Source organism: Buteo buteo, chromosome 22, assembly GCF_964188355.1.
Source record: "Buteo buteo chromosome 22, bButBut1.hap1.1, whole genome shotgun sequence".
Classification (NCBI taxonomy): Eukaryota; Metazoa; Chordata; class Aves; order Accipitriformes; family Accipitridae; genus Buteo; species Buteo buteo.
Genome location: NC_134192.1, coordinates 9,124,749 through 9,268,927, shown reverse-complemented (window position 1 = coordinate 9,268,927; position 144,179 = coordinate 9,124,749). Strand labels below are relative to the sequence as shown.

The window sequence follows — 144,179 nt, the reverse complement described above, 5'->3', positions numbered from 1 at the left end:
TGCTCTAACTTATGCTTGGGGACTGTCTAGCAATTAGCTTGGGATCAGGGGATTTCAAAAGTCACCTTTGCACCTCCTCTTTTGAGCTGCAGTGTGCATTTTTATCTTGTATCCCAGATCATACTAGGGTAGGTGACTGGAGCAGTAATTTACTGTATTACTTTTCCCTACACACCAATAAATAGAAAACATTTTCTATCTTTTAGAGATTTATTCTTTTGAAATAACTCCAGAATTTAGGATTTGTACAATATTTGTCTGGGAGGAGAACACCTCTGCAGCTTTTGCTGTTATATATGTTTTTCTAAAGATCCTTAATGGAACAAGATAATTCCACCTGTGTGTCATCATTCAATGTAAGGGTAAAGTTGTCAACAGATTGTGCAGGGAGATGAGCACTCTGGTTCCCTTCATATTAAAGTGAGATATATGAGTGTTATTTCCTTCCATGTCCCCTGGAAGGTTTCCCCTGAGTATTACCAAGTCATGCAATTAACACTGCTGAATTCCCCAAGAGACTCTACGCTTCTAATTTTCTACCCATACTAAGACAGTGATTTCAGCCCCAGACTAGATTCAGTATTGAGTAACAAAGTACAGGAAACTAGAGAAGTTGTATAAGTGTATGTATGGCAAAGGCTTTACTAAAGCAAGACAAAGCACCAGCTTAGAATAAAGAATGATATCTCTGTCTTCCCTTTATTTTTTCTTTTTTTTTTTTTTTTTTAGGAGGGTGGGGAAATGGGAAAGAAGAACCTCTTAGGTCAAGGTTGAAGACTTTGTAAGGCAGAACAACAAAGCTTGACTGTGATAATCTACAGAGCACCTGCCCTGAGGGTAAACAAACAGTTCACATTTTAGTGCTTTCAAGTATGGTATGAGCAAAATAGCATAAGCAAGATTCTTTTGAACCTTTTAGAAAAGGAAAAATGGAAATCTTAAGAACAAACAAAACAATATTTTATATCCTGTGATGGATTTTCTGTTTAACAGAAACTGCAGTATGCAAATCAAATTGATCAAAACCAACCATGTCATTAACCACATGGTTGGATCCAAGACAAGAAGCTGTTCTCCCAGTTTTTACCAGCTCATTCTTGAGCATAATTTTGTCTTCTATGCAATCCTGGGCTACCCTGCAACTTGCTGATGGCAGAAGCACACTGCTTACCTGGCGAAACACAGCTGCGTTTAGTCCCTTACAGCCTTTGTTTCACCCCGTTAAGGATTCCAAATTGTAACCAATTAGCTCTGCGCTGGTATTTTTGGTCAGGGTATACCTCTTGTTCCTTCATTTCCTCATCCTTTGAGCAGTGCCAGCATGTACAACCTGTAATTTGGCCAATTGCTTTATTTTTTCAAAGTTGACTGAACAAGACTTGTGTTAACAATCTGATTCTCTCATACCTGGTTTCCCTTAAGCAGGGTGATTTTTCCAAAAAGTTTTTCTAGCTGCTATTCATTAATAGCCTTTCCATGTACTCCAGAACTTCCTAGCACCTCCTATTCTTCATAGCCTGAATAATCACATTTCTAGACTCTGATCATCCCGCTGACATGCATGCAGGCTTTTCCTCCCTCTTTTGGATTTTGGTCTGTTGTTCAAATATGGTGTTGATGAGACTCCAGGAGAAATCTTGCATGACCTCTGCTTTGTGCATGATGCACTCTCCAGCCTTTGTGAAATGTTATTTGGGATAATCCTTCAAGGAAAAAGTTTCCCTTTCAAGTCTCGGACTTTGGTCTCTTAACACAAACATTGAGCAAATAGGCTTCTGATAACTTTAATTTTACTTCAGATGATATTCTGATATATACCAAAATGAAAAAGAACTGAGGAGAAAGAGTACATTGACAGACTGAACAGGGGACCATTAACCAGGAGCATATGGTTAAGCATGGATGATAGTAAGCTATACATTGTTGAAATACAGACAAAGTGAAAGGGAACACAAGCCTCAGAAGTTCACATCAGGCTGAAGAGCAACAACAGAGTCCAACAGACAGACAAGCTTGCTGGTGTCCTGAGAGTTCTTACTGACTGCAGCCAGGCTCTATCTTGATCCCACTGGAAATCCCTAGCAAAACTCCTGTTTATTTCCATTGCTGCACAAATTGGCTCATGTGATTATTTCAAGATTTATTTGATAATCCTAGGAATAATAGAAACATCTATATGCAAAGAAAATGCGTGTGTTTATGATTCTCCTCTGGGTTCTATTTTCTCTAGAAAGGAAGTCCCAGTTCCCACTTCATGATGAATCTAAGTCTTCTGTTCAGCTTCACTTCTGTTAGCACCATAGAGAAATCTCTGACAAGACAGATGTCTGCAGCCACCCGAAGCCTTAAATTGAACACCTAAAAATAGAAAGCTACAGAATTTATAAATATTTTTGCAAATCAACCTTTTATAACTACCCTCCTTTTGTACCAGTGGTAGTTAGCATTGAAATCCAAGTATATTTCAGCAAAAGAGAAAGCTGACCAAGCAGCCCGAGAAATTCTGCAGAGTTCTGCAAATTGCAGGAGGCCCAGGGAAGGAAATCACTGCATGCCAAATTTTCCCACTGATTTCTATTGTCTGTATTTATCATATGTAACACTAGGAATTCATTTTGGAGCACTGTATCTTCCCCACAATTCTTACCTAGCTAATAGCCTGATTATGTTTTATGACTTTGTATTCTCATTCAACATAATTTACTCTTGAGTTAGAAAATATGACTGTCCCCAGAGAAACATCCAGCCCTTTGTTCTCTTTGTTCACAAATTAGTTTTGAGAAGGATCTACTGGTAGCATAGAAAGCCTGTACGAGATCTGCTAAGATCTCTTCCTATTCAGATTTGCTTTCTGTTGCTGGAGGCTACTCTTGATATTTATTTGGAATGAAATACCGTTCATCCCCTTAACAAAGAGATAGTTGGTTCCATTCAGTACTTCCATGAACCTCAGACAGTGTTTATATAGTGTGTATTCAAAACACGACAGCTATTTCTTACCATCATGTAGTTTCTCTGACCATGGGCTGGGCTTCTGTTTTATCAGTAGGCTTCTGTTTACCTGGCGTCTTTTTTTTGTTCTTTTATATCTTTCTCTGTGCAATCATTTCCTAAACTGCCTATGTAAATATGATTATGAAGAGGAAGAACTGCAGAATTCCCCTGCAATAAGTTCCTTCAGCTTTTCTTCCAAAGACTCACACCTCAGGTTTGGATACCCCCATGTAACTCCTGCTAAAGCCAGTGCTCCCTTCTCCACTTTCCTGACACCAGCATGTGGATGTTGCTGTGGAGCCCATGAGCAAGTCACTGTGGATGATTTCCATTTATATCTGATGTCTCAGTAAACCTCCACCTGGAGAATTCTCTCCTCTCTTGTGTCTCCCATAATCCGTTTCTTTCTGGTTTCACATTGCTACTGGAGTGACCTGTGCCAGATAGGAACAAAGTCAGGGGACTTCTTTGAGTAGAAAGCTACTCACCCCTGAGTAATTTATACTTCCAGGAGAGGTCTTTGCTGTTGAATACATGTCTTAAGGTTGATCTGTACTACCAAGACTTTGCCAGGGAAGTCAAATCAGTAAAAGCTTCTTGAGAAGGATCAAGTTCTGTGTATAAAAACTGCCTGTATTGCTAACCAGGCTTCTCTAATTACATAAGCCGTCCTGCAAAAGATTTCTTTTGCTGCTATAAATTGTGCCAGCCCAGGTGATCTCCTTTCTAAGCTATTTTGGCAAAATGCTGCCTATGCAATGCTTTGTAGGCTAAACTGATCCTTATGGGGGATTTTTTTGAACCAGGTGAATTCTTTCTATTGGCCCGCTATGAATATCAGTGGCAATCTACCTTGGGTCACACCAAAGCCTTTGGTTTAACCTGCAGGAGTGAGAAGATGAGAGGAGGAAGGCAACAGGCACCTCTACTGAACTTCAATCCTAGGCACTGCGGACAAAAAAGCCCCTAGCAGATCTCAGTATGCCTAATCCAGCTAAGTAGCTCACACATATATACCAACTATCACCAGCATATGTGAACACTGACAGTATGTATCCTTCCTCTGCTGTGCATTGAAGTCATCATGGACAAGACATACTAGGTATTTTCTTATGTCTATGCAGCCCTTTGAAATTGTAGGGCCAGATGCACAGCTGCTTTAGATTAATGCCCATGCACCTATTTATACCAGCTGACAACCTAGTCCACAGTTCACTAAGTGCTATTTATTATTTTATTTTGTTTGCCAGAGTGACAATAGAAATGACATTGATACACAGGTCAATTCAATCCTGCTGACATAGCCTCAAGGGTTTTTTTGTTTATTTTTTTATTTTTCCCTTCTCCCAAGAGAATTTCCTTTACAGCTTTATTTTTTGTTAATGTTTACTTAATAAGATCAGCGCATTGGCAGTCTCATAAGCTTGTTATTTTATGTATCTCTCAATTTCTTTAGCTTTATTAATCATTATGGTACTTGAAGTTGCTAGCATGAAAAATGCACTGTAAGAATAAATAATCATTATTATCAAAGTGCTTTCATTAAAATGATCTGTAGGATTAAATCCTTATTAGAGCAGCATTATTGGTCATTATTATTATTATTATTATTATTACATATTAATTAGTAGTACCAAGATAGTGCAGCTTTCAGAATTATCTTTCCTAAAGTCAGTTAAATATGAAGGTTTAAAATTTCAATAGATTTAGTGGTTTAGGACATGGTAGTGGGATTATAGCTAATATTATTTATTCAGTTCAGTTCAATACTTGCAAAGAGCTGATGATGTGCTCAATGCTGTGCACAGCAGAACTTGCTGCCTGAAACACATACATTAAGAAAGGAAAGGAAATAGTTGCATTAGAATAGGTCTTTTTTTTCCTTAATTCTAGAATCCAGGACTTCTATGTTGTTTATGGCTCTGCCACTTCCTGTGTCTATTAAATTTTGTGCTTTGTCATTTATTTAATCTTTCTCTGCCTCAGTGTATTGATGTGCATAAAGTATGTTATGTTAATTAATCTGTGTAAAGCATTTTGAATTATAGGTAGCATATAAGAATGGAGCATTTTTTACCATACCTGAGAAGAAGCTCTAGTTTACATGGATTGCCGTATTACATGGCTGTGTATTTTTCATAGATGTGTTGCCTGTTTGGTTAATGTAACTGTGAGGTGACATGATGGGCAGATTGTGTACAGCATACTTCTCTCTTTTTCTTTTATCTGAAATGATACTATTACTCCTTCCCTTTGATGCAGTAACCTAGTCAAGCTTCAAGAGACATAGGATGAGAAAAGACTGACAAATAAAATATTGTTATGGCAGGTGTCATGAGATGGTGCTGTTATATAAAGTCTTCCAAGTTCTTTTTTCCACCTTATTATGTGAGCAAACGTTCAGTCTTGGGAAGACATGCTGTGTTTGTAAATTTTCTTTTGCAAGGTCCTGGATAGAGAAAGTCAAATAAATAATTTGTTTTGCTGCCTCAGCCTCTGGATGGAGTTGTTCTGGAGACAGTCACTCCCCAGTAGACAGGCATTAGTACTTGGCTAAAATTCCTGAACAAAGCCATTGCCCTGCTGTTGCCCTCTCTTTTCCAGGTCTAATTTTGCTTGTTGCCTTCCCTCTTTATGTCATGCCTCAAATTTAGCATCCCAGGCTTTTAAGAGCAACGACTCTGCGTTAGATACAGAAACCCAACTTAGGCACCGACTCTGCCTGCAAAGCAGGAGGCAGGCTGGGTACTTAAAAATGACGGTCCCAGGAGCCAGCATGCTGAAGGGGAGTTAGTGAGTGAGTCAGGAGGAGATGCCCTGGGGAAGGACAGCCTTCAGTCTGGCCTCTGAGTGCATAGGTGTCACCTGGGATTCTGAATTTTGAAGGTAGGTACCCAAAAGAAGTTGACCCTTCCCTACCAAAACAGAGTGAGGGAGAGACCATTTTTTTTTTCTTCTGTTAATCGGGCATCTTCTAGGAAATGGAAAGCTAAATGTCCCTCTGCCAAATCTGGCATATGGAATTAAATTTAGGTCTCCCATATCTCAGAAAGGGCTCTGCCCAGCAGGCTTTTTGAGTGCTGTGGGCTCTTTCAGTCTCTTCCAGTGACACTGCTCCAATTTGCACACCCATAGTGGTGTGTGAAATACCAGCAGTTGAAAGAATTACTTGATGAGATGTCCTAACTTACTTTGTCATCTGCCACGTGAGTGATGTAACCGTTGGTTTACAGGATCTTCCTGTCATAACCTTTCTGTCTTGAGAAGAGCCTGACACTCTTAAGAGATGAAAGAGGTCCAGGTTGAGGTCCCCATTCAAGTGAGGCAGAGTAGGGTTTAAAATGCTGACCACCCAAATCACAGGCAAATACTCGAGATCCTAGAACGTGGGGTTTAGTACATGTCTTAAAGGTATCTACTAAACTGGTCCCTGTTGGTTACTAAAGAGGAGATCCTAAGGTCTGCTGTGCTGAGTAACTTGGTCTAGATTCTTGTCATTAGTGTGCCATGGGGGGCTTGATGTATTATGGACATAATGACTCTTCCTTTGAAAGCACCAAACTCCTCCTGCACTCAGTGGCATTTTGGGGTATGCAAGGAATGCAAGAGCAGGCTGCTGAGAATGACAGCTAGTCATTTGAGTAGTCTGAACTTTTTGCTTGGCTGCCCTATTTAAAATGGGTACCAGTGGAGCAATAGATTGGCATCTGATGTTAGTTAGAAAAAAACCTCCACACTTAAGTGATACAGTAGCAAAGTGATTTTTTTAAATCTCTGGAATTAATAACTACAGCTATTTGAGAAGAGAAACAGTATCATTCATACTGAAAAATATTCTCTTCCCTCCCACAGGGGAAGCCTGTGTAGGTGTGGAGCTGTAGTCTGGGAAATTAAAAAATGCAAATTAAAAAATGCAAATGTAAAAGAGAGGCATTGCTTGCTGCAGTGCTCTAAGGGTTTTCTTGAATAGCAGCAAATTAAAGAAATGCTATGTAATCAAAGTTTATATCAAGCCTATGAAAGAAAAGCACCATTATCTCTAAATATAGTGATAGTACTCTCTGCTCCTGATCTTTTACATTGTGTATGTATTACCAGTAAATTACAAAGATACTGTATTATAGTTTTCAACAAGTTCTTGAAGAAAATGCACATTACCTTTTTATATGCCACTTTATTCTGTTGTATTAAAACATTATGATTAGGAAGGAAAGGGTAGTTGGGCTACTTTTTTTTTCAACCCAGTTCATTCAAGTTTCTTCACTCCATTTCCCTTTGCTGCTCAGTACCAATGAGGGCTTCCCAACTGCAACTGTTCACTGCTGACGTTAATACAGTTCAATCACATGAGCTGCATTGATTGTATATAAGTTTAGATAGTAGATATGTTCTGTCTTTCACATCCCCTCTCAATTTATCCATATATAACCCTATATGCCTGCTTTTCTCAGCTTCACATCAACTTCATTTGTGGTCTGTTTGTAACATTTCCCACAAAAGGCCAACACAGGCCATCTAGGGAAAATAAATGCATATGCATATATTATCTTTTCAGTATTTCAAAATAAGCACAATGCATTATGAGAAGGAATGTAAGCCACATGGTTACTTCAGGACTTCCCAGTGTAAGGGTACCCTGGCCAATGTCCAGATGGCTTAACGGTACAGGGAGCGGGCAATGTGGCTGAGAAAAAGGAGAGAGAATTAGGCAAATGGTGCATCCTAGCAACATCCAGGCAACCTGTTGGTCTCTGAGGCAATATGTAACTGGTTTTGAGAGCGATGAGATCGTTGCCAACTAAAATGAAAAATAAGCCATGATGGAAACTCATATTTATTTGATTGGTAATTATAAGAAGCCTCACTTCCTCCAGCCGAACCCATGATATGTTGGGCACAGCTAAGAACAGAGGCACAGCTGTAAACCATGTAGCTGGGAATTTCACCAAAGGTAAGTTAATGCCATTTAAGTTTTGATTCCTCTGTTTTAAAGAACTTTTATTGCTTTGTGCTGTGATGATTTCACAAGTTTCACTGTTTTTTTGTGATTCTTGGTCATTCCTCTTTGACAGAAAACTCACTGGGGCCAGAGATTTGTACATGACTATCTCGGGGCTCCTGCAGAGATTAAGTGGAAAGTAAAATAGAAATGGAAGTTTCATGGAGCCTTCTTTCCTCAGATGTTGCAGGGGAAGCTTGCAACCACAGCGAGTTGCAGAGCCTGGAAGTTGTGGAAAGCAGAGCACAGGTAGAAAGAGCAGATTTGTATAAAAGCAATACAGGCCTTACACAAATGCTTGTGACCAGTGAATTTGGATTCTTTTGGCTGAAAATGTGCCTGCAGCCTGAGCTGTACACAGAATGTGGGTCTGTGGATTTGGCAGATTGAGCAAATGAAGACTTCAGCAGAATCTCTAGGTACTTGAAGAAACTAGGCCAAGCATGCCCAGGTAGATAGCCACTGAATAAAATATTTTTTTAGACCTTGATTTTAATTAAAATAAAGCGTAACTACCCCATTGTGACACCACTACAGTTTACAATTCTTTCTTCATTTATTTAATCAGTCAAAGCAGATAAATCAGCAAATAGTTCTTGCAAAGTCTCCTAGATTAAGAGATGAAACTCAGATAACCTTCACCAAATATGTTAATAAAACCAGAATTAGCAAAATTCCCCAAATATGTCTATGGATGAAAAACACTAAAGGGATTTGAAAACAGCTCTTAACAATAGTTGTAAATACCATATATTTTTAATTTAATATGGTAATATAGGATATGCTAGGATATGCTGCTTACTGTTCTTACTCATTAGACAGTGGATATTTGAATAAAATTCAGGCCTGGAGTGAGATATCCTGCAGTGGAAAAAAGGTGGCATCTTCAGCAGCTGTTGTCACCATGATGTGGTAAGGTGAGCAAAGATTCCTCCAGTGCATCTTCTTGAGCTACATCTTATATTTCAATGACTTTCCCTTTTTCTTGGTCTGTCAAAGAGGGAATTAAAAAACGAACTGCATTTGGGGTGCAAAACACTCACTGTTAGGACTACGTAAGTCACTTATGATGTGACCTTTACTACCTCTGAGTGACAGGGAGGTGAACTTCTCCAATCCCAAATTGATTACTGCAAAGGAGAGTCATTGTCACTGTTTCTTTACTCACATACTTTTGTAACTAGTCTAGCTCTGCTTCCAGAGTGGCAGTTTATTAGAACTTAAGTGTTTCAATGATCAGTATTCCAAATACTTCACGGTACAACATACGAAATGCAGGTCTACCTCCTTTGACATTTTAATACTAAATTGAGATGGCCACTAAAATTTTACAGTCGTCAGTGTCTCTCTGCAGTGTGCATTTAGCAGTCTTGAAACTCTTCCAAATAGTCTGGCTTTAGCTGCTTAGAAGATTCTATTACTCTCAAATTCAAATACCGTCATAAAAGCTGCTATAACACCAGGGGTCCTCAAAAGGTCTTTGTCCCATTCACCTAACATTATCAAAGCGCTTGTAAGTGGACATTTATGTTATATTCCTAACTTTAGTCTATTTTTAATGTAACTGGCATTGGGAAAAGATGGTGAATTTCTCAAGGTCTTAAAAGAATCTAATATATCTTTTCTATTGGGTCTTCTGTTCCTCTCACATTGTCTCTTGCTCCTGACAGCTAGAGTCAAGTTCTGCTACCACGTAGTTACTGTTTTTATGGGTATCAATATTAGCTGTTCTGCAGCCTTTAAAACTGCTAAAGAAGTTAGTGAAGTCATTATCATTTCTATGGGACAACGCAGGCAAAACAAGTTGAGCTGTCAGGCTTGTCATTTTCGAACCAACTAAATCATACCTTCCTGCCCTGACATCATTGGAATTACCCATCTGTTTCCTGTATTTTAGTGCCTTGTTGATTTGAGGAGTGCCTTTCTCATGTTTCTTACTAAAAGTGATGTGCTGAAGCAGCTCAGCGGGCATTGAAGCAAGCCTGCAGCACCTATTTGGTGGAAGGATTGAAGGACTTTTGCCTCTAAAGCTATTAATCTTGTAACTTCCAAGCACAGAAATCAATAACGTTTTGGAAAGTCAAATTGTTCATAAAAGAACTGTGGGTGGTGTCAGTGCAGAAAAAAACATATTTACTGGAAAATACAGAGAAATGTATGTATTTCTTTGATATTGGGTGGCATGTATCTGAAATGCAACAAATATCTCTAGCAAGAAACAAACAAGGACATTTTTGTAAAAGCCTGCTTAACCAAGGAAAGGGGAAAACAGATCTAAAATCAGAAGAAGCAGGGCTGTAAGAAATAATAAAATAATGAAATGCAAATAGTAACTAGAGCTGGACTACAGTGCGTAACCTTTTCCTTCAAATGTGGATTGAAATCTTTCCAAATATCAATTAATCCCTAATTTACCATGCATTTCCTAGTTGCTTCCTGTGCATTATTAATGGACTGGTCACCCTGAGATGAAGGTAGGAAGTAAAAGCAATTAAATTCCTCTCCCACCCCTGCAGATACAATTGACCTAGAGGATTCAGCTACAAGTAAAAATGAAAAAGCTCCAAAAAGGAATAAACATGCCCTTCTTGCCTGAGCCAGACTGTGTAGTTTAAAAAGCAGCACACAAGAGCAACAGCAAGCTCCCTTTATATAAAACATCAAATTCTAAGATCCAGGGCTGATCAAGGAAAAGAGCAGGTGCCCACTCTCTGCTGATTTTTCCTGGTGTTTTTCTGTAGCTGAATGAATACTTTGAGCCAGAACTCCAGACACTGATTCTTTTTTCAGTGTAGAAAAGAAAACCCCATCTGTCTCCTGAGAGGTATTGATCCCATTTGAATTCGAAGAAACAATTTTAACTTCATGTTTTTGTGCAGGGTGATGGCCACAGAATTCAGTAAAGCTTCTGAGTGTATAATACAGTTAACTCTGGCCTGAGAGGGATACAGTCATTCTAGCCTGCAATTATTGTACAGATCAGTCAGCCAGGATAACAAGGAGAGCTCTGTGATTGCTGTTTGCACTCTAACGTTAAAGATTCGTGTTTGTTTCCACAATGTTGTAACGCCATGGTGAAAGTCTATCACTGTCACCCTGTTCAGCATCATTGGAGGTAACATATTAAGCTAAAATAGGCATCTTTCCAAATCACCCCATTATCCTTCTATTTAGAAGTCTCCTAGCTTAACAAAGATTATGTTACCAAACTCAGAGTGTATGAAGAACTAACTGGTAAGGGAAGAAGGAGGAAAACACTGACAGTGCCTACATAGCACAGGCAAGAAAGGGGAAGGAGTGTCATGTGGTTTTACTAATGCAGAGGGTCAGTTCTGAAGGTCTATGAATGAGGTCCTTGGTTATACCCATCCTGTATGTGACTGGAAGTATTTTCTCACTTTTCGTTCTCTCACTACTTCTTTCTTGGTCTTTTAGGACCATAAAGTCATTGGGAGCACACTAGCTCAGTTGAGTGGCAGAGAGAAGACAGGGAAGGCAGAAGAAATTTATAAAAAACGTGAGCTAGACTTCCTTTTGAGCTTGACTGAGATCTAGTGCGCCATTTGGGCTTTATTATGATAAGTCTCAGCGGGGTGGCAACAGGCACACAAATAGAAACAGAACCAGTGGTACTGCGGAGAACCAGAGCATAGGTTTTCTCAAACCATTATTTTGCTGTCAGTGATAAAGGTTTTGACATCAGTATATAGTTCTCTGAATCTGTGCTGGTCTCAGGTGAGTCTGTCACACGCAGTGCCTGCCCTTCCGGATGATTCTTTGGTTTGGTTTAGAAATGAGCGCTCAGCAGTTTTGCACAGGAGCCCCAGGTCTGCATGAAAAGGAATGATTCAAATACAATCATTGTGGGAGGGGTAAACCTAGAAACTTAAAGGTTAGGAAGAGCAAGGTTTTAGGGTGGTCGTAGGACTCTGACATGGAAATTGTCACAGGAGAGAGGAGGAGACTGAAGTCCAAAGCAAAACCACAGAGGAGAAGAGCTGGGGAGGCGTAAAGTGAAGCAATGAAGTTCCTGGAAAGCAGCCATCCTAGGACTTTGTTGAGCTACTGGCTTTCCACATTGTCATATTTATTTCTTTTGTAATAGAAAAAGACATTTTGAGTAACCCACTTTGGCATATCTTTTCCATTTTCTCATTGCATGTATTTTTTCAGAATAATTTATGATACAAAAGGCAAGTTTTTACTAACGAATTCGTTTCTGCATAAAGACATCAATTACTTGGCCTCATTTCATGGGACTTCATTAGCTCTTTTGGGATATCCAGTAGACATTGCCATTAAGATACACAGCGAGTGAACCAAATACGGCTCTCCTTGACATGCAATCCTGATGCAGTCAGGAGAGCTCCATGAACAGAAGAGCTGACTCATGCTAAAAGGGTGAGTTGGGCTCACAATGGAGTACAGTTTAGTATGACTGGAATGGGAAACAGGAGGTGTTCATTTTGCATTGTAATTAAGAATAGCATTGGAAACAAGGAGTGCAGAAAGCTAAGACTGAAGTGACCATAAAACCACAGGCAGGGTGCAAATTGGTATTGTCATAAAATACTCAAACAAAATTATATCAAGTATTAAAAACTATGCTTACATGGCAGCAAGACTAAAGTAAGAACTGACAAAAGCCACAGAATATGAGCTTTGGTTGATTCTGTGCCTTTTAATGAGACCATTGTGCCTGTTCTTCATAACAACATAAATTAAGGAGAGACCGTCCACTTTGATTTTGAATTTCCATATGTTTGTCAAACTGACTTTCTAAACTGATTTTTTTTCTCTTTTAAAAGGACAAAAAAGATGGAGATTGTATTATATTCTAATCACTTGTCAAAATTCTTTTTTTAAAATCAAAGCTGTTTAATGTTCAAGAATCCTTTTTATGCATGTAAAGTACTATGTTTTACTCTTCTATGATTTAAAACTGATTTTATTAATATTAGCAAAAATGTCCTCACAGACAGACTGAACTCTTGTGCTGTAACTCAAATCCAGCTAATTATGGCTCAGCTGTAAAGTTATAAACCCTTGAAAAACAAGGTTTATAAGAGAAGTATTGACACAGTCTTAACTATAGCCATGTGAATGGAGCCACTGTAATATTGTTTGGAAATAGTGTTCTAAAAGGGAATCTTTTATGAAAAGAGATGCCAGCTGTTCACTTTGGAAACATTTATTTCATTGGCTCATGATAAAATTGGCTGTGGAAGATATTATTCTGAAACACAGTGACTTCTTAATTTCATTACAACCTGAAGTCACTGAGAAAGACATGATGCCTAGGAGCTGTGAAAAAGGATTGTCACTGTGTCTTTTGCTTATATTACTTTTCAAGAAATATACACATTTTCTTAGAATAATTCAGGCTGGACAGGCCCTCGGAAGGTCATCTAGTACCTCCCGCTCAAAGCAGGAGAAAATACATGATACACCATTTTTATTTCATTTTTGGAATAAAGATTTTCTTTGTATTTAAAAAGGGTGAGGCTTAAGAAAGTTTGCTTTTTAAATACATTTTTTGGCTTTTGGAAATAGTTTGCCAATCAAGAGCCACTTGCTTTGGTTTGAGGAGGCAGAAGTCTACAAGCATGGCTAGAACCGCCTGCCAACCCCAGCCGCGCTACACAGCCCAGGATCACATGTAAATAGGTGGCTTTAACCACAAGAACCCCAATTCTAAAGAGATAAGTAAGAAAAAAATGAGACAAACACAGATGAGTGTGTCCTGTTGACTGGCTCATGATGATCTGCCATGTGGAATCTCGCTTCTGAGTCAAAAAGGTTGCTGGGCCTGGGAATGAGATCCAGAATCAGGGAGTGCTGGCAGGGAAGATGCCACAGCTGAAAATGCTGCTCCAGTGATATTTTTCTCCAGAGAACCTAACAGGAAATAGCTGTCTACCCTCAATAATAAGATCTGGCACGAGTCTCTTGTACATCAGATGGAGCTTGTTCACCTCACAGCATCCCTTTGTCCCAACATTAAAGGAGAGGTGTGGGGTGGTATAACTCTGTATGTGCCCAGGTACACCTGGGTATGAAGTCCTGAAACTATATTCTATATATCCTATATTATATTCTATATAACTTATATCCTATTGTAGATCATATTTTAATGGTGCAATGCTCTTGGAGATGCAGGGGAGGAAAGAATTTCTGTTTACCTGAGTTATATTTCTTTAACGTACAGTGCAGCGCTAAGACACAGATCAGTGTGTGTTCATTGCTTATTGCTACATCTTCTTGTCCTTGAATAGTGCTGATGAACTTCTTGTACTGGCCAGTGTCTGCTGCTATTATTGACTACAGTCTCTATCCTCTGCCATGTCATTGAACTTCCATCACCATTGGCTTCATTAGCAATTATTGTTTTGGTGAAAAAAAATTCTACACCACATATTATGGGATGACCTGAGGCTATTATGGAACTGAACGTTCCCATAAGGATAATCTAGCCACAATATATCAAAGTGCTGAGAAAATATCCTTTGTCTCAGGTCATGTAACCAATGTGGCTGTTAAATGTTTTAAAAGCAGTTATATAACTGGCATTTAAAATGTTTTATTGAAAACCCTTAATGCTACTGTAACTAAAATGACCTTTAGCGGAGTAAAACACATCACACCTTAAAATGGGATTTGATGAAAAATATCAAATGTTATAATGTGCTTATGGCTGTACATGCACCATCTTGTCATACCAACCACAGAAGCAGATGCACTAGCTTTGGCTTTTGAATGTTATTTTCAGCTTAAACTTATAACCTAGTTACTTTACAAGGAACATTTGTTATGAACTTTTAAACATTCCTTGCAATATTTGACACATGAGCACTTTATTATTGGTATTTTTTTATGAACAGGTGGTATCTTTTAAGGCAGATGTTCCCAAACAGAGACCATTTGATCTAGGGAGAGTTGGCTGATCAGAGGATTCTCACTGGCTTCTCTTCTCTTCCCATGCTATGATTAGATCTTTCTGAGAAACAAAAAATATATCCATTAATCTCTACTGTTGTAGAAGAAACCACAGAATTGCAAGAAAGTAGAGAGGTGGGTTTACATGCTAATGCAAAGCAAGATAGCCATGAAAGTTTTTTTTCCTCTTATGAGATTGCCCTTACTAGGAGCAATTTATAAAAGCCCCACAGAGAAAACTTACATGTAAAAATATATTAAATGTCATGTTACAAGTCATATACTGCTGATGTCTGGAGTTCTGAAACACAAAACCATCTGAATAGTGAGAGTGGAAATGTTTTTGAACTCAGGATAACAAAGCTAGAAGTAGAACAGATACACAAGTGGGGAAAAAAGAAAAGATTCCCTGAATGACAACTGAAATGAGAGATACTTTAAAAAAATGGAGAAATGCTCTCTCTGAGACTATCTGGCCCACTGAGAAATATAATCCTTTTTTTACTTTCAAGTACTCTGAAGAGGGGTAGGTAGAAAAAAAACCTACTCCAAACTATGAGAGCAAAAGATCTTTTTATCTTTCTACTTACTTACCTGTCTTTAGCTCTTTCCCCACAGCCTCATGAGCACTGGTCATTCCAAACAGATTATTATCCTCATTATTTTACAGCTAGGAAGTTGAGTCATATAGGAATAAAGCAAGGTGTCCAAGATCACCAAGAAAGTCTGCGATAGACAGAATCAGGAACTGAACAGAGTCCTTGACACATGCTTTCATCACATAAATATTCTCCCCACCCCAAATTCCACACCCAGAGCCTATGCAAATATCTCACCCTTATTGAACTGATATGTGCAGAATGGGCAAGAGTTCTGGTGTGTATTAGATTGTCTGGAGCAGGATTCAGGATCCCAGAGGATGAATTTGTTACCAAAGAAGATGGTAATTTGCTGATAAAGTGAGTGTGTTCGTAAGTGAACTGAACAAGTGTGTGGCCAAAACAGACATACAGCTTTGAAAAATCCATACATAAATATTGGAAAAACATTTATCAGAGGTGTCAAGGAAGCAATGGACAGCTAACAAAGTTTTATGTTAAAAAACTGGACTTGATAACTTCCCCACATCTGTTCACACTTTCAGAAAGCCACCTCTACCCCCACAAACTTACAAGATACAGCCGCAAGCTTTCAATACCTTGGTGCAATTCCACTAATTGAACATTCAAGGTGTTAATTTAGAAACAGCTGTGGCAAAATAAGGGAGGGTCTTGCAGGGAGGCAAAGCTTTTGAGGCCTACTGGGTGGTGCTTGGGAGAGAGGCTGTAAGTCTGTAATGGTGAGAGAAAGGCTGTATAAGGGGGAGCACTCGGGGGCTGGAAGCAATCCAGAGCACTGGAGGAGCCTGGAACCACAACGAGGAAAGATGGGGAGCGTGAGGCGAGTAAGAAACCCTAGCAAAACAAGTATGGTACTGAAAGTTGTTTGCGAAGGGAAATGATGCTTTGGGTATCAAATTGTTTCTCTGTGGGCTGCCATCGGACTGTGAATACTATAGAGGTTGGCTGGACGAGATGGACTTGGTGCTGTTATTACCAGAGCTGCTATATATTGAAGGGGATTGATCTCTGGAGCCACTGGGGTGCCTTAGGAAAATGTTTCCAAGTTGCAGGAAGTTAAAAGTCCTGTTAAACATAAAGAAGGCTCTAAAGTTGGGTGGCAATTGCACAAAAGGTCTGGAAGTTGAAACCAACCAAATGCTAGAAAGAGGGAAGTTTGAGGGAGATTGAAAATAACCCAATTGTGAATATCATATTGAACAGTCAGATCAGCATTTGTGCTCGGCCAGACCAGGACTTGTCTACCAAAGAGTTTGATTTTGCAAAGTGAGAACGATGGAATCACGCATGCAAAAAAATGATTTTTTTTGTGGACGAGAATGTTGTAGTCCCTTGACCAAAAGGAAAAGGCAGATGTAGGGAGCACGGACTAAACTGATGTTTAAAGTTGATATATGTGAGCAAGAAGAAATAGAGAAATGGAACAAGCAGAAACAATAACATCCCTGAATAAACAGCTCCAAAGTCACCGGATAAAATAGCAGGCATAATGGTGGTGGCTTCTATATGCTGCTGAGGTGCTGGGCCGTGATGGAGATATCAGTTAGCTTGTAGTCTGTTACTCGTTTTGGTGCCTTTGTGATCATAAATGAGTAGTAACAACAAAACAGGAACAAAATAGATCTAAGAAATGTCACTGTGGAGCTGGGGAACCAGTAGGTTTCCCATGGAACTTCTTCTAAAAGGAAAACATGAAATAACCCGGAGAACAGTAAATCCTAGTAAATGTTTATACACTAAACTTCACTCTCTGATGTGCAGTTCAATCCCCCTCCACTACAGGGCCCTGGGGTGGAGCTGGCAATTAATCTACAATTGCTTGGGAGGGAGCAGTTCACAGCTGAAGGGGATCTGTGGATTGTAAATTTAGCAAGCAAAATGGGAAGTCAGAGCACTGGTAATAAAGGATGTGCCAATAGTTAAAGCTATAATCATCAGAACTCTAGGGCAGATAATCGACACCTATACGGCAATTTTCAATTCAATAAATAAAGCTAACCAAGTTGCCTAACAACGCCATTGAGCTGCGATTACAACTGGCAGCCTTATGTAACTGTGACAACCAGACGAAGCGGAAAAAAAAAATGAGAAAAGGAGAAATGCATATATATTTCCAGTCTTAGTTACTGAAGGAGTCTAGGGGATGGAGCCCCATATTTGAAAGCTGCAGAGAGAGCATACTGCAATCCATTTTGGATACTCCTCATCAACACCCCAGGGATCTACACACACAAAAAAGGAGGATTAGACAAAGGCTTTTTTTTTTTTTCCTACTATGAAAGTGGCACCAGAACCATATTCTTTCTATTCTTTAAATAATGCAGTCCAAGTACGCTTAAAGAACCTGGAGGCATGGCTAGCCTCAGCTCTAGCCACCAGTGTGGAATTTTGCACTGCAATGTTCACATGCTCAAATTTACCATAGCAACCTCCACATCACATCTAATACACAGAGACATCCCTTCTCTTGCCTGTTTAAAGAGCCCTTGTTAAGTGGTTTTGCTGTATTTTAGATGCCAAGATGTCGGTAAGATTGATGGAAGGGTGCACAATCAAACTTGCAAGGAGAGCCTAGCATCTAGCTCATTATGTAAGAGAATTAGCAAGGCAGTTCTTTTGACATGACAGTCCATTATGGCGGCTGTCAATCATACCTTAGCATATGCTTTTTTTGTCCTCTTCAGTGATTTTTTAAAAAAAAAAAAAAAAAGGTTGTTCCATTCCTGTTCATCAATAAGGCAGACTGTAAATGCTTTGTGTGCGTGCACAGTAGCTGTTACAGATCTAGATGGGCAGTGCTTTCTCCACAGTAATCACTGGGTGAACATATTATTATGCATGCATGTGTAATCCTTACTTGTGTGGCTCTTTGTCCCAATTATATGTGCACAGAGGCTTGAATCTGCTATTGCTTCTCATCCATCTAATAGTTTTGGTCCTTTCATATGAGATAGTGGTGCTTAGACATTTTGGTGCAGAAAGTCTAGGTTTACTGCTTGAGGAAAATCGATCTAGAAGGGCAGGTATATTTATTCATTCCCCCTTCAGAAGGGGGAAGAAAAACTTGCACAGAGTTGTCTTAAAATGACAGTGATAACAGAATAATATCTGTGCCTCTACCGCTTTTGATAAAAATACTTCCATACAACAAACAGAGCTTAATGAACGAAGCCTGGAAAATAGTTCAGTGTTGTAGTAGTTGGTAAGTGGGGGAATAGAGACACAGAGAATCTCAAGTTTCTGACTCTAGTTCAATATTCTTCCTGAAGTCTCCTACAACTGAGCCATCTCCTATTAGAAAGGAACTGAGATGGAAAGGAAACAACTTCGAGAAAGGCTCTTTTCATCTCCAAAAGAACATCTGAGGGGGGGAGGGGGAACTAGAAGGACAGATTGTCTCTGAAAAATAAAGAAGTTCATCTGTAAAGCCACATCTTGACTGGTGCGCTTATTTGAGAGAGATGGTAACTGGCAGTAATGCATACTAGGGAGCCTGGGAAGTTAACACATATCAAACAATAGTGCATTTGCAAGCATAGAATAAGTACTGAGGTAGAACTATCTTTCCGTGTTATTTTTTAAAAAAGTAAATCCTCTACGTTACAAGGCAACTCTTGTAAATTGTAGCTATATCTGCATTTGATTCACACATGTATATCAAGCAGTATGGTTGAGACTAGATATATACTTTGCTAGATGTGGTTTTGGTTCATTTATGGTAACACAGATAAGTTAGAAAAAGAAGCTTCATTGTTGCACATCCATCTTTCTGGCACTCCTTCTTTCTTAGTATCTGTCTCTCTTCTGCCCATGTAAAACTAGAGTCTTCTGGACCAACATGAAAAATATCTACTAACACAAAGCTGCACCAAGGGGAAAGAGGTAGAACATCTATCCTAGTAAAGATAACTTCCAGAAGGAGGTTAGTTCACTGGGAAAAAACAAGGTTCAACACGGTAAGATGCTTTATCTTGGTTATCACTTTTATTAGGGTGAGTAGGAAAGTGGGATTGCACTTTAAGAGCACAGTGAGAAAGTAAACGTTTGGGAAGGTTTCTTCCTGAAGTAAATGTTTTCACAAAAGTCCTTTGAAGTTTTCACCAGTTTCTCTCCTCTTAGTTTATCTGGAGTGATCTGTGACTATTTAAATAATCTGCTCATTAGCCTTGAGATAATTTATATGTATTGCTTGGTTTTATGCTGTTACTTATAATCTTAGATAGGACTAGGGCATCCTTGTAAATATACATCGTATAAATACAGATAAATTACACACTCTGCCCCAAGGATCATACAAAGGCTTCTGTCCTGGAAATTGCTGACTGAGGCAAATACTCTTGCTCACATATATTGGCAATGATTTCAAGGGGGTCCTCCAGAGCCAAGGCTCACAAGACCTTCCAGAAGAACAGGTCTTGAACAATTGGTATCGTAAGCATTGGCCGTAGTCTTTCTGCACAAATGGATCAAGATCAAGCATCTTTGACTTCAATGGGTACTGCTCAGATGTACAGCGCTGTGCAGATGTTTGCTTCTGACCTAACATTCTTTTCCATTAAAAATAAATAAATGATGCCCTGAAATACCAAACAGGAGTACATTCACATTATTCTAGCTGATTGCAAGTTAGATTTTTCCCTTCCGTGCTATCACTTGATATTCCTTAAATAAAAAGTTACTATTCTTTGGGGGGATGGGGGGATGGAATACACACACACACACACACACACACACACAACCTGTTAAACAGCTTCAAGGATGCTTCGTTCTACTGTTTCATCCTGAACCAGCCATGTGGTGACTCTTCTCCTGATCTGGTCTGCAATGAAATCAATGGGAAGTGTTCTATTAATTCATTTGGCTTCAGATCAGATGCTGCCATTGAAAACCGTAATATAAGCAGCCTAGTCTTTGTGATATCTACCATAATGGCACAGTGTGGTCCCAATCCTGCAGTCTTACTCTGGGAAAATCCCTGTTGACTTCAATGAGAGCTCTTCTTAGCTAAAGATTTCACAATCAGGTAATGAGAAGCAATGAGTATACGCTGCCCTCTCTATTAGGTCCTGTAGTCAGACTACTTCTGATAGGCTTCTATAAAGTGATTTTTCTATGGCAATCTGTGCTTGCAGCAGCACCTGCTCTGTTAGTCTCTCAATTCTTCACTTAACAAAACAGCTTGATACCGCAGGTGAAAGATTCTGAAATGTTTTAATTAACTAGCTTGAGCACCATTTGATTTCTATCTCCCTAGATGTTTCAGAAATTCTAAACTGCTTGGTCCTGTGACTGCCATCAAACAAGATTTGAATGTATGAAATAGGCTTCTATAAGAGGAAAAGATGCTGAATTTATATTGGAAAGTTTGTGTCAGGCCACTGTAAACAGTGTGTTTAGCACAGCTCATTATCATAGTACCGTCAATATTTATCAGGCTGCGAGAATAATTCTAGAAATCATTGGCCAAATCTTATAGCTCCGATTTAGTCAAAACTCCTGTTGATCTCAGGACTTTTGGCTTGGGGCTTATCTTGAGTTTTAGAGAATGAAATGAAAGATCAATGGGAAAAGCAAAAAAACCCACCTGGGGGTTTTTAAACTACTCATTTTTCAGGTTATACGGAAATATGCATTTCAGTGGGCTGACATTGTACAGCAGTGAGGAGAGCTCTCACTCATAAAAGAACCTCCCAGTCATACAATGAAATAATTACTGAAATGTTCTGGCCATATTAGCATAGCTCAGTTCAGTAGGTCAATGCTGTGCACCTACTACGGCACAAACAGGGATCTGAGAAAGGCGGTACAGCACGGCACTGGCAATCTTTCCGAGACAGCCCGCTCCGTGGGCTGCCGCACCCTTCCCGGCTGTTCGCTGCGGAATGGAAGAGCTGGAGATAAGGGCTTGTTCTCTGAATGCAAAGAAATGGGTTCCTCTCAAAGGGCTCAGACTGGACCTACATTTAGCAGGGGCATAATCTAGCAGGAGTAGCTATTAGCTTGGAGAAGCCTGGTTTATTTGCATTATCAGCCTCAGAGTTACTTGCTTACAGGATTTGATACCAGGCTTCTGAAAAAAATGTGAAAAGTAGGCATGTGCAAGGAGGGAAAGCCATCAGATGTCTGTCATGGCCAGCGGGAACTTTTTTTTTTTTACTCCTGCCAAAGTGGTGAAAATATACCTTTAGTAAAAAGATAAAAGCTAAAATTCTCATGTAATAACTTGCCTCCACAATCTGAAATATCACAATGCTTATGAAGGGATGAAAGAGTAACAATCTTACTGGTACTGCAGTAAAGCCACAGTGTACATTTGTGGAATCCAGGGTTTGAACATGACTTAGTCTGTATGGAATGAGTTTTAAATGCTCTACACATTGTAAGAAATACCAGTTACCAACAAATGTTTAATAATCAGTAAAGTGCTGCTGGGGGGGAAAAAAGTCTCATTTTTAAATCTGGGATTACGATACAGTTATCTTTGCAGAATTATGCGTATTACTGTTCTGAAGTCTTAATCTGTAGGTTTTTTCCCCTCACATTAAGCACAGTAAGCTAAATGAAGTGTTCTGTGCCCCATTGTGTCTTTTCATAGTTTCTGAACAGAAGCCAATTTCAATAGTTAAAATCCATTTACGGGTAACGTTCCTCACAAACACTGCACCACTGAGACTATTTGTCTTTCTGAACTTGCGCTAGCACTCACTGCATTAGCAGTTTAATCAGATTTGTTAATGAATAATGTTTCGCTTGCAAAGTATATCTTACGTGCATTAAGCTCTTAATTGTGGAGTTGCCACAAGCCCTGGATAAAAGGCAGTGTGCACTGAAGAAGCCAGGGAATCCAGATCACAGCTGGGTTCCTGCTCCCCCGTGCTCCTCGTTGTAATTCCCTCCAGCTGGGTACCAGACCCAGTGAGCCCATTCTGGCTTAGCTTAGCTCTGCTAGGCTTTGAGCAGGGGAGGCCCATTGCTTGCCTGCTTCCCTCCAGTCCTTGGTGGGGCTGGGAATAGCAGGGGCAAAAAAGATTATTTTTCTGGTGTGGGGTTTTTTGGTGGTTTTTTGTTTTGTTTGGGTTGGTTTTGGGGTTTTTGGGGGTAACTTGAAAGAGGAGAGTATAGGGATGTTGACTCCTGAAAAGAACAATTTAACCCTGTAGAGTAGTTCCTATATTGCTGATTACTGGTGTGTTTTTCCCTACCGGTACCTTTGCTCTAGCCTTGGAGTTTTACTTTCACTCTTCAGCTTAGCATTATAAGAAAGTAACCAAAAAATGGAAGTTTGATGTAGGTCTTCAGTTAATGTATTCAGTCTTGAGCTGTTCTAACCTGCTATTTCTTAATGCCTGGTTCTTATTTTCATCTTGAAGTTTCCTTCGTGTCTTTTTCTTGAGTGGATTTAATTTATTAGTCAAATACACTTACAGTTGGGCATCACAATTTTACGAACTGGGCAGTCTTTTCTACTAAAGTACAAGTTAGCTTTTACATTCTGACTAATGATAAATCACAGTACTGTGTATGAAACTAGTCATTTAATTGCAACGTAGAACAGTGGAACAGAAGTAGGAAGTGAGGTTTTATTTCTCTTTGAAGTTAAACACTCCATTTCTCATTTTCTTATCATGTTTTCAGTTTCGTATGCCTTTGAAATACAGCAATTATATAAAACACTGGTTTGAACTATGTCATAGAAAACTGTGTGCCAAATTTTTTTAAGGCCTGGAAGTACATACAAAAGTAAGTAGTTTCACATCATATCTGGTTTTGGGGTTTTTTTGGAATACAAACTAGAATACTGAATCAGAGTTAGGCACTCGTTTAAGGATATAATGAAATCTAGAATTTATCAAGTAGGAAATCAGGTCCTGAGTTGACGTATTAGTGATCAATTACTTCCTCAATTTGCTTGGCAAAACACTTCTGCAACGTTTTTAATAGATCCATTTTCCTCCATAGTGATTTCATTTATTTTTTTTTTTCCCCAAGGAAGACTGGTATGGTCTCAGGTTGGGTTATCTGAAAGTGCCTTCCTTAAACCATCTTTTTCAAGATTTTTTTTTTTGTGGTTCGTAGCTTTTGTTGAGTCATTTTGAAATCTGTCCGACTTCAAAGAAACAAGAGAGACGTGCCTCACTGGGGTGGTTTTATAGGCTGTGTCTGCTTTGTGCCTTTGAGGTTGGGCTTTGACCCAGCAATCCGAGGGACCCATGGGCCGTGCCCACACCAGGGCACAGCCGGGCTGAGAGCAGGCTGTCTTGAACTATCAAAAGCACCCATGGCCAGTAAGCTGAGCTTGGTGTTTGCTGTCCCTTACCTTGGGTGACACCTCAGCTGTAAGCAGAGGTGAAGCAGTATGCACGTGGGGGACCACTCATGAAAGCCAACACGGATCTCTATTACCAGGACTTCTCCTCCTCAGCCCCTTCCTTCTCCTTTGCTCTGTCCCCCCCAGCAGCGGAGCTGTTGCCTCCTGACCGCTGAGCACTTTGTGGGGGGCAGCAGCTAATGGCCCTCCGCTCCCTGAATGTGATCAGAAACCGTCCACACACATCTTCTTCCAGCTGGCTCGGGAGGCAGCGGTCTCAGGTGAAAGGTGGTGCTGACAGCTGGGACTCCTGGCAACGGCACAAGGTACTTATTCAGGCAGGCTCTGTGTTAAATGTTCCCCTCCGCCTACATTCACTCACTTGCTCCTGCCCTTTCCCAGCCGATACTGGGAACTGCCCTGCTCAAGTGGTGCTAATTCAGGAGTACGGTGCTGGCATGCTAGCCTGGGTCTGTGAAACTCTCCTGGATTTTTTCCTCTCTCTTAAAATGAATAAATAAATAAATAGCTTCGGGCTCTCCTGCAATGGTTTCCCAGGTCTGGATTAGCTAGTGGCACAGCGGTAATGTGGCACCACGGTGGCACGGCCGCTTCCCAGGCAAGGTTGGAGCTCGGGGCCCTCTTCCCGCAAGGCTCCACCACCAAGCACCAGGTCCAGCTGGCGGGGGGCTGCCACCGGCGTGTCCCCACGGCGGAGGTGAAGAGCAGCGCTCACTTGTGCAATCAGGCTCCCGGCCGCAGCGGGTGCCTGGGGCTGAGGCTGGAACAATGTGCACAGTGAGCGAGGCAGGGCACAGGGCCAGCACGGACCGGGGTCAAACGCACGCCGCAGACGTCACCGTTACCGACGGCTCTTCTACCAGCCTTCGGTTCCTTCCTGGTTTTATTTATTCCTTGTGGTGAGCACCAGCTGAATGCGCCGTTTTATCCCTAGCAGGACAGGGCACACCCAGCAAGGAGAAGCAGAAAGTTCATCGTGGCTCCAGCCAAGCTGGGAGTCTCTGCGGGGTTACTGTCAACAGTAGCTAGTGGGGCTCATTTGACCAGGGAAATATGACGAGTAAAACTTAAAGAAGGAGGCAGAGCCAAACCTGTCAGCTCTATCCAAGGCAGAGCTAAGTAAAACTGCTGTTTACTGGGTTACACCAGCTGCTATAGCCCCTTTTTCCTAGTGTAAAGGCACAAAGAAACCAGGTTGCGACTGAAAACCTGATCTTGCATGTTTGCTGCTCTGGCACTGTGTTTTGGCAGTCAGAAGAATCAAAATTGTTGAAATTAATGCATATGTGCCTGTGATTACTTTCGTTGTGTGTACTCCTCTGATGTATGGGTGGCACGCCCCAGTGTCTCCCACTGATTCTGAAGCTAACTTCCTTCTGCTTTGAGATTTCTATGCAGGTTTATCTGGCTGCTCTTCCTAATCACTGTAAGGCTTTTATTTAGCACCTGTCACAGTGTCAAATTCTTTTTACCTTCTCCCTTCCAAACACACTGTCTATGCCTGGGAGGCTGCTGAGCACCCCCCACCCCGAGCAGTGTCGCAGCTTGCCCTCCAGGTGATTCCTCTGCAGCCCCCGAGGCAGAGAAGAATGCTTCAGAATGTTGCTAAGCTGACATTGTTTTTCTGCAAGCTTCCCTCATAAATCCAGCAGACTTGGAGGAAGTAATTGCTCCATCTTTGGCTCAAGATAACTTCTGACACCATGTAATGTTTTATAAATACTCAAGAGGCAGGTTTTTCAGGAGAGAAGACACACTACCTATTATTAAGTGCATGAGCAGTCAGCTCTGTCTGATTTTACTCTGGTGTTCAGAAACTTCAGCAGTTTTACTTCAACAGAACCAGGATTTCACTTTTTTTAGTAGACACAGGACACTCTCAGCAGTTCAGAATGATTATCAGCAAAGTCACATCCACACCAAAATTATACGATTTCATCTCTTAGTCATGTTCCTGCTTGCAACTGGATACCTCATCCCTAATGTTCCTTGGGTAACTCTGGTATCTTTTTATGTGCAGTCCTATTTCCTTTCTGGACACGGTACTGAAATACGACCAGGTGCCAAGCCATAGTGCTAAGGTATAAAGTGCATATGAAGAGCAGACTAGCTCATCAGCACAGCAACTAGTACTATAGCCAAGAGTCTGCGTACAGAGTACATTTTTGTGTGGACTGAACTATGCTATAAACACACAAGAGAGAAAAATCCCAAGTCAATGAGAATACTGTTACGTAAATAAAGTCATATTTATTTCTTTGGCCTAAGAAAATGTTGTGACTAAAACACTGAGGGAGATCAGAGGCAAAACCCTCTAAATAAGACAGTAATAATTGGTGAGTCTAGCTTCCCTCTTATAAACTGGTCAAATGGGACAGAGCAAAACAAGTTCTTAAGCCCTTCAGTAATCACAATTGAAATAACTAGCTGCAGAGCACACAAGAGGGAAGGCTATTCTTAGCTATGTCCGAGCTAACAGACAAGTTGGCTAAAGATGTAGCTATAGCTGAACCACTAAGCAGCAGTGAGTACAGTGAGTGGTGCTGTATTTTGTTTGAAAACAAAGCTTCCTCTTTTGTTAAGAACACATGGAAATATCTGAGGAAAAACTGATTTTTTAGAATACTTTAGGAAATAGGCAAATTAGATCTGACAGCATACTGATATGTAAAATAATGTAAGACAAAGGGTGCATCAGGGAATTCTCAAGACACCTTTCATCATAAGAAAACCAAAAGCCATGCAAGATATGGAAAGATATTTTTCTTTCAAACTATGGATTCCCCCCTTCCTTTTTCTGGCATGTTGTTCCCAGTCGGAGGAGTGGGAGCCTCTCCTCCATCTGCCTGCAATGCTGGGTCTTGCTTGCACAAAACTTTACCAGTGAGTAAATTTGCTCAGACTTCATACTCACAAAGTTGGGGGTTTTTTTCAGCCCATTTGTAATGGGTGGAACAAAATATTGAGACCTTACTAGTATTCAAGAAAGGACAATTAAGTGCTCAGAAACAGGTCATGAGCTTATCTACAGTGATATTAACTAGGATAAAAATCTTAAGAGATTTAAATGATTATGATTCACAGCGTATGTAAGTACTGACTGATGAGACTTAAGGAAATATTTCCCTTTAGGGCAGGCTCTTCCATAATCAACCATTACAGGCACACTTCCTCTGGTCCATGATACCAGACTACAGGGACAGCTGGTGTGATCCAGGATGGCAGTTCCCACCTTCCTGCAAGGTGAAGTCTGTGGCTGACGATCCCTGTTCTCCCAGAGACATGCCTACTGCTAATGTAGAGCCCATTTTTGGGTTTCATCGGGCAATATGGGTTTTTCCACTTATTTCTTTTCCCCCATTTTAAGCTCTCTGCCCACGTAACCTCGCTGAAAAACTTCCAGAATTATTGTGTGGGTTGACTGTTGATCTGATGTTACACCCAATTTGCCAGTGACTGGTGTGAGCAAGGAGTGTTTGCATACATGTGTGTGGCTATTAAAGACTGGGCTGTGGACTACGCAGAATATAATTTCAAGAGGAGTTCCCAGTTAGCCTGGAAAAAAAACATATAATCTTGGCTGTATTGGGAAATTACTTAGTATGGTCTACTTTGGGCAGGGTCTTGCTTCTGTGGTCGTCACCTGCATTACTTCAAGACCAGCAGAAACTGCAGGTAGGACTGGCAAGAAAGCAGGTGTGATTTTGAACAAGTATGGCCCTGTTAGATCAGCAATGAAACCTGTCGTCTCCTGCCACAGAAGAGAGGGGTCCTGTCAGGCTGCTGCTTTTATGCTGTGAAACTAACGTATGGATACATTTGTACGAAAATGTAGGGTTGTCTGATATAAGCAAGTAGCGGGGGATCCGCAGCTGGTGTGGGTGCCTATATCTTGCACATCTAAGGAGCGGCTTTGCACACTGATTGAAACAGCTCAACATCCCCAGCAGTAACATGATCTCTAACAAGTCTCCTGTACCATGAAGGCATTAAAAGTTGAAATCAACTCCCTTTTCTGTTTACAGATCTTTATGATCCCCTCACTGGAAATACTGAAGTCTGCAGTTAAAACGGAAATATGTTTAAGAAGTATACTTTTGTCTGTATTTTCCTTGGCTAGAGGTTGAAGTGAGTACAGTGTGCAAGTGTGATGCAATAAAAGAGGCTTCAAGAAAGAAAAGAGCCTGAGATGTGTATGTTATAGATGTAAATATCACTAGCAGAGCTGCGCTGCAGAATAAATTGAGAGGTTTATAATGGGTTTCTGTCAAGAGGTTGCATAATGGTTGGAAAGGCGATACATGGTTTGAATTCACAGTTCAAGTCTAGAAATGGCAGCAGATGGAAAAGTATTGATTTATATTAGCGACACTAGAAAAATAAAGGAAATAATTGAGCTACTACAGCTAGTTTCATGCTAAAAGAACAGTGTTCACGTTCCAGTTCCTTGCTGCTGCTGGGTGTCAGGGTGACTACAGTAGAGAGGCCTCTATTTCAACCACTGATTTGCATCTTTGAGCTTTGGAGGGCCAAATAATTTCATTTTAATAGCTATCAAGACTGAATTTAATGGCATTACTCTGTGTTCAGCTAGTGCTACTGGAAGTAGAATTTTGTCTTAATAGGAAACAAAACAAACAAAAAATTCTATATTTCTACCAGATTCTCTCTAGTAGCACAATTCTACTCAGCACTGGAGAATGGGGAGGATGTCAAAGATGCAACTATATGCATATAACCTCCTGTATGCTGATCAGTCTATGCTGATTGACCCTGGATGACTTAAAAATGATCATGAGATGACTCCAGTCTACACTACTGGAATGGAATTTATATGAAATGGAGAATCACTGGAGCAGAGCATCCCAAATACCCCTTTGTTCCCGGCTAAAATCCCTAATGAGATTGGAAAGGCACAGAAATCACTTCCACTTGGCTTTATGCCCATACTGAGGGAGGTTTTTTCTGGTCACTTAAAGCAAAATCTGTTCCTTTGTGCCACTTGTACAGGATCTGGCTTTCTAACTTGGGATTTGTAGGTCACCTCTATGGGGGCTGCATCTAGACTGAATTGTTTAGGAGAATTCCCAGTGGGTCTGAGCACCCCAGTCACCCCAATCGGTTCCCTTCTGCCCAGGCAGCCAGGCTCCTTCCTGTGAAATCAGGAGAGCCGATGGTGGGTTGCTGGGTCTCTCCTTGACGCAGGCTAGCAAGACAGCTGAGGCAGGAATCTGAAATGGGAACATGCTCTTGTACCTTCCAGTTGAACCTGAAGCTGTGGTGTAAGCATTGGATAACATCTAAGCTGAAGAGCTGCATGCAAAGTAACCTCCTGCTCTCTCCACTCCCATTGTCTCTGTTCATTTCTTGCCTCTTTTCTGAGCAGAAATGCTGAGCTGAAGCAGGCCGGGTTCCAGTTTAGTTGCATCTTCCACAGGGTATTGTGCTAACCTCTGTTTCTTGGAGTATGGACAGAATTCGTCTTGCCTAAATGCAGCTTCTCTTGCGAGTGTAACTGTGTGGAGAGGTGTACCTGAGTGTAAGTCTTGATGTACCTTAGTCCTGGACCAATAAAGATTTTGTAAATTAGGATTAGGACCTTAAATCTGATCCAAAAATTATTCAGGAGTCAACAAAGACAGTGAATCATGTTGTGGAAAACTATGTATTTTCATCAGTCTTCTTTGCACACTTAACCAATAAGATACAGACTCCTCTAGCCAAATTCACATTACAGGGAGGTAGCTTTCTGGCAGCAGTAGCCACAAGTCCATGTTGGCAGAGTGAGTCCTGAAGGACCTTGCTTGTATTCCTTTGGAAAGATCAGGTGTGCCCAGTTCTGGGGGAGCTGCTGACAGGCGTGCAGCTGACGCATTCTGCCATTTTCCACTGGTCCATCTGGCCCAGTAAATGACACTGCAAAGCAACAAAGATGACTGGGATTTCTGGGGGGACCTAGGCTTCTTCCTAAAGGACTACTAATACTGGCTGCTGCAAGAGCAGATGGGATTTGTAGGAACCCCAAGCTCCATCTGTTCACAAAAGACTTGCTGAGCCCAAGATCCAGGGCACAGCTGAATGCAATGGCTAGCCCAGCATTGTCAGCTGGAGGTGAAGAACAAGTGGGTCAGAGCAGCAAGATTAGAAAACAGGCTGTAAAATCTTCTTTCTCGAGAAAATGGCAGAAAACACTTTTCACAGCTGTTGAAACATAGCTGTAGTAGAACTAAAAGTCTAGCAAGGCCACCTTCTAAATATCAGTGGCTATCCTTTGAACAGCATTGTTTTACCTTCTAAGTTGCCTAGAGTTGTGGCTGTACCGAACAAATCAGCGAGCTGACTGCAGCGTACAACCTTTTACTTAGTGGGTGGAGCTGGCACAGCAGCATTTGTAACCTCAGAAGCTTGAATAACCCAGTTTCTAAAATCATCGTACTCACCAGCCTATGCAAAGAACATATAATTAGAGCAGCCTTGACTATTTCTGTTGAAACAGCTCTTGCAGCTTCTTGTTAGTTCTGATAACAGGAATGTTGCTGCTTCTGCACTAATTGCTCTAATGATCTTCTGAGGGCTCAATCCTGCAGTTAGTACGTACAGTTCCTGCTGAGCATGCTGCTCTTAAAACTAAGGGACTGTCAGCCCTGGCAAGAACAGGGAGCACTGCTGTCTGATGTTCTGCAAGTTTTTCTTGCATAAGAGGTAGAAAAGACATTATCACTTGTTATTGATACATTTCTTCACTGTAATCTGCTCAGATAAATGTGTTTGCTTCCATCAGGATGTCCACGGCTAACTTCTATCAATGTTCATGAGCTCAGCTGTGACTTTCAGGAGCAGTCTTTCTCTACTGCAAAAAAAAAGCCCCCTTGGGTAAATGATGAGTTCATCTAAGATGGCATCCCTTTGCTGATTAACTCACTGCTTCAGATGGGGAGAAGATACTAAAGCTACCTTAACTCTTTACTACCTTTGACATGCTTATTGTTCTCCAGGACTAGAAAGCTTATGCCTTATTTTGGTTGTGATTCTCAATTACCACCTGATATTTCCACCTCTGGGGCACCAGGGCACAGTTTGCTTCTCCGTGGCAGAAATTCCTAGAAGTGCTCAGCCTCAGATGAGGCCACATTTGTAAGTGAGCTTGTTTTCTCAGCTGTATCATCTTGCCACGGCAATCTCAAACTATAGCTGTGCATGCACAGAAGACAAAATCAACTATGTATTCTGAAATACCATCATCATCAGAACTTTCCACACAAAAGGCAAAGCTTCCCTTTTAGAGCTTCAGCTGACGTTGGTGGGGTCAGGCTAATGCATTAGCAAGCCAGGATCTTGCCCATGCAACATAGGTTAGTGTGGTGTATTTGAAATACTTTAACACAAATTTATCAGTCACGGCCTCTGGGGAATTTGCCTGATATGTTGCAATCATCTGGATATTTTAACAGAGTTTCAGTAGACTTGCGTCAAAATCATTTTGCCATCATCTTGACATAGTAATGTAGTCTCCAGTGACTGCAGTGACATTATTTTGCCATCATCTTGATATCATCTATTACAGTATTGTGGTCCCCATGCTCTGGCATTGCTGAGTGCTTTGCCTCATTATATTATTTTCATAAGTTTGCTCTGAAATTAGTGCAAAATAGCTGTGGTTTTCATAGCAAGTTACATGCATAGGGGGAGTTCCCTGAAATCAGAAAAGATATTTCAAGTATACTGATCTGCTATTTTAAGAACACTCCAGATTTTTAACATTTTTCCTTTAAATGACCAAAATGTTTAATTCATACAAAACTGCCAGAAAAATGTTCACTTAGGAGGTAAATGATGTTTTACTCAGAGTTTGGCAGGAGTACTGAAAACTGGTTCCAAATTACGCTTTGTTCAATTCTCCATCATTAAAAGCAACATAAACTTACTTAATCTTTTTGGGGTGTACACTGGAGGAAACATTACTTATTGCAGCCTGAAATAGCTGCAGTATTCTTACGTTTATGATCCAATGACTCCTATGTTTGGGATCCAGCTTATTTTGAATAAACTCAGTCCTTGACTATATCATTTTAAGTCTTGGTCACAAACATATCCCAAATATCTTCACAGGCACACATAATTTCAGAAATGGATAGTCTTGTCGAATTGTCTTGGGTAGGGAGAAGCTTAAGTTTGGACTTAGCCTGGCCAGGTTTAAGCTAAAGCCATCTTAAACTCAGCCATTTTTTGTGGTTAAGACAAACAGCTTCTTCAATAGGATTGTTCATGCGAGTATGAAGTATGCACATAAGTACTTGAAGAATCCAAGAGTGCAAGAGACAGATGTAAAGATTCCCACTGACTTTAATGGCTTTAAAATGGCTTCAGTAGCTTTACATCAGGCCCTTAGAGAGCTTCTGCTTGTTAATATTTGTAGAAACAGGAGGAAATTTTAAGCTTGGCGCATCAGTCAGTGCGCAACGGTAAGCCGCCGGCAATCCTGTAAGTATTGGAGTTTGAAACTTAAGTATGGAAGATGCTGTCTGCATTATTTCAGGTCTCTGTAAACAGTAGGAATGAGGAGGTGCAACGCTGACATAACTGGAGAGCCAGCTGACACAGAACCCAATGCTAAATAGCAGTTCATAGTTTGCAACCTTTTTGTAAATTGCTGTAGGGTCCCTGCTTCTTAACACCCTGCCTTGGTGTTCTCATGTCTCTATTCCACTGGTCTCTTTTTCACCTTTTTAGTTAATCACATTTTCGAAAGAAAACAGCAGTTCAAAATAGGTATCCAATGAAGGCATTAATCCTTTTTTTCATGCCTTCATAGGAGGCCATCAGATTATAAACATGAAGTTGGAAGAAAAATGAGTTTGATTATTCCTTAATCAGGGGAAAAAATAGCTGGGGTTTCTCTTTTTGCTATTGATGTTACCCTTTTCAAAAGTACACACATAGCAGGAGTTTTAAAGTTTGAGCTTTTAAAGTATGTTGTCTCACATTCCAGTTCTGATCCTTGCAGTGTTGTCTCTTGGTTGGCTGCCCTTTCATTTCTCTTCAATTACAGCTCCCTCAAAAGCGGTATAGAAAAAGATGCAAAAGAATAACACAGGCCATTATTCTAGGCTTTCAGTGGTGATAGACTCCGCTATAGCAGACATTCGAATAATGACTGAGCTATCACTTCTCTCTGAAGCTGTTCTAACAAAACACCACCAACAAAATTCATGGAGTTAGTTCATGTTTAATTGTGACAAGTTATGGGATGATATGGAATCACTTTTTGTTCAAAACCAGAATTACCTCATGGCTCTGTTAGCTATATTAAATCTTCATTAGTCCAAAAATGAGACTGAAATCAGGCCATTCATACACTGACATCTGCTGAGCTTGGAGATGAATAAAACTTTGTGCTTCTCCCCTACATTCAGTGGGTTGGCAAACAAATAATTATTTTCTGTTTCTATTTTGTTCATACAAAGCCACCAAATCTTGGTGCAAATACATGCAATAGTAAATCTCCCATTGTCTCTAACCAGAGCCGTGTCTGTGTCCATCTATATGCGAGTTGTTAAGTCTGTCCTAAAAAAGCTGCCCAGTAACCCTGTTAGTATGCCAACAATCATAAATGTGGTCTGTTTTATGGGGCATGCTGGAAAACTACTTGTGCTAGGGAAAAAGTTACCGACAGAAGCAGCCGCTGTCCCCAGGATGAGAAAGCAGGCATGTCCATTAGCAATTCCTTTGTCAGTAGAAGGAACAGCTTATCTTCATAATGCAGCCAAGGGAAGTCTGAATTACTATCAGGAAAACAGGCGAGTAGCTACTACTATAAGCTGAGTGGGAGGAGAAAGAGAATGGGGAGCAGGTTGCTGGAACTCTCCTCTTCTGTAGGGAGTGAGAGGGGAGTTAGATAAAATGAAAATAGGGTCAGTGTCAAAATGAGGATGTTTAATTAAGAGGCAGCAGCAGTGGAGTGAGCAGGGGCAGGAGAAAAGGGGACAGAAGATCACACGAGATAAAGGAATTGTGGGGGACATTAACAAAGTCAAAAAGCTCAAGGGTCGTCTTCTAATTCTCTCCTTTTTTTACAAGGAGAAACGTTACTTCTGGAAAAGAATCTGCACAATGCTTCAGCAGTCATGCTGGTAGGAGGTAGGAGCTGCAGGAGGAAAGTCTGAGAGGGTCTCATTGATCCTCAGCGAGAGGGAGGGGACCCCGGGGAAAGAGACACGGCTGTTGGAGAGGCTTTGTGTGAGGAACACTTCTTGCATTTCAATGTAGGTGAATAACAGTAAATTTTCACAGTGGGGACAGACAGGTAGAGAGCCCCTTTTCCCCAAAGGCAGGGGATGGCTTTTATGAGTCTGTGTGCCGAAGCTGGTGAGATGAGGTGTGTGAGGAACAGCTCGGCGTGAAGAAAAAGGCCTTTTGCTCTGGGCCCCTGGCCTGAAGCACAGTGCAGAGTGTTTAAAATGCTTCTGCCAGGCTCTGCTAGCATCTTTCATTTTAAAACAATGAATATAGTTATTCCTAATTTATTGTAGGATTCTCAGAGCTGGCAGATCACCAGCGTTGTTTCTTCTCTCCTTGGATTAACCCAGCCAGCTTTCTCCGTATTTCCCTGAGCTGCTGCTGCCAGTGTTGTTGTTTTGAATCCTGCAGCACCCGCTAAGTCAATCAATCACCACCATCAGAGCTGGCATTGAGACACAAAATAACATGGAAAAAAACCCACTCTGTAACCCAGCGAAGGGCTGGGTGGCACTGCAAAATCAAGAGCAGACACATCCTGCCAGTGGCTACATCAGCTCCTCGTTCCCTGCTGTGTGTATGTGTGTGCATGCACATGTGTTGCGGCTTTTGTCTTTCCTGCTACAAGTTTGAGAAACTTGGCCTGATATGCTAGAAAAATCATCTACTGAAACAACAAAATATTTAATGCATCCTCTTTATGCCTCAAATCCAGTCCAGGCTAAGCAGAATGGGGGAAGGATTTGAGATTAAACAATTAGTTTGACATATTCTTAATACATGTTTTATTAGCATGTAACTAAGTGTTATTAATTGAATAAAATACATTGTGTAACAGAACGCACCTCCTTTACAACTGCCACCCTATGAAATATATCAGTGCTTGTACAGGAGGGGAATGCAAGGATTCTTGTATGCTTTTCATTTACCAGCAGACAAGCTCTGCCGCCTTCTGATCCCACCCCCAATTTTATTATTACAGCGATGTCAACTCACACTGTGTAAGTTCAGATACATTAACTTTCTCGTTTACTGGGAGCTGTGGCTTTCTACAGCACTGTGGCTTCAGTGGGTAGAGAGAGAGTAAAGTTTGTCTGGGACTTCTGTGGGTGGTAGGAACATGAATAACTTTGCGACTGTGAACTTAAAGTGATCAAGATTCTAGAGAAAATTTTAATGGAAAGATTCAAGAACTGCATTGTTCGGTGTGTTCTACACATGTCTAGGTCTGGGTTTAAATGCATTTATCACAGGGATAAATTCTTGGCTCGCGGCCAATGATGCAATGTCTCCACTTTGCGTGTGCATTACCTACAGATTGGGTAGATGCTCCTGAGCAGGGCGGGAGGCGTAGTAGGTAGGACACGATCTGCTACCTGAGACTGTAATTTGGGCTTCAGCATTTCTGGGTTTTAATGACAGTGTTCAGTACTTTCTGTTTCCCTCTGAAATAAATTCTTAGCTAAAGCATGGAGCGCAGGTTACATTTTCTCCCAGAAGTTAAATCTCCTCTGGAAAGGTGGAGCAGAACTGTGCGTTGAGTAAAGCCCCTCTGTGGCCTTCAGAAGCACTTCCAGGCTGAGCACACTGCTGCAGGTGCAAAGAGGAGATGGTAAAAACTTGGACAGTTGTGCTGCAACTTGCAGGGCAAAGGCTGCCAGTGTAGCTCCCGGTTCAATAAAGCATTGAAACGTACGTTCAAGTACAGAAATGCCTGCAGGAGGGATCGCCTCTCTGCTTGAGGTGAAGCATCTGCTTAAGCACGCTGCTGAGACTGTGACACTGAGAGAGGGCTGGGATGGGCATTGCTGTAGTATTGTGCCATACCAGCATCCAGGCAGGGCTTCCATTTCACCAGAGTGAATTATCCTTTCAAACTGGGGGGAAGAGTAGCCCTAGTAAAGTGAAGTGGATTTTGAGAGGTCATCCAAGTACATCTGCAACTTTAAAAGCATAATTTCTGATAAGCGCAAGTCTTGCATGCTCTTGAAAACTTCCAAGGAGGTAGGCTCTGCAACGTCCCCAGGCAATCTTTTCCAGTGCTTAACTAGCCATATTATTACCGAGTGTTTCCTAATGTTTAACCTAAATTTCCGGTGCTCCTGTTTAACCCAATACTACTTATCCTATCCACAGTGGATAAGGAAGACTACTTACTCCCTTCTTCTTTATGTGCATATGTATTACATATGTAGTCCTTCTCAGCCTTTTCTGCAGCCTGTATGAGAACATGCTTTCCAGTTCTCCTTGCAGCTTGTGTTTCCTAGACCTCCGGCTGCTCTGAGTGCTCTCTGCTAGATCTTTTCTGTTTGATATCTTTTTTTGAAGCTGAAATGTGTTGCCCCAAACTGGATACACTGATCCAGCTGTCAAAATCGCGTTGTATTCTAAGCAAACATCCTCAGAGTAGCCTGCTATTGCCCATGCAGCCCTTCTCAGTTTTACTGTATGCAGAAAGTAAGTCACTCTGTTCTAACAAACAAGACTGCAGCAGAAGTATTTCACAGAAGCAAATCCAGGGCAGATGCCTGCAGAAATGTACTTAACAACATCCTTCCAGTTTGACAGAGAATTTTGTAGGTGGAGGGAGACCATATTTTTCCTAGCTCGCTTATGACCATGAGGAGGCCGATACTGGAAAGCTTTAATAAAGTTGAGATTTATCTACTGCTTCTCCCCTATTCCCACTGAAGGAAATTAAATTGGTTTAACAAATCTGTGTTTTTGACAAAGCCTTGCTAGCTGTTACTCATCTCCTTGTTATTTCCTGAGTGGTTACAAATAATTTGATTGTTTCCGTATTTTTTCCAAAAACTGACCTTCACTCACTGCTCTTTAATTCCCCATTACAATCTTTTCCCTCCCTGTAAGGAAACACACTATGTGCCATTTTTCTGTCTTCTGGACATTCACCCATCTTCCATAAGCTCTCAAAGATAACCACTAATGGCTCTGAGAGAGCTTCAAACAGTCCAGTAGGATACCTTAGGACAAATTGTATCTGACCCAGCCAATTTGAAAGATCTAATTTATCTAAGTACTATTTAATCTGTTCTTTCCCTGTTTTCACTTGTGTTTCTACCCTTTTGTCACTAGTGCTGTTTCCTGCCTGATCTCATTTGACCTTTTTGGTAAAGATTGCAGCAAAAAAGCTTTAAGCACTCAACCTTTTCAGCATCACCTGTCAATAACTCTCCCTGTCTTGTTCAATACCAGGCCAACACTTTTTCCTCATCTTCCTCTTATTATGAAGTATGTTTGCAGCATGTTTTCTTCTTATCCTTTCTGCACCGATGTGTCCCCTGTTCTCACTTGACCTTCCTGATTTGGGCTCTATACTCGCTCTCTTTTCTTTCATTCTGGTCTTCAGTAATCTGACCTAGGTTCAACTTTCTACGCACTTCTGGTGTTTGAGGTTAGCAAGGAGCTCATGATTTAGCTAAGGTGGTTTCTTACAACACTTCTAATGGTTTTGCTGCTTTGGGATAATTTGCACTTGTGCCCTTAATAGAACTATTTTAAGGAACTGTCAACTACTCTGAGCTTGTTCCCCATGAGATATTACTTACCAATTCTCTGAGTTTATTTAAGCTGACTTTCTTCAAGTCTGTTGCTTGTATTTTGCTATTCTTTTTCCTTTCCAGAGCAGTGAGTTTTCTCATTCCGTGATAGCTATCGCCCAGATTGCCTTCTATTTTCATATTTCTAAACCTGTTTCTCCTGACTGTTAAAATCAAGAGTAAGGAGCCTTCCCTTCAGTTGCTTCTCCAGCCTTGGTAGCAAGACATTGGCAGCGTGGAGTTTGTGTCCTGTGATACCCCGTGTCCCAGCAGGTATCTCCATTAGCCTCCCTGCCACGTGCCTTCATCCTCTTCAAGCCCAGCGCACTGGATGTATGATTCATCTTGTTGCCCTCCAAAAGAAGTAGCTCCGTCCATCTGTTCTTCATGGCTTTACTCTAGACACCCCACACCCCCCCATTGTGACAGCACCTGCGTTCACTCCCCCTGTTATTATTAGCTAGGGATTTTCAACTGGTTCATCTCTTTCCACATTTTACAGTGTGGAGTGAATGTGTCTATGGGCAGCACTTCATCCCTCTTCTCCCTGAACAAACTGCACTATCTATATTAATATTCTAGTCATGTGAATTATCCCAACAAGTTTCTCGTGCCAATTAATTCATAATTTTGAGCACGTATTAAAACTTCCAAGTCCTCCTGTTTACTCCCTGTATTTTTTGCATAAGTTCTTGTGATTACTTTTTGCGATTGCACCCAGCATATATCAGGAGTAACTCTGTGAAGTCAGCAGGTCGTGTTTTGCTGTCATCTACGTGAATGTCAATCCAAATGATTCTACTGATTGGCAAGAAGTTATTTCAGATTTACTTGCATGAGCGTAAAGGAAGAATTTGGCCCATTGAAATGAATTCTGTGTGAAATAGGTCTAGGCCAGGAGGATTAAGCATGTTTCTCTAATTGCTTGATGTGTTATATTGTATGTAATCAGTGTAGTGGCAATAAAATATGATTGCCACACCCAGAATATTTCATCACCGAGCTTTCTGGATCCTATAATTGTCCTTCCCTTGTTAAAGTGCTCACATTAATAAGGTGCAGGGTTTTGCATAATTGGGAAAATAAATTAAAAGAAAGAAAAAAAGAGAACTCTAGCTGAGGTATGCATGCAAGCAGAGTATACCATGTAGTTTGTGCTACAGTAAAGCAGCAGAATGCGAGGTAGAAAAAGTCGGCTTTTGAGGTTTTATTACTTTTTGCTTTGTGATGACTGGCTTCGAGCCCACACATTTCTTGAATACACAATAGGGAGTTGGGCAAGACTGCAGAAATAAATTTTATTAACACACAATCACTGCAGCACCAGACAGAATAATCTCCTTTAGTCTCCTCTAGCTGGCAGAGTCCTCTTTGTACCAGGTCAAGTCAATTAGCAGTATAATGTACGACAGGTTTTATTTAAAAAGGGTTTAATTAAAGTTTTGTTACAAAGCTCATACAAACTAACAATCTGTCTTTTAGGGATATGTATTATCTAGAAATTGATTTTAACTTAAACACTAATTTATAGACTGTCCCCTTTAATAAGTATAATTCCTTGGAAGATATTAAAGTCCTCCTGCCCCAAATAAATTCAGGTCCTGATTCAGCAAAACACGTAATTACTAAGGACTTCAATGAGGCCACTCATGTACTAAAAGCTGAAGGTGTTCTTCAGCACTTTGCTGAATTGGGGCCTTACTGTATAAATACTGCCCTGATCACACACATCGTTCAATTCAGCCATGTCTTTACTGAGAAAGATGTTGAAAAGAATTAGTGATGTCTTTAAAATATCTCATACAGGCCATTAAATATGGGAACATGCCTTTCTGCTAGATATAAATGTGTTTTACTAGTTCTGGCATCTTCTCAGTTCTTATGTATAAATACAATGATTTACCTGTGTTACCTGTGTATATGTTTTTCCAAAAAAATATTGACCCCACTAATCTCCCCCCCCCCCAAGAAACCAAAGGCTGGCTCCCCAGCAGATGTAGCTAAGCAAACTGCAGTAACTTAAATGCTTAAATGGAGCTATGTCAGTTTATGCCAGTTGAGGATTACACCCAAAAAAGTTTATTTAAGTAGACTTTCTTAATGAAAACTAGCTATGTTATTCTACTGATTGCTAACTACAAACTTTCACCTTATTCTAATCCCTATAGAATAATAATACACCCAAAAGCTGAAGAGTATATCACCTTTCAGGATTACTTATAATTCATCATTGTATATGGCTTTTTTTTTTTATTCACAAGTTCTATAATTTAGAATAAGAAATGCGATAGAAAAAAATTCTGTGTAGAAAAGATTGCAAGTGTTTTTCTGGCTCTCTCCTGGGCAGTGTGGTTATATTACATCAAAAGCCTCTGGATAATTAATTTGCTCAATGGCCAGGGAGGCAGGCAAACTGGGTTCTGTAGTCAGCTTCGGACACACCACAGAACTGGCTACATGTATATAGCATGTGCAGGAGCCAGGAACGATGGACACCGCTGGCGCAGCCAAAACAGGTAGGTCAGATGCTGTCCCTGTGCTGTGAGCAGTGCTGGGAAAGACCCAGCAGCACCCGTTTTGTCGGCTTACAGCCATGAAACCACAACAATGGCCAGAGATACCAAGAAGCTTTAGAAGGCATCTGTCTTCTCTTCACAGCATATTTGGGAAAGTTGTGCCTTTTTGTTGTAATGTTTATTACCACAGCAAAGCCCCCTCATTTTTTATTTTTACTTTTTAAATCTTTGAGACACACGGAACAGCGGGCCAGAATTTGCTTTGATTAATCTTCAGTCTGATTCTACTGTGTTCTTCCCCATGGTATAAATCTAGACTGCAGCTGGTAGGGGGTTGTATGCTTAAAAAAAAAAAAAAAAGTCTCAGTACCAAAACATTCAAAGTAGCAAGCTTGTGTTGCCTACTTCTAAGTCTGAAGAATCTGAAAACCAAAATATAATTCAAATGCTACTTTTTCTGCCGTCTTCTGCCTGAGCCCAACAGAGGTGAGGTAGGGAAGGAAGGTATGTATTTGAAATGTGTGACAAAAAGAATAAAATGGGGGGCAAGCAGAGGGAGGGCGAAACAAGTGATTTCAGAAAACCTGTAGAAGGGAATAGAGAAAAACTTGGATAGAAAAATAAATCCTGTGGCACAAGTCCTACACTGATGGCTACTGTCACAGATCCCTTGATTTCAGTGAGGCCTCTGACACTGTAAACTGCTCAGGCTATTTCGTCTTGATGGCCTCACTTGTTTTAGCATAGCTGTTGGGTGGGGATGCCTAGCCCTAATATACATCATAGGCTGCCTGCTAGCTAGAAGAACAGGCTTGCTCATTTAAAATTGAATCAGGCTTTCAGCTTATGTTTGCAACAGAGAAACATAAGAAATGAAATAGTTTGCAAAAAAATCTTAAGCAATCTGATAGCTACTCAAACCAAACTCTTCAAGATTTGTCCAGGATTAACGCCCTGTCATCTTGCAAGTTAAATGCATGCCAGCCATAGCATATTTTACAAAAACCGAAGGTGCCTATGATTTGTTCTGTGGGCCCTAGCACACAAAAGGGTGTGGGGTTCTGCTGGAATAACCATCAGGCTCCGGTGTGCTGGGAGGCACAAGGCATAGCCTGTGCTCCTGATGGCGGTTACGAGGCTGAGGGAGGCCTGACCCATGCAATTAAACAGAAATATTTTCACTGATTGGATTTCTTGTTGGCCAGTCAAGAAGCATGGGGTATTTTTACTTGCCATTTTACAAGTATAAGTCTATGTGTGACCATGTTGTTCACAGTACATGGGATTAAGCGAGAGACGAGGATTTGAGGACTCGAGTTCTATTTTCCTGGCTCTGTGTACGTCCACACACAAGTGTGCGCTAGATGTGGTGGAATGGCTGTGTTTGAATGTGTGCAAACCCATACAAGTGTGAGCACTGATGAAAGGTCGAGGCTGATGGTATGTGGCAGCGAGAGAGGCAGGGTGTCCGGGATTAGCTGTTGTGTAAACTACTGTCTGGTGTTGCAAGATGCTGAACGCTAGCCAGTGCCAGGTGACTAAGCTTTCAGGTACACGGTTAACTTTTAAAGTCCCGCAGTCGTCACAAAGACACTTGCAGCTTTGAAGTCAAGTGTGTTTTTAAAAACGTTATTGGGTTTGGGGCCAAACTGATCAGCGTTTTAAGAGTTCAAACCCAGAACTGTAAAGCAGTATAAACCCAGGCCTCCATGTGCAAAAGCCTAATGTGTTAGCCCATTCTTTCATCCACCCTTTCCTTCCCTCCCCTCCAGAAACAGTCTCACCCAATTTTACTGTACTGTAATGGAAAATAGGAACCAGAAGGCACTTGGGCCTCCTTTACCAATTTTGTTAGTGTCCAAATAGGTCCCACAGAGCTTCTCGCCAAGTGATTTTCCTTCTCCCAGTCAAAGTACCCATGTGGGATAAAATACAAACAGCATTAATCCTAAAAGACAAAGTACAGCAGAAGAAAGAGTTGCAATGAGAATTAAAATATCTGCAAATCAATTTAGCTAACATCCACCGTCCTTTTAACATTTGGAGTGATCTTCCTCTGGAAAAAAATAAATTGAGGTCAACACACAAACTTCCTCTGCTTCCTGGAATTCTTACATATTTTCACTATGATAACATGATTTGTGTGTGTGTAAATGCAAGGGGAGAGGCGGCCGAAAGCTGGCGGAGAGCCCCCTCCCCCTCTGGTCCTGGGAGAATGCCTGAAGCATGAGCTCAGCTGTTCAGGCTCCGTGCATGGTGTCATACACTTCCACAAGCAAATTCACAGTGACATTAAGAAAAGAAGATCTGGGGCCCTAGTCTCTAAAGTGCTCACAGTGTCCACGAGACAGCTCCTACATAAAGGACTGTTTATTTGTTGAATTATCAAATTGTTACCCGTGGAGGGGGTTGGAAATATCTGAGCAGTCCTGGGGTTTTCTTTGGTAAGGTCACAAAAACGTGTTTTCTTCTATGTTAGTTTTCTCTGACAGAAACCCAGGTCTTTGCGTTTCTGCTTCTCCCCCCTCCTCCCTTGTATATAAATACCCTTGAAAAAAAGGTAGCCCACAATCAGCCATTAATTAAGTCCTTCACAGGTTTAAAGTAAATAGTTGATAAAAGCTTAGGAAGAGGATCTCGGCACAAAGCGTGTCTGCATGACATGGTGTGCTTCTGAGAAACAGAATTTAAATGATTTGCATATGGCCACCTAAATATTTAATGGTTTTGCAGTTTAGGAGAGCAGGCTTAAAACTATGCTGTGCAGTCTATGATCTTATCTGGCTCTGCTGGGTCGAATGTGTTGTTATTTTTAAGGCCTCATCCTGGAATTTCAGAAGCTGTCGGAGCGCTCAGCACCATTTTAAACTGAGGCTCCCCTTCAGCGGTCTATCTGCGCGCAGCTGAGGCTAGTACATGTTCAAGTTTCTAAAGCTGCTAGAGTGTTTGAGACTCTTTAAGCCAAAACCTGGCAATGTCGTTCCCCTCACAAAGAAGTTTCACACTAGCATCGTATCAGTTCTCAAGCTGCCTTACAGCCCCTTCTTTCTTTCCCCCGTCCCCATCCCCCAGCCGTGGCCCGCTATGTACATGCTCCCAAACTCAGCTAAGCATTTCGTGAGTGTGCAGGGCTGAATGCACATTCACAGGAAACAAAACCGTGAGATACTTTCAAAAATGCAGACACACAAAACACTTCTAGACAGCTACAGGCAGGTGCAGAGTTTACGCTTCAGATGACGGTCCAGTTTTACAGTGCAGGACGGAGGCAGTCTGATGAGACTGCTCTCGAAGGCCACAGTAAAATATTAACTGAATGGAAAAGTTAAATAAAAAGAAGCAGCTCTTCCCGGTGGAATTGTAGCATTCTCTTCACATTCTTTTGAGCTCATTCATTCCTTTGAGCTGCAATAACAAGTCAGCTATTTGTATATGGTGAGACTTGTAATGGAGAGAAGAGAGAAATTTGCTCAGAAGCAAAATCCAGTCTTGCTGCACTTTTTGCAGTGGTCGCTACGCTTCTTCCCCAGCCGCAGATAGACTTCTTCCCAAGTCCACTTCCAGACACCTGCCTGGTCCCTGTGATTTAGAGATCAGGTCTCCCATCACAAACATGCATCCAAATAACCAGCGTTTTTGGAGCCCTCGCTCCAAGTACTCCATCAACTAAATACTGGGGCTGAGGAGGCCGAGAGCCCTGGGGATTCTTAATATCATGCAGAGTCAGGTTTATTGGCCCAATCCTGGTTACCTAAAATGCCTGTTGACACCAATGGGAGTTGCAGATGCTCGAAAACCTCTCAGATATATGGATCACTTCATTCATCATTCAGCTGCAGCTTTCTCTGGACAGGAAGACGGTAACCTTTAAAGAGCAACACTTCACAACCATTAAGCAACTAATATTTTATGCATTTGTATCACAGTTGGCTCCAAAGCCAACCTTGGCAAGTGTCTGGGGGTTTCTCTTGAGAGTCATTTTGTCTGTTTATACTGCTGTTCTGCTTAAGGTGTTTAAGGGTTGTTTCCCTGATCCTTCTTCATTAGAGATAATTGAATAGTTTAGAAGCCCCATCATTGTTTGGCTGAGTCTTCCAGTCAACAACCCACTGGTTGAATAATCGCTCACAAGATACGAAGGCACAGAAAGATAAGTTTATCACAATTTTCTAGCATTCAGAACAGCTTCAAAGTGCTTGGCAGGCCACTAATTGCATTTTTATAAACAGCTGCAGATTCAGATCTTGCCAAAATGCAGAAAGATTCCTGTAGCTGGTGATTTTGATTTCCCTACAATTTCACTGGTGACTTGGGCAACAACATCCTTTGCACAGGCTCCTCACTTGGGGAAAAAAATTTTCCTCCAGTTGCTTTGCAAGGAGGTTCTGTGCAACCCCAGGTGCCAGCCCCTTCCTGCAGGCTTCCAAGCAGCTCCGTGTTCTTTCTGTGCTAAGAGATTTCCTTTCACCACCCCCAGCGAGACAGAGTTTACCCTCTGCCTGAGGCAGAGCTGCAGCACAGCCATGCCAATTATAAAAGATGTCTCCCAAACGTGTATTCCTGGTTTCCAGAGTGACTCTGAGGTGCTACCACACCTATCTTTAGAGTGGCTAAAAGTTACCAAGAGGCAATGTGGTCACAGGGAGTCACATACCATGGTGATGAGCGTAACATGAATTGCTAACTAGACGGTCAGGGACACTTGGATTCTCAACACAGAATCCTAACTGACAAAGGCAAATCTCTTATTTTTTTGTGGGTGAATTGCTGTTTGGCTCTCCTTGCGTTGCTGGGGCATGTCATGCCTCGCTTGTCTCGTACGCATTACTCCCAAAGTTGCACTTGCCTATTTCCCCCTGCCCCTTCGGACTGCATGGGCAGGCCCAGCTTGGGGTGGAGGTAGCCAGAGGATCAGCTGGCCAAGTTGTCTGGACAGGTTCAAAATGGCTGTCAAACAGGGATCATTAACACTGAAGATGTGAACTGCCATCTTCAAAGACAGAAGAACTTTCTGGAATGAAATGTGATAATTGAACATTGCACCCCCCGTGTTTGTATCACAGCTTAGCTGGCATCATCTCTGTATCAGAGGTGAGCCCCAACTGAGAAAACTGCTCTTCGCTCCATGCTGCTCTGTTTCATTGCCATTGACTTCAATTCAGCTGTCTTGAAAACACTTTCCCATAGCCCCTACAGAAACTGTGATACATGTTCATTCTAGCATCTTAGAAAAGTCTTCAAAATAGTGTGAATCCTGGTGAATTCTGAAGGTGGGATTGCTTTCATCCTAGGACTGTTAACTCCCCCAAAGCCTCAGAATCATTGCACCAGAAATCCTATAAGATCTGCAATAAGTGTCCAGAGGGCAATGCAGCTAGAGCAGAGGGGCATGACTGCTGCATACAGGGAAGGGAGTACAATAATTTGGCTAGCACGCTAGGGTTAGGGTCACCTGTGCTATAGGTATTTCAAATCCATCCAATTAAACAATGTTAATTAGCGGTGGTTCTTTTTTCTAGAATAGTCATAGCTGTTCTTTCCTGTCTAATAATGGAAGAATGCCACCAGCTTCATAAGTGATTTCTAAGGACTGATTAAGGAATATTTGTTCAACTTAGAGAAGAATGAAGTCCTACATATATGTTAATACATCCCCACTAACACAGAATGGCTTTTTGTTGTTCTCCTCTGTCTGGAACGTGAGCAATTTATAGTCTGCTGCTGCATCTAATTAGTGGAGCTGATCCTTAAATTGAAGTGGTAGAGGCTTCTGATTTTTAAGTCCAACATTTCCAGGCTCTATCACTGAAAAAAAGGCTTCATCAAGGACTCAAGAGATGGAGTATTATGACATTTAAAAGCCAAAGTCAGAAACAGCCAGAAAATAAAGGCGTGATCTTAAGCAGTTGCATGGCTGTCTTGGTTCAGATTCACAACATAGAGCGAAGGTAAACTGCATTCAACATAGATATGTGGGAAGAACTTGGCCTTGTATAGCTGCCTCCTTGGTACTAGCCAAGATAAAAATACATCGGGATTACCAGCATCTAGGAAACTAGCATATGGTGCTACCGCAGAATGTAATACTAATACATTTTAGAAAACCATTATTTTTCTCTTTTTGTGCAGTTCCTCGTTAATCTAGATGCCATTCATTCTCTGCCTGGATTTTTCCTGCATTTTTTCCCATGAAGAGAGAGGATATGCTTGAATTAATTTAATTGCCAAATGTTTTGTTCAAATAGCTGTGGCAGAAATAACTTTTAGTAGCCAGGTTAAACAGCCCCCTTCACTGCAGCAGTTAATGCTTATTGTTGCTGTCAGCCCCTCTGCATTGATTCGGGATCATACTGCCATTAGCATTGAAGTGGCTTGGGAAGTTGCAGTGCTTCCTTTTCTCTCTCACTCTCTTTTTCCTGCAAGAGCAAGATCTCACCGCAATCTGGGAATAAATTGTTTTCAAATGCTTTAGGAAGAGCCAGAGTGCTTAAAAGGAATTTAGAGTTTCATTTCCAAGCCAGCTGAAAGTTGTCTTTGAATGAGCAGGCCTGAACCTTCACTGGTGTAAATGACCGTGCTTCCATGGGGCTATACTGTTTACATGAAGTAGGCATCAGCCAGGCATCAGCCCATACGACTGGAAGTCATTTACCCACCTTTTCCATCCTCCCATGGCAAAACGCAACTTCCCTCAATTGAATATGTAAGCTGCACTTGATGCTGCTCCAAATAGCGATGGGTGCCAAAGACTTGCAGAGCAGGGTGATCGCCATTACCTTTTGGGCAGGGGAAATGCTTTCCTTGTCCCAGCCCCGGCTGCACTAGCCATGGCAGAAGGTAGGGAGGGAAACTGGCTCACATACCTCTTGCAAAGGTTAGACTGGCTGGTCGTGTGAGGGCTGCACCCTTTTGTGCTGTTCCTAAAGTTAATCTGTTCTGCACCGTACAAAAACAAGTGAGGTTGAAGTGACAAGACAAAAGAAAAAGCAATCCTGTTGATTCTGTCATTTCTGCCACTGCTGTCAGCCCTGAAGGTTTTGTATTTTAGTAAACAGAGAACTCATTATGACATGCAAGTGACTTGAGAAGTGTGATGGTAAAACAGAGATTTCTTTTTTGGAGAAAAATATAAAAACAAAAACATGCTCTGAATGCTGAGATGGGTATGCACCAGAGAGAGCATGCAGCAGAATTGTCAGCATCTTTCACCAAATCCCACAAATGCCATGGAACTTTCATAAGCAGCTAACAACTGAACGGTAAAGGTCCAAAACCTCACGGATTCTTTTGTTGGTCTGTAAAGCCCACTGTCTTTGGAGGAGGTAGCCTGCTGATGAGTCCACAGTATGGTATGGCATGGTCTGGCGGCAGCGGCATTCAGCAAGCAGTAGGTCAGAGACAGACCCGTCTCCACCCAGGAGCGTTTCCCTTGGGGAAGGGAAGGCAGCGGAGTGAGCAGCTGGGATTAGAGGTGCGAGCACAGCAGAATGACCGAAAGAAAGTCTTAAGGAGTAGGGCCAAATGGAAAAAAACACTGTGCAGGAACGTGTCGGGTGACCAGGAGCAGAAGACGGGCAGGAGAACAGCAGGACCTAGGGGAACAGGCTGAGAGGACACACGTGCCCCAACTCTCAGTGGCTCACAGTGGTATTCTCCTTTCTTTCTAATCTTTACAAATGCTGGCAATTCAACTATCACTCTTGGCCCTAATGAACAGAGAGTTACTATCCCACCATCCTTTTGCACTTGCATGTTGCGTAACTTGCTCATGACAGATCTGTACCTAAAAGTAGTCAAATTCAAGCTGTTTCTTGAGCTATATGAGAAGTCTGAGGCTGTACCTGTCTCGTAATTTAAAGATGCTCTGTGAAATCTTTTGAGTGATTTCCTTTTGGGGAGGGGGAGTATGGTGCAATTTCTCAGGACAGTGCCATATTAATTTTAATAACAAAATATATAATTCTGGATGGATGCCATAGTTGTGCAAGTCGTGCGGATACAGTATTGGACAGAGAAATGTATCTTAATAGCTGGTATTCATTCCTGCACTGAAGGGTAGCAGAGCTTTATTTTTTGGCTCAAGAAATCTGACACTAGTTGAGACAACACACATTTTTATACAAGGCTGCAGCCGCTAGCAAATGGATGCATATTTATATGACGGGATATGCTCAGTAGCCCTGGGAAACCAAGATTTGAAATCAATAATTTCTAGTAAATCACAAACTGACATTGGCAACATCCTAGTCTGGCTGAATATCTGTACCGTCACAGACACTCTTCTTTAATAAACAGAACATAAGATGTTTCGTGCATTGGTTTTGCATTTTCTTGACAACTGCATAAAAGTATAATTTCTATGCTTGATCCAAGGGATCTCTGACAAAGGGAAGAGGGTAACATTTGTTTCTGTGGGCTTTATGGTTTTAAAACTCAGGGCCAATTCTGCCATCAGGTAGTTTATGAATATTCATGTAAATTGTTTTGAGTTGAAGAATATGTAACTTTGCCATGTATCTGGCATGGAAAGGATAGTTTGACAGTCATGAAGTAGAGAATGCTTTAAAAAATAGTGTCAGCTCTAGCAAAGAGAGGACAACTGTAGGAACGAAAGGGAAAATTAAGGAAGAAAAGTGCGTGTTTCCTGAGGGAAGGAAAATTAGGTGATCCTGTCTCAAAACCAATGAATATAGAACTATTTTTGCAGACTTAGATATTTAAAGCTATTTGGGATCCCTTGTGTCAGGTGTGGGCCAGAATCTGCCTTTCTGTTGACTTCTAGAGGAGCTGAGGCAGGTCCATATGTTCCTGATCATTGCATGTGTATATGAACTGTATGATCCAGCAATGAGAAAACAGCAAAGCTAGAGTTATTACTAAGCCTTTTTTGCATTATTATATCTTCTGAGTGGTGCCTTACTTGCAGTCAGGTACAGGAGTCAAATAAGCGTGTCCCATTGCCCAGGCCTATTGGTAACTTGGAAATCTGGCAAGTGACGCCTGTCACTGATTGCTCCTGATCCGATACCCCTTCCACGGGCTGGATGCTGCTTTTGTGCCCACTTGGCTGCCGGAGCTCTGCAGCAACTGACAAATGTGAGAATGCTACCGAATGTAACGCTCGGAGAAAAGGCATCTCTTGGGTAGTGACAGGCATTGCAAATGCAGGCTCGTTTTACTGATGCCTGTGCATTTGCATGTACGCTTTTGGTTGAGCGTATGATAGCTTTTATTCTTGGATCGCTGAGGCTGCAGGTGAAATGTGCAGCGGCCTCAGCGCTACCATCCCACGCCCCTACAGCCCAACGCCTTCGGTGAGAAAGGCCAGCGCGCAGTCTGTGCCCACCAGGCAAAGCCAGCAGCAGCTGCACGGGGAGCACGGGTCGTAAATCAAGGGGGAAGACGTTTTATGCACAAGTCAGAACTGCAGAAATGTCATTAATTAGCAAACTTTTTCAATGTATTGTTGCTAACAATACAGCTATTAAATGTGACACTATGTTCACTTGTATCACCTTCTATATTTTTAATGGAAATCTTATTAGCTGCAAGATGATCAGAATTGAAATGACCTGTACAAAGACAGTTAAACACGTTGGTCATAATTCAGCCTTTCTATAGAGTATTTTGGCCTTGATGAAGGTGCATCAGGTATTTGATATTCTTCTAGCACTGCTTCCTAGCCTCAGTCGTGGTGGAGATCCGCACTCAGAGCGTTTTGCAGCTTTGTATGGCCTGATTGCAAGAAGAGATGAAGAGAGGTAAAATATTGCCGAGCTAAATCCTGCAGGCCAGGTTTCACTCAAGTGAAAATGAAATGCCTGATGAGATCAACAGACTTTTGTTTACATGAAAAGATTTTGAGACGTGGTCTTAGTTTGGGATGTCAGTAGAGCTGGGATTTTGCCTCCTGCAAGCAAGACTTGATCGCACCAGTGCTGATGGTGCAGATGTATCTAAGTGCTTACCTAAGCACTCAAGTAATCCCTTCAATTTCTGAGAGAGTCATACATAACATTAAGCATGTGCTTAAGTGTATCTTTGAGCTATGCAAATAATTGATTTCTGTATTTAAAATATAAGTTCAAAGTAGATCAATTTGGAACAAGCATTTGGCAACCAAGCAGAGATTAACAACATGATTTTGACCTATGCTTTAGTAGAAGCTACGTACTTTATGCTATGTACCTTTCATAGAAAATATGAAGAAATTACTAATAGCATTGTCATCTCTTAACTCCTAAGCACAGAGATTCCTGTTAGATCTGTGTCTATTTTTCTGTACAAAAGAAAAAATCAGCATTCACTTTGATTTATATAATGTCCTAAACTAGTTCATGTACCCACTGAAATGTTAACATGCCAGTCCATCCTTTAATGACTTTACCTATACACTCTTCCATGGACACTCATGTAAATAATGACCTACTGAAGGAAAAGTTATCAGCTGTGTTCTTTTGTGTCCAAACCAACGAAAGCTGTGCTGAAAGCCTTTAGTTAACTGCTCACAAACAAAAACTTTTTCCTTGAAGCTTCCTATTTTCCTAAAAGTAATGTTTCTTTAAAAAATTAGAATTGCTATATTAATGATTATATTTTTCAACATGACTTATAAAATTACTTAATGTGGCAAGCATTACTGAGGAAATCAAAATTGTCTATTGATGCAATTTATCTATTTTCATGTATTTCCCATACACTTTTACTAGGAAAAAAAGGACATCCAATTAAACACATTCAGAAATCACCCGAGCTGCTGTTTTACTCAACTCGTGATGTTACTGATGTTAATAGTATAATGGGTTTCAGAAATGAAATTTTGCATGCATTATTAGAAATCTCATCCCCAATATATTATAGTGTACTATGGGGGAAGTACACAAAGGACACAAGCCCCCCTGGTTCTGAGCATTGGGCAGTTATAGATTGTCTACCCTTAGGAAGAAACTTGCTAGGAAACTTTCACTGCTACATGCAATTTGTCCTGCAATTGTTCAGTAAAGGGGTTTTTTTCTGCCTTCTGAAGCATCAGCTATTGCCTATGGTCAGAGACAAGATACCAAATTAGCTGGATCGCTGATCTAATCTAGCATAAGAAATGCAATACTGACCAGTCAAACTGAAGGTTCATCAGGCCCAATATCTGTGCCTTGAAGTGACTGCTACTAGACTCTTAGGAAAGAACCTGCTTTGTAGACAAGGCATGGACAGAGAGTCCTTCCTCTCCTCCTATCGCCTGCCAGCTTCCAGCATTTAGTGGTTCAGAACCAGAGGCCTCATCCAGACGTTTGTGTTAAACGGCCGCTGATGAATTTGCCCTCCATAAGCACTTCCAATCCTTTTTGAACCCATTTATTCTAAAATGTCCATCCATGGTAATGATCTCCACAGTTTAATGAAGTACTTTTTGAAAATGGATATCACTGATATCCAGAAGTAAAATACTGGCTAGGTGCACCTTTGATCTGATGGGAATTCTTATGTTCTTATTTATATTACGCTGACTTGCGATGATGCCACACTTGTCTTTGTTCCTTGAAAGCAAATACAGTGGAATTTGTGAGGGTTTTCTGTAATTTTCTGTCAGAGGAATAATTTCATCCTTTTTTTATATTTGTCCTTATCACCCTGTTTGTGTTCGGCCTAATGACTATCTTTGTTGTTGAATTTTGCACCTCATCCTCACATGCTAGTGGTTTGTGTTTTGAGTAGAATTAGGACAAACTCTTGTTTTAGCTTATGAAGACTTGTGTATATCTGTTGCAGTTCATGTGATTTTACTCCCTGGGAGCTTTGCTTTGCATTTTAGCTCCCAATAAACACACTCAAAGTGTATTTCAGCCAAAGCCATTGATTTTACTTGATTTCAGGTCAAAACCATGCAAGTAGGAAGCATCACATGATTTCCATCCGTCTGATTCTGGGTCACTGGCAATTTGTGAATCCTTCGGTGAGTTTGTAGTGAATCCTTGCACTGCTCAGTTGCTGCTTCCCATCAGTGTACAAGATGTGTCTGCGGAGCAGCCCTTGTCTGCCTGGACTTCTGTTATCCTTACTGATGTCGGGAACACCCAGAGGGCAGCTGGGAGTCAGACACAGTTCTCCTGGGAGAACAGAGTCCCAGCATCAAAGTTACCTGGACGCTCAGTTTTAGCATGTTTAGTTCACACCAACCTGCAAGATGCAAATCTTTTCTCTAGCTCTTGGCCATCTTGTATTGGCAGTGCCTGTTGCTCACACAACTTATCAAGATTGTTTCCGAGTGCGTGATCCTTTCACTTGGTGAACATAACCTTGGGCAGTTATTTAACACATTACAGCTTTCCAACTAACAGTTCTCCTTAGGTAAAAAGATACTGCTCTTTCAAAAACTATGGACTACAGGACAAGCATTGGTCCTGTTTGGGGTTTTTTGTTTGTTTGTTTTCAGAAAAGATTTCTCAGCTCTCAGACTCTGGCTTTTGAATAAGACATCTCTGTTTGGAAAGAAATGGTGCTAGTTTTAATAAGTGAACAAAGAAAATTGTGTTTTCTATGGATATTAAAGATGCTAAGTAAAATATGGCAAAATACTGTAAAACTGATAAATAACAGGATTAAACCCAGCCAGTCAGGCCTGGGTTCAATGCCCAGCCTGGAGGGAAGTATTTGAGGAACTAGGATACATTTTGGCAAGCCTCAGCCTGTGGCTGTAACAACAGCCTTGATGCCCTTAGAATTGCCTCTTTTCTGCAGAATCCCACAGCTCACCTTTTTGAAATAAGACAAAAGCACAATAATAAGATAGTCTGCAATTTGCTTAGGGTAGGCCTCACCTAGGAAGATAAAATGCTGCCCTGAAGAAGCCAGTGAAAGTTTTGTCGTTGATTCCAGGGCAGCCAGGGATTCCCCCAGGTCAGCTATAGTAAATATGCCTAAAGAAAGGGCTCATAACTTAATCACTGAAGACCAAAATTGCAACCCTGAAATCCCCTGCTTAGCCATTACCCTTCACTGAAAATGAGTGATCTCTGCAAGGGAGCTGCTTTTTTGTTAAATGCTCACGCACTGCCTGGAATCAGGCTTCTGCATACACCCTTGTTGTACAACCTGTCCTTGTTGTGACACTGTTGAGCATCCCAGCACTTACCTTACAGCTTTGCCCGATCTGTCTAGAGCATCATGCTTGGCAGCATGGGGACACTGGGCACCAGGCTGCCAGAGTGAAATCCAGACCTTGTGCAACTTGAGCCAGTAGGTTCAAAAAATTAAAATGTTGCCACAATTCTGTTGTGGACTAACCAATTGATATAACTACTTGGTTCAATTTTATTTCCATCTGAGACCGTATCGCACTTTACAGAGAACACAAACCACTATCTGGCAAGCAGATCCCCTTGACAACTAAATTCCTTCTGCATGGAACAGGCAGGACTCCTATACACCCTACTCATGTCTTCTTCCTTTTGGGGAAGTCCTTTGGTCTAGTTTTATGAAATGAACAAAGCAAATGACAGTCCTTAGGACTTTTGCCACTTGTCAGGAACTTCAGATGTCTGGCAAGAGTCATGAATGACATGGTTTGTCCAAAACTTCTGGACAAATGACTAGTGTGCACTGCAGGTGCTGCATAGAAAAACTGACATGGACCTGCCACGCAGTCGTCACCTGAGCATGTTGTCGTCAGTAGGTCCGGTACATCCACAGAAAGTGGGAATCCCTGTGGCCCCCATACATTCCATACACACATATTTTAGGCAAAAAAACTCCAGGCAGATAGATGGGAGCCCTTACACACACACATACCTTCAGGGGAGTGTTCCAGACATTGCATACTGGGCAGACAGCGGCACCTCCTTGCAGGTGGAGCTTAATTCATGCATGATGAATGTGTGTCTCCACTGAGCTTGCTCATTTTAGGTGACTCCTTCTTAGCATGTTGGCTCTTTCAGATCCCATGCTGGTGCCCTAATGCTGGGTTTGAGCCCTGGCACCTCAGGCAGGGTTGTAGATTTGATCTGGGCAGCCCAACAAACCCAAACATCAGGTGTCGATACGCCTCCCCTTAGACACTGAAACCTTTTGAGACCTGGCCTTCAGAGTCTGTAGAATTCAGGGTACTGACAACCACACAAGTTTATTATTTTTGTGCTTCTTTTTTTCAATAGACAAAAATACATTGAAGTGATTTTAAATAATACAGAAGGCAAAATCATTAGAAAACCAATAAACTTCCAACCAATCCAAACTGAAGTAACACAAATACCGCTCAGGGGAGTGGGCCTGTTGTTAGAGCAGTCACAGGAAAGCTAGAGGCTTCAGCAAAGGTGAAAACAATTTTTTTTCTTTGTTGATGAACTAATATTCCTGATATTTATTAACTCGAGTTACAAAGATGGATTTGGCCTATAAGTTAACTGCAAGTCGAAGATGGTTGCTGTGTGGGAAACTTTCAGGAAAGTGAGGCCAGGTTCTGGCTCCACTTGTATGTATTGGGCTGCAGTAATTGAGTTTAACTTAAATAACTTTCTTCTTAATTTCATACAGCCTAATTTACTAATATTACTATTTTAGGAAGGATTAAAAAAAATTAGACATTTTGTTAGAAATGGTACCATGTCTTCTGCGTCTTATCCATTGAGTCGGTGTACCGGGACAGGGTTTCTAGCATCTCCACTGTATCGGGACAGGAGTGACGGTCATACTGATGCAGCAAGGTAACGAAATGAAATTATACCAGCAATTATTTGTGGACCCAGTGTGCTCTCCTAGATGCCTGCAGCTTGTTCTTCCCAGTCCTTTCTGCACAATCCAAGAGGAGGTCTGAATAGGTTCTCAGCTTTCAGCTGATGGTCTGTCAAAATTAATATTCAGAGATGGCAGCTTGTAACAAGCACATTTATAGTCATATGAGAAGTGCATGGTTTTATGGGAGCTCTCTATTCAGAATTGTATCTGTCTTCAAAAATCCATGTACATAGCACAAAGGGTGAAAATGAAACAACTCTACTGTTTCCTTCTTGGTAACCTGGGTTCACCTGTGTGAGATGAGTTTAACCCTTTTATGAGTGTTAAGAGTGCTGAATATCCTATCATAATGGCATAAAGACACAGGAAACTACAGTTTTTAGGAGTAACTCAAACCTTTCCACTTCAGGCCTCGGGCTCTCTTTTGAGTGATTTGTACACTTCGATTTGGACAAAAAAAAAAAACCCAAACCAACCAAACAAAAACCACATTAATTGCCCGTACCTTTCTGAGCTACCCTACTTTTGCACTAAATGAACTTGAAGCTCTACAAAGAAGGCGCTAAACATGCGAAGCAGCTTTTCGCGTGTTCTTATACTCTCCATAGGCAGCATGATTTTCGCTTTCATGCACAGAAGAAAAAAAAAAAAAATCCTTGGATGTGTGAGGTTTCCAGTTTCTGAAGAGAAGAAAGTGTTACTTCCCCTTTAAGCCTGGAGCCGTTCGTGTGTGTGAGAGCGTGTGTGTGTGTATGTGTGAGTGTGTGCGTGTGTCTCCTCCTCTTTGAGTGACACAGCACTTAGATATGCCTATCAGTAACTTAAACCCCACAAACTCCACCTTCTAAGTGAGGAAGCTGTGGGTTGATGGAAATGTAGTGAGCAGATTGAGACAGACAGTGAATCATTAGCAAACTGCAACGCCAGGATGAACTTGTCTGGAACCTAAAAGGAGAAAACAGTCTGCGAGTCCTTTGCGGTGCTGGGTTTTGCTAAATACAGCCAAAGTGGATCTAAAAGCCGGCTGATCCCCAGTCCAAGATGCTGCTGGTTTCCCAGCGGGTAGAAGCACCACGCATGGAGCCACATATTCCAGTAAGTAGCATTTGAAATCGATACGGACTGGAAAACTAGGAGTTGATTTAAAAGGACTGAAACACCCTCGGAATAGTTGCTCGCCCAGACGCGGGGCGGCTGCAGCCGGAGCCGCTCTCGGCCGGGGCTGGAGGAAAGTTTGCAGAGGCGGCTGAAGAAAGTGCCCACCTTGTGCTGGCTCTGCCCGCCTCGCTGGGCTTCGCGGGGGCTGCGCCGGGGCTCTGGAAGAGAAGAAACCAGCAACTTGGGGGGACAAATTTCGCCCTCCTCTCCGCCGGGAGCTGCTGTCAGTCCGGGGAGAGGGAGGCAGGGAGGGACGGAGGGGGTCCGTGGGCTTTAAGATGGTGGTGAACGAGGTGATCCCCGGGGCGGTGCGGTCTCCGGCGCGGCGGCGAGGCCGGCTCCGGGGGCGGGCAGCGCCGGCGGGGAGAGGGGGCGGCCGCGCCGGCGAGCCCCGTCCGCGGGCCACGCTCCGTGGCTTTTCGTGTCATCGCTCGTGCGGGGAAGAGGCGGTGGATGCTGCCGGTCTCGGCCGGGCTGAAACGCCGGCGGCCCGGGGGGGGGGGGGCGGCGAGCGGGATGGGGGAACGGCCGGTGCGACCGGAGCGGCGAGCTCCGGGTATCCCTGTGTAAACACGGCCGTGCGGGCAGGCTGGCTCAGCCCGGCGCTGGGGGATTTTTCATGTCAACTTGGACCAAACGGGCAGGGAAGGACAGACCCGTCATCGCGAGGGGACTCCTCCGGGAAGGTGTCACGCGTAGAGGGGCTAGTCCTGCTCTCTCTTATGATGATTATTTATTTTTTCTTAAAGAACTCCCGGTATTTGCGTTGGCAGCGGCGTGCCTGGTTATTTGGGGAGTCTGAAGCGCACGTTCTCTAGGCAGGCTTTGGAACAAAAGGCTCCGCCGAGCCCAGAAGGGAGCCCTCGGTTATTCCTGAAAAGAGTGCGGAGCCCGACATTCCGCCTCCTTTTTGGCGAGGCTGTGCGTGTGTGCGGCTCTCGAAACGGCACTAGCCCCAAAGTGAGGGAGACGGTGCAAACGCGGCGCGTTCGCCACTCTCGCCGAGGCTATACGTGTATTTGAAAGAAAACGCATGCTGACTCACGATTTAAACTGTTTTGGTTTCTCATCCTGTGATTAAGATCGGGCTTTAGAGCAACTGCAGGGTAAACAAGGCGCTCGCTGACTCGGTCCCACGTCTCCTTCTAAGGCAGGGGCTGCCCCTCTCCCCCGGCCGGTAGGCGAGCCCTCCTCCGGTCCCTCCTCCGCCGCCTTCCCCGGCCTGTTGCTCGGCCCGGGGGAGCGGCGGGGCCGAGGGCACCGCGGCTTTTGTTCGGCTTCGGCTGGCGGGGGGTTGTCACCAGGGTGACTCGGAGGGATCCCGGGGAGAACGGCCGTTTCTTGGAAGAAAACGGGCTTTGCTTTCCTTTCACACCGCCCGCCCCTCCCTCTCCTCCCCCCCCCCCCCCCGGACAATAAATTAAAAGGCCGCTTTTGTTTTCCACGGTGCTCCCGGCAGGGCGGCGGGGAAGGGGGGGAGGCGGCGGCGGAGCCCGGGGCTGGGGAGCGGGGGCCGGGCGGCGCCGCGGAGCCGCGGCCGGTGTCCGCCGCGATCGGCCGGGCAGTTTCCCCGGTGCGGCGCGATCGCCTCGCCTCTTCCCGTCGGAAGCAGAAGAGCCTGTCGGGCACCGGCCGCTTGCGGGGAGCCTCCTGGCACGGGCGTTGCACGAAGAGCCTGCCTCCCTCCTCCTCCTCCTCCTCCTCCTCCACCGGAGGGGGGGGACCGGGGACACGGGAACCCCGCAGTCCCTCCCCCGACCCGCCAGCGGGGAGATTAACTGCGTCTGGCCCCTTCCCCGCGCCGGGGGCGGAGGCGCCGGGCTCCCCCCGCTGCCGTGCGGCCGCCCCGGTTTGGGAGGGAGGGAAGGAGGGAGGGAAGGGTGCGGGAGCGCCGGGGGGGTGGGTGGAAATTCTCCCCCCTGTTATATAACGTGAGTGTTTCCCTGCTTAGCCCTGTAATCCCCGGGTAATGCCTGACGCCCGTGCCCCGGGGGGGGCTGCCCCTCCCGGAGCTCCCCCTCTGGGCCGAGCTGATGGGGGGGGGGGGGGGGGGGAAATAAAGCTGCTGATGTGCGAGGTGGACCATATGGTGCGTCCAGGAGAGAGGGAGCCGGAACGGCCTTGAACCTGCCGGACCCAGCAGCTGTTTGCTGCCCGCCCCCGGCAGCTGATCGCCCCCCCCTTAGCCCGGCTCGGCGCACGGGCATCCCCCGGAGAAGCGGGGGCCTTGCGCCCCCCTCGGCGCCGGTAGCGGCTTTTCCCCGCCACCCCCAAAGCGGGCTACCCGCCGGAACATAATTTTTTTTTGGTGTATTACCGTGCGAGAAGCTTGAGTGCAAGGAGAATAACAGCGGGGGTGGGAGGCAGTGCCGTGCGGTGGGGGTGCCGGGTGCCCGGGAGACAAACACCCGCGGCCGTGGGAGAAGGTCCCTGGCACCGGGGGGGGGGGCTGCTTGCCCACGGCCGAGCTCTCCCAAGTTAAAGGCAGGCGAGAGCAGTTTGAGCGAAGTTAGACGCTAGCGCCTAAAAAAGCAGCGATCTAGTTCTGGCACTGACCATTTTCAGTTCTCTCTCCCTGCCATATGTTTGGAAGGGGGGGGGGAAGCAATTTGGGAAAGATGCTCTCAGCTGAAGGGAGGAGGTGGGCTGAGGGAGCGAGATACGAGGAAATTCCATGTTAGGAAAGCATTAGCAAGGGGTGACTTCTAATGTTTTCCTGCCACTGACGTTGACAGTGACACACATGTGTGGGTTGAAATTGGAACGTCACTGAGTTTTTAAACTCAACCAGGAAATAGTCTGTTGCTCAGGGATAAAAAACAAATAGTATAGGCAGGTAACATGCAGTTAACAGCTCCTCTCGAGTGAGTGAAAAGCTGTTTAATGTTTAGAATTGAGCAGCTCAAATTTAATTTAGCTTTTTATTTTCAGAGGTTTGTTGTTTTTTTTTTAACTTGAGGTTTTTCATCTCTATTTTTAATCCTTTTAACTAATACTTCAGAATCAGAAAAGCAAATATTGACAGGGCTTCACTTTTAGTCCCTTGTAACTAAGTAGTTCAAACCTGCAAAGTCTCTTGGATTTTTTTAAAGCCGAGGTAGTTGTTAAAGGGTTGGGGGGGGATTAGCAATTACAGGAGGCAGTTGCATTTCTTTAAATTCTTTTGTATGGCTTCCTGTTACACAGGTAGAAGTGTTTTATAAATACAGTGTGTTTGGGTTTGGGTTTTTACTGACCTTGTTACAAATGTTACAATGTGGTAGTAATCAGAGATTTAAAATGGGATTAAGGAGCTATTGTGCTAGATGCTTTCCGAACATACAGGAAGATTTACTGCAAGAGTTCATGATCCAAGGTGTCAGGCTGACACTCTTGCCCTGACCTAAATGATCACTAACCTGCCAGGATGCAACTGTAGGACAAGGATCGACCTAGGAACTGGTTTCATGAGAGAGACAAAAGTTAGGAAGGCAGAAGGTAACACAAGGGCAAGGGTAACAGTAAGTAAAATCCCTGAGTTGTCCTGTAGGTTAAGTACGGTGCAACTCACTGGTTCCCAGTCATTTAATCAATAAATGTTCTATGTTACTTGCTACTCTGATGAAAGTTGCCTTAAAATAACTTTTATGAATACATAGCTATGGGAAAGTGAAGTAAATCTTGCAGAAGCTGTGACAAATGGATTTATCCAAACTGGGGGATGGAGTAGTAGAAAGCTGTCTGAGCTCCTTCAGTAGGGAAACAGGCAGGATCCCCAGGTTTTCATTGTCCCCCCTGTGCTGGCTGTTTCCTGGTGTCGGCATTTTTCAACATTTAGGCAAAGGTGACTATAAGTTACGATTCATTAGTAATCGGTATGGTCTCCAAATAAAGATAGCTACATCAGTTTAGATGATGCTGGCACCTTTCCAAGGAACCTTCTTTATATCTGACACATTTGCCATTCACTTCTTTAAGGAACAATTAATACTGTACACTGCTATTTTTTCCTCTATGGGAAGAGCAGTAGTGTAACTCATTACGAAGGCTTTCTACCTGATGTTCCAGTTTGACTTGCTATGTTAAAAAAAAAAAAAAAAAGTATTTTAAACTGAAGGAAGCAGAAGACACGCCAAGGCTTTGCGTTGAACTGTTTTATATCAATATTGATTTTTTTAAGGGGGTTTGTGTTATAAAGAGGGAGCTTTTATCCCCCTGAGCTCTTTGGCAATTATCTTCCTGCCATAAATGTTGATACGCACATAATGGATGTAACTAAAAAATCTCCTTATCCCAGCAGAAAAGGCTGACTGTTTGTTGGAGCAGAGAGAATGCTGAGAGTGTGAATAGACAAACCCATATGTCGCTGGTGAGAGAGATAAATGATGGACGAACAGGAGTTGGTTACTATGGATCAGCACAATAAACCAATTCCCATCATACACCTCTCTTAATAATATACCAGTTTCAATGCCATTGACGGGTAACCTAGGTAGCACCAGTCAACTGTAAGTTTTTCAACTGTTCTTTTATACATCTCAAAGAACAGTTGGGACTGTTCTAATTTTTTCAGATGTTGAGTGCTAAAATTATGCAGAACTTCCTTCCTTGGCAGTAATTTTGAAGGGGAACTTTAGAGCATTGCTGAAAAATGCCAAATGTGCACGATACCGTTGTGTACTCATAGTAAGTTTTGTTTTGTGCACCCGTAAAAGGGGTGCACTCGAAAAGGCAATTACTTAACAAATATGTGAAGAAACTGTTTAGGCATTTAGTACTACCCTCATTAGTGTCGTTTCAGATTGGACTGGATATTGGAAGATACTGGAGTATTGTTTTAAGTGAAAATAGCAAAAGAACAATGCTGTTTTATTTTAAAAAAAAAAAACAAAACAAAAAAACCCAAACAAAAAACCCAAACCAGCCCTGCAGAATAGGCAGTGATCAATAACACAGTTTTAACTTTGTGCAACCCGTTTCAGGGCTGCCAGCAGCTGAAGGGAAACTTTGCAAAACAGTCTGTGCTTGCATCACGTCTCCTTCCCGTGTTCTTTATTATTACTGCTAGCACTTTACACAGAAAATTGAAGTCTTTGTCAGTTAAAGGTTTCACTTTATGTCCTTGTCTTCTGGTAGATATTTTTCATTGCAGTTGCTATGGACTGGCCTGTTAGCTCTGTTCAAAATGAAAGTATATCTCAGGGTGACAGCGTAAGCAGGGCTCATGGCTCTTGGGATACGACTCCATCGGTTTCAAAGTCACCAGTTGCGCTACCAGAGAGTGATGCAGTCAGAGAGGGATGACTAGCAAGTGCAAATGAGCTGTGAAGAGTCTTTATTCCTCTTGGGAAGCCTCCTCACTGATAATAATTTTCATTTTTTACATGGAAGAAAACGAATTACTACGTCATTACTTTCCTTCGAGAGGAATATACTTAGTTTGTGCAGCATTTGCTTGCAAAGTTGCAGTAGCTCTTTTTAGAGCTGTTTCCTTGGCTGTGCGTCTCAGATGAACCGAAAGGTTCTGCTGGGCTGGGCCCTGATAAGAGAAAGACTGGTGTACTCTCCTACCGCCCGGCCTAGCAGTCCTTTTCCATTCTGGAGTAGATAAGACTCAGATTTGATCCTAGAATTAAGGGCTCAAGGATCAGGCCCTTGCGTAGGGAGGGGGGATTGTTATGTGCCCCCCACCCTGCTCACTCTCGCCTGTTGGAGGAAGCGAATTGGAAGCGAAGCAGGGCGAAGGATATTGTCTCTGCAGGCTGAATTTTAGCTGGCCCTTCGCTCCTGCGGAGGAGCAGTTGTGCCCAAAGGGTAGAGAGCAGGGGAAAGAGTTGTGGGTTCCCTTCCTCCCCTCCCTACCACGCAGCCCGGCCGGCTGGACTGGCTGGGGGACGTAGGCTGTGCCCAGGGACCACGTGGCCAGTGGCTGTTTCCGTGGGGCCAGTGAAGTGCCAGTGGGGCCCAGGCGTGGGAGATGCAGGGGGATGTGGGATTTCATACGGCCCTTTACTCCCAGAGCTGCCTCATCGCTACAATGAGCCATTGATAAGCGCTGACCTGATTAAAGGGCTGCTGCTCACGGGAGGCTGGGGTGCGCCCCGGGCTTCGAGCAGGGGCTCTGCCGGACTGACCAAAATTGTTCTTTGGGAATGGGTGGACAGGCTGAGGAGAGGGAAACCAGAATTCATCGTCGTACCCTGTCCAAAGGGAGATGTTGTATTATGACTTGTTGAAAACTGCTCTGCTTTTCCCTGCAAGGACTCGGCAGTTTTATTGATAAAGAAGTGTTACATAAGTACCCCATCAGGCATGTCCTAATTTGTTAATAATTGATGATCTGGGTAGTACAGAAATACCGGTGGTGTTAATGCACTCCCACGCTGATTTGCAGTCTCCGCAAGCCCCCTGTTTTCCTTTTACTTTAATTGTAGTACAGGCTTTTCCCTTTTTTTCTTTTTCTTTTGAATTTACCTGGTGATCCAACCTCAGGTGCCTGTTGTGCTTTCCCATTCCAGCAGGGACAGCTGGGGGCTCAGCCTGTCGCAGACACGATATAGATTACCTCTGCAGGGGAGGGTGTTAACTACGTTATTGTTTCACCCCATGTCAGGCAATCTATTGAGTGGCATCAGCGTTAGCCCAGGGGGAAGCCAGTTTTCTGCACCTTCCACCTTTGGAGGTAAGGCGTAAGTCAAGTAGGATGGACGCGGTGGTACGTCTGCCATTCCTGCGCCAGGATTTGTCAGCGCGGGAAAGCCAGGATGCTTTTTCCTCAGCACAGAGCAAGGCCCCTTCAGTTTCTCCCCTTCTGATAACAGGCTGTATTTGCATGGATTTAAAAACCGGCTACTTCTGTCATGCCACAGCTAGAGAGATTGGAAAAAAAACATTTACTTCTGCTGACATGCACAAAAAAGAAATACTTTCTGGATATCATCAACACGATCTGGCTGCCTCTTTTGTCTTGCGTTGTTTGGCTTGTGCATTTCTGTGGAAGTTTCTTTTTCTCTAGAATTAAGTATCTCAGAACTCCAGGTAGGTTCGAGAGTTACACCTACCCAAGATATACCTATTTATTGTTTTCAGAATAACACAGCGCATTTACTCTGTTGTGGGCAATGAAATCCATTACCTGCATTAAAATCAGAAGCAGCAAGGTAACTTTCTAGTTATGTTGTGAAATATAATGCCATTGTTCACTTTTATTAACGTCTTGAGGTTGATTATATGGTGGTTAGAAGTCTGTTCTGCTGTGCAAAAGGCTGTCTTTAATTTCAAGTGGTTGATCCTGATCAGGCAGTTAGAGCGGCTGCAGCAACAATTGCTTGGAGCTCTAAATCACATTTGTCACAAGATCTGCCTGGTAGTATTGGCTGCTTGAAGACTTGCTCCGACTTTTCAGCGTTACCCTTTGGTTGGATTGCAGTGGTGAGGGACTTGCCAATCTTGCCTGTTCTTTGTGCCTAATTCTGAAAGACTGGCAAGCTTTATGCTACGTTTTTCTGAAGAGGGCCCAGCTTTACTAAGCTGCCTGTCTGTCAGGGATTAATTTAACCTCTAATTACTACATTTTCTTCACAGTTTGCTGCACATGAGCATGTTATAACAAAAGCACAAAGAAGTATGTCATTTTATTTAGCCACTACTCTGAAATTAATTTAGGGGGTATAGAGTTAGATCTGACACACTTGGTGTTAAAATAATTGTGCTGGCATTAGAATTAAAGTACATAATCTTGTTGTTTCTAATGATACAACAGTACTAGTGTAAATAGAGTTGTTAACTTGTTAGTCATAGCCACAGTAATAGAAATGATATCTAGTTACAGAGAAATACTCAAATAAGCATGGCAGCAAAAGTTTCCCCAAAATAATGCATGGTTTGTAGTTGATTCCCGTCCACCATTTGGGTTTAGGATTACATGTCTAAGAGTAGTTTGTTTTTTCTAAAAAGGTCTTCCAAATTGCAATAAACAAACATTTATGATGGCTTGGGTTTCTTCCAGCCTGGATAATGATTTTTGAAAAAAAATTTTTTTTTTTTTAACATGCAGCATCTTGGGAGCAGGACAAAAGGCCATATGTCCTCTTCTGCCTGCTCACACTGACATCAGCGATGCCACAGTTCACGTTGCAGAGAGCAGTATATACTCTTGAAGGAAGGGAGTTCATTTCTGTTATGAAACATAGGATGACTTTCTTCTTTTCCAGTTCTGTGTTCTGTAATATTTACAACAAAGCTTTTTTTTCCTTTGGGAAGGTTTGGATTGGGAAATGCAGCCTATCTCCAGTTTAGGTAAATGTACTTAAAAGAACTGTTGTTACATGAGAAATTCGTAGTAGCTGTCTCTTCGTTCTGCCCCATGTCCATCACCTCTGAGCAGGCCTGTTGAAATGACTTTGAAAATGTAATTTCTCACATAGGGTTGGATCTGCAGAATCGTTGGTTATGTAGTGATGATTTATTTCTAGTGGAAACAGAAGATTGGTTGTATATTTTTGTGTCATGCATTCGAGTTATAAAGCACGGGTCCAACTCAGTAATTCTCCTTCAGTAAGAACTGTAACAGCATTTGATGGGAAATTTCCCCCAAAGATTCCCCAAGGTCAGATAGGACACAGTTACGGAGTCAAATCTTGTAGTCCCTTTCTCAGAAGGAGAATTAATGTGGCATCGTTATCCAGGCTTGTGACAACAGTGGCACAGGATTGCCAAAAAGACTAATGGAAGGAGATGGATGATTGATTCTCTTTACAGTAGTAGATCAGGTTATTTCTCTGAATTCTTTCTTCAGTTCTCTCAATTCCCAAACTGTAGCCAGTTACTGTAATTATTTACTCTAATTACTTCCAATCTACAAGTAAATTGAACATAAATTAAGATCAACCGATGTAAGGGATGGGATGGTTCAGTGAGCTGACAGCAAGGTATGGAGATGCTTTTGCTGATCAGTAGTTCCACGGGATGGCTGTTTGATAGCTGTGTGGAGTGAGTGGTAAGTCCCTGCTCTAATTTTTGTGGATATGAGTTTTCATATAACAATTTGGAGATTTCCTAAGGTGGAAGTCAACCCTGAATAATGCCTACTCTTAATTTCAATACTGTTAAGATTATTTTTTTTCTCAAAGTATCTGTAGCCCCACAGGCCTCCAGAGATGGAGGCAATTTTTGGAGTAAATAGTTCCCAGGTTCATCCTTGTCCATTGCAAAATGGGAATAATGGTGCTTTACCTTAACCTTCACACTAAGCATCCTTAACTAGTTAAACATTTTGTAAATTGTAAGTGCTTGTTACTAACTGAGTTCTTTAGGGACTTTTCACATAGGTGAAAATTACATTCAAAATAAAGGCAGGTACATCTTACTCTGAGACCCCCTCAGTGTGAATGATATTTTTATTTCTTTGCTTTGGCTATAATGCCAACACAGGTGGATTTTTTTTATTTTTTTTTAATCCTCCCCCCACCCCACCCCCGACATCACATCATAGTATCTTGTGTTTTGCTGAAACTTCAGAATTTGATACAGGGGAAAAGAAAATATTTAAAGGCAAAACCAGCATCTACTCTCAGGCATGTATTTTAATGTTTCATTCTCTGTCACAGATCTTCATAGGTTAAGTTTTGGGCAAAGGTAAACAAATGAATATTTTACAAAGACATTTGTCATACACAGTTCCACTCACACACAAGAAGCTTCTTCCCTGTACATTAGTATGTAACACTTAGTATGTAAACATTTTCATTAGTTTAAGAATAATTATACAACATATTTCATGTGGTTATCAGAATAGATACTGAGTATAATTTCATTTTGCTTTGACTAGTTACTTTAAATCTTACTAGGATTTTCACAATTCCAAATTTATATACGGAAATAATTTCTGAATTCATCTGGTATTTTCAGTAACCCAGTAGGTCATGCTGATCGTCAGGTACTTTTAAGGACTTTGCTTTTCCTGTTCCTCCAACTTACTTATTTTCTTAATTAACTGTGTTGATTTAAATAAAGTCACACAGACTGAAAAAAACCCCAAGTATATACAATCTTGCAGTCAGAAATACAGGCAAAAGGTTTTGATCTCTGACTGCCAAATGGTGACTCATTAAAAAGGAATTTGTGTTCCTCCCTTTTCAAAGGGTTACTCACTACCAAGCAGTAAATATCTAGTTTTGATGCTACTGCATTGAAATGCCTGACATTGTTGGTGTATTAAATCCAAACTCGGTAAGATTATTTGATCACAGGCTCCATGAAGTTTTGTTTTGTTGTTTTTCTTGATTAAAAAAACCTGTTGGGGGATTTTCTTGAAGTTTTACCCTGTCAGTTTGAGTACAGTCTAAAATGAAATATGTTTGAATTTTAATAACAGAGGACCCTTTCCATACTTTAAGCAGTGGGTCATTCAAATTATTTTTAAACCCACAGGACCATGCAAGCACTAATTTCTTTCTGATTTTGCATTGGGTAGCATTAGAAAAGGACATTGGAATTTGTCTAAATAATAAAAAAAAAAATTCTCTCTGTCTTCCACATCAAGGGTTGGTGCTAAGCATTTTCTAATATTGATTGCATAAAGCTCCAAAAAAAATTGTACTGAAGAGGCACAGTCAAAATCCAACCAGAAGCCATGCCCTTTTTCTGTTTCCATATTAATCTTGACTCTCCGAGCCATCTCCTTTGTCCTTCTGTTCTTACCTATTCTACACATTTGATGGAAGGGCACAAAGACATGTTTGAATCCTCCATCTCATCTCCTCTTCTTATTGATGGATTGGTTGGTTTGAACTTTACATAGCATTGGAAGGATGTTTTCTTGGTTGCAGCAACACTTGTGTTTGACTCGAAGCAGAGGGAGAGTGTGTTTGGGCTTTTCAGTCTTCGTGAGAAGCGAATCTTGGTCCCTGATCCCAGAAGGTAGATCAGCCTTAATTTCAAGTGAAAGTGCATCTTCAGATAACTTCCCATGTCAGTTAAAGTTCAATGTTCTTGAATTCCAGAGACATAGATGAGTCAAATCTAAAGTTTAGGGCAAGTGTGAAGGATGTAAGAGAAAATGTAGATGTTTCTTCTGATGCCACTCTTCCCTCCCCTTCAGGGCTCCTACAGTCTGTCAGCTGTGACGGAGTGATTTGATTACTTTGTAGTGTTAAGCTAAAAGAATAAATCTAAGTGCCTTGGGAATGGGGAACCAATCCAACAATCAAAAACAAACAAGTTAATAAATGTGAAGCATTTCTGCACGGTGCTGCTGCAGAAATGCTACTTCCAGAAATGCTTGGGGGCAGCCATGACTATTGGACCAGTCAATTAGGGTAAGTATGTTCACTGTACACACCACCATTAATTGGATGCTGGGGGGTGCGCTTTGTGTTTTGAAGGAGAGCCGTGCGTCTTCTGTTGGTCATAAATTATGAAATCTTGAATGTCGCAGGCTGAACTGTTTATTGCTCTACCCCTTGATTCGCAGTCACTCTAACATACCTGGAAAAAGCTTGACTTAGGCAGTCTTAATTGCCCTTTCTTTAAAATTGTTCTGGCTCTACATGTCATCTACAAATTCTTTTTTTCCCCTTGTCAGCTCTTCTCTCCCCCTACCCCAGCCCCCCCCACCCCGATCTAGCCAGAAATAGAGCATTTGAGTGACTGTCCACAGAGGTAGTTTGAAATCCAAATTATCCACTCAGACTGGTTTCTGATGCCCACGTGCCAGGCTACTTACAGTCTGGAGTCATTTGTAAGGACAGCGTGTATAGAAATATTGTGAGCTACAGCAACAGTGTCAAGTGCTGTTGTGTAACAAAACCCCTACTGCTTGCCTCCATGGAACTGATTTTGGAAGTTGGCACTTGTGCAGATAAGGCGTGGATTAATTACCTGAAGTCTTATGCCAGCCTGTAGCTTTCATTTTATATGTAAGAAGGGCAGTAATGGCGAACTAGCGGGTAAATGACTGATTTTGGCTGCCCACGAGGCCTCTCTTTGGAACATCTATATTGGTAACTACATGTCTTTTATTTCAGGATTTAAAATGCTCGCCCACTTTGCAGCCTTTAGCTAGTCCGGCGAACGTCCCTTTGTTAGCATTCACACCCGGAACAGAAACAGGTATAGGCCTTTGTACGAGGACTGCAGAAAATGTACCATCGAGTGCTTTGCCATCTGCTACCCAAAATGTAGTGAAGCAAACTGTTAAACTTCACGTAGAGCTTGGGGCTTGATTAACTTAAATTACCCTCCTGTTGTACGTGTTTGCAATGCTGAGGGGATTAGGTGGCATATATTTTCAAGAAATACACGTTCATTATTAGGAAAGGTTAAGCAATAACATCCAGTGGTCATTTCCTTTTGGAGCGTAGCTCTGTGTCTGTAGCGTAATTTGTTTGTTTATGCATCCTGCTGGATCCCGGCGAGGAGGTGGACCAGCGCTGCGGGCGCGAGCTGAGCTGCTCTGCGGCACCGGCTGGCCCGGCCGCGCGGGCTGGTGCTGCCCGAGCCAACGATGGAGAGCCGGAGACCTCGGGGTGTAGAGGTGAAGAGGTCCAAAGTACGAGGAGGCAATGGTAGGGGAGAGAGAGCAGGGATGGGCTGGGGCGGGCTGGGAGGGCAAAGCCGAGGAGACAGAGGCAGAGCTGAGGAAGGCGGGTAGGTATCTGGGGGGAGGATGGAGGGACGGCAGGTCCGGGCCCTCCTCGGGAGGACTGGGATCCCTTGCGTGCCTGGTCCGCCAGGTCCAGCATCTCCTGTTGCTTCCATTCAGGCAGTAAGTGTTTCCTGTGTGCAAACTCGTTCCGTGTTCCTTCAACACCGACTAACAGGCAGTGCTTTCCTTTATCGCCCTTGTCTTTTTTAAGTTTGCGACTCCTGTTTTGTTCCTCGTACTCTTGCGTTCGTACCTTTGTTGTGATTGCTCTGCTGGAGAAATCGGACTCTCTTAGCGGCAGTGAAGAGATGCTCCAGGGAGCTAACCCTGTGTCACCTCTTCAGAGGCAGGCAGAGCTGCGGCAGGGAGCAGGCACAGTGCCGGGGCTGCACACCTTTGATTGCCCTCTGATCTTTGGCATGCGTTGCTTTGGTTTATTTTGTTCGCAGGATTTTTCTTTGGGTGAGCTCAGTGCTTGGGCGGCCCGGCTGCTGAACAGCTGACCAAAGCACGCAACTGCTGTTCAGTGTGCAGCTGCGGTAGGTGTCGGATGGCTTTCAGACCGGGCTAACACAGGGACAAGAGTCAAGGTATGGCTGCGCTGCTGTCCTTGTTGTGTAAATCCACTGGTTCAGGCAGGAATAGCGAAGACCGCTTTCACCTGGGAAACCTGCTGGTTACTGCCGGCAGGACAGCTAGGGTTGCATGAGCTAAGTTTGAGTGGCAGAAGTTGCTTAAGACATTAAGTAAATAATCTGGCACGTGATGCACATGGAACAGCAAAAAAGCCCGGAGCAGCGTCGCTAGCCTTCCCCGGGCCAGCCTCGTGGGCACGTCTGCGTGAGATCAGTGCACCTTGCTATGCCTGGGAAGCTGGTTCAGAAGATCAGCTGAGCTGCTAATGAACCATCTTCCCAGCTCTCCTGCAACAGAAATTTGAGATCTTAAGGTGGCCTTGGATTCTGTCAACCTCAGATGGTAATGTTCTCTTTTACAGCTGGCTCTGAAGCCTTCTAGCTTTCTCCAAAGTAAGGAGATGTAGTTCAGTGTTCAGATGGGGAAGTAAAAGATTCTTTGGTTCTCTCAGAGAGCTTTTTTCACACGTAGAAAGAATGAGTCACTCGAGATTTCATTATTGAATAGGATCTGATTTTCAAGTGTGTATGCTCTAAGATGAATGTTGGTGGATGAACTCCCATAGTTTCTTCCATGACCGTGCTGTAAATGGGCTTCAGCCAGTTTGATGTAATTCATTTTGAGGCACTGTGTTGTCTTTTGAAATGGAAGCATCATCCTCCTTATGATCTTCTGAAGGCTAGAAGGCCGATTAACATGGGAATTCTTGATTAGCTTTAATTCACCTTTACTTCTCCAGGAAAGCATAGTTCCTGAATTGCACAAAGAAAGACTCTTCAAACACGGATCCAAATCAGTGTACTGGAGATCCTGTTGGTAGGTGTGGTGTCTATGATTAATATTTACTTGATGCCTTTCATCTTCCAAGTACTTTACACAGAACAAGCATTTCATCTTCACAAAAGATGTATGAGTTAGGTGAAATAAGTTTTACTGTCTCTGCTTTATTAATAAAGGCAGGGAAACTGAAGCAAAGAGATTAAAGTAGTTTGCTCTTGGTTACAAAGAAGGCCAGCACTGAAACTGTGTAATTTCTGGTTTCCATTTCTGTGTCCAGACTAATGTCTCTTCTTTCTAAGTAGAAGCAGCAGGACAAACTTTGGAGTAAGAACATCATAAGAATTTAGAGAGGCAGCTTCGCAGATGTTGCAGCTGCACCTGTGGCACTTCCACTGGTGCCCTGCTGAGTGATGCGCTGTTCTCCTCCCTTGGCACTGCAGTCTCTCATCCACCCTTATGGAGGCATCGCCACAGATTGCTGCTTGAGTTGCAAAGCATCTGTAGACCTTTTCTTAGGCTGATATAACGGCTCAGTTTAGTTACTGGTCCGGCTGGACCATTGGAGACATAAGCATGTGTTGAGATTTCTGAGTTTCTGCTGGAGTGAATATGATGAGGTGCATACGTGATTTTATTCAGCTCAATGACTTCTTGAGAAGTTCCTTTGGAGACGCACTGGAAAGCGCTTAAATTACATTGTTGAATTTTAAGCGTGCAAGTGGTCTCATTAATATGGAAGAATTATTTGTTTACCTTTGGCTTGGATAAGGCTACTCACAGCTCCATTTGAGTATATGCTCAAGTGCATTGCTGAATCAGGGCCCTAGTTAACAGCAAAGGCTGTGTCACCCTGAACTGCAGGCTGGCAGAGAAGTTGTTGGGGGCCCAAAGGTAGTTTTTGGTTTAAAGAGCTTCCTATCAAGATGAGTCAGTGGACAGGGCTTAACATCTGAGAAAGTTCTTATCTGAGAAGGCATCTGACCTTTTGAAAGAGAAACCTCCTTTGTAGATGCGTACGAGTTGTGTGCACCCTCTATCAGATTGTGCAGCCGGTTGGCTGTAATGGAAATCCTCACCTGGGGAGACCGTGCTGGCCGAGCCAGGAGCCTCCCTCCCTCTGCGTGGGGAAGAGCAATTGTGTTTCAGTTCCTCCAGTCCCCCTTTAATGAAGGAAGAGAAGATGCCCTTGCCTGGAACGGGAATCTGCTCAGAGATGGCGGCTGTAAAAGCCACTTCATTTAGTCTAGATTTGACTATAAATTCAGTCTCCTGTTTCACGTGCAGTAACGATTTTTACACCGCAGTGAGGAATCACTCGGCGAGCGAAGGGAGACAGGAGAGCAGAGCAATGCAGCCCTGCTCTCCTTGTAAGGCCATGGTTCAAAATGTTTAATTAGTTGTTTCGAAACGGTGGCTCTTCTCCTTTGAGGAAGGAATGATGTATCAGCAAAAGCTGACCAAATTGATGTAGCAAATCAATTCTATGGTAATCCGTTTATTTAAACTTTGGTACTTAATTTTATAAGCTCTTCTCAAGTGTTCCTGTGCTCCTGTTCATTAGCTGGTATTCTTTTATGCTATTGCTTGGAGGTTTGTGCTGCAGATAGCAAAATGGCCAGGACATGCCACTCGAAACTGCCTCTAAATGTAATTCAAGCAGGTCTGCAATAATAGTGCTAAAAGAAGAGCTATTTAGCGGCATTATTAATGGGCAAAGAGTTCAGGCAGGATTATGAAAAAGTAAATTTTTATTAAGAGTGGAGGAGCTAGAAGAATGGACTGATTGCCCTGAGTCCTCAGGGCCCTCGAGCAATCAATTTCCCTTTCTAGTATTCAGTTACTTGCTAATTGTATTGATTTTTATCAAATATGTGTACAAATCAATTTTATATTTTAGTGGTCTTAAAAGCTTCCTTCCTTCCTTGCAGGCAGTGCTGCTCTGATCATTCTCATTGTCTTCCTTTATTTTAATGCTTTTATCTTAATGCATATTTTCATAGGACATGCATGTTTTTCTTTAGGACATTTAATCAGGTAGGGATTTTTACCTAGATGCTCAGCGTTGGAGCAAATAGGCGTCACTCGGACAAAACCTCTGTGAACTCAATGGAACTGTCTGCTTAAGTAAAAATTGGAGGAAAGGGATGTGTTGTGTTGTAAAATGGGTGGGTGCAAGTGCCCATATAGTGTGACCCCCTGAAGAGCAGGAAGCACTGTTAACACAGGAGGCGAATTGTGTTGCGCAAAGATTGTGGCTAGAAACAAAGAAGGGGATAAATGCTGAACATGACGCACTCTTGTTGAATAAACATGAAAATGAAGTCGGGGCAACAAAAATTAAACTCTTGAAATAACGCGAGCCGCTTTATCAGTATGGCCTCCATCATTTCTGAAAACCGAGTCACTCAGGCACTTCAGGTAAAGTGGATGCTGGAGACATCTCTAAGCAGAGTGAATGTATTGAGCTCAGAACAAAATAAAACAACATTCTCCATTTGTGTTTGTTTATGCCCATGGCGATTTAAATTGTTCCTGTCAAACGTACCTATTTTTCTGAGATAGCACATGGTCGCGCTCTCTTTTTAATGTAAGCTACACAGTTTGGAGTTGAGGAGAATCTCTCTGGCTCTGTGTGTAAGCTGAGAAATTGACCCTCATAATTGAAATGTTTGGGGTATGTACAGTACCGCCGGAGATGGTGGGAGAGGCTTTGAACTTTTAATGGTGTGAGCAGTAGTCATGAGAACAAGGAGAGTTAGAGCTCTGCTTTTCCACTTGCCTCTGACTTAATATTACAGCGCAGAGTTTATGGCACTGTGTTTTCTGCTGCTATTGCCAAGGCACTTGAAAAAAAAATACTCTTATCCTTCAGGAGGCAAGAGTTGCATTAGCAAGTGTCCAGGTATACACACATATGCAGTGAAAATACACTTTACAATAAATAACCTAATACAGTGGTAGAAACGTAAAGCATTTTATATTTACACTGCTCACTTTGGTCTTTTTGTTTTTGTTCTCCTCCCTGGTTCCGCTGATGTTTCGTCATTACATAGCGATCCCAGCTGGGAAAGCCAGCAGAAACCGCAGGTTTCTCAGCCTCTCTTGTCTGCCAGTCGCTGCTCCCAAAGGCAGTGGTGCTGGGGTATGAGAAGACATACCCAAGCCCTCCTGCCAGTTCAAATGGCACGTAGGAACCTGGGTGGTGGTTCAGCGGGAGCCCCCAGACAACAGCTCGGTAAGAAGCAGGTGCCTTTTGTGCCCCGTAACGCGATTTTGCTGTGCTCCCTAGCTGCCACGGCGGCTCTTCTTGCTATGGGGTGCTTGATAGGTTCAGATCCCGTGTAGGCACCGCAACCATAATCATCGGTATAATGTTTTAGAAGCTGGTTAGGAGAAACCAGTCTTATTCTCCTTTGATCTCCGTGAGCAGCGAGATTCCTCACTGCATTCCCAGCTAAGCGAGGGGGACGTATTCTGCTCGTGGGAGTAGCTGCCTGCCCCTGGAAGCCGGCCGGCTCCGTAAGGCGAAGGGCAAGGGCTCGGTGGGAGGAGAGCCTCTGCTCGCGCTGCCTCTGGCTCGGCATCGTCTTGCAAACCGTGAGCGCGTTTTTGTCATTAGGTTTATACGGCACCTCTCGTACGAGAAATCACAAACTGGATAAGCTGTATGAGGGGTCATTATAACACAGAGAAGATAAATGTACCGGTTCTGCTGGAGGCTGTCCTCAGGCTGTTTGTTATGTGTCTCTAACACTGTCACTACATCACACACTTCCTCGATCTCAGTATTACCCTACAAGCCTGTCTAATGGGATCCTCTGTTGCTGATTCTGGCTTACCCTGACCTACTTCTTTCTTGTGTCCCAGCAAGCTGTCAGGAGCTATCAGAGCACTGGGAGCTGAAATAAACACTCACTGAGGGGAAAAGCAAGGCTGTCTCTAGTGAATTTAATTAGCTTTGTTTAACTGGCTTGTTTGCTTTGTAAATCACATCATTTTTAGTCAAATTTAAAGGATAAAAAAATCTGTAATTAAAATCAAATGATGCACGACCTTATTAAAAGTCAAGGGTTTTAGAAGTTCAGTACAAAAAGTCATTTGGTTTGTAACACATTTGCAGCACTCTGAATGTTTTAGGAGGAAGAAGGATGAATTTGATATGCTTTTTGGTTTGGGGGTCTTTCTTCAGACAGGAGGGAGATGGTTATTGAGTCAGTATCTTTACTTTTCCTTGAATTTGGAGGGGGGATCACTGTTTTTTTTTTAAATTAAGATTTGAGTCTTTTCATCAATTTTGCAAGCTTGCTGGATAAAATTTTTGAATCCAAATAAAGTTTCTTAGTGTTTCTTTCTGTCCTGTGGCCTAAGCATCAGTATATTATCCATAATTTGAATCCCTGCTTTTGTGTGACGCCATGGTTTAAATCATGGCTTCTCTTTGCACTTCTGTTGCATTTTTGAGCATTAGAACAGAAGTCACTGTAATTTTGGCTCTGCCAGACAAATGAAGCACTGACTCGGCAAGTCATCACTGGGTTGAATTTGAAAGTGCTTACAGTGTTTTATCAGACAGTATGTTATGTCTTTCAGGTGCTTTACTGTATTTCAGTGTGGCGCATATTTCTTCTAACAATTGATGTTCTTGCTCTTGTCAGCATAGGGTCTAATCCTCTTGCTGTTGAAAATGATAAAAGCCCTATGAATTCCTAATATGTCTTATCAAAATCTGGCTAAAATATAAAATGTCTGACCCCAACTTCTGATTCTTCTTCAGCAGAAATACGCTTCTTCCTTGCACCATGCATGCATATTGATAGAGCCTCCTGAGTACATGGCTTATAGAAATAGCCCCGTCCTTGTGCTGAGCTGCAGCATGAACAGGAAAGGATTAAAGGACCACTGAGAAAGAAATGGTTATGGATGAACTTGCAGTGTACAAAAAAGTAAAATACAGGATAAAATGACTGTCCAAGAGTATGAAGGGAATTCAAAATCTGTTTCACAAAGCTGCGCTACTTCTTGCAGTCCTTTGAAAAGGGCGTAAGATTGGCCAACCTGTAGTACTGCACTGAGAATTATGCGTGGTAATAATTTCATTGAGGATTATAGTGAGCAGCCTCATTGCTCAATGACTTCTGAGTAACTTGCTAACTTAGTGATCACTGTGAGGCTTCAGAGAAGGAAAAGAGAAACGTTCCTTCCTCAGTAGTAGTTTTGGAGGTCCCTTGGCTCCGCGGGAGTGCATGGGGCGGGAAGCTCTCTGCCATGCCAGGGGTGGAAGTCACATGGAAGTCCTACCGAAAGAAACACATTGGGAGACTTCAGTGGTTTGACAAAATTGAATCAAAACAAAAATAGCCAGGCGAGTGGGGTAAACCAGCACTAAGCTGTTGAAGTCAAGTGAATTACGTTTGCTGAGTTACAGCAGTGAGAAATGAGGCAAGGAAAGCTGAGACATCCCAGCCGAAGGATTCGCATATCTTCAGTGACTGAAGATATCTTCTTCTGAATGGAGACCAGAAAATTTGAAGTAGTGTAACTTCAGAAACTTTGCTGACATTCTGCTGCTTTACTGGGTCCTGTGTCTCCCTTGTGGATTGAGGTCTTAAGTATTTTTGGCATCCGTAGCCAACATGTGTAGGGTGGGAGGAATGCAAGTACTTCTCCTGGGTCATCGCTCCAGAGAAAGTGGGTGAGGTGGATATCGTGGAGCTTTTATCATAGGCATGGAAGCAGACAAGTTTTATAATCTGATCCAGCGTGAACAGCAAGAAAAATTTTATGGTCTTAATACCCTAGCAGGAAGATGAGTGGTGGAGCAGTGAGGTAACGAGGGGGCTAAAGCTAAATGCTCATTTGGACCCATTAGCTGCTGAGTGCAGCTCGCTGCAGCTGAGAACCGGGTGTGAGGACAAGGAGACTTTGGCGCTGTGGGAAAGTGGGAATTTGGTGTGTTTAGCAGCAAACATGTGATTAATAGATGCGTGCCTGTCATCTCTGCGATAGCACCATAGTCCCTCCATTCATCTCCCGGCTGCTGGGGGAGGGGAGCGGGAAGGCGGCTCCGTGCTCGGAGGGCACGTTTGCTCTTGGTGTAAATCAGGAGCCGAGAAAGGGATCTGTCCCGGCGCCTCCCTCCGTGCTTAGAAAAGTGCCTGGCGTGTTTCGGGCACCGCTGTAATCTGAATAATAAACACTTAATTCCGAGCTCCTCATATTTGGCTGAGGTTGTTCTGTTAAATGATGCTTTGCTTAGAGGACACAGAAAGGGGCAAATGTTCAGTAAGACTTGAGTCGTTTAACTTAAATCAACCTCCTCCTACCCACTATTGACATATCAAGAGAACCAATGAGGCATGTTTAATTACACATGCACTGAGTTTACAATTAGTCTGCAGACAGTGATTTTTTTTTTTATTATTATTTTTTTCTTCTGACGCAGCAAGGAAAGATTTGATCCTGCAAGAGGTCTTATTAGCTGTAATACGAGCAGGGCTGGGTGGTTGGTTTTTTTTTTTTCCATTTTAAATGTAAGTGGAATGTTTTTATCTTCTAGGTCAAATGATTTAATCTGATGCTCTAATGTTACATGGTTTAGCAATCCTTTTGCTCCCCTTCTGCTTGTAATAAGTGGCAAAAGTACGGCTTCTTGCTTGATAAATGGGTTAACAGTATTCACAAGGCAGGTAATAGAAATCCATATTAATAGGTGGAAATTGGCTCTTGATGCCAGGCAGGAGAGTCTAATGAAAGTATTATTGTTTTAGCTTCCAGCTCCTTTGGAAGCTGAAAGCTAAATGCCTGTATTACATTCTTATTACCTATTTATCACACCATATAGCTGAGTGGATGTTTATTAAATTACATTCATGTTTAATGCCTGTTTGTATACTTTTCACTGAATGTGTTCTCAAAGGAAATTTTCTGGAAGCATTTCAAAAATGCACAACTATTTTCCCATTCTCTTTTTATAAATTAAAACCATTGTTGCCAACTGTCAATATACAATTGGCTTGGAAATTAAATTGTTTCCTGCTAAGCTGTAAGAACCAGCTAAACCTGCTCTATTTAATTTAGGAAATAAATATTTAAAAATCTGAAAAACACACGGTGTTCTTGGGTAGTGTTGATTCTATTCCAGTCTTTGAAAATACCCAAGATCCCAAGAGTTGGGCTTACCTAGTTTCAGCTTTAATTTAGCATTAAATTGCTTCATCGGGGATTTTATATATGACCTTCTGCATGTTTGTGATTCTTTTGAGAATATTCAAAATAGTACTGAATACCATCAAAGATAAGAAATTAGGAGCCTGTTTATTAATATACCTACTTACGGTGCTTCTCCAGTTTTGCATTCTTATTTTCTTCTTAAGCAGCACTTTCAATTCATTCCATCTAGATTAAAAGAAAAAAAAAAGGAGGGGGAAAAAAAAAACCAAAGCCCAAACCCAAAAACTCAGCACAGCTCAAATATTCCCACATAGCTCTGACCTGGAGTGTGCTGGGATCTCAAGGGCTTTTTGCACATTCTGGGAGGGGAAAAAAAAAAGGGAGGGGAGGTGGGCTTGCCTTTTCTTCCACCTATGAGTCACAGCTTGTCCCCCTCGTCAGAGCACTGTGACCACGCAGCACGGTGGGGTGATGCGGCTTCGGTCACTGCGTGAGTCAGGTGAGGACCGTGGCTGGTAGCCAAGGGCTTCTGGTTGCATCTCGGCCAGCGGAGTCACACCACATCCTTTCTTGACCCGGCATCCTGCCTTGACGCCTGTGTCCTGCACTTACAAACCAGCCAAGAGGGATGCCTGGCTTTTCTGGAAGCTGTGTTTACTGGTCCTGGCTGCAGACACCCATGGCTGGCAATCTGTGCGCGTTTATTTAAGCGATCCCAAACAGGAGGTTTGACTCCCACTCTCACACGGAGAAATATCTGTAACACGTAGAAATCTGAAGCGTGTATTCTTTCACTTCACCAGGTTATTAGCAAATGCCTCAGAAACACCAGGGGCGGGGTGCAGGTGATTCTCTTGCACTTGCAGGGAGCCTTGGTGGCTCTTGCAGGCACCCTGACCGTGGCTGAAAGCAGCCCAAGTGCTGGTGAAATGTGGGGGCTCCTGCCTGTGAAATCCTGCTTGGAGGATCAGGCTGCAAGGTCTGGACTCAAATGAGAAAGACCAAGGGGTTTTTAATCAAAGGCTTTGATAGCTCTTGTCTGCTTGAAGTTTAAGTTCAGTGGAATATTTATTGATCCATCAATGCAATCTGTTAAATACTGCGATTTGAACCATGCTTCCTTGCTTATATTAAGAATAAATAAATCAGAGCAGCTACGTGCATTTCAGTTCTCTGCTGTGCAGGTAATAATGCAAACACTCTCACTTCTGTAATGAGCAGGTTAATAATTTGGTTGCTTTTACTAAAATTTTGCTGCCACTGCCCTTTAAAGAGCTAATCTTTGTCATTAGCAGGTCCTAAAAATGCACAGTGAACATACTTTCAAGTTAGACTGAAAAAAAATCTGTATAAAAGAATGTCATGTTATGCTCCACTTAGTGCTGATTTACATTATTAATTTAACAGAACAATTCAAAACACAGTCGTAATCATGCTACCAATTTTTTTTAAATGGCGGGGAGAGAAACAATAAATCAGTCTTCTGGAGAATGTGAAGCATATGAGAAAGTAGTATTTCAAAACAATTTTAGCAGGCTCATTGGGTTTTGAAATTTAAGCTATCTTGCATCAGCAAATATTATTAACATTTTAAGAGCCATTGCAAGTGTTCCTTAGATTTTATATACATAAAGATATATATAAACACTAAGAAAAGTTTATATATATGTGTGTGTATGTATATATATAGAGAGAAGCTTCATCTCTGTTAAGCATTTTAGATGTCATGGGAATAAGTTCTTTAAACTTATTATTTCAGTTTTAATAATCTTAAGTTCCTTTTCAGCACTTGCACCTCTGCTTTACCTTTGTATTCACTCTTGATAAGGACTCTATGGACTAATTAGTTTCATTTCTGCTTATGGCTGGTCTCTAATAGTTTTCATTCTTTTGGCTTCTCAGATCTTGATCAATGCTTCAGTATGTTTGCTGTGAGCCCTGCAGGGAATGATTGTTCTCTTTTCTGTACCCCAGTAAAACACATTGCAGCACTTTACTAGTTCCCCATTTTGTAACACCTTTAAAATATGGATCTGTTTTGAGTCAAAATGCATACAGCGCTTTCTTAAATCATATTGATAGAAACATTGCATTAGATCCTTTTTCATGTAGTGTAACAGTACAACAGAATTTATGGCATTGGAAGTCATCTGAAAGACATCCATAGTTAACGCTGGTATTTTCTGACCTGCCTTAATTTCTTTTCTTATTCCAGGCATCTGTAACTGACTGTATTAATCTTTTTGTTTAATGAAGTTCTTTAAGAAGAGATTTTGCCAATTGATGTTTGGGCAAGTCTTTAATAAGAGCTTTTATTTTCTAAAGTTACTGTCTTACTCTCCAACAGTTTGTGTATATTTGAGTTATGTGAGTTTGGATTCTGCCCTTGGAAGTCAACGTAAAGTGCTTAGCATGAGGTAGAGATCTTGTAGGTCCTACACGTAACATAAAAGCAGTTTGTGGGACTACAATCGACAGCAAAACCACTTACAGGTTTAATATGTTTGGATAGGGAATGCCCAAGAAAACGTGTTTCCGAGCCCCGTGTTGTTTGTTAAGTGACACTGACGCACAACCAAGGGCCCGAGGAAAAGTTCAGGAACGGCAGAGCTTGACGGCATAGAGAGCGAGGGAGAAACTTGTCCGTGGAGCATTTCTGTTGAGATAGTTTGTCGGCTGTTTATTGATTGCGCAGGTCATTGGTGAAGGGTCAACAGCTCTGCTGTGTCGGCAGATAAAGATAGAGGAATGGCATGTTGAGGTCACATTGGAAAGGAATTCAGTCACGCTAAAGAAAGAACATTTTAAACCTTTATTTACTCAAAAAGGGTTGTGAGGTATTGAGCTTGCACATTTACAACCCTTCAGTGTAAGATTAAGAAACCTTATTCTCAGCTTTCCCTAGGAGTTTTCCCCTTTGCTTTACAATCTGGTTTTAGAGTTGAACAATTTTTAGCTTATCACTGTAATTCCTTGTGCCTGCTTTTGTTTCTTGCAAAGCATTAGAAGGATATTTCTTTGTGCAAAGAAAGGCTGGTAATTTTTTCTGAACTACCAAATTTTGAAGCGATTATGCTGTGATTAATTTTTTTTTCCTTTTTTTTCTTAAAGGGCCTATAGAGTGCTGAGCACTGTTTATGCAATTTATTTCTATTGTGTTTTGCTTTTACCCTATTTGAAGGTAACTATTGCACAGCAGAGCTGAGATTTAACACATCTGAAAGGTAAACTGTTCATATTCAGGACAGAATTTAAATCAGGAGGACTCGGGTCTTGTCTGAACAAGGCAGTTACACTGATGTATCGGCTGGTGTATGCTGTGGTTTAGACAGGCTGGGTAAAACCACTCCTTTTCATTTCATTTACCTCCATTAGGAACCAATTTAAATGAAAGCTAATAGGCCATTATTATACTTTAGAAAAAGTGTTCTTATGCAAACAGTTTAGGTTCACACTTTTAACTAATCTGATGCAGATTTATTGTGCAGGTAAGGTGTAAGTAGATGGGTAGCTGTTTTCTGGAGTTGGGAGCCAAAACACCTTCCAATAGGCATGATTTTTTCTCTAAGGCAAAGTCCTGGTTGAGACTTTCCCTGTCACCAAATTCCACTTAATCCCTGGAAGTGGTGCAGAGTCTCTTCAGTATAGGGAACTACACCCAGACACAAGGATAACCTTGTGGACACCTCTGGCAATCCCTTGGTGAAGTGGGTGGCAAGGGGCATGCTTCTTTCCTTTGTCGGGTTTGGCATAAAGGCAATATGAGAATAAGATTTGCCTTTATAGAAGATGTGAGAAAAGGTTTGTATGTTGGAGACAGGGTTGCTTTGACTGATGATTTTAATATTGTCACTTATTCTGGGCTTCTAAACTCCAAAATTACATTTAAAAAAAATCCATGTCTCTTTCTCCAGTGACTCAGAGCCCCTGAGTTTATGATCAGGGTAGATTTTTTAATATTTTAATATTAAAACTAATAAATCCTGCCTGTTAGATCTTCCAAGACTGCTCAGGTAGTTTGATTCCCCCCTACCAGCCTTGATGCAAAGCCCTATGTAAAGATGAACACTTCTGCTTTCATGCAGTTCCATGAAGACACTCAAAACTGCTCTAGAGAAGATGCTAAGGAGCACGGCCAGGCACATCCCCGCCAGCATCCTTTGCACCCTCTGCATCAGCACTGCCAACCAGGGCTTCTGCTTGGTCAACTTTATAGGTTGAGATTTCAAGTGCAGTCGGTTACCTTCTGTACCCCACAGGGAACACAGTACAAAATAAACGTTTCACCTGTCTTTTGCAATCGCCTTATCTCTGCTCTTCCCCAGCAGCCCATGTATGTGGGTGGAGGTGATAGTGTTCTTCCGAGCTCTCCCCATGGAGCAGGGTCCATCGGCCGGAGGCAGCTGCTGCGCCCTGCTCTGGCGCGGTCCTAACAGGACAGAGCAACAGAGAGGCTGCTTCCAGCTGTTGGCGTAAGACAGCTGTGGTGGGAGCTGCATTTTGGATCAAATTTTGATAATATGGGGAAGAAAGCTTTTCAGAGGCTAAAATGAATGTGATGCCGAGCGCAGGATTTATTTAGTGTTATTGATGTGTGGCAATACTATGATACCTCATAGGTCTTCTGAATACTGGAGGAGAGGGATGAGAGGTGTGTATTATATTAGATCAATAGTGACTGTAATAAAAAAAAAGACCGAAGTAACAATTACTAAACTGAATTTTAATTTAATTTATTAAGAAAAAAGGAGTCTAGAGGATGCAAGGGATACACTCCTACTTGCCTGTAGTTGCTGAATCACATCCTGCTCCATCCAGAACTAACTACATGTTGGCACCTAAATGCTGTTGAGTCACCTCTGCAATACGAACTGGTGATTTATGTTCATGCATCAGAAAAGTGTCTCTGCTTAATAGTAAAAAAAAAAAAAAAAATTGCCATTAAAAAATGACTTTTACAAGAGGCTGCCCCAGAAGAAAAATCTCTGGAAGGGGTTAAGATTTCCATTGGCAACAGGCAGGGAAAACTTTGCGAGGAACCTGCCCCATGTAGCTGCTGGGAGAAGGTGCGGAGATCGCAAATACCCAGCTGGCAGCGTTGGCCAGAAACACATCCAGGAGGCCAGCGCTGAAGGTGCAGGAGCTACAGCTCCCTCCTTTTGCATTATCGCCCACGGTCCCGAAACCTGAAGCGGAGCCTGGGGAGCAGACTCCTGCAACCACCGGCGGAGTAACTTGCCAGCACCGTGCCCAAAACACCGTGACCATGTTTTCTGGTGTGCATGCCCTCCTCTTGCAGAGAATCAGGCCTTTGTCTGAACAACTCCTTTCTCCTTTTCTTTTCTTTCTGAAGTTTTCAGTTGGCGACTAGGAAGGCAGAGGGGGTGGGGTGGGGGGCAGCCTGCAAAGATGAAGCAGCTCATGAAAAGAAAGCTGCTGAATAGGCAAATTGTTTTATCTGGATGGGGTTTGTGTTCCTGACTCTGTGTTGCAAGGGAAGGTACAGTAGAAACAGTGTTCTGGCTCATGTGCTCCTGCTCCAGCCAGGAGATCGCTCTTTCTCCTGCTGCTTCTGATGCTCAAAAGCTCTGAGCGTGTGTTATCTTTTTCCTCCTCCCCCTAAAGAAATCCATTTACTGCTGGTGGCGTTTCTATTTAGTAACAGCCGTGTTTACACACTGTAAAAAAATGTGAACTAGTCTTGAGGATTCTGCAGCTTTATGCGCCCCCGCAAAGTGGTATTTCCTTATGGCAGTTGACTCCAAAAAGGTCCTGTGTTTCCGACCTCGTTTGCTTAACAGTCTGGAAAGAAATCTGGGAAGTTGAGGATGAATTACCTGTGTGACTTTTAGGAGGAAATTTGAAAGGCCAGGCTTGGAATGGGGATCCCAACTTGCTCTGGCATTGGCTGAATCTCCTCCTGCTTCTCTCTTCTTCCTTCAAAAAAAAACTTTGGGAATAGCTGAGGCTCTGGTCGGCTGGTGGTCACTTCAGTAGCCCGTGTAATCCCAAGCTCCAACATCAGATGTGTTGATAGTCTTTGAAACAGAGAGGTGATGGCCTCCGTATTATTAAAGGTCATCAGGCATTTGGTACAAGCTGAAGGGATTTTGTGCTGTGAAGGCAAAAGAGCAAAAAGGATGTATAAATTTTTAAAAGAAGAAAAGAGAAGAAAAATATGATGGTAAATTTAGTGCCTCAGCTTCCACACTGAGGGGAGAGACAGGAAGGCGGTACGTGTGTGTCCAGGCAAAAAAATCCTCATTAAATAAGTCCTGTTGATTCAGGGCCCTTGAAAAGAGAATTCCTCATCTGATGTGACTGGGGTTTTTTTCCCATCCTGAACTGTGTCACTGAGACACTGAAATCCTCATCAGTGATGGGGGAGAGGAGTGGGGCTGCTGGCTTCTTATGTGCTCAAATCGTAATTTAAGAAAAAGAGGAGCTTTAGGGCTGCTAGAACTTTTCTGGCTTTTCATCTGAGAATAAAGTGCTAAGGCCATCCCCCCGCTCAAAGGTGGAAAAACAGTGAGCAGGACTCTCCACAAACACAATGGCTCTATCTTGCTCTATTATGCCACAAAGGAGTGGCTTGCTTAATCTCCGAAATTAATAGAGCAGAGAGGAAACGGCTCTTAAAGAGATGTGTGTCTGCTTCCTTCCTGTGCAGAGCACGGGGAGCCTGGGGCTGTGAGGTAATGTCATTTCACATAACTAGAGGGCTCTTCTTATAAAGGACAATTACAGTAAGTGTAGCGAGTCTGGAATTTTTGACTTTTCAGTGTTTTTTTCCTGCTACGGTGGTGGGGATTTTTGTTTAAAACCTGGTCTATTATTTTGGTGAGAGATGATGCTGTGAGAGTTTGTCTCACATTTGATTTTCAGGAGGTTTGTTTTTTTTTTTAATTTTTGGTCTGCTTCTTGTTTAGTGACATCAGAGGGAAACCAGCCTGCTGCTCCGTTCCCTGCCACGCTTAGTACAATAGTCTAAACGTGTTTTAAGCCGTTGTCCTAGGAGAATGTCAGTTCAACCAGAATTAACGGAGTGTATTCTAGTAGAACAGCTCCTTTTTCACACTGTGTTGGCCCTTTATAGCAGTGTGTTACTCTTGGTGTGAAGCCAAATCAACTGATAAGCAATGGACTAGATTTTCCTGCACGTGGTCAAGGCTGCTCACATCTATCCAAACATTTTTAGCTTTAGGAAAAAGACCTAGCACTTACTAAACTAAACCCCACCTAGCCATTGTCTCTTCGGAGGGAGTGAGAGAAGAGAAAAAAATTGGCTTGCCAAGAAGCCTTCAGGATTTTTTAATTGCTTCAGGGAGAAAGATGGGAAAACCGGGAAGAGATACTGTAGGGACCAGGGCTCCTGGGTACCGTGCTGCCTCCGGCCCATTTGACTTGGGAACAGGGGGATGACGCTCAGCATGTTTCAGGAGCTGACTTTAGTTGGGCAGACGAAGCTTTGCTCTGCTTTCATTCCTTAACTTCTGTTAATAATTTATGTGTGATGCTGCACAGTAGAAATATCCCTCCAACACTGCATTTTAAACCACTGTCTAGAGCAGCATGACATATAATCCAGCCATGTTGTGTATCTTGTGCATTTATTAAAAAGAAAGGATGCATGAAGCGTTTGTTTTTTGAGTCACAATCAGGGGGAATCTGTAATAAAATGACTATCTATGAAATGCAGGACAGTTTGTTCCCTACTAGCAGCATGATGTATTTTACATATGAACAATAGTAGGTTGCTTTGCAGAAAATGTGTTTTTGATATAAAGATTATCAGTGCTGCCACCCCTCTTCCCTCATTTATTATTGGACTCACCGCAGCAAAATTGCCGAGCTCCGAGTGCTTTTTCAGCTTCCATTCAGCTGCATGATTTGTAATGACTGTGGTGAGCTAGGGAAAGGAGGAAGTTTAAATTTGGGCACTTGTGCATCTATCCACAGTTAACGAGGCATCTAATTTCTCTGCAAATTCAATACAGCTTTACCACAGTCCTGGCTGTAGCTTCAAGTATGCTGTAGTATTTTTCAATTTGTTTCGATACCTTTGCTGTTATCTGTGTGCGTTAAGCTCCATCTATTTCGGATTTTATTTATCTGAAAGATGAGATAAAGAACTGGCTTTGTATCAGTGCTGCTCACTAACGGCCAGGGAGGCTCAGCAACCTTTTGACTGCCCGACTCCAAACTGCCTATGGACACTCCTAACCAGATACTGAAAAGGGCCAATATTCAGTGGAGATTGTATCGCTGCAGTGTCCTTTTCCTCCTGATGTGTTTTCAGGAGCACGGAATAACTACATCTGTCTGTCTGAACCATCACTTTAACGCCCCGCACCTGATCTCCCTTCCAGTGTTGATAAAGCTTAGCTTCAGAGTTACTGCAGGCTCTTGGGGGCAGGGACCATCTTTTCTTCTGGTTTTGGGCAGGTATCTAGCACCAACGGTTGTGCCCCTGTCTGTCTTGCAAGGAATTACTGTGATTCACGTAATACTGAGTAAGAACGGATGGCAGCACAGCACAAGGTGGGATGGCTTCAGTTTAAAATAGAAGATGGCATAATGAAGTTCTTAGGCTAAATGCCAACGTAAAATTAGCATTTAACCTCCCCCTTAGTATTTGCCTGTTAATTGGGTGTCACTGTCTATATTGGCATAGTTTTTAGAGATTGTTACAGCAATATTAACACATTTGAAATGCATTGCATAAAATTATAATATCCGTCAAAGTTTTCTCCTGGCGGGGGCTTAGATCATCCGGCCCACAGCTGGGAGTGGTATTATTGTACTTGTTCTATTATAGACATCCAGACACATATGCAGCCCTCAGACTTAAAAGAATGTGTCTGCAAGGTGCAATAATAAGGATATACTAGACAGTCCACAGGATTATAAGGCTATTTAAATGAGAAGAAAAAGTTGGGGGCAGAGATGAGAAAGGAGGGAACTATGTGGCTTGTAACGATACCCTCTTTCATCTTCCAGCTAGGACTTCTCAAACTGGATCAGGGCACTGGGCTTTCTCTTCTTGAACACAGGTCCAAGCATCGTGAAGCAGGTTGGATAGAGAGGATTTCCATCACATCCTTTCTTTGGACTTTTTTTTTTTTTTTTTTTTTTTACTAAATCTTAATGCAGTGCCTTTCATGAATTTTGATGACAGGTTTCATCAACGTGCAAAAAGTTTCCACTTCTGGCTGTTCTCTGAGAACAGACGTGGCCCTGAACTGCTGTTGTCGGGCTTCCCTCTGCGGCCAGGGCCTTTCTGAAATCCCGTGAAGGTCTGGGGTCAAGTGTGTGTGGGGCTGCCTGTTCCTTACACATGGCAATGCCTCCCATTCCCATGCAGTCACTGGCTGTCTTTGGGGGCCCCTGTGATGTGGGGCCCCATCCGTCTGCCCTGTGATACCTCTGCCCATTCATTTTCCCCAGCTCCTTCAGAACCAGCACAGAGTTAGAGGGAGGCTGAGGCTAGATGCAGACTCTGGGGTCCTGTGCCGTACACCACAGGAGTACCAGAAGGCAGGCAATTTGCATTTTAATAACTCCCTCATTATGTATTTGTCTGATCTTGTCAATATTTTGCATTTTTTAAATTTTGCTGACTGCAGATGTTGTGGACTATCAGGTCGATAATTAGATTGCCTGATTTTAAACACCTCAGTTATAAATCAGAGCAGCCCATTTCTATAGCCCAGTGCTTTGGCTGGAAAGCAGCTGTCCTACATGTGGAAGGCAAAAGATTGGAGGACAGCATTGCACGCAGATTTACTGTTGTTAGGAATTCCTTCATGAACATAAAATGGGGGGGATTGATCCTTTTTCAGAAATAAAAATCACAGAAATTCAATCTTCATCACAGGATGTAGCATCACCTTGCCTGTCAAGTGATGGTGGTTCTTCTTGCACCAAGTAAGAGTGCCGCAGACTTCACCTTCAGTTTATTCCACCTGTCTAATGGGGGGGGTGTTTCACCTAAAGCTTGAGCTAACAGCAAAAACATTTAATGTAAATTGCACCTTCAGGGCCCCCTTTGAATCGCACAGCACAGCTTGCGCTGCAGTTGATGCTAGGTTTATCTCAATTGTTGTCTAAGGCTTTGGAATTATAAATGTTTGTGTTAGACACATACTTTCTCTTCCTTGTAGTGCAGTTATTTGTATTGCACATGGGGTTTGAAACAAGTCAAATATGGTGAGTGCAGAAACAATAAAATCTCTTTATATGCACAGGTATGCGGAAGGCGAGAATAAGCGCTGGTATCATTAGGAAAGATGTGGTGATCATTTAATTCTCAAAAGAGCTAACTGTGAGTAGATAAGCAGTGAAAAGCCCACTGAAATCAGCAGAAAAGTTTCCAGTTGTTTCAGCAGCTCAGGTCCAGTTATAAAACAGAACAGAGATTATTCTGAATATAGCATACCACGAAGACAAGACTTCAGAGAGGAAAAGCTCAAGTTCTGCTTTTATTTAAAAAAATACTGACAAGCACTGAGATATGCATGAAACACATTTCTGTTTGGGTGAGACTGTGGAGAGCCTGGACCCAATGAGATCTGCAGCTGGCAATGGAATGTGGCAAAATGGGTCCTGGGAGGACATCTGCACAAAGGAGCACCCCGGAACAAGTGAGCATAGAAAAAGGCAAGTTTTGCTTCTTTAAAAGGGAAAGTTGTGTGCAGATGTGTTGGAGAGGGAGGCAAAACAGCATTAGAGGTTGCATTATTTTTCTCCTACTGTAAATAGCTTTTTGTTCAGCATGGAAAGACAGCAGCTCTTCCTGGGGTGGTTTGGTGTTCTCGTGTGACTATGTGATGGTTCAGCTCATTAATGGACCAGGTTTCTATTAAAAGTATTTAGTTGTTTGACAGCTGGGTGCTTCAGAAGCCAGGAACATATTACATGCTGGTGAAGGCTGCTGCTGCTTCCTCATATGGAGATAAACACATTTTTAAGAGGTAACAAAAATTCCTCCTTGTTCTTGGATTACCCTTAGAGTTAAGCACAAACCATTAGCAAGTAAAGGAAATATACTTCACGTTAATTCTCCTTGCCTCCCATTCAATCCATAAGCTTCTACACATTTTAGGGAAAAAAAGGGTTCAACCTCTTTCAAAAACCCAAAACTAGTACGTGGCAACGAGACATCCAGACCATGGCAATGCAAGAGCTGTCTAGGAATCCTGTCGCAGCTCCGTTTTAGCATAATTAAATGGGCAGTCCTGATGAGCTGGTGGTTTTCAGAGGCGTTTTGCAAGAGCTGCCAGAGGCACCCTCCTGGCAGAGCCCTGTCCTGCCGGGTGCCGTGGCACCCGTGCCACCCTGGCAGCAGGAGGTACTTATCGACGAGCAAAATCTCGTCTTGCACAACCGCTTGGTGAACAAACGTAGTGACACGGCGTCTGATAGGCTCGCGCTGCAGTTCTTGCTCGGAATCACGTTTGCTTCGCCGGGTTGAGGAATCGGGCCTTGCGCTTTGCCGTCGGTGCAGCTCTCTTGCAGGCAGCCCAATAACTCCTTCCCCGCGGTTCAGTTTCATGTCTCACATTAGAAACGCTGTATCGTAAATGAGCAAAGTTTATTTTCAGGGAGTTACTCATATTGACACTTCTGCCTAGAGTCTGTCTTTGTTACAGAACAGATTTGTCTTGCAAAAATCAGGAAATGCCATGTAAGGGAACACACATTGTGCTGCTGGAGAAAAAACTTCCTTAAACCAAAAGTCTACCCCAATGTCACCTCGTTTCTCACATGCGCTATTTTTGATATCTTGTTGTGTACTAACACAAAGTACTTCAAATTGGGTTCAGTATTGTGCATTAATTCTTAATTGGTCGTGACCAAATATAATACAGACTTGTTTTTTCAAAAATGATCAGCAGTACAAATGGCATGATCTGGAAGACACTGGATTATCAGTTAGGACCTCTATATTCTCCAATGATACAGTAAGGCATGTTTTCTTGGCAGTAAATAGAAACTACAAAAAGGTAAGACAACTACTGTAAAATGAAAGGACTAATCCAGGAAGAAGGAGATATTTTTTTTTTTTATTGGAGGAGTGATAAATTGTGGTGCATTTTTCCTTTAAAGATACGCTTGACATTTATCTTTCCCTGTTCATATATAATTAATGGGGAAACAAAAGAGGAAAATTGTATTTCAACTTAAGGTGTTCAAGAGGAAAAGAAGGGTAGTTTTATTAGAGAAATACATGCTATATCTGATTCCACTTTCTTACTCCTTATGCTGTCATTTACATCTGGATAAAGTGAATATAAAATGCTGCCAGGTTAGAAAAGTACTATTTTACATCCATTGTCCAAATAATTGTGCAAAGAAGCAAGGTGACGAACTAGGTCTTTGTTGGTTTTCTGCCTTGGATTTTTTAATGGAAGCAAAATTAAGATGACTGTAAAAGGGAGAGGGAGAAATATAACAGCTGAAACCTCCTAACTCATGTGCTTAATCATAGCCCATCTTTTTTGTGCATCAGCACCTCTCACGTCTGTACAGAGCTCCAGGAATATCAGTTCTCTAACAGTCTTTACACTGGTACCAGAAGGAAGAAAAAATAGGCTGAGGTTTTTTTTTATTTTTGCTGATCTTACAAAATTCATGCAGTTAAAAATGCGCAGTTTGTTTTAGATTTGAGTACAAATAGGTACGAAGCAGTGTGTCAGCCTTTTTCATTAAAAAAAAATAAAATTAGGCAATGTGTTTGTCTTTTTATTTGTTTTTGGCTCCAGATCTGACTCAAACATTTGTGTAAGAAAGGCTGCACTAAAAAGTGCAAGGTCAGGTCTTGCTGTGCTGCTCAGATGTGGCATGGAGGGATGGGGAAGAATTGCTGTGATACGTAAGCTTGACGTTTCCTGCCCATTTCCTACATCACATCTGGCAAATCTAGTGACTGAAGCGCAGGAAACCAGGTACAGTTTCTTCGCAGTCCCCACAAGCAACTTCAATAGGAAATAGGTTTGTTTTGAAGAACTGGAGCTCTCTTCCTCCAAAGCAACCACAGCGGTAGGATGGGGTGTACTGGGCTGGGTATGCGTGGCACCGCGGTGCGCTATCAGTGGCGCTGGTGGGCACTAGGAGGGACGCCACTGAAAATTTGGTTCAGAAGAGAAGTTGGCTTTCTGTTAGGAACTTGGGAATGGGAGACTTGTGAAATGCGTATTGAAGCTCACGATGCATGCTGGAAATCCCGTCAAGGACCAAAGCTAAGCTGGCAGGAGGTTTGCATAGCGGTAAGGATCGGAGGTGAGGGGTTGCAGCTGCGATAAGCGCTTGGAAGTGCTCAAGTTAGTCCATTTGAAGAAGCTGCATTCCCTTCTACAAAGCAGGACCCGACAGCCTCTGTGCCAATATGAAATAAAATGGTTACCCTTAACCACTTTTTAGTGGCTGACCTGTTTCAATCTCCATTGCATTCGCAGTCAGTCAGCGCTTCTCAGCTGGAGTCCAGCAACTTCCACCTGAGAGGCTGTCATTTCTTACAGAGGACAGTCACCTTACCACGTCTAAGATGTCCCTGTTCACCGACACTGAATAAGCTAAGGGGACTTTCTCTTGGTGCAGTTCAGCTTGAGATTGCTAAGACTACCTGGGCACAGCGCATGCAATGTCCTGCTGAGGTCCCAGTGTGGCCCAGCGCGGTGGGTCGCATTAACACAGTGCTCACCCACGCTAATTAGTCCCCGAGCTAGCACAGCGCAGCCTTGGCTTTGGGATGGCTGAGCCCCAGGAAAGGAATACGGTGTAAAGTGATGAAGCGATCTCAAGCAGCTCTGTTGAAATGAAGTGAACTTCACGTCTTTGAGCTAGGGTCAAACTGGTGCTCCTTCAGTTCCCGTAACGCCCTGAAACTTGAAGGTGGACACAACACTGGGTTTAGTGACAGATCAGGGCACTTCCAGCAAATCCAAACTTTTGTTCCCAGTTTGCAAGGTCCTTGCAGTTCCCCACTAATGCTCCGTAGTGCCATCCGGACATGACAGTTGTTTCCTGATCGTTACAGCAGTTATATCCTCACTAGACCGTGTAACTGTAACTGAAAGAGGAAGTTCCTCCCATTCTTTCAGAAAAAATGAAGAGCTACCCGCCCTCCAGCTCTGTATTTTAGGAGATTTCATAGTTCTTTCAGGTTTGCAAAGTTTGGTGCGAATGGTCACACGTGGCTTGCCTGGGCAGCAATTCGCCATCGGCTGCTATTTGGGCAGGTCGGGTTCCTCCAGCTCTTTCTTCTCGAAGGCAAACAGGGCGTCCCCACGCGTGTGTCTGCTGGTGGCTGAAGCCCTTTGGGGAGAAATGGCTGTATTCTTGGCAAATCACTGGATTCAGTGACAGCTGTGATAATACAAAAAAAGAGTTCTACCTTCACTTTCCAACTCTGAGAGAAAAGTACGTTCTTGGGCTTGAAAACTTTTAGGGGAAGTAGTGTAATTCTTGTGGGTAAACTGAAATGTCATAACTAAAAGGCAACAACAGTTCTTTTTCATCCTAAACTAGGTACATACAGTTTAAGTGTTCTGACCTTTCAAGAATGTGTTTGCTCAACTCCAGACATTGTGTCTGTATTAGAAAATGGAAGAGTAATTTACTGTTGATGTTTGAAAGTATGCAGTGAGTTTTCCTGTAATACCGTTGTTTCTTAGTAAAGGCCAAGTCTTGAAACCCACGGTTTTCACTTGAGGAGCCCTTAGTAGGATGAGGACCATACCCCAGGATGTCAGTCTCGCATCTGGGGTGGAGGGTGTATTGGGTTTGTCTGGCAAGGTTTCAGTAGTGGGGTCGCTGCAGGGGTAGCTCCTGTGAGAAGCTGCTGGAAGCTTCCCCCATGTCCAACAGAGCCAATGCCAGCCGGCTCCAAGACGGACCCACCACTGGCCAAGGCCAAGCCCATCAGCGACAGTGGTAGTGCCTCTGGGCTAACAGATTTAAGAAGGACAAAAAAAGTTGCTGCAGCACAGAAACTGCAGCCAGAGAGAGGAGTGAGAAGATGTGAGAGAAACAACCCTGCAGACCCCCAGGTCAGTGCAGAAGGAGGGGGAGGAGATGCTCCAGGCGCCGGAGCAGAGATTCCCCTGCAGCCCGTGGGGAAGCCCATGGTGAGGCAGGCTGTCCCTCTGCAGCCCAGGGAGGTCCACAGTGGAGCAGATCTCCACCTGCAGCCCAGGGAGGACCCCACGCCGGAGCAGGTGGGTTCCCGAAGGAGGCTGTGACCCTGTGGGAAGCCCGTGCTGGAGCAGGCTCCTGGCAGGACCTGTGGTCCCGTGGAGAGAGGAGCCCACGCTGGAGCAGGTTTTCTGGCAGGACTTGTGACCCCACTGGGGGACCCACGCTGGAGCAGTCTGTGCCTGAAGGACTGCAGCCCGTGGGAAGGACCCACATTGGGGAAGTTTGTGGAGGACTGTCTCCCGTGGGAGGGACCTCACGCTGGAGCAGGGGACGAGTGAGGAGTCCTCCCCCTGAGGAGGAAGGAGCGGCAGAGACAACGTGTGATGAACTGACCCCAACCCCATTCCCCGTCCCCCTGCGCTGCTGGGCGGGGGAGGACATAGAGAAAATCAGGAGTGAAGTTGAGTCCAGGAGGATGGGAGGGGTGGGGGGAAGGTGTTATAAGATTTAGTTTTTATTTCTCATTACCCTACTCTGATTTGATTGGTAATAAATTAAGCTAATTTCCCCAGATCGAGTCTGGGTTTTGCCTGTCACAGTAATTGCTGAGTGATCTCCCTGTCCTTATCGCAACCCACAAGCCTTTTGTTATATTTTCTCTCCCCTGTCCAGCTGAGGAGGGGAGTGATAGAGCAGCTTTGGTGGGCACCTGGTGTCCAGCCAGGGTCAACCCACCACAGAGGGGAAGCCTGTACTCATTTAAAAATTAAGTCCTGTAAGAAAGGACTCAGAAAAAACAAAGTACCTGCGGTTTTTTTTTTAATTTTTCTCCCTAACCTGATGCTTATGTTATATAATGTGAACAGTTTGAATGAATAACTGTGATATTCTTGATTGAACACGTACTATAGAAAAAAAGGAAAAAATAACTCTGACCAAAAAAAAAGGAAGAAAAACTGCAGCTGTGTATTGTAGATGAAGTGCACAGTACGTGCTGCTGCCTGGCCACTGCCTCCTGTGCATCTCAGCCTTGGTCTGGTGCTGCTGCGGAGCCAAGGGACACCTTCCTAGCCCTGATGCTGTTTCCCCAGTTCTGACACCTCCCAGACATACAGCCATACCTGTGGTAGGATAGGGGAAGCTAATGAACACAGTTTGTTTGGAAAGTCCCATTATCATTTAAAGCATTTTAATAACAGCCTGTTTGATAGCATGCAGTAATGGGAGAGAAGATAAGTGTAAATGGGGAAATGAGGAGCCCATGTGTGAAGCAGTCACAAGGTCTAAGGTTTTCTAAGGGTTTTCAGGTTATCTTGTCCCCTTGAAATTAAATTGGAGCCAAGTGTCTAGGCTGATCTGCAAACCTCAGCTAAGGCACTTAATGAAAAAAATAGTTCCTTTACATAATTCCCTTCCCTTCACCATTAACAGGATATATGGGATTCCATCAGTACTTCCTCTCTAAATCAAGATATCGGAGGCTATTGTCTCCATATGCAGCTCCAGCTCAGTGTGGAAAGCACTTCAGATTCAAAGCTTCAGAGGTCAATCGTCTGATTAATACTGCCATTCCCATGATGAGTTTTTTCTCTCTTTGTGGTAAACCTGTAGTTTTGAAACACCTCACACAGATGACTCTAAAAATGTTTCCTATGCACTGAGACTTGACCCAGCTGCTAGAGCTGTGTGTTGGAACTAGTGGTGCTGCAGCCATTTTCAGAAGTTCCTCTAGGGAATGAAGGAGCAAGCTTGGGGCCATGCCCCAGCCATCCAGGTAGCTTCCATGAGATAGTCCCACTCCAGTCAGCCGTAAGTTTCAAGCTCTTTTTCCCCCCCTGCAGTACATCTCCTTCCTAGATTTTTACAAAGAGACCAGGACCACATAAAGTATTCCCGAACCGAGCAGGATGCTTCATTCTATGTATTCAAAACTACCTCCTCTGTTATGACAGATAACTGCAGTCTGGCTACAAAATCCGTAACAGGGATTGGTAACCCTCCAGGATGATACTTGGCACTCAAGAGCTAACACATGTTTTTGCTACATGAGCATGAGTCTAATAAAATGGCTCACTGGTTTAATATGCCTCTTTGTAAAAACAAGACGCAGTTGGATTTAGAAATTGTGATGATTTGGCAAGTTCAATTATTAACTTCTCTTGCAGGGTTAAGCTTTGACCAGAAATTTGCCATGAACCCATGGGCACATCCTGCTAGGAAACAACGTGCAGAAATCCTTCACTGTCCTCCTTGATTTATCTGCACAGTGCAAACTCGGAGTGCAGAGCTGTATTTTCCCCGGAGGAAGTCACGGCAACCTCCATCGCCACTCCGGAGCAGAATGCTCTGATGTTTTAGTGGTTTAGTACTTTGATATAGTTCTGTCTCAGGACAATGCTTCTAAGGAAACTTTGGCAGGTCCTGCACTGGCCTGTTGTATAATCTGCTTTCACCGTGTTTTGGGAGAAAAGTTGAATGTGGTGAAGAGCCCGAGCTATGTTAGCTATGCAGTGTCCTGTGGGATTGTTTGTGAACACAGCAGCTAAAGATAGAAGTGCACCATAGAGATGCTAAAAATACTGTCCAACTCTACGGTGGTTGTTTAGCATTTGGAGCGCTATAGTTGGCCTAACACAGACAAAGGGAAGATGCAGTTTTGCAATTTGAATATGCAAATGAAATCCTGATCTTGCAAATGTGCAATCATATGCTCGAATCTAAAAAGACCGCTTGTATTCCTGAAGTTAAGCATTGGCAAGATTAAGAGTTTAATCAGTCAAATATGGTGTCATCAGAAGTTAGTGTGATTGCATGGCAGTGTGTGGAGACTTTACTTCAAAAAACAACCAAAAAAAATCACGTTGCGTGATTAAGATCAGATTTTTACATTCCACATGTTGATACTTGGAACCGTGTTGTCTGATAAATCATCTCTTATTAACGCAGTAGGTTGCAAACAGTTTCTTCTTTATATTTATATGCATGATTTAGTAAACAGTATTTTAATATCAGTGGGAACACATGCTATGCTTCATAGCTTTCAACTGTGTGACCTTTAAAGGCAGAACAAAGGCTTGGAAATTAGAGTTTACATAAAACTGAGAAGTGTAGAAAGCTTGAAAGGCTGTGTAATTCACTTCTGCAGCAAGAACACCATTTTCTCTAACATTGTTTGCACAAGTCAGCATTTATGTTGTCAATTTGCAGTGATGAATGTGTGATTAACATTGCTTCTAGGACAGAGGGGAGCTGGTATCTATAGCAAGTCGAGAGGTCCTCTGGTTAAAAACCAAGTAACTTAAGCATTGCGTTTTCTGCTGGAGAGAATTTCTCCAAATCCTGTGCATTTTTGATTCACTCCTTAACTGAATAATAATGAAAGAGCAAAGAGTGAAATCCCATCCCTGCTGAAGTCAGTGTCCCAAAATATTTATTTCACTGAGGCCAGAATTTCAACGGCTTTATACAGGGGTGGGGCGATGGTCTGTGTTTGGTTTGGGGTTTTTAGTATCACCGTTTTGCAGAATCCCTTTAAAGGTCCCTGGGTAAGTAACAGATACTGTGCATAGAGTGTGTGTTGTAGGAGCCAGAGCTGCACGCTGGTCCGGTCATCTCGCTGGTCCAGTCGGAAGGAAGCCTACAAATAACATGTTGCCAATGAACCGTGTTCCTATTCCAGTTAACGCATGCTGAGAATAGTGGAGTTGCTGCGTAGGTAAAGATGAAAGTGGTAGGATAAAATGGAGTAGTCAGAAACAAATTAAATGTTCACTACCAGACTCCTGCTTTACAAAACTGTTCTGCTTCTGGCTGTATCAAGACTTCTCTCTACATCCACATTCAGTGAGAGACTCACTAGAGTCATGATTTTTTTACCCTAAGTGAGGCTTGTTTTTATGGTTCTGTATTAATCAATATCCTGTTTATTGTTTCATTTTTTGAAAGGCAGAGGAATATCCAGGAGGCTAACAAAGGCCCTGGATGAATGTGCAGGAGGGGAGCCGTTCAGGATGTTCCCTTTCCTTGCCCGTTTGTTGCATCCTTCTTAGAGTTGTGCTCCAGTTTCTGCTACCGCTTAGGAGAAACTTCAAACTGCTGTTTTAAATGTTTCGCCCCCTGCCAAGCCTAGAGAGGAGCTCTGGATGCAGTAATGCATTGCTTTCCAGTACAGAAAGTAAGCAGAAGGCCACTCAGCAGTCGGACGTAGGGCTGCACAGTGTTAGCGTTCGGGTGCAGCCACACAGGTGAGGCTGGAGCTATTAGTCTTCGGGGGAGTGAGTACTTCGGCTGTTGAAACAGAAATGCCTTTTTATCAGACTCAAATCCCATTGTTTCTTATTGATCTGAGAATTTGAGAGCTTTTTGGCCCCAGGTTTGACCTAATTGAAGGCTTTGCCTCCAGGCTGTTAATTCCCCAACCATACCTTTTGACAAAATGAAACCTGTAGTTTGATAAAACTGCAGGAGTAAGTCTTCCAGGATTTTAAAAAATAATGCAATATGTAGCAGAAAAGAAGTGTCAGGCTGGCAGGGTTTTATCTGTTTATCTAGTAAATGGTAAACCTACCTCATAATTTAGGAACGTATACAGCCTGGTTTTTATACTTAGCTCCTGTTAACTTGTGGTCATTGCATAACTGTGCCAGTGTTAGGGGCTGAAAAAGAAGAGAGAAAAGTATCTTTCAAATCCCAGTACACCCAAGTAGCAAAACCGTCACTTTTTGCTCAGTGGAGAAGATCTGCAATTCTCCAGCCTAGCTATTGCCGTGAGAAATTAATGTAGTCTACAAAATTACTGCGAAGTGTTCCATAGGACTTTGAAATTAATGGACTATAAAAAAAGAGATAAAACAATACTGCTGGTATTAAAACTGAGGTAAGATGAGGTAATACTGATGGAAAGGCGTTGAGTCTAAGATTGATCTTGATTTACGGCCAGATATGAAAGAAATGCTTTTGTACTACAGCTTAAAAACTGAGAGGCAGAGAACTTGTTCTGTCTTCAGCTGTCTAGTTAATAACACTTGTCATTAAATGGAATGTGGAAGTTACAGCCAAACAATATGCGTGACGTGATTGCTGTAAGTCTTCAGATGACTAATTAAGAGGCATCTGTACAGAGATCTCCTGCTAGCAGTACAACACAGGAGTGAGCAGTAGTCCTGTTCCTCCAGATCCATTTGTCAACAGCAATTTTTCTTCTGGAAAAATTTCCATTTTAACAGTGCCGGTAATATCGAAAGCAGATGAATTGCTAAGGAAAGACAAGATGGGAAGGCTCTGAACATTTGTTTTGATAGGGCAGATCTCTGTTGGTGCCTTCTAAATGAGATTGGTAATTCTGTCTGACCTGAAAAGTAGGGTTTTTTTTCCTTTTTTCTTTACAGTGAATATTACTTGGTCTCTTGCATACGGCTGGCTTGTGTGGGATGGCAAAATAGGTACATTCTTGGCTATGTTTTTTCTCTCCTTGGAACCGATCCTACATTGATATCTTCACGTGGACATTAGTGATGTTGCCTGTAATTTTACACAAGGGTAATTAGAAAAACCTTGTTCACAAACTTGCTGCTGTGCAGCCTGTAAGATGTTCCAGTTTAAAGCAGGATACAGATCACATGTATTTCTGTCATTATGAGCATAACCGCATGCACACAAATCGGTATGAGAAAATAATATTTGTAGTATTTCCTTCCCTTTAATTTTTGGTTAAGATTTAGAAAAAAACCCTAATACCTTAGGCTCTTGGTAGTCCAGGTTCAATTTCCTGTTAGTTTTTGTGGTTTAAGCTTATTGTAACATCACATCTTTCCGGTTTTGTATAGTCATGATGTTTTGGATTTTTGTGCTTACCAGCTAAACAGTGCAGTTCTGAGTATTTGCAGCCAGGATTACTTCCTACGCTGCACGGTGACTTGGGGAAGAAGGCCACGTAGAGGAAAGAAAGTGCCAGGTCGGCAGTCACCATTTAAAAGTTCATATATATTCAACAGTCACACAAGAGACCTGTTGTACTGCAGCAATGTAACAGGGAAGGGGAATTGATCGTAGCTCTGGAGCGACAGTGCAAGCAAGCAGAACCTCTTGCCGTGGGCTCTGGTGCCATACACGAGGTGTGTCTGTCAGCCCAGGTCCAGGAGATGTATACAGGCATGGGAGCAACTGCCTGGGTAGTTCCTATATTTTTGCACTCACAACGGGGAGCGTTGTCATCTTTATTAAGGGAAAGCACACGCCTTGTTTTCTTCTTTCTCTTTTAACACAGCTTGAGGTTCCTGATTTACTGGGGGAGTAACTGAGGAAGATCACAATGAGTGGTGACAGTAATGGGGCAAAGGATCACAGCACGCTCCTGTCAAGTCAACTGATGTTTGTTGTACTGACGGGACATCAAATTCTACAAATGTAGCAGTGGTGTTTAGGAGGCATTTTAAATGTGCATAGCCTAAGTAGTAACTTCCAATCTATGTTAATATACTTGTTTTAAAGATGGCAGATTTCATATTGCCACTGTAAGCTATAAATTGGGAGGAGCTGTAGTTCCAGGTAAAAATAATCCACATAATGCATACAAGCTAGCTAATAACCAATGTCCTTTCATGGTTAAAATGACTGCTTAGATCCCTGGTTCCTCTTCCTACATCCTCCCTTCCAGTTGCGTGTTTCCATGACCGTGATGAATAGAAGGAAATCCACCCTGTAAATTTTCTCTATTCATAATCCTTTCTCCACTACCACACCTCATTACAAATGGATCTGCCACCTTTCCAGCCTACAAATACCCAACAGACCCCAAAGCAGACTTTACTCTGGTACTCTTTAGCTGAGGAGTTGGGGTATTGCTATTTTTAAGCAGAGTGAAACATGTCTTTGGTAGCTTGGAATCGCAATGTGATCTCTCTCCTGAAATGTGAAATGACAACTCTACTTCCATCCATGCTGAAATTGCTTGAAATCAGAAGGGTCAAACAGCCTAAAGCAGTAGGAAGAATGTGATTTTAGCTTATGTTTAATCTTAGTATGGAGAAAGTGAATGGTAGTTTTAATTGCTCAAGCCTCCTTGAGTTCTCCTTGTAGCCTGATGGACTGCTTTGGCTACTCACTGGTCAGCAGGAGGCATTTTTTCTTGGATTCAGATATGTAATGTGAGTTTCTGTTACCAGACTGCAGCCAGCATGCACGAATGGAAACTTGCAGATGTGCTAAATGCACTTAATGCAGTGCCAGGTTCTGCTGTAGTTAAGTGGGATCTTTGCCCATGAGCATTTGGGTTTTGTTGCTCATGTGCAAGCCAGCCTGCTACCAAAAGCAGCACGTCTGATAGTTCAAGCAGGGCTGCAAGTAAGTGCTGCCATTTAAGAGGTAATATATCAAGTCCCCTTTCCAGCCTTGAAACACACAGTTAAATTCTCACCTCTTTTTCATGAACTGTCCTCAGAGATTAGTAGGACAAAAAAAATCTGTCTAGAGTGTGGGTAAATGAGCGATAGAGAGCACAAACCTTTCCAAATTGTGTATTTAAGGCACAAGAGAAAAAATTGTGAAGTTTTCTTGTTTTATATGGAAAATTGCCAGTTTCATTTTCTCATTACATGACTGTTTTTGTCAGAACAGATAGAAACATTTTGGGCTGATGGGCAGATAGCTCTCGCTGAAGCTTGTTGAAGCCACAGAGACTGAAGGCTTGATCGCTGAATGCTGCAAACAGTTTGCCTCTGGCAAATACATACTTCCAGTTTTGGCAGTGTCTAGTGTTTGAAAGAGACAGAGAGTGATAGATTCTCTGGTCAGCTCAGTTGAGCAAAACTTAGACTCAGGTTCTGTACTTTACAGAGGGGAAAAAAAGAGTTTGCAATATACCTTGACAAAATACTGGAAAAAAGACTTCTACTCATTTCAGGCTGGTGTGTTGCTCAGGCCTTCCACCAAAAATTAAACATGCTCGCTCTGTCAAAATAATTCAGATATGCCAGATCCTAGCAGCCTGTTGGTGACCTGGATTCCCCAGGTTTCTGGGGCACTGGTGCCTTGCTCTGAAAGGCTTTGTGCGAAGCAGTGCCACAGCACTAGCAAATTCCAGTATCTGTAGTGAGACTGAAATTTTCCCCACCTGCCCCCTCTCCTTTTACCATCATTTCTCTCTTTTCTTCAATCAAGCAAACAGAAAAGCCAACACCTGGGATTTTCCAAGAGTTACAAATGTCTTGAGATTCCCAGCGAGAGAAGGTTATCTGACTCCCATTCTGGATATCCCGGGCATGGATCCGTAGATTTCATGCCATTAAATCAAGAGATCTTGTCTCCAGCGATGATGATGCACGCTGGAGACAGGGGGAGGTGGACTAGCCGCTGAAGGAGAACACGGCAGACTCTACAGAGATCGGTTCAAAATGGCAGCGTCCTATCGGGCTCGGTTCTCTCTTGCAGAAGCCGCGTAGGTGTGGGAATCGCTGCTGTAGGTTGGATCTCTCAATGGCAGTGAGTGGGGTGGGGTGTTGCAGATCAATAATCAGCACCCTGCGGTTGCTGTAAATCAAGGCTTGAATCTCTGACAGGCTGCAGAAGCCAGGAAGAGGCACAGAAATACCTCGCCTAACGTTTTTCCTCTCTCTCGTTTCTGCATTACGTTGATCTAAATAGGAATCTCTGGTTAAATTTGGCTTATTTCTGGCGGAAGGGGGGATCGTTGCGAGGCTGGAGAAACGAGGCTCTCTCCCGAGCGGGCCACGGTAGCTCTTTCTTCCCAGATACTGACCGTGCAGGCGAAGGAGCAAGTGACGGGTGGAGAATTAACAGGGGCTGGCAGCAGTGCCATGGGGCAGCCTGGCTCACGTGGAGAGCCGGAGTGGCAACTGAGGACAGCTGATGTATTAAAGAAAGGAGGAAGGCTGAGTGACACCGAGGCAGGGAGCCAGTTCAGAGGTGCCCATTTAGTTGGTTATTAAAATCCAGTGGAACCACCACAGTGTATATTTATTAACAATTTGATCTCTCTGCTTCAGTTTTTGCCACTTCAGCCTTCCTTTCTCCCTTCGTTGGGAAATAGTAAGTTACTCAAGGCCAGCACCGCCTCCTGAGTTTGGAAAGAGCCTGACGCCAAAAGTCACCCAAGCGGGCAACTTCAGAGAGCTCCGTCTAGGAGAGGGTGCAGCTGAGGACTAGTTTCGCTTGCCGTGTCCGCCTTTTCTTACTTGCACAAGAGAAGCCTGCGGAGTGCTCTGCCCACACGTAGGGAATCGGTTCTGTGCAAAGAGGTAGCGTGTGACAAATTAGTGTTTGTAACTGCAGCTGTACAGCTTCCTTGGACGGAGCAGGGTAAACAGTTATTATTTATTCTTGTTATACTGCCATTGCAAGCTAGCAGCGATACTCGTTTGTAACTTGGGTCTTTCCCAGAAAGACAGCCTGTTGCTTTTGAGAGGATAGTAGTGCTGGGGTCATGGCATTCTCACTTCTAAAAGCAAACCTGAGATAATGCAGAACTCATAATTGGATATTCCCCAAATCGGAGGGCCTGCCTTTGTTTCCCAGGTATTCCCAAACAGAAGTTAGCCTGTGCATGCTAATGCATTTTAATGAATTTTGACAAGGTCGCAAGAGCCCCTTTGTTGCTTGTCTGCTTCGTCCTTGCTTGCACATATGACTGAAGCTTTCCCATACTTAGCCATAGACAGCCGCCAGCCAGCTTAAGTGTGTGTGTGTGTGTGTGTGTTACGTGTTTCTAAAATATTTCTATTCGCTTCTCAGGTATTCAGTTTAAAACAGATCTGCCCAATATACTAATCAGCAGAGAAAAGGGCGGAGCATATTTTGGTGCTCTTTTCTGTTGATTTTGTCAAATAGCGTAAGCCGTCTTGAAGAAAAGGAGAAAAAGTTGGAATAAATCAGCTCTGTCCTGGGGAATCCAGGGGCAGATGAAGGAAATAGGCAGTAAAAATGTTTTTAGTAAGGGAAGAGTCTAGAAAAGGATAGATATGCTTTAAAGAGATGGTCTTGAGATGTCTGAGAGTACTAGATGAATGATCTGCAACGAGCAGCTTCTTGAATTAGTTAGGTCAGGAGCTCCTGGTCCTAAAAGTTGTGGTGCCTTGGGGATGAGCTCCTGCCACTGTTGTTGTTAGCATGTCCAAACCAGCCAGTGTCCTCGTAATATGAAACTGCATTACTGTCCCCTGCACTGGTCAGGGCTGCGACAGTGGCACGTTCATGGAGAGCAGTCGCTGGGAGCTGGGGAGAAGAATGCCGGCTCCTCACAGACAGCACCAGCACATACTCCGTGCTGTACGGGAATTACAACCACCTGTGTTTCAGGGGGGAATACTGAAACAAACCTCTCAGCTAGCCTGTCCAGCCCAAGAAAGGATTTCTGTATGTAGCTGATACTTCATACTTGAGTGCCCAGTGAAATACCGTCATCTATTTTTTTCATTTGTGATGTGCTTGAAGCAGAGGGCTGATGATACCCAGGCGTCCCTTCTAACCAAAATTATTCTATGATTTGTTTAGTTGCCTAAAGGATGGTATCTTTCTCTCTCAAATTTGGGACTGTAGTCAAACTTATCTTCAGCAAAAGCAATGCTACTAAATTGTGTGGAGTTATACCTGCCTGCACTGGGGGAAATTGGTCTTCTGGGTTTTATGGTCCTTGTGCAAATATTCACCTGGGAAGCAGGCGTCTTGCTTTTTCAAAGAACATGACACCCAGCTAATTTCACTGCCTCTCTTGCAGCCAGGCTTCTCACGAGGGCTAAGCAACAGCATCCTATTTAAAAATCCTGTCCCAGTTTTGGAATGCCTGTGCCATCTGAAAGCTACGGCCTTATTTTATCTGTTTATATCTAGTAATAGTCTTGGGGAAATGGAGTTTTGTTTTCCCATCACATTTACTCCCCAGTGCAACAGTTAAAAAACTATTTTTCAGAGGGTTTAGAAAGCCCAAATTTTTCCCCAGTAACTCAGAGCATAGGAATGTCCTATGGCAAAAGAAGCACTGGCAAGGACACGCATGCCAGCATGTCAGCTGGCCAAGTGTGGGAGATCCCCCACCACTTCCCGCCTGAAGGTTCCCAGGGTGCAACTTGGGAACACACTGTGTTTATTTTGGATGTGTGAAGCCCCTGTAAAGATTCTCTATACATGTCTAGGTTTAAATGTATGTAGTTATGCTCTACCAACATGTTTCAGCCTACACAGGGCAACATCTGTTGAAACATGCAACTCTGGCTTAGTTTTAGCAAAGAAAATGAAGGAAAACAATTTCATCCATCATTAGACCAACACTTGGGAGAAGATTTAGGCCTTGTTCCATTTCCTAAAGCTAAGCAAATTTTGGCCTCATCAGCCCAGAGGAATAATCAAATTGCTGATGCTTCAGCTGTCTCTGGCTGTGATGTAAAGGCAGTCTCTCGCAGAGCAACGACTCAAACCACGCGGAGCACTGCTGACCAGAGAGGGCTGTCAGGTAACCAGTGAATGGTGCGCTGAAAGCAGCTCTCCCCGTTCAGCGTCAGTTCTCACTTACCAGTGGTTTTTGAGTGCAACCCATGTTAAAGCAATGCAACTGGAGGAAAGAGGAGAGAAGCGCTGATTGCTCTAGTAAGCGGAAAAAATCTGTGTAAAAACGTCTCTTCACCACAATGTCATTCCAGACTGCTGTGTCTGTTGATGGAGAGTAGGGGAGCTCCTCCTAAAACCTGATCAGCAGCTCTCCATAGTATGCAGACCTGCTTTTCCATCTGCCGTGATGATCGTGTACAATTAACTTGTATCCTCTCACTCTCCTCCAAATGTCTGTGTAAGCTGGATGCTAGCATGGCAATATGCAATACTAATCCTAAACTGCATCTATAGCCTAAGCAACTGTAGGCGCAAACCTGCAATCTTCTCTCTGCCCGCCAATTTGGAAATAAGTGATGAGAGAGCACTCGTGTGGGTCCAGCTGAGTGAGCCCCCAGGCAGCTCTCCCACGTTCCCACGTCAGGACAATGCGCATTTGTGGGCCATTGCCTGAAGACAGCCTGAATTTAGGGGTGGACATTGGCCGTTTGCACAGTGACCTTCACGTGCACGTTGCAGAAGGAGCCGCACGAGGCGTGCCCACCTTGTGCCCTGCAGCCTCCGCACAACCTACGGTGATGGTCCTGTGGCACCGTTGTCTGAGAGCACCAAAGTTGCTGGCTGTTGCGTAGTGACTCTTGGGCAAAACTGTGATGTGCTCAATAATCAAGTGTAAAATTTAGAAGTTACTCATACCCACCACAGCCCTTGAGTGGGTCTGGTTACACTGGGTTTAGGTAGTGGGGCTTTCCTGGTGATATGAGCTGTTATTAGATGAGAATTTTTTTCATGGTACCAGATGACTGGCAGCACTTGCAATTGTAGGCCAGAGCTGGGAGAGGCTGTGCTGTGAGCCGGCCTAGAGGAACAGTGACTTTCTATGGTTTTCTCATTGCTGATTAGATACTTTTAAAAATGTTACCTCCTTCTATTGATAAACATGGACATAACGCTTATTTCCCTTAACTTGAAGCAGCAATGTTAATGTCTGATTAGCCTATGACATACAGGTCATGCTTGTTAAAATTGAAAGCCACAGATTATTATATTTGGAAGAGATTGCCCTATTGCGCTGAATTAGTATTAGAAGCATTGTTTTCAGTTTCACTTGCTTTGTATGTAGAAGGCAGGGTTTTTTCCTTAAGATTTGTGGATATACAACTCTACCATTTCTTGTAGATCAAGATATTTATATAATTGTATTTTGAAAACACTTCCGTTTTTATGAATGAGTTGCAATCCTTCAAAAGAACAAAACTCATACTGCCTTAGACGTAGAAGCATGAGCAAGAATTAAGAGGTTTAGCTGTTATTTACTGTTTCTGAAATCTAAAACATCTGTGATTAGGAAGCTTGAAAGTCTGTTTAGATAGATAGTTGAGAATTTGTTTTGTTTTGGTTTGTTTAGAAAGTATGCCAGTTATTTCAGATGTTCTGCCTATAAGGAATGTAAAACAATTTCGTTGTCTCAGGTCTGAGTTTAATCCGAGTCACTGGCAGAAGGTCACTAAACTCAGTCCAGGGTTTCATTCAGATCTGCCATTTAGACCTAAAAAATGTTACCATAAAACTGTTGGCATGTTTGTTATGCAGGGAGTATAATGTCTTAATTGAAATGGTACCAGAAACTATTTAAAAAACTTCTATTACAGTTCACATGACAGTATTTTATAGCTTTAACATCTGTTTTAAGGCCAACATGTGAGATTTAGCCTTTTTCTGACTGTAAGTCTTTTGATTTCAGTGAAGTTGCACCCACTTAAATCCTGATTGAATTTGTCTCACGATTGGTTTTTTAATTGTATGATTTAATTTTCTTTATCTCCAACCCAGTGTTACAGTACGGAGGTTCAGAGCATGTTGGAATAAGGTCAATAACGGATCCTTTCTTCTTCCTTTTTTATTTTCACAGTTACAGGGATCCATTAAAAGAAAACTGGAAGATGATAGCTCTCCTGCCTCCAGTGGCGTGCCTGATGTCATTTTCCCAAGTGACAGTAAAAGACTTTGTCTTGATGACGTAAACCTTGCCATGGGCCAAGGTGCCAATCCTAGTGTGGCATGTCCAGAAATGCAAAGTTCTCCGTTCTCCACCAGTCACAGTGCTTCTTCCCTGGGAGTCGCAGGTCATTCAGTGCTCCTTGAAAGCAATCACATGAATGGCGGTGGCATTGGTTCCCCGTTTTCAGTGCCACCCAACACGGAAATAAATCAGAAGGGGTCGATAGGAGGGCAAAACAATACCATTGTCCACTACGACGAGAAAGGAAACAGCTTACAGTCTGTGGACCAAGAGCTGCAAGATCTGTTGGAAGAGCTGACGAAAATGCCTGATCCTTCTCCCAATGACCTGGATCTGGAGAAGATTTTGTGCAGCAAGGCTGAAGAGCCACTTGGGCTGAGTCATTCTCAACCAAGCATAAGTACCACTCCAAAGTCGTCCCCACAGACTTCCCACTTGGAGAACCATGTTGCTAACAAAGATTTTTCTCCGGGCTGCAATCCAACCAGTGGAGGATCTCCTCAGATGAGACCATCGTCTGCTGGAGCTAACTTCCAAGTTCCTCCCTCAAACAAACCTGCTGCATCACCCATCTCTACAGCAGCTCAGAGCAAGAACCAGCCACCACCTATGCTTCCAGTACCCTTACCCAACATACCTGGCTCCAACTGGCACGCTCAGCAGCTAAAGCAGCTGGCAGCTAGCAAGCAGGTCTCTAATACTAAGCAACAAGTCCAGGCTCCCAGCTGGCCAACTATGTCTCCTCCTGGTCTCTCTCCTCCGTACAGGGCAGGATCATCCCCACACCATCAACCTTTCAGTCCTCAAAATGTTATGGTGTCTGGCATGCCTGCTAATAATTTACCGGGAAACAACATTCAGAGTCCTCAAAACACTCTGCTTTCAAGCATGACTTCCAGCAGCACCCCATCCAACGGCCCCTCTCCTCCTTACGGGTCAGAGAAGCTCTCCAGTCCGGCTCTGAACCAGCAGCCCTTCAGCCCGCAGAGCTCCATGCTGCCCACCCTGACAGCAGCCAGCTTACCAGCCAACAACATTAAAAGTCCGCAGAACAACTTGGTTGCCAGCATGGCCTCCACAAATACTGGACCTTCTCCACCATACAGGCCAGAAAAGCTGTCAAGCCCAGCTCTGCATCAGCAGCCCTTCAGTCCTCAAGGTACATTAATCTCTAACATCACTCCCACCAGCAACCCCACAAGTATGCAGAGCTCGCTTTTTAAATCAATGACTACAAACCAGTCCAAAAATATGAATATAATTATGCAACAGCCATCCGGTAGCTTACAGCCAGGTCTGGTGAATGAGAGCCCTGTTAGCCAAGACCAGTTTTCTTTCAATAACACCAAACCACTGTCTCACTTTGCCTCAGAGTCAGCTACTCAAAAGATGTCACCTCTGACAGCAGGACAAGGGCAGCAGTCTCTCATTCACTATCTCCAGCAGCAGCAGCAGCAGCAGCAGCAGCAGTCTCCAGCCACGCAGCAGTCCCAGCAGGCGAACAATAGCCAGTTCCTCCAGCAGCAGTTTCGACAGCTGATACAGCCACATCGGATGCAGAGACACATGCAGCCTGCCACACTGCCATCTCAAAGCAGACAGGTGAGAACGTCTCTTCTGTCTTACAGGGCTGATGTGAAAATATTGAGTAGTTTGTTTTCTTATTTTTACTTTTTTTTGTGTTTCAAATGTGATGTTCCTGAACTTCTGCGATGTGCACAGTGTGTGCGTGGACAAGGCAATAACAACATTCTGGTGTTATCAGAGTAACTTCATTTATTTTATAGAATCATGGAATCATAGAATGGTTTGGGTTGGAAAGGACCTTAAAGATCATCTAGTTCTTAACCCCCCTGCCGTGGGCAGGGACACCTTCCACCAGACCAGGTTGCTCAAAGCCCCATCCAACCTGGCCTTGAACACTCCCAGGGATGGGGCATCCACAGCTTCTCTGGGCAACCTATTCCAGTGCTTCACCTCCCTCACAGTGAAGAACTTCTTCCTTACATCCAGTCTAAATCTACCCTCTTTCAGTTTAAAGCCATTACCCCTTGTCCTATCACTACATGCCCTTGTAACAAGTCCCTCTCCAGCTTTCTCATAGGCCCCCTTTAGGTACTGGAAGGCTGCTGTAAGGTCTCCCCAGAGCCTTCTCTTCTCCAGGCTGAACAACCCCAACTCTCTCAGCCTGTCTTCTTAGGAGAGGTGCTCCAGCCCTGTGATCATCTGCGTGGCCCTCCTCTGGACTCACTCCAACAGGTCCACGTCCTTCTTATGTTGGGGGCCCCAGAGCCAAATGCAGTTCTTCAATTGAAATGTACTGTAATTGCACCATGCATTGTCTCTTCTAGCCCAGCCTAGCTATTAGGCAAAACACATTTCATACCACTAAAATAAATTATTTTTATGTGTATAGGTGGAATTTGTATTTAGCTTACAGTGTAAGCTGTAGAGATGTTCCCGTAACATGTTTCCCATCATCCTTTTAGTGGGAATATCTTTTTTTTTCTTGGTGCCCTCCAACAAATTCATCTCTGTGTTATGCTTCTGAGGGTAGGAAAGATCAGGTGGAGTGAGAAGTGAAGTTAAAATATGACTCCTTCATGGACAGCAGGTCAAACAGTACATCTCCCGAATAGCAAAGAGGCAGACTTGAAATACCTGTTACTAGCATTTGCCAGAAGCAATGCCCTGCTTTGGATGAGGGCCATTCCCCACCCTTTGTTGATCTGCGATACCAACTGAGCTGGTAAGTGCAAAAATGCAGCTGGCAGGAGTGAGACACAGCCCTGATTACTCTCCAGCAACCTTCTCCCTAAGACTCAAGGAGAGGTGCGAAGCACTATCCACTGCTACCCCAGATAAGATTTACTGTGAACAGAGACTTCAGAGCAAGAAAGGGCTTGGGGACTCAGTCTGAGAGCAGCCTGGGGGTGAGGAATAAATAGCTATCTTTTTGTTAGGAAGAATAGTAGGAGACACTGAATCTCACCACCAAAGCCAAGTACCTTGTTAGGCTGAACCAACACTTAAGAAGCAGAATCCTTCAAGCTGTTTAGCTGCACACACAGGCACTCCATAAACTCCTCGTGAAGGAATGAAACACTTCTCACCCAGCAAACCAGAGATTGATCTCTGAAGCTCTGCTAGGATCTACTTGAGAGTGTGGTGCTTAGCTGGGGAATACACTCCAGAGCCTGGGATTCTTTGCTCTTCTTCCCTGCTAAGTGACTGATTCTTATAGAGGTGGATTTCTTCAATGTAAGTGACTTGGTGTAACCTTGTCCTATGGTAGCAATGAGAAGTAAGGGGATAGTTACTAAATGTCAGCTTCTTAGTGGTATATCAACGAGGTGCCTTTCCACTGTGCCACTTCAGGATCAACTCACTCTTTTCCAAGTTGTGCATGCTCAGTACTCGCTTGCTTTGATACAGCAGCTTAAAACAGACTGCTGGGAAGGACTGGTGACTCACTGAAGTTGCTTATCCAAATATACAACATGTAACGGTATAGCATATATAGATCACTTTAAAGGGTTATCATTATAAGGCCCCAAATTCAACAAAGGCCTGAAGCAATCATGTTGCTTTAAGCGTGTGAGGACCCTGTTTGTGTTCGGTGGGACCCAAGTTAAACACAAAGTGGAGGGTCTTGCTGGCTTGGGATCTAAGGGTATGGATGGACGTACGGTTGAAAGCGAGTGAGTTGCTGCAGCTTCATGAATTACTGCCCATCAGATGTTTTACTCTGGAGGGAGTGTGGGTGAAGAATACTTTCACAGTGTTCTGCTGCATCTCGGATGATGGCTAGTAAGCTGTTAACTGCAGTAACATGATTGCTTTTGATCATATGTCCATAACCTTTGAGCATATTTTTTTTTCTGGCTCCACCGCTGGGTGTGTAGAATTGCCACGTCCCTGTTGGATTCCTGAGGTTTCCTGTGCCCTAGTTCTTCCTGCTTTGCATTTTTGTCTTACACCTCTGAACCCCCTACATCATTGATTAGCCAAAAAAAAAAAAAAAAGAGACAAATTCCTGCAGTGAGTCTCTTTAATTGGCCAGAATAGCCCCTCTTCCAGCAACTTTCTTAGTGCTCTGCCTGTGCTGCATTTTTAGCTGATTCTCACTGTCAGAGGGAGAGTTATAATTTGGCAGCTATCAGTAAAGATCAAGGACAGTTAAGACAATGATTACAGGTGATAAGCATTTTATATTTTCAGACTAGTTAGGTAAGCTTATGGTGCCTCCCTCGTTTTACAGGTAAGACTTATTACAATAATTATACACCAGATGACAGTGCTTCAGTTTTACAGTCTGTTGAGCTGCCGAAGAAAAACGGTGGATGTTCAGGAGTGGAACATTTTGTTAGGTTTTGATAACTTTACTGCAAATCTCATAGAAGAAAATGGATCCTGAGTGCTGAATTAGAAGAAAAATGACATGGAAAAAATACTCTAGGTAGGAAACCTTAAAATTCTGGCATACTTGCTACATTTCTTTGAATCTAGCATGTAGACCTGTTATTTGTCTGCAATAGATTTCTTATGTACATTGGGACATTGATACTGAAATTTTGGACCCGACCTGCTGTGTACCAATTTTACTTCATTATAGCAAAGTAGCTCCAGTGACTGTGGTTTTGATTTCCAGCAGCGTACCCGGAGTGGAATTTGAGCTTTGCAGAATCTCGGTGCTAATTCTCTCCTGAGGCAGGTGATGAATAGGACTTTTCAAGCATAGAGCAGTTGTTTCATTAAAAGGCAAAATGTTAAAGATTCAGAAGACAGGGGAGACAACTTCTGCATCTTCAAAAATTAGTAACCTGGTGAAAAGTTGCTGGGTTTAGCCTCATTCACAGAAATTTGCTCCAAGAAAAATAACAGCATTCCCTGGAATGTTGTTTAGTGTTTAAAAGTCATCCCCTTATTCTGTGTGTGTGTTTGTAAATGTGACTAAAATTTATAAAAAGAAGGCATAGTATTCTCTTCTTTTGAGCAAGAGGTGCAGCTTTGTACAGAAGAAGAATGTGGATGGTGGCCAGTTGGAGGGAGAACAATAAACCATGAAATTTGATCCTTGTAGCAGGCAGAGCAACATGGGGAAGAGAGCAGCGGCTGGGACATAGACCCAGAGTGAGCTTTTTGCTGTTGTTTTAATGCGTATTAAAGCAAAGACTCCACATTCCAAAAGCTGGGTTACTACTGGCACCTCACAGCTCTACCATTTTTGTACTTCATGGTATATCTCTTAAGTGTAATCAGTCTGCATCCCAGATCCTGTATTGCCTGGACAACTGGTAAATCTGATAAGGGCTAATCTTTTCCCATCTGAAGCACTATGTCTTTATTGTTGAGCATTGACGGATATTGATTGAGGCACTGACAGTTTGCATTGTGCGATATTGCAAAGCCTGGTGGTGCTAACATTGCTTTTGTGGATATGTGCAGGTTTTCATTTTACTCATGTAGGACTGATGCTTGCTGAGTGAAATTATACTCAAAGGTCTGGACTCATAAATCCACAATATAAAGACGGTAGTAAATGCCAGAGAGTCAAAGATAGTCTCCAAAACTATCACACGCTGTTTTCTGGGCTTAAGCTTAGCCACTTGACTTTATTGGCTGTTTCTGGGCGCATGAAAAGCTGTATTTGCCCAGGCAGGTCGAATAGTTGGGCATCTCCCTGATTTCATGTCTAAATACAGTTTGTACTTGCAGATCTCCTATTCTGGCATGTCAGATATATTGGGCCCAATTCTGCCTTCAGCAATGCTCTTCCAGAAGAGCTCTTCTTTTACTCCCGCCAGTATAAGAACAGACACAGGTCTTTGCGAACGGAAAGGAGGGTTCCCCTGAAGGCAGGAAAATCAGCTTGTGATCTTTGCAGTTTAAGTCAGTCTGAAATAAAAGAAACCCTTTGAGTGGCCATTACTTTTCCAAGCCCAAGTTTGTCCGAGTTAAAATTTGAGAGTCTCAGGCAGGAGGGCACTATCGCCCACTGCTCTGTGTGTATAATGTTGAAAACCAAAACACAGCTTAAAAGGTTGTTTTGTTGGGGGAAGGTAGCTAATAAATAGCCATTGTTTGGGTGGGACACACTGTGCATTTCTGAGCTCCACTTGCGCTGTAGGAACCAAATGTGCTATTCTTAGAGCTCTCCGCGTTCTTGCTGACACCCAGATAGTTGTATACTGGATTGTCAGTGAAGGGTATATTTGTTTCAGCTACATTGCCAAAAATGATGGTAGAAGCAAAATAATAGAAGAGACAAAGAGAAAAATAATATTATTTGCAGTAGAAAAGGCTGTATTTTACTACATGTGGCCTGCATATGAGATAGTGAAGAACATGCTGAAGACTTAAAAAAAAACTTTGAAAAGGACTTGACAGTGTTTCTTTAACTGTGGTGAAAGCAGCAATACAGTATCTGAGTTGGCAGAGTAAATTATAGGTTGCAGAGAAACACCAAAACCCCTGAGCTAGATTAAATATACTAGGGGGGGGGAAATTAAACAAAAAATCTTGTTTCTGAGCATGAGTTCTCTAAATATAGAAACAAAACTGAAGAAGAAATGCACTGTTATAAAGAGCAAACTGACCCAGAGCTTAGATGTCAAAGGTTAAATAAATATAATGGAATACAAAACCCAGCTTTTATTAATATAAACAGAAATGTTAATACCACAGACTGATTCCTGGGTGTCCTATGTTATGTGAAGTTATTTCTGCCGGTGAAAAGTCAGCGCACCATGACTGTTAGGTGAGACTGTTCTGATTCAGCAGCACTTCATTTATAAGCTCTGATGCAGATTGATTAAGAGTTTGGAAAAGCAGAGAACACAGCCCACAGCATCCGAGTACATACAGTCCTCTCGTAAGTACAGGGAAAAATCATGTTTTATTTGGGATTTCCAAGATGTCACAAGGAGTCTTCCTAACACATAAAACAACTATGGTATCGTGTATTATTAAGAAGACCAAAAGTACTGGCCAGATTTCATCTGCAGTTGCACCCCCCACCCCCCCACCCCCTTTTTCTTTAAGTGTCAAACTTATCTTTAAAGCCACTTTGAATGAAGTTCCGTTGGTATTTCCCCCTCATTTTCTTCTTTTTTTTTCTTCTTTTGTTTTTTCTCTTCTCTTCTCTTCTCTTCTCTTCTCTTCTCTTCTCTTCTCTTCTCTTCTCTTCTCTTCTCTTTCTCTTCTTTTCTTTTCCTCCCTTTTCCCTTCTCTTTTCTTTTTTTCTCTGGAATAAGTTTTTAAAATATTACTTATTTTTTTCTTTTACTAATGCTGTGGAGAAGAAAAATAGATTTGATTTCAAAGGGCAATGGTAGCACAATACTGAAGCAAAGCCTTCGAGGGATTGGAGAGCTTTTGATGGCAAAGCAACAAGCCCTTCAGCTAATTAAGTGCCTTTGAATAGGCGAATAAAGGAAGCTGGTGATGAATCTGGATTACAGAGAGCAATAAGGCTGAGCCTGGAGTCTGACCTCTCCACAGATGTAAAAACACCTTCTTGAATGGTCATTTCTAAATTTATATTTATCCGTGCACTTGCAACTGAGTTGGTATTTTTTTTTCAAACTTGGAGAGTCTCCCCTCCCTTCCTTCAAGAGAGTCTGAAAGGAGCTTGACTGAGACTATCGGACTGCCACTTTCTCCCTTCCCCTCCCTCCCCTGCGAATAAATAATGTCAGATAAATTTTGGAAAGTAAGGAGTAAACTTGTGGAAAGAAATGGGGTGTTTGGCCTCAACATGCCAAGTAATACAACATTTTCAGAAGTGCAGTAATCAAGGCAAAAAACTTAGTTCACATTTGATCTTCTTACCCCATTCCTCTTTTGCAGTGTTTTTTAAATCGTGTGCGTTGTCGTCTTCTGTTACATTACAGGTATTTCAAAGCATTTCCCTGTTGTAGTGGAGCCCTTGTAGCTGTATCTTAACCTTTCCAGTTCTTTGGCTTGTATTTTAAGATGTTTACAGGCATTGATATTTCTAGCAGCTCTGCCTAATGCACTCATCATTCCTTCCAGTTTAGCTATCTGTCGCGCTGAAAGCACTTTTGGACACCACATAGCAGCACATCATTAGGGGAGGCAATCTGCAGAGGAGAAGCTTGTAAATAGACCAAATCCTTCTGAACACCATGTGGGGAGCGTCCTCCCCCACCCTCACCATTGCCCTCCTTTTGGATCTGAAATTAATGCAGACACTACATCAAAGCTGCAGCACTTTCCTCAATCCGGCCGGGTCTTTCCCTTAGTTAGGACCTGTTTAATAAAATGGAAGAGGTTCTGCCAGTAATGTAGCACTTAGGACACAGACAACTCCATGGGAATCTCACGCTGGACATATTAAAATCCGCTTGGAAAGAAAAAAGAGACTCGGGCGGTACTATAAACACCAGTGAGGGGTGCTGGGAGGTGTTCAAGAAAGTCTCTGGTACCTGCAGGACGATGGAGCGCTGTGCGTGCGGGCTGACGTGGTGTTGTCCAGGGGTTTGGTGGAGAAAGACAAAGGGAAGTAGTACTCGGGTCCTGTGAACGTGCAGATGGAAATGTGACTTATCCCGGAGAAATTTAGGACAAGGCGCTGACTTTCAGCCTGACCGGCTGCTTTTAGTGAGGTTCCTGGTGCCCAGGACACGGGCTGGGTGTCAGGGCTCTGTGTGTCCCCTCTGTTCCCGGCAGGGCCGCGCAGCCACGGGGGGAGTGGAGGGGGGTGTGCTATCGCGCAGAGGTTCTGCATTAACTCTACAAAAAAACCAAACTCGCTTTTGTGGTTTTGAGCTTTAAGCAACAGACAGTTGTTTCCTTCTGCTCTGCAGTGCGGGGTGGGAGAGAACCTCTTCTCTCAAAGGTGTAGGGAAAGTGGTGGTATCATGCTAAAAAGTGTCTGATTCATTTGATGTGAAACCATATTCTGACAGCTGTTTGTACCAAAACCACTCTGATCCTGCCAGCCTAGGTGGGCAGTTTCTATTGGGTTCTCTAGGCAGCTTGGTAGCAATATTCACAAGTTTTCCTGGGCTAAACATTGGCTGAATCAGGCCCCAAGTGCAGATTTTCTTGCCTTTTTTTTTTTTTTTAAGTAACCTACTTTGCTTTCTTTATTACCACAAAAAAACCCCCATCCATTTACAGAAATCTTTAATTTACAAGCGGTTGAGCAAAAGGTTTTGAACACAGATTTTTTTCTTAACTGTGCCCTTAGATACAATGAAGTTACAAACATCCTAGGAATCTAGGGAAAGACTCGGCGACCTTCTTGCTGTTTGGCTTCATAATGAATGCCATAACTTCCTTCTGTGTATCATTCTCAAAAATAACAACATGAATAGTGGTTAGCAATGGGTAAGACACACTACTTGCATCTTCACTTACAAGTCAGTGCACCCATAATTCTTATATTGAAAAGGTGTGTTCATGGCACGGTGTGCTGATGAATAGCAATGAGGAAATGGTTTCCATGACCCTGTTGTACACCCAACTCGTTTCATCTGTGCTGTAAATTCCCATTAATATCAGAACATCTTAATTCCATTTTTTTTTCCACATTTGTGGAAGATAGGTTTGTTTGCTGTCTGTGTTTTCCCTATCTTTCTTAGTAAATGGCAGTTGGGGCAGCTTATTTTGAACTAAAAGCAGCCTGGCTTTCAGAAAATGTGCTCACTTCCCTAAAACCGTGCCCTTCTTACTACCTCAAATTTGATGCCTAAATTAATAATGAATTTTAATACTTTTTGCAGTGATACTGTGAGAGCATGGTTTGTACCCTTGATTTTTGAGGGGGCTTCTACCTAGTATTGTCTCGTAGTAGTCTAAAATTACATCTGTATTCCACAAGGCAGAAATACTTACGGAACCAAAGTCTAATGTAACAATTAGAATGAAAAGCAAACAAATAAATGAGAGAGTCCCTCAGATGCTGTTAAATCATGTGCCTGGCGCCGGACGGCGGTTCGGCAGGGTGGGGTGGCTGGAGCAGCCTACTTTGTCCTTCTGCTCTGCTCCTCTGTCATTTCTGCCTCGCTGCAGTAAACGCTGCACACAAAATAAAAGTACAAACATGTTTTGTCTCAGATGCAATACCTAGAAATAACTTTCCTGGTAAAATGAACTCAGTCTCTTTTTTTTTCTTTTTTCTCTGGGCATTTTGGAGAAATTTCAGTGTGTGGGTGGGGGAAAACAAAGCCGTGGCTGTAAACAGGAACTGATATTGTCTCCGGGTCTGAATGGGGAGAGAAACTGAACTGGCCTCGGTGGTTCTCTCGTACATCTGCGAGTCTGGAAACACTGGGATGATTCACAGTTTGCTGATTAATACAGGAGCAAGCAAAATGGTGTGAATTAACGGCCATTACAGAGCTGTGCTGGATGGCAAATATCCCCCTAGAACAAATGATGTTTCACGAAGATTGCTTAGAGGAAGAGGTAATGGGTCTTAAATACAAATTAGAAGCAGTCCCATCAAAGCTGTTAACATTAAGGTTTGAAAGCCAAACACTATTATGAGCTGTGTTCAAAACCTGTACATTTAGGAAGCATATCAGTCTGCTGTGTTGGCTGTGTAATATTTCTGTCTCGAGCACTTTGGACTATTTCAAGCAGCCGGCACTAATAATTGATAGAAACCCACAATCAGAATGTAGCAGCTCTTCTTAGGGCTTTGAAGGCTAATCACTCTATTACATGTATGTTTTAAAGTTAAATTTTTATAGCATATTTCAAGGCAAATATTATCATTGTCAGTACGTAATTCTTAAAAGCACTACTGTTAACAAAAAGTAATCCTATATTACAATTTAACCCTTTGTATATGGGAATGTTAAAAGAAGGAGATAGGAGATACATCACATTAGCATAAATAATATTCTCTATATAACCAGCAAAATTATTTAACATTTCTCATGGAAGTAATGAAAACGCGATACCTTAGATCAGTGTCAGACAGATGCAGATGTGAATGTAGGTTACGGACAAGCTGTGCCGAGCTATTTTTCCCCATTACAGAATTAATGAGAGACCCACAAGGAGGGTAAGCCCTGTAACGTAGACAAAATAGTATGATATCCTGCTCTAAGACATCACATTAACAGCTTGATCTTGTAAAGATTCAAACACACACACCTAAATTTACGCAGTGGGAGGTCATTCCAGGACGACTACAGGATTATTTCTGAGAGCAGAGTGAATCATGTATGTATATAGTCTTTGTATGCTCAAGAAAGACTAAAGGTGGAGGAGAAGGATGCAGCAAAGGGCACAGTAATCATTGGCAATGGCGTTATTAGTGCTACAATAAAAAGAGAGGGAGAGTTGGAAGCTTTGATGCACTTGCTCCTACCTCAGCTCAAGTTTACATTTGAATTATTTTGGGTTTTTCTGTTTTGGGTTTTTTTTTTCTGGGGGTTAGTGCCAGCATTTTGTAAACGTGCCAAACTTTGAATAAGTTTATGCTTTAATCAGTCCAATGATTATTTGTAGTCCTCTGGGGTTTGTTTTTTACAGTCATGAATTGCAGAACAAAATTTGCTCCTTGCAGGAAGAAAAATTGCCCCCTCCTCTTGGGCACAGCAATAACAAAAGCAAATGAGGGAAAAAAATTCTTAATAAAGACTTTTCCCCTCTCTTTTTCTTTTGTGATTGCAGACTGCTAACGTTAATGGGTTTCTTCCTTTTCCAGAAAGACGAGGACATACTGTCCTGGGATACCAGTAGTATGTATCCCCGTCATAAACAAATCCGTTTCCCTCACTACTTAAATTCTCAGGGCTTTTGGAAGCTTCTCTTTGCATAATAAATGTGTTTAATATTTCCTTTACTCTCTGGCATTATTAAGTATAAACTGTTACTGTACTGGATTGAAGGGTAGTTTACATGGCACTTGTATGCGGATAGTCTGTTTTCTTTTACCATCGCTCCGAAGGGCGTGTTTAAGCGATGAATGAATGATCGTTTGAGCATTATTTTTTTGTTTCGTACAACCCCCTTTTTCTCCTCCTTTCCAGCTCAGTCAGCAGACTTTCTGCAGCGGCCTTTTCATTTCCTACGTGGAAATGTGGCGTTTAGCAGAATAGATGCATAACAAGGATGAGAGACTTTTTTTTCTCCTTTCCCTCTTCTCCCAAGAGATACCCTGTGACTTCCTCTATTAGTCCATTAATCGCCGTAGCTCAAAATTCAGTCTGATCAAAGGAGCAGAACGAGGTTGAAAAGTGCAGATTCTGGCAATTGACTTGACTGTTTAGATTCCCCGCTGAGCTCATTTAGAGCTGGAATTAAGCTATTCCTGCTGTATTTTTCGTCCTTGGCTCGGCAGTAGTGCTGTGCCTAGTGCCGCACAGGGGACCGCTGAAGGCAGCGTGGTGGTTCCCACAGCCCGGACCCAGCCTGCACCGGAGAGCAGCCGCCAGGAGCCAAAGAGCTGAATCTCCCTGTGCCAGGAGAAAGCTGAGTAAGCTTGTCTTAGCTTGATAAGAAGGTCTGTGTTTAGAGTGCATTAGTTACTCGGCTGCGGAAAAAGTGGAGGACCTGTTAACTGAAGGTGCCGGAGTCGATAGTGATGATTCTGTGGTCTTTAATCGAAGCATCAGGTTTCCATCTCTTGCAGGTCTCTTTATCGAGGTTGGTGCGCGTGTTATGAGTGGGAAGGAAAGAATTAAAAAAAAAAAAATGTAAGCGGGAAATTTATAAACAAGATCAAGTTTCTTGTAAAAGTTTTCTTTACGATATAATGACTCACTTAAGGAATACGGTTGTTTCTAATGCCTATTTATACATGCAGTTAGAAACTGGTGCTTGTTTCTTGTTAGCAGTCTTGTTGGTTCTTGTTTGCTTAAGGCAAAAATGCAGACTGCCCATACCTGTGTTGTTCGCTGCAGATTAACATCTGATTTTGCAATCCTTACGCATCTCAAATTCCCATTGATGTAACCGGGAGTTACAAGTTCTCCAGGAATAGTGTCGGACTCTTGATGTCATTATTTGTGATTCTACAGTTCCCCAAAGTGTGCTAATATTTCTCAAACAGAGGTAGGCTCACTTGATACGTAAGTTCTTCTCTCATTGAAGTGAATTATTCTCACTGAAATGTGAATGGCAATCAGAAAATATTCTGTATTTAATGTTTTAAGAGTGCTTAAGGTCAGCAGGAACAGAGAAATGCTGATAACATCACCATAGACTGTGTGATGGTCCTGAAATGTGAGTAAATCTTTAACCAAAAAAAGTTTTGCTAGACATATCAGTGTTTTCCCATAGTTTAGGACTGTCTAAAATCCCCAACGTTTATTTATGTTGTATTTTACTTTGAAAAAAAATAAAAGAAAATAAAACCTGACCATTTAATAAGAACTTTTTTTATTAAGAAAAAATATTGGCAGTGAGGGGGGAGATGGACAAATCCATTTCGTGCCCAGTCCAGAGTCTGAGCTTCTTCCTGCATAGGTGGCATATATCTATATGTCTATAAATTTTCATTTTAAAAAGAACTGTGACCTTCATCAGGGACCCTACGTGGAATAAGATTAGAAAGGAGCTCCTGGCTTGGGTGTGCTGCTCCATTCTAGGTTGACACGATATATAAAACTACTGTGCTTTAGCTTACAGAGGTTTCCTCGAATTCCGTACTTTATAAAGCATTTGTCAGTATGGTGAGCTAAAATAGTGCTCTTTCTGTGATTTCTTTTTTTTTCTGCTTATGATAGCAGTATTGAGGCTTTTCATAAGATGAAATGCTGCAGTTAAAATACCCATTTTTGCCTATTTCTGTCTTGATTAAGCTAGAGGGAGGGTACCTGCCTGCTGTCTAGATTACTGTCAAACTTAACCGAAAGTAAAGTTGAATTGTAGTCTGTTCTCCTAACCGAGCCTATTTTGTCCCTCTGACTGCATACTAAAAGGCTTTTACTGCTGCACTAACATTTTCCAAATAAAAACGTTTTTGCCAATTTCTGAAGAAATAGCAGAACAAGTACCACCTTAGACATGCTGGAAGGAGTCCTGCGCCATGGATTATAAACTGAAACAGTTGGCCAGAATAAGGAATTAAAGTAATCCCTGATATTAGGAACATGAAAATGAGATGACCTTCTGTATACGCCCCGGGTGAGTTTCTAACCCAGTTGCACTATAGGCTCCCCTTTATCGCTGTTCCTCCATACCTTTACTGGGCAGAAAACAAAAGACCAGCCATTCAGCTGGGAAACTGGAACACATGCTTGCAAATATGACAGACTTTAAATGCATTGTATTTTTAACAGTAGTTCGTGATTGGAATGACAGGAAGGAAATGAGCAGAAAACATCCTATTCTATCTCTATATAGAATCTTGCTTGTGAAAGATACAGTTACCACAATAATGATCGGATGCTAATTGATTCATTGTGCCGGGAGACAAGTGCTGAGCGGAGGAGCCAGCGGGGTCATTTTCTTGCTCCAACTCCACTTCGCTTGTTTGCTGAGGAAGGGCAGGAGAGGGTTATAAAGCTGCTGCCACTACATTCAGCACATGTTTTTCTCAGCAAAGAAGAGACACTGCCAGCCAAGATCTCTTTCCTTTGGAAATTGTGGCTGGGAAGGGCCCCTTTGGCTCGGCAGACAAAGTGGGCAGTCAGACAGCCCCTTTCCTGAATCCCAGGCAGGCACCAGACGGCTGAAGGAAGAGAGGCACCAGGCTGAATTAGATTGCCTCCTGCTTTGGACAGTAAGGCAGGGAGGCAGGCTTAATTGCTTTGCAGCTGTTCATTTTTTCCCCTTCTCCCTCCCCTGCCCTCCTCTCCCTCCTCCCAGCTGACCCCGGTGGCAGGCGCAGCTCTAGCCCCGAGGAAGCCTCCCCAACCTGGGGAGAAGCACCAAAGGCTTCTGGACTCATTTTCACCAGCCTTTATACCCTTCCCTCAGGTCCAGCAGCGGAAGGGAAGAGAAAGGAAAGCGCTAAGGCAAAAAAAAAAAAAAAAAAAAAAAAAAAAAGGACTCTCCGGTGTAACCTAGTGATTTGTCGGTTCTTTTCTGGGTTAGTTTACCGACCGGTTTCTGAACGCTGCTTGTGGCAAGGGGCAGGCTGGGACAGGGGACAGGCCAGCGATGGGCAGACGTCTCGGGTGGCATCCTTTCGGGAGGGGAACCGGGTGTCATCGCCGGCAGGGCCTGGCGGCCCGTCTGTCCGAGTGGACAAACCGGGAGAGCCTTGGAAGGAGCCCCCTGCAATGTGGCACTCCCCGCGGCAGGATTTACGAGACATTTGAGATTTCCTCTCCGGAGCTGCAATACCCTTTACAGAGATCTCCCAGACTGCTGCCTGGCAGCGTGAATGTCAGCTGGGGTTGATTTGGTGGCGCTCTCACCGGTAAAAGAGCCTCGACGCCGAAATGTGCTTGACCTGACTATTAAAGGAAAAGCTTTTTTGAACCGCGGAGCACTTGCAGGGGTCTCCAGCCCTCAAAAATTGGCTCAGACCAGACTTGCGGATTTGCATGTATCTCATAATCGCAAACTGCCTGAGCCTCATGTTTGTGCAGGAAACAGAGTTTGTTTTCTTAATTGCTCTCACTCCGCTCCCAGATTTAAAAATTTAAAAACGTGTTTCCATGCTTTAGCACCGAGACTGCAGTCGGCTTTCAGCTCACCTGCTTTGCAGAGAGGGGCTTTGCTCGTCTGCTGCTCAGCCAGCCTTCCTGGGTCTGTTCACCTCCAGCAGCAATGTCAAGCTAACCCAATTTTGCAGCTGGTATCGAGTGCCAGAGGCAAGCTTTGTAGATGTCTCTTTAATTCCTGCACTTGTAGAATTTAGTGTATATTTTCCCTCCAGTTCCACTGACTCACACAGTCCTTGGGGGCGGAGGCAGGGGGAGAACAAGAAGGCTATAACCCAGGTCTGATTTACTCATCTGGTAAAGCCAGTCGTCAACAAGCCTTTCCCCTCTCTGTCCACAAAGATAGTCCCTCCCGGGAGTCTGTTTGGCCTCCCAGTTATAATTATGGCATCAGTAGTTTCGTACTTGACTGTCCTCCTAGGCCGACTGCATCTCCTCTGCCGGGGTGTCGTGTCTGGGTGATAGCATTAAAACGTGAAATGCCCGGTGAGCCGACAGTACAACGCAGGGCACGGAGCCCCGTCTTGTTCGGGAGGACGGGCTGTCAGGGCACGCTAATCTCTTTATATGGGACATATTTGCTGCTTATTTTTTATGATAACAGCATAAATCAGAACCTGAGGTGAGCACCGGTGCAGGTTTTTGGCACGTTTCTTTTAAGGCACAGAACTGTAATGGGGATCTTTGCTCAGGGCCACCGGAGAGGTAGCGCAGCTACCAGATGCTTTGGTGGTCAGAGGGATTTGTGTCTGTATGAAATGGATTTAGAAAAAAGGTACGGTAGCATGTAAGTGAGGGGGTTTTATTTTTTTTTTCTGTTCAACATGCAGCCTACAATAGCTCTGCCAGTTAGATTTGAATTAAAACCGGCTCCACAAGGTACAAAAGCTCTCGAGCCTCACCGCCGGGACCGGAAATCCATTGTGGCATCCTGATTAGTGCTGGTGAAATCGGAAACCTTTCTCGGGGCAGATAACAATCTCGTAAATGAAAATATAACCTGTTAATCCTGAATTTTAACAAGGATGGTTATGCAACTCTAGGCCAAATCCAGGATGTGTCCTATCCGTGCGCCCCTTGGTCAGAAAGGATTTGCGGATGGGGAAGGGTGGGATTGCAGCCCTGCAGTACCCTCTCCCCAGAGCACCCCTGCTTTACGCCGGGTTTGTGGCCAGAGGCAGGAGGAGGGGTGCTGGGGGGTGAGGCTGAGCACAGAAATTGGGGTTCACGGGTTGGGACCAACCCCTCTGAAGCTCTTGGCTGAAGTATCTTAAGATGGGGCCTCTATTTAATGTTCCTCCCTATGCCAGTCTCCGCTGCCAAAGGAGGAGTGGTCTGGCTGGGGCCATCCAGCTTTTGCTGTCCCATATTAGTCCCTTTAATTATGGGTAACGTTAATAACAAGTTCCAGGTTATAAATAACTGCAGTTAAAACAAAATGCCTAACGATTTACCATTTGACACCTACGCAGTCTGCCGGAACCGTGGCTGTGCAAGGATTTTTTTCTCCTGCCCTGAATATTTTATAATTGTTTTACAAAGAGCACATGGATTCTCCAGTCATTAAGAAATGCCAACCAAGGTACATTGTGGCACCGGGGAGCAGAGAACAAATAGCTACACCTGTGCCGAGGCCGTAGAGGGCTCTCCTTTCGGACCTGCAGCCACGGTTCGTTTGACTACTTCTGTATATTGACCTTTGTTTTTAAGAAAAACACAAACAATCGGGATTGCTTTATTGTAGGACCCATTAACTCCTTCAGAGACTTTGTGGTGTCTGTCGATAAGAGCAGCACACATGCGGCAATGTACTGCAGTCTGTGAAACACCTCTGCCGCTCTACTACATTTGGGAGTTTGCAGGCAGATGCTGCACATCCCTTACTTTGTGCATTTGGAAGACCCAGTCTATACGTAAAAATACATGGGAATAGGCCTGGGGGCTTGAATCACATTGGCCAAGGAGGTAGGGGCTGTGGGGAGAGGGGAATTCACCTCTGCTTTCAGTGGGGAGGCATGGAGCGCCGTCTCTCATTTCCGAGACTGGCAGTGATGCGTTTGATGTGGAGCCTGCGAATGGAGTTGCTTAAATATAGAAGTGTGCCGAAAAATGTAAAAATAAAAGGAGTGCTATTTTAAGACTCTCGAATCAGGGATTATAAATAGCCCAACTGGTGCGTTACTCCTGGCTGGGTGTGTCGGTCCTAAAACATCACCACAACTGTCGCTTCCCTTTGAAGCAGCTTGTCAGCTAATGACCGCGGCGGTGGAGCCTCCTCTGCCTTCCCATGTTCTCTCGATAAGCACAGGTCAACGATAAGATGCTCTCCAGGCTGACGCGTCCATCGCACGAGCCCTCGCGTTGCTGGCTGGGGGCCGCGAGCACGCACAAATGGAAGGGTGGGTGCACGCTGATGGGGAGGGAGCGCTGCGGAACTGGGATTCACTGGTGGGAGGTAGCAGCATTAGCAGGGTGAAGCGGAGCTCGCTCTGCTGAGTGCAAGCTGTGGAGCCGGGGCTGCTGAACCCCGGATAAAAGGCAAAATAGCTGCGTGGTTAAGCGCTGGTTTGGGACTTGGGAGATGTGGGTTTAGCGCTCTCCGTTGTCAGCCTTCTTCTGTGACTGGTTGGGATTCATCTTCCTGCTTCCATCGTTTAGGCTCCTCCTGTGCCCAGTGGAGGAAAAGGTGTTTAGAGTAATTTCACCTCACCCTAATGTGCACCTCCGAGATGTGATGGGTGGTCTGCGGTGAGGGAAGCCTGGACAACACGCTTGGGCTTGGCCCTTGTCTGCTGGAGGTACCTTTATTCTCCACCTTTGGAAGCAGCAGCAGCTGTGGTGATCCAATATACAAAAGTTTGTGAAGTTGAAAGTCATATAGGTGCCTTAAATAGCCAACTTCTGCCTCAGAAAGCGTTTTCATTTCTGTCTGTTTTTCCAGTGCGGTGGCTGGAAAGAAGTACCTTTGGTGGTTTTTTACTGCCTCAGTACCGCGGGCGAGCGGCTGGGGGACAGGCTCTTCTCTGGCGCCTGTTTCCAAGAGGAATTCTGGCCGACTCCTGCACCGAGTAATGATATGTTTGTTCACAATATATGGAGCCAGGAGACATCTCTGGTGATAGGGATCTGGAGACTAGTAAACAAAAGGAGGCAAGGTTGGAACTGAAACTCTAAGAAGGCTTGTTTGGGTCTAAAGAAAACAACTATAAAACCAAATCATGACGGTGTTCAAAAAGGTCTGCAGCGGTGTGTCTCAGGACAAGGTGCAAATCTATCTGTCAAGCCCCTGCGCTAGAAGGATGCCAAAATCTGGGTTATTCTTACAGGGAGCTCTAAGCAGCCTGTACCCAGAAGGTGGAGAAGAGGGAGCTTGTTGGCTGCTCCTTCTTTTCATAATAGATAGAAATGGGCCAGGAATCTCTCCTGGTGTCGCTGAGTCTTCCCCAGAAAGGGGGAGCTTATTTCTTGTTCTCTCAGTGGAGGAAACCTTGCAAATAGGCTGTGTCTAGCATCTCTAAAAGAAGTGAAACATCCTGATGAAGGTCTGAAGGTTTCCAAGAGTTCATGCTGAATTCTTCCTCTGTAGCCTGCTTGTAATGCAGAGGAGCCGTGTCCTGACATGATGCTCCCCTAGCACAGAGCAAGCCACTTGTATTTTATGGTGATAGAGAAGATGATTTCCATCAAGAAACTAATGGGGACAACAGCAGTGACAAATAAAGATCTTATGGGTTCAAAACCGATAAGCTGACAGCTCCATTTTCAAACCTGGATGTCTTGAACTAACCACCTAGAAACAGCATTTTGGTAATCTGCTGACTGCAGTGGGCACTCCCTGACTATCAGGTAGCCTCTAGGGGACGCGGATATGAAAAGTTACCGTAAGTGCAGGTCAAAAATTAAAGCCTTTGTCTGAAAGTGAAGTTGTTACTTCGGTCTGAAAACGGGGACTTCTCGCATTGCTCGCTGTGGTCAGAGTTGCTCCTGGAGGGCAACAGAAGGACTGATTTAATGCTCCATGTCTTTTTTCCTTTTACGCTGAACTCTTAATTATGCCTGCATTTCACTGCAGATTAGCAGGGAGCGCGGTGCAGAGCCCGAGACCCTTGGGGTGCAGTGAGCGCCCAGATCTCCTCTGCCCTGGCCCTGGGGTGTGTGTATGGACGAGATCTGTGGCTCTGCGAGTACGCACGCACACACCACGCTGTTACGGTATGAAGAAGCTCAGTTTGCTCTTTATTCCTCCCCCCCTTCTTCTTTTCTATAATCATTGCAAAACAGGAACAAATGAGTGTGTCACTTTAAACCATGAAACCACTTAGTCCGTAAAGACAGATTTGGCGTCTTTGTGCTGGCAGTGACAGGCCAGCGCGGAGCTCCATAGTGATCCCACTGTTCTCCCTCTGCCCCGCACCCCGCCGCCGCTCCCCACCCCCTCCGAGATTTGCTCTGTGTTTGCCTGCCTCTGTTTTTGTGGTTGGTAACCAGCAAAAGAATGGAATGGATTTAATGATTTGTTGGCTGCGGTGCCGGCATGATTAAGTCAATAAAGCTGCAAGCTGAAAACAGTGTAGTTACAGTATATGACTTTAACCTTGTTAATGCATGTTTATGTCCTCCTGCCCACTGTATAGCTGTACGTTGCATAAAGAAGATCTGACCAATCTTTAACCCATTAAATAATTCATAAAGTGAGAGCAGACATCAGCTACTTGCGGAGCGGATCAGTAACCATGGGGTCAGCAATAACTTTGGCTCCCTGGACCATATCCAGCATGTTTAAACTCTGGTGATGTCACCAGGCAAGCTTCTAACCTTAATCATTTGGATGGGAACAAAGGGAAGTTAACTGTTGACATGCGGTGTCTCCCCGGAAGAAACACTTGCGAGTGCTCTGCCACATCTCTGCCTCGCGGGGAACGTGGCCCAGCTCCAGCCTCCTCGCTTCTTTTGTACGCTTCCCTCCTTCCTTACGGCAAACGTGTGGCCGGCCAAATGTTCAAAGGCACACGTTTCCTAGACTTCTATTATCTTAAGTGACAGAGGCACCAGAATCCCACAGAATTTCAGGGGACTGTTGGCTGACTTGAGAAGATGGTAATTGGAGGTACTTGGATGGTTTTTTCCTCGGGGATGAATTTTGGATGAAAAGCATCTCCTGCCGTGTAAATGACAGAGAAGGATATACAGTGGGGATGGAAGGGGGCAGAAGCCAGGGATGCGGGAGAGGCTGTGGAGTGAAGCAGGACTTCTCACCGCAGTGAAAGCTCTCACAATAAAATATCAAGTGGGTCTTGCAGGAAAATCCTAGGATTCTCACTCAGAACTACCAGCCAGGCTCTTCTCTTCGCACCAGCCAAACCATGGGGCTGACTTGTCCTAGCACACAGCCCTCTTGACACAGCTCCCAGCTGGGCACCGAGGTACCGCGATGTCCGTAGTTGTTGCAGCGGCTTCTTTTGCTGGCACTTGAGGGGCGAGTCATGGGGTCACAGGGCCTGTGGCCAGGACATGCTGCGCTCCGCTGGTCCGTGCAGCCAGGTTAGTGGCCCTAGGGGCCCATTACAATTTGGTGTGGTTTAGTGCTGTTCTGAGATGCAACCAGCTGTGGCTGGACCCGGAGGAGAGATGCAGAGAGGAGGACACAACAAAATCTCGTATGCAGAGTGAAGCACAAAAAGCCTTTCCACCCCTCGCCGGTGAGCGGCACGGAGCGCGGTTCTGCAGCAGGTCTTTGGGGTCGTAACCTGCGGGCACGGGAGAGGCATCGTTCCAGGAGGCTGAAGACGTAACCCCCACGCTGCCCCGGGAACTGACCCTCATCCTCCTGTTCAGGGAGTAACTTTTAATTCCTTTTGGGGGGAAGCTGAGATGGAGGGAGAAATGAAGCGAGTTGTCCATAGTCATGTGAAGAAACTACGTATGTGTAGATGGAACGGGAAACTGAACCTGGTTGTGTAAGCCCGAGTCCGTACGGCCGGCTTTTATCCTGTGACTCAGTCACAAAACAAACTCGCCGTTCAAGATCATCTCCTTTAGAGGTGGCTTGGGAGTTCACCTATAATGATCCCATTTTCTACGTCTCCTTCTGACAAATTGCTTGCTCACAGCCTCATGGGCTAACCTTCCGCTGGGTGTCCAAAGGGACACTTGCTTGTGCAAGTACAGTCATCGGAGGCTCTTGTGCCCATCTGCACAGCATGTATCCCGGTGTGTTTGCAAACAGATCTCTATGATGTGCACGCCTTCATGTCTAGCACTATTGGGGCTATTAAAGGCACCCAGGTAAAAAGTCTCACACGGTTATTTGTCAGCCAGATGGCTGTGTACAGCAGAGCATATCTCAGAATCCACTGCACCAGCCCAGTAGTGAATTTTCCAGGTGCCAAAAGATATGCACCTTGAGTTGGAGATTAGAACCGGGACCTTCAGTCTGCTGTTGCCAGCATCTGCAGCCAGAGACTGGGAAGGAGACTGACCCCCAGAGCTAGCGCTGATTATTCTCAATCGCTAAGTTATTCCCTGTTGCTTTAGAGGTGTGCTAATGAAGACTCTCAAATTAATTTACCCTGCTTTTTTTTTTTGTTGATTTGGTTTTGCCATAATCCAGAGCAGCAGTCTCTGCTTCAGAGAAGATGCTCCAGAATTTATGGCAAGTCAAATGTGATCCAAGTAGAAATTCCATGTTCCTTTTTCTTTGTTTTTAGCTTGGAACATTGTGTGATGTGCCTGAAAATCTTTCCTTACCGGTCTATTGATTTCAATGAATGAACCCACATACACCTAGTGATGTTTTATTATCGCTCACCCACCATAGGGTGTATAGCAGCTGGTAATTTTTGTGCATTGACTGCATTTTTTTTCTGCTTGATGGAAAACAGAGTCGCTCCAAGCATATGCTAATGCTGAATGGGGGGGTCCCAACTTCTGACCCATAGCTAATATCCTGCAAGTCACATGAAGCTACCAAGGATTCTTGAGCTGGAGTTCGAAATGCCTATGTTATCAGCAAATAAACACCATTAATTGCTTCTAATATGTTATGCAGTGGTTAAATGACAAGATCCTTATTAATATGCGTGTATATCAGCTTTTTCAGTGTGTGTGAGGGGGAGTATGAAGTGGTAAAATTATTTAAAATTAGCGGGGAATATTTACAGGAAGGCATAAAGAACTGTCAGTTGAGGAAAGCAGCATTTTATGTTCTTGTCCCGGATGACCTTGCTCCAAGGACAAATCAGAGCTTGATGAAATGAAGCTGCAGATGGCTAGTGATCTCAACTCTGTAATAATGAAATGACACAAGAAAAAAATGAGACATCTACAGTTTGTAAATACAATCTGAATGGAAGGGGAGAAAAGGAATTTTTAAGGGGAGATTGAGTTGACTTGGTTACAGCAGTTCAGCTTCGGGTGTTTTAATAATAATTTCCATTAAAAAAAATAATGGAATCGCTCCTTATTCCCTATACTCAAGGTCACCTTAATACATTTTTCTTTTTAACATGTCAATATCTTGGTTTTAAAAATTTGATCATGAGGAATACCTAGTTACAGCCTACTTTGTATCCATTATTTTAGCATATTATTTATCACTACGTTTTTTGTAAGTCATGGTGGTGATTTTTGGCACCTGATTGGGTGGACGATTTGATACAACCATTTTAGGTGTTTGAATAGTTTCTTCTATTAGGAGAGAGTAAGCTTGTGAGAGGTTTAATACTGAAAAAGTGATGCGATAGTTGGTGCCAGAGAGTGCTTTGTTTATGCACTTAGATGAGAAATGAGGGGTATATACTGTGGGGTTTTGCATGTGGGCAGGTTTTCATGCAAAGGGCTTCTCAGAAGCAGTTAGGCAGCCAACTGCTATTGAAAGTTAACAAGACTTGGGCATCTGCCTCTGCAAACGGAACCTTTGCATGAAAAGGAAAAAGAAATTAATGGAAACATTAAGTTAGAGAAATAAAGGGATTCACAAATCTCTGTGATGCAGACCAGCCTCACTGCAGTTTGCAGAGCTTTTCAGAAATGGGCAGGTAGAGAACCAATTTCTCCCATTAGCTCAAGATTTCCTGACTTTCACTTTGTTAGAGTGAAATCCTCACTTTTTTTTTTATCAGATCTTTTCTGCTCTCCCCAATACATAAATTCACCAGCCAGTCATTGCATTTCTCTGTAGCAGCTTCTGCCGGGTGTTGAGCTAACCCAGCTCCTTTTGAATCTCATCGACACCTCTGAGAGCATGCCTTGACATAACACAAGGATTACTTGAGTCAAACCACTTTATAGATAGGAGATGTTGTAGTTTGTCATCACAGCTAGCGCAACCTTGTAGAGACAGGCAGAAGGACTACCAGCCGAAATTGGGTGAGATAAATACAGTTTCAGATTATCTCATTGAATTTATAGGCAAGCTGCCCTCCATGGGAACGAGAGCGTGGTGTCAAGGGTTGGAGAATCATGATAGCTGTACAAGCCAAATATAAATATTTTGTTCTTTGCAGAGAATTCAATTTTGGATCTTGACTTTATGTTATATAGACAGGTACAAAACACCCCTCTCTGCATCTGTGGGTGTATACACATAAAAACAGTAACAGATACAGTTTCTGTTAAAGTATGGTGGTACAAAGGCTGGTGGGGATGAGTCCAGCCCTGGAGCGTTGCTCTCGGGTGGAAGAAAAGTGTGTTAACGCTGCAGGTACCCAGGTGCCATTTCCATCAGGGGTCTGCCAGAGCCTCTGTGGGTCTGTAGTCCTCCTGAAAGGTTTGCTTTTCACTTGGGGTGGTGAAGCAAAGCTGTTCTCTGGGCTGCCTTCACCCATGGCCTGGGAGTTCGTCTGGACCAAAGGACCTGTTTGCAGGGGAGCTGCTGTTGCTGGAGTCTTGATCGTGCCTCCTTACAAGCAGTGCAGTCCCTGGGAGGTTGTGTGTGTCTATGATACACCAACTCTCCCATCCGTGTTGTGCCTCGGGCTCTTGGCTGCTCCCAAAGCCATTTCCCATGTTCTTTCTAACAACATGGTGCTGGTAACAGCATCACAGCTTGATTTCAACTTGCCTGCTAAAGGATGCATTTCCATCTAAGGGAAAAATCGCTGTTGCAATAATTCAGTCTGGATTTTGTGTCTTTCTGTTGCTCTGATTGCTGCTGCTCTTCAACAGCATGTCTTGATGGATGAAAACAGCTCTGAAAACAGTGGTAGAGTCTTTGCACAAAAGCTTTAACTAATTTGATTAATTTTTTTAAGAGGGGAAGTGGACTCAGTTTTCATCTTATTAAAATTCTGGGTGCATTTTTAAAAGCACTTTGGATACTTTCATAGGATTTTGTTTTGTTTTGAACAGCATGCAGTATAAGAGCAGCTATAGGGAAATTAGTGTTTCATCTGCTTTGCTTGAAGGGAGGAGACCCTGATACAATTGCTAGCCAGGTGTGGTGATCTTGTCATTGCTTCTAGCAAAGAAGGAGGACTACCTTTGAAGGAAGCTGTGCATGCTCGTGCCGTATGAAAAGAAAGAAAAGCTTGAAAGAACTTTTTTTTTAAACAAAACCGTATACCCATGGATCACTTACAGTCTTCAAACAAAGCCTTTTCCTGACTGACAGCCCCGAAGATAAGCTTAGAAACTTGAGTCTGGTAGTATTTCACATGCTTGTATATCGAGTAAATGGGTGAAAGATGGGTAAAAAAAGATCCACCGAGCTGCACAGTTTGTTTTATCAATGTTCATACATTGTGTTAAAACAAACACGCAAACAAACAAAAAGCTTTGGAGCATTTCTGAACTGAAAGGCTGTTTTATCTTGAAGAGCATCTCTGAATTGTGAGCAGAATAGAGGAGAGAAAAAAGACAGAAAACTTCCAAAGAGCAAATGGAGAGTTTTGATAAAGGCAAGAAGCAGAGGCAAGAAGCATACGTAACCCCTGACTTCTGCCTGAAGCAAATGATCACGGCATCTCACAGACATCACACTCTTGAGTGGGCTGACACGATCATTCTGCCAAACCATGACCCTGGATTTTGTTTGCTTTGTTTGTATGCAATGGCCAAACAGATTCACCATCTTCGTATCTACGTGGATTAACAGCTGTGGAGGCAACGATCCTCCCTTGTAAAGGTGGCATCAAGGTTTTCTATGGGGCCACGCCAGGCTACTAGACACTGGGAGTCTATGTGTGGCTTCTCTGTGGGATCTAAACATGCCATGAAATTCTATGGGTGAGGCAGCTTCAATACTATTAGTGTTTTAATTGCTTAATTTGTCGTATTGGTAGAGTCGTCGTGCCTGGGAGTCTTAGTCCTGGACTTCAGAGCGTGAAGTGCTGCCCAGGCATGCGAGCCCCCCGAGGAGAAGCAGCTCACCTCCAGGACAGGGGACGATGCACTGGCAGGCAGCACAGGGAAACGCAGGGCCATTAGTTTCAAACTAGTATTTGCATTTCCTCAGCAGAGTACAGCACTCCCCATACGTAACAGATGTTCTTAAAATACAGAACAAAACTCGGTTAATGAAACTTCACCCCACCCCTAGAGAATAGCTGTCCCTGCTGTGAATACGGATCCACCCAGAGTCCCGGCCGAGCAGCCAGCGCCTCGGAGCGATCAGTAGCACGGGCTCCTGTCAAGTCCTGTAGCCGTGCTGGGTTTTTTTTTTTTACCATGTGATGTCTCAGTAAATACTTCAAGATAAGTTATCTTTGGTTACAAAAAAAAAACAACTGGTGGAAAAAGCAGTTTGTCCCTTTCTCATATTTACAGCAAACATCTACCCTGAGCAACCCATTTCCTTTGGTCTTTCCCTTTTATGCTGGGTGCTGTGGCTCATTTCAACAACCCTTGTGTTTTAAGCGCTGTAATTACTGGATTCGGCTGGGTGCCCCATTGAAAGTGGAGGGAATATTTCCCAAATCAGCAGTGTCTTTTGAAATGGAGTAAACTTTTAAAGTGCAGGTACTATATGCATTTTTAATGAGACATGTTTCTGTTCTTCCACTGCTGCTAACGCTTTCAGTTAGGAAGTGAAGTTCTTCCCCGACTCTGCAAATATCTACCGAAATTTGCAAAGCTGCCTGTCTCTCTCTCAGTAACCTTGCTGTGACCTGGTTATCTGTTAGAACCACAAAGAATTCAGCCTCTAATTAGTCCATCTGTTAACTATTGAAATTCATGGCTTAGTTTTATTGTCTGGGTCTGTAACATAATGCTGAATGGTCTCACCTGGCAGCTTATTTCTTATAAAGCAAATGTGCCTTTCCAAGAGCCATTTTGGTGCAGATAACTGTCTTTTCAGCATTGGACAAATGACTCTGTCTAGCAGCCTGCAGTCCCCTTCATGCCCTCACTGAAATAAATTGTACATCTCCAATAGCTCTGGGCTTAAGTCAATACAATTTAACATGTACATTTCTTTGTTATATTCTTTGGAGTTACACCGTAAGAGCAGATGGGAAAGTCTAATAATGATAAATGAGTTTAGTGTTTTCACATAGCCCTAAAAAACAATGAATGCTCTTTATTAAAGATTAGAGGGATTTTTACATATTTGCCAAAGAGCGATTAAAGCTCTAGCTCAGATCCTCAGAAAGTCTTGCTTTTAAATTCTTTTTGGACTGTTTGTTAATGAGGATTCAGAGGAATTAGGGGCCATAAATTTCTTCATTCTCGCTTAAGTGAAGCCACAAAGTGATTACTGGATATGTAACTAAGTGCTGAGGACTGGAGTTTATCAACCGCGTTCACACAGAACAATTAATCTCCGTGCTTATTTACTTCAGTTGTACATCTTGTACGTAATCAGATGATGGGGCTGGGCAGGTCGAGCTCATCAGTGGATTTTTAGAAGGATGTAGATTCATAAGTATGCGTGGTAGGTCTCAGTGGGACTGTTCGCACACTTCGCATTAAGTGTGAGCCCGAATGTTTTGTTGGACCAGACCCACGCTCACTACAATTGGACACAGTAATCTGCAGATGCGTTTGCCCAGCCTGAACAGCCTGCCATTGTGCACCGGCTGGGCGGCTGGGAGGAACTGGTTTCACTGGGCTGTGCAACGGCTTTTACAATTACCGTCCGTGGCGGAATACTGACACAAACAGTATACATTCCTGCAAACCTGGAGCCAGATTCTTTTCTCCTTGCTCTCGAAACTAGTGCATGAGGTACTAAGTCGAAACTGTGAAGTTAGCCCCAGTGCCTTTTTGAACAGAAATTGCCACATTGGAAAGCCCAGGGAGTGCTGCAGGAGCTCCGGACCTGCTGTGCGCCAGTTTGCCTAGCAACAGAAACACATGCTCTCAAACACATGCTCTCCAATTCCAGGTCTGTGTGAGGTGCCGTTTGGTTAGGGATTCTGCCCATTTGATGCTTTAGTATGAGGTTTTGGAGGGAAAAATGGAAAAAAAACTGATACCTGCGTGCAAACACGTTTTTTTTAAAGTTGAAGAATACAAATCCCCCGTAGCCATCTGTACCCTCCAGTGCAGCTTACGGCTGGCTCAGCCGCACGCCCCTCTGGGTGTGAACACCAGCTTCCATCGTTCCCGACTTTGACAATAGAATCCTCCTCTCTTTGCTGTCTTCCTGGATTTTAAAATGGGATAGTCCAAACTATAGACAAGTTAAGATTATGGCTTGTTTGGCTTGGCCTTACTGTGGGAAGGAAAGTGATTTTTCTTGGGGAGTGATGAAAAGGAAAAATGTTTGAAGTTCATTAACCTTTGGTACAGATAGCAGTGTCCTTTAGACTACACCAGAGCTATTCTTAGTCATGACGTTTAAGTGGTTATTTTTTATTGTAAGGGAATACAGTAGTTCCCACTAGTGGTGAAGAGAGAGAACTTTTTCTTTTTTTTTTTTTTTTTTTCTTTTTTGGCTTAACCTAAATGTGAACTGTAGAAGGCAAGATTTTGAATTCATTCTTTGTCTTCCCATCTATGCTGTTTTGACCTAATTTCCCCAAAAGCAAAATTTATATCTATAGATTGTTTCTTTACTGGCTAATTAAGTGTTATCCAACTTTGCTCTGAAAAACTCAGCAACCCTTTCTGTGTATTTGCAAATGAACTTTGCTGATTGTCATTATTGCTATAGGGTGCCTGCAGAAAATCCCATATAATTAAGCTGTTGTACTGCTACTGCACAAGAGCAGCAATTAGTAATGTGATTTACACTTCTTTACCATTAATAATATGGAAAAATCAACATTATTTTCTTGATGATGTTTAGAAGAAATTAGAATGAGGTGGACATGATTAGGAAAAGAGACTTTAATGTTATGACTTGTTAATGCAATAGCCCTGAGCAAGACATCAGAATGATTGTCCTTGCACTAAACTCATCTGCTTCAGTAAGCACAGACCCTCTGCACGCAACAAGACAAGTTTGGAGGAAATTGGATAGATGGCAGGGATTTTGGTGGTATGAACATTTCAGTGTCTTTCATGTGCAGAGTACACAAACTGAATCCCTCCACTTTCAAATATTCCCCTAGAGGCAATCTGCATTATTGAAAGCTTAACTATGGCTGCAGAATCCCGTCTGACATGAAAGCAGAGTGCTAGCTTTACATGAACTTTCATATTTACATGTGTAGTAAATCATATTTACTTTTTTCCTCCCCTCCCTCTTCTTCTGTGGGAGAGAGGGAGTAAAATGGGTAGGAGGGAAGGGGGAGGAGGCGAGATGTCCGGCAGAATTGTAAGCGAAGCACCAGTAATAAAGTCTAGTCTTATGAGACTGCCCATGAATAGGAATGATAATGAGAGCAGTGATGAGCTGCAGGTTTGTGTCTTTTAGTAAATTATCTAGCAGGCATTTACATTTCATCAATTGTGCTTTTGCATAATAGACTAAAGTGCTACAACAAAAGGAGGCACCATAAAAATTAGTAATTTCAGTGACCTTCTTGGTAACCGCTCTTACAAAGAATATCCTGGAAGGAGTTGGGTGATTCCTCACGGAGAAGCTGCTGTGGAAAGGCGCCCCGGGCCTGAGAAGCCTGCCCGGTGACAAATGCCTCTCAAGGCTTTCTTCTGGCCCCTCTGAAACATGGCTCGTATCCTGTTTTCTCCATCTGAGCATGCTTCTAATTGTCAGATGTCAAAAGGCAACAACCATTTTCTTCTTGCTTATCTCCTGATAACATTGATTCTCAAACAAAGGATGTGGGCTTCCATTCTGAAAACAAAGGAAGCATGGCCCAGCTAAGGATACTGGATATAATATACATACTTTTCCGTGCCAATAATAACAAAACATCATAAGTAATATAGAAGCTGGATGTGAAAATGGAGAAGGGGGAATACACGGGTACGGCTGTGCCTGGGTACAGCACTTACAGGATCACTTCCCTCCTTGTCCTCAGTGAGGCCTTGACTTCTTTCCTCGTTTTTCTGGATTTCCCTGACTACCTGCCAGCTCCTAAGATGTTTAAGCTTCAGTATTTTTAAATTTTTTTTTCCCTTTTGGGTTGTGTCTTCATGGTGTTCTTGTGAATTTTTTTTTCTCTTCTCCGCACAATGCTCTTTCTTTGGAGGCAAGTCCTCAGCTGGTGGAATTCAACTCAGATCTTGCACTGGGCACTTACAGCCAGGCCAGTTGCACCAGCCAGGAAATCAAGCCCAGTGCATTACTGATTTGTGCCCAGCCATGACCTGACCCTGCATTTTTGCATGTTCTCCTCTCCTTTCACAGTTAGCTCTCCTTGTTTGTCTGATCATGGAATCCACAAGAACCACCTCAATCACAGACCCACGTCTTCTCATCTTTCTGGGTCCCTGGTCTGATGGCACCTTTTCCCCTTTTCTGCCTTTAGTTTGCTGTTTTCTTCTACTGTAGGCTTCTCCTTTACTTTCAGCTGACAAATCCTATCCTGATGCAACTTTTCTTTCCTTATGTCTTTCAGTGTAACAGTTGGGGAACTGGTGGGAAATGTGATGCTTTACTCACATCCCTTCTGCCAGCCAGGCAGCCATGTGACTTCAGTAATGGTAGTGAATCAGTCCCGTAGCCTTGGGCTAGTCACAAAGAATTTTGAATTAACCTTTTGCTTCTCTCACTTCTTCTTGTGCTGATCCTCAAAAATCAGAGCAGACCCCTGCCCCTCACTGTCCTCACCGTGACATGTGGGTCCCTGTGAATCCACAAGGTGTTTTGGCCTTGGGAGAGCCAAAGACTGGAGAGAGGGCATCGGCAGAGAGGATAAAGGCTTCTGTTGTTACCTCCCTGATGAGATTAATTTTCTTTTTTCATCTTTCTTGGCAGGATCAAAATCCTGGAATTGTTGCCAGACTTCAGGAGCCGGGCTCCATCCCAAGCGGAGGCTCCGTGCCGGCACCAGCCACGGTGAACGGGTACACGATGAGGAACCATTTACTGAAGCAGCAAATAATGAAACGACAGCTGATGCAGGTACGATGCCGAGTGCCTCTGTGGGTTGCTGTGCTGTCCACCTCACTGGGAGGGACAGGACTAACTGGTATGGGGAAATCACCAGTCAGCGAACGCTAAGGAGTGACCCTGGAATTGCTGGGTTGAGTCAGACCAGGGCTGTGGCGAGTCCAGGGTGTCATGCCCAAGAGAGGCCGAGGCCAAGTGCTGCTCAGCCGGTCCAAGTGCAGATCTGCCCACTCGTATGCAAGGGAAGGATTCAGTCACCTCCATATCATTGCTGTCATCCTTGGTCAGCCGCAGAGTTGGGCGGGAGGATACAGAGAAGGGAGGCTTGGAGAGTGAGTCAGGCCCAGGGGAGATGTTCTCCATGCTTGCCTTTCTCTGTGGTTCCCTGGGGATTTACTGGAGCCAATGTTAGACTCCAGTTTGTCCTGGGCTTGGCTGGACTCTAGAAGCCCCTGTACGAGGTTTGTAACATGCTGTGTGAAGGAGCAGGGATGGGGGAATCCCCCAGAGAAGTTAGGCGAGGCAGCACTGAACCTGTGCCTCTGACTTTCTGAGCGTGCTGCTAGACTTGGGTCAAGGAGGCTCATTTCTTTGGATGGGAAATGAGAAGTAGCTCAGTAAAACCCTCAACAAAGCATTTTCCTGCTCATTGATCAAACTCCCTTTCAAAACCAACTCTGCCTCCTTGTCATCAGCTGGCTTCAAGCTTATCTGTGCTGCTCTAACCCAGCGGGAGCCAAACCTCAGCTTCCACCATCCACGGAGAGTTCCCCTGTCCACAGCAGGGCTGCGAGGGTGGCGGTGGGTTCTGGGGTTAATGGTGGGAGACGCAAATCGGGTCACTTGGAGAAAGCCAGCAATGCCTCGCTCAGAGAGCACCTCCTAAGGATCTCTGGCTTCCTGCGGTTTGCTGCTGTGTTCCGGTTAGAAGCGGCAACCAGCACAAAAAGGGATGGTACGCACGAGCAGAGCCGTCCTCCGGACAGGGTAGTGGCCACCAGCAGTCTCCGGTTTGTCAGCGTGTCCCTGCAATGCTGCCACAGATTCTGTTCACTAATAGACTTTTGGGCACCTTTTGTCCCCGGATCTGGTACTTCAGAGAACGCGTCCGCATAGTCAGCACGAGAGGCGCTGGGGAGACGCCAGGATTCCTGCAGCCTTCGGCTGTGCTGCACTTCGCTCCTAAGCTGGTGAACACGCGGGTCTCCATGTTCGTCCAGCCCTCCTTGGGCCTTGGGCTGCCTGCACAGCGTCCGCTGAGGGCTGCGCTTCCTAATGCTGGGCTGGTGTCGGGACATCTTTGCAAGAAGGGGCGTGTGAGCAATTAAGATGCGGTCTGAAATGAACTGTCTGGGCTGAGTCTCATCAGAGGTGTGTGTGTGTGTGTGTGTACGGGAGAGGTTGTTAATGATGACAGTGGCTACACTTCAAGTGTCTGCTGCTATGCTTGCTTGACAGGAGACTGCAACTTGACTATTATGCGCCTTGTTTTCCAGGAAAAGCAGAGACAAAACATGCTGGGAGTAACATCTGAGCAGAGGAGTTTGTTTGCAGCTCAGCAGATAAATCAGTTTCAAGGTAAGGAGGGAAACGGTGTGCTATGAAAAGCCTCGAGGAGCCAGGGCCTGGGCTCTGATTAAATACAGTGTGCTTAACGATTCTCTGCCCTGAAATAAAAGCATTTCACATTTTATTGTGTGTCATGAGATTCGCCCATTTCCCTATCACTCCAGTAATAACTCTGTTACGACGAACACAGAGGAGAGGCCCATGTAGTGAAAGAGAAATGGAGCAGCAGCCTTCCAGGGCTCTGCCACGTTTCCAGGGCGAACCCGCGCTCACCAGCTAACGTGTCTCTTTGTACGCAGCCGTGCAGCAGCCCATTCCCGCGGACTGCAGCCAGGTGATGCCAGCTCCTCCGCCCAACCACCGCATGCTGCCGTCTAACCCAGCCATGCTCCAGAGCACCTTGGGCTCTGGCATGGCCCCAGCCACCGCCAGCCAGAGCAGCGGGACGATGGTGATGATTCCGCACAACCCCGGCAAGCAGCAGGGGATTTTTCCGCCTAATTCTGACTTTAACATCCCGCTGCGGCCGAGCCAGAACTCGCTGGGCATGAACTCGGGGTGCCAAACAGTACATAGCCACTCTGCCGTGCGGCCGGGAATGCCGATGGCAGGCTTCAGCTCTGGTTCCTTAGCAAATCACTCTGCGACTCAGCAACACTTGCGGCAGCCGAGTATGCCGAGAATCCCTAACGTCTACCCCAACTCATCTGCCCAGATGTGGACGCCGACCGCAGTGCCAAGAATGCCAAATCAAAGCCAAATGGATGCCGGCATGCAGCAGTTCTCCGGTAACGCTCTCTTCTCCAAACAGAACGTGCGACCGAGCGCACCGGGTCAGCAGTTCTCCCAGCAGGCTGTAGTGCCGCCTAATCAGATCGCTCCCGGCGTCCAGGTCAGACAGATGCAAAAACTGAGCATGGGACAGTCTGGCCAGGGCTTGAGCTCAATGAGTAATCAGAACTTGAGACACAATTTAACCAGAGGACCGTTGCCAGCTATGAATGTTATGAAATCAATGCCACAAGGAGTGTCCGGTTTTAACCAGCTCAATCCTGCCTCGGGCCTTGGCCCGCCAAGCTACCCTTCCACGGGCCAGCCGCCCGACGCCTTCAACAGGATGAGCGCCACGGCCGAGCTGCCGCAGTATGACTTTGTGTCCCAGCACGGCAACTCCATCATGCCCGCGAACTGCAGTGACACTGACTTCCTCGACTCCCTCATGAAGAACAGCGGCAGCAACGACGAAGAGTGGTTGAACAATCTGACAATGATAGACGACATTTTGGGACAGCACGCTCAAAGCTCCGGACACGTTTAGCTCGGAGAGAAGCCGTCTCGTTGTAAATAACGTAGGTATGGCTTTTGAACAGAACAGACGACCCGTGAAAGCCACCGCCTCTTTCAATACAGAATGAATAGACTCAGCCAATTCTTTGCCTGCATCAAAGTTTAATATTGGCAGTTTTTCAGATGACTGTATATATTTGAATATTTTGTAAATTATGTTTTCCTAAACCTTAAATGTAGAAGTATTTATACTTCTTTGCTGGACTGTTTGTAAATAAATCTATAGCATAACTTTTGGTTTTATTATAGGGATTTCATTATACCTTGTTATAAATATGCAAATAATATTGTTAGTTTCAGTAATACTGTGTATTACAGCATAAAATACTTATGTTTTTGACATAACTTAACACATGAACTAGGGGTGTCTTTGCAGCCAGACTAAGCAGAAATCAAATGTGGCATCTGTTCTCCCGTACCGAGAGGAAAGGTTGAAAAGTTGCTTTAAAAAAAAAATAGAATCCACGAAAGGAGCTGCCGATTCCCTCGTAGCTCAGTCTTGCAGGCCGATTCTGGTATGTAGGTCCCATCCGGGCTCCCAGTGCGTTCAGGGGTCTGACCGCAGAGATCCATTTGCAAGATCCCAGGCACGTTCTCAACTTGATACACTCCAGTAGGTCGAGTCGACACTGCCAACGCGCCGTCCGTTGTCCCGCCGTAAGTACGCGTGTCCTGGCGATGTTACAGCTGCCGACCGGCGTGTGTGCGCCCGTGTGTCGCGGCATCGCGGGCAGGCGAGGCGCTGCGCTGCCCAAACTGGGTTACACTGGAGAGGAGGTGCCGGGCAGACCCTGCCAAGCCTCCCTGGCGACCGTACCCTTCAGTGAAAAGGTAGCTCTGGTTTGCGCACCTCTGCCATGTATATTTGTAGTGTACAGGTGATTTGTTCCTGGTTTTAAGGCTTTTCATAATTTCTGTTTTAATGTGAGACTTTTTTCAGGGGAAAAGTCTATAAACATTAATAGTTAATTTTTGATGTTTTTCTGTCGGCTACTATTGTCCTATGTATATTTAAGAGTCTGTTTATAAAAGATTCACTGTACTGTAAACTTCTTAAAATGTTCATACTTTGTGTAATCATATTTTAATAGTCACGTCATACTTCGCAATACATTTGTAATATAACGTCAGCTTCAAGCACAGAATGTTTTTTTCTTCATACCATAATAAACTGCCAGGGGAAAATTGCATATACTTTATGTGCTCATTTCTCAGCTACAATGTTTCATACCTGCAGATATTTGAATTAATTCGATTTGTCCAGGATGCTACAACGTCAATCTAATAACATGTACAAATACATGTGTGCTGTCAGTAGAAGAAACGGGCTAGACGAAGAATTGAAGCAGGCTTTAATTTTATTTTAAGATGGGATTTCTTAGGCCCGCTCTCCTTTTCCAGTATAATTATAGGTGAGCATGAAATTAATCTCTGTTGGGTTTTTTTTCACGTAGCACCATGTTTATCGAAGTGACAGTTCCTGTTTCTAAATGCCTGTATCAGTTGGCCCATCAGAAAATAAAGCGTGAGGCGGTGAGGAGGGCCGGGGGGCTGCGGCACAGTCCCACCTTGCTCGTTCGGCGACGCCTGCGAGGGCGGCGGTGGGTACGGCATCTCACTCCTTCGACACAGAAATCGTCTGACGGGAGAGCTGGTGCCTGCCCTGGGGGAGCCGAGGCTGGGAGGAGGGGTAGGAAGGAACAGGAAAGTTTTGGTAATCTTAAATAAATGCACAAATAGAATCTGTAGCTAAAATTGCCTCGTTTAAACGCAGAGCCAGACGCCACCCCAGCTTCCTAGGGCTGGTGGAGAAGATGTGTCAGTGCTCTCCTTTGTCCCGGGCACACTGTGGGCAGGGCAAGCCTGAGGGTATCTCCTGGGGGATCTCCCTTGAACTGGTCCATGCTGGAGGGAGGGCTTTGGCAAGGTCATCCCCACCCTGGAGCGGGCCCTTCTGGAAGCCCGTTCTCCAGAGATGGATGGCAGAAAACAGCTCCCGAAGTCAAAAGTGAGAGGGGCCCGTCAGGGTTTAAAGCAGTCGGGTACCAGCTCTGCTGCCGGCGCTCGGGTGGGCAGGAGACCTCTCCCAAGAGCAACCAGCCCAGGCCGTGTCGGAGATCCGTCTGGCTTCGTGATGCCAAAGGTAGGTCCTCGCGGTGCAGGGGGCTCCGAGGGGAATGACCCCTAACGGGCTTCATCTCGGGAATGGCACCTACTGGTGTGAAACCAGGGCGAGGAGGAAAGAAGCCAGTTTTTCCAGCGAAGGAAATCAGCCCCACCAAACAATTGCCCAAACCAGGCTGTAAAACGCGGCAAGTGTCTGAATGAGACAGACATGCCGACTCGCCTCCAGACAGCGGAGAGGGGGAGAAATGCCTGCGAGTACGTCTGTGGCGAGGACAAAGGTGAGTTTGTTTGGCTGTGAAAACTGGCACCGTTTCAGCAGCTTTTCTGTCGTGAGCTGTGTCCTGCCAGGGAGCAGCGCTGGCTGCGGCCGGGCCCTCGCTGCTTTATGGAGCAGCGGGTCTGACCACAGGTCTGGGAGCCAGCGGCGCCCGACCCCCTCCGGGTCAGCAGCACAGCAGTCACAGATGGCGGAGAAGGCTGCTGCCCACGCGCTCTTCTTTAGGACGTTAATAAAAGTAGCAAAAATGCCCTCTTTTCATGCTTTTTGTTTGTGTCAATGCACCTTACGGCTTTGCCGTTCTGCAGAATTTGGGTTACAAGCACTGGGGGGGGATGTCTACAAAAGCCAACTGTTTCCCACAGAATTTATGGAAAATGGTTTATCTTGTACCTGTGTGGCGTACCCACTGGTTTTCACTCTGGTTTCTTTTTCTAGCTTTTGAGCTGGTAAAGCTTTTCACCCCTCCGTATCCCAGTTCCTCACGTCTCAAGAGGGAATGATGATCCTTCCTTGCCACAGAGGTGCCGTCAGGAGTCAGGACTGTATCAAGCTTGGAAGAAGAACAGGACGAAGTAGCAGTATTATCTTGCTGTCTCTGGTTGTAACTGCTGATTCTCAAACATATCTTTTCGGGGGTTGGCACATAACCGCAACGGCCAGTGTTCTGCTTGGGTTGCAGCCCGGCGACTGGGCTGCTGCCTCTCCCTTAGGCCAGCAGACAGCCCGGACTGGGGCAGAAAGCGCGGGGATGTGCGGGGTGAAGGCGTGATGACCGCGGGTTTCAGCAACTGGAGCACTGCAGGTCGGTGTCAGGCTGTAAGAGGTAATGCCTCGATCACAATAAATTGTCCGTTTTGTTCTGCAAAAAATACCTTTGTCTGTACTTTGCCTTCCCCTTGTCTTCTCTCCGTTTGAAGTGTGAAAATGCCCAAAGTCTGATCCTACCTTCGCTTTCATGGTCCATATCACTAAGGCGCATAGTTACAGCTAGCGAGGGCGTAAGACTAAACATATCTGCACGGTTCTCCAGTTGCATTTACTGGACTAGCAGATCACACCACAAGGTGTACGTAGGCTTACGCCGCGAGCCACATTCTGCTGCTTTGCACGCAGCATAAACAGAATAGGTCTCCTGAAGGCAGCGGCGTAGCACGGGATTTACACAAGCATAAATAAGAGCAGCATCTGGTGCTGTGGAAGTGCAAAATGAATTTGGATTTCTAAAATAGTTACAAGGAATGAAGTGTCTGACAGCACTCGCTGTTGAAAGCTATCATTTATTTCCCAAACAAGTTACGTCACCAGACTGCCCTCATAATTATGGTCATGAAAACAGAGGCAAGGCAGTAAGCTTTTTCCTCCTGGATTCTAAAATAACATCAAATGCCTATAAAGGCCAGAATTTCCAAAGACCTGAGCTCACTAAAAGCCCGTCTGTCTGAAAGGTTAGTAGCATAGGTAAGTCGGACTTATTACAGAAAAATTCTCTTTGTGGATTGTATTAATCTAAAGCGGCCCATTTTTTACAAAGGCAAAACAGAAAAACACACTCATTCCTATCAGAAAGCACACAGGGAGTGCCTAGGAATAGATGTCATGGGAGCCTGGATCAGGCAATTTCCCTGGGCAGCCTAGCCCTGACTTATGCAGAACCTGAGCTCTGCTGCTCGGTGGCTCTCCAGGATTGATTACATGTCTGTCTTAAGAAGCTTTCAACAAAGGAAGCTGCGCTGATGTTGAAGTGTAAGGTCAAGTTCTCCTCTTGTGTAGGATGTTGTAAATCAGGAGCTATTCCGCTGCCTGCACCAGGGTAACCCCTGATTTACGCCAGCCTGGGAGCAGAAGCGAGCA

At 43.5% G+C, this 144,179-nt stretch overlaps 1 protein-coding gene and 1 long non-coding RNA gene across 2 annotated transcripts; one reads left to right on the top strand and one right to left on the bottom strand.

The window, feature by feature from the left end:
* Nucleotides 1-55,754: 55,754 nt before the first annotated feature.
* MAMLD1 (mastermind like domain containing 1) lies at nt 55,755-141,111 on the top strand. The gene is made up of 5 exons (XM_075053715.1): nt 55,755-56,012; nt 105,893-107,605; nt 136,871-137,017; nt 138,502-138,583; nt 138,874-141,111. The coding sequence occupies exons 1-5, from the start codon at nt 55,959-55,961 to the stop codon at nt 139,890-139,892; spliced, it is 3,015 nt and encodes a 1,004-aa protein (XP_074909816.1). The 5' UTR covers nt 55,755-55,958; the 3' UTR covers nt 139,893-141,111.
* Nucleotides 113,126-114,058, bottom strand: LOC142043045 (uncharacterized). Its single transcript, XR_012653929.1, has 2 exons — nt 113,837-114,058; nt 113,126-113,249 (listed from the first exon to the last, which is right to left on the bottom strand). It is a non-coding gene; the product is annotated as an uncharacterized LOC142043045 (long non-coding RNA).
* Nucleotides 141,112-144,179: the final 3,068 nt, after the last annotated feature.

What these genes read in the sequence shown, in the direction of transcription:
- MAMLD1 (XM_075053715.1), top strand. Translation starts at nt 55,959, where the DNA reads ATGCTGCTGGTTTCCCAGCGGGTAGAAGCACCACGCATGGAGCCACAT. An exon ending in GCATGGAGCCACATATTCCA is followed by an intron (nt 56,013 to 105,892) that starts GTAAGTAGCATT and finishes TTATTTTCACAG; the next exon opens with TTACAGGGATCCATTAAAAG. An exon ending in GCAGATAAATCAGTTTCAAG is followed by an intron (nt 138,584 to 138,873) that starts GTAAGGAGGGAA and finishes CTTTGTACGCAG; the next exon opens with CCGTGCAGCAGCCCATTCCC.